The 144,179-nt window shown below is 42.3% G+C and overlaps 6 protein-coding genes across 8 annotated transcripts; 1 reads left to right on the top strand and 5 right to left on the bottom strand.

Annotated features, from left to right (window-relative positions):
* Positions 1–30,009: 30,009 nt before the first annotated feature.
* dhrs13b.2 (dehydrogenase/reductase (SDR family) member 13b.2) lies at positions 30,010–36,224 on the bottom strand. Its single transcript, XM_071520942.1, has 8 exons — positions 36,098–36,224; positions 35,784–35,960; positions 35,270–35,545; positions 34,114–34,443; positions 32,643–32,990; positions 31,257–31,349; positions 30,767–30,786; positions 30,010–30,665 (listed from the first exon to the last, which is right to left on the bottom strand). The coding sequence occupies exons 1-8, from the start codon at positions 36,141–36,143 to the stop codon at positions 30,651–30,653; spliced, it is 1,305 nt and encodes a 434-aa protein (XP_071377043.1). The 5' UTR covers positions 36,144–36,224; the 3' UTR covers positions 30,010–30,650.
* Positions 36,225–36,796: 572 nt separating this feature from the next.
* On the top strand, positions 36,797–44,350 carry gemin4 (gem (nuclear organelle) associated protein 4). Its single transcript, XM_071520939.1, has 6 exons — positions 36,797–37,044; positions 37,826–39,850; positions 40,206–40,362; positions 41,071–41,341; positions 42,214–43,011; positions 43,661–44,350. Exons 1-6 carry the CDS (start codon positions 37,032–37,034, stop codon positions 43,880–43,882), a joined length of 3,486 nt encoding a protein of 1,161 aa, XP_071377040.1. The 5' UTR covers positions 36,797–37,031; the 3' UTR covers positions 43,883–44,350.
* Positions 44,351–44,545: 195 nt separating this feature from the next.
* Positions 44,546–47,214, bottom strand: LOC139645265 (TLC domain-containing protein 3A-like). Its single transcript, XM_071520941.1, has 5 exons — positions 46,942–47,214; positions 46,278–46,361; positions 45,574–45,793; positions 45,349–45,444; positions 44,546–45,186 (listed from the first exon to the last, which is right to left on the bottom strand). Exons 1-5 carry the CDS (start codon positions 47,061–47,063, stop codon positions 44,890–44,892), a joined length of 819 nt encoding a protein of 272 aa, XP_071377042.1. The 5' UTR covers positions 47,064–47,214; the 3' UTR covers positions 44,546–44,889.
* A 6,139-nt stretch (positions 47,215–53,353) lies between these two features.
* usp2a (ubiquitin specific peptidase 2a) lies at positions 53,354–92,776 on the bottom strand. Of its 3 annotated transcripts, XM_071520933.1 has the most exons (14): positions 92,761–92,776; positions 91,747–91,861; positions 82,033–82,870; positions 62,459–62,509; positions 60,804–60,927; positions 60,406–60,517; positions 60,015–60,125; positions 59,016–59,080; positions 58,755–58,858; positions 58,239–58,319; positions 58,025–58,103; positions 56,864–56,968; positions 56,381–56,501; positions 53,354–54,842 (listed from the first exon to the last, which is right to left on the bottom strand). In XM_071520933.1, the coding sequence occupies exons 3-14, from the start codon at positions 82,807–82,809 to the stop codon at positions 54,758–54,760; spliced, it is 1,815 nt and encodes a 604-aa protein (XP_071377034.1). In that variant the 5' UTR covers positions 82,810–82,870; positions 91,747–91,861; positions 92,761–92,776; the 3' UTR covers positions 53,354–54,757. The 3 variants fall into 3 exon arrangements, with proteins under 3 accessions (XP_071377034.1, XP_071377035.1, XP_071377036.1); XM_071520934.1 differs by lacking the exons at positions 82,033–82,870; positions 91,747–91,861; positions 92,761–92,776 and adding an exon at positions 73,740–74,247; XM_071520935.1 differs by lacking the exons at positions 82,033–82,870; positions 91,747–91,861; positions 92,761–92,776 and adding an exon at positions 73,740–74,247 and having other exon boundaries at positions 58,239–58,316.
* A 7,477-nt stretch (positions 92,777–100,253) lies between these two features.
* tbcela (tubulin folding cofactor E-like a) lies at positions 100,254–109,290 on the bottom strand. The gene is made up of 8 exons (XM_071520943.1): positions 109,128–109,290; positions 108,148–108,287; positions 107,672–107,853; positions 106,583–106,839; positions 104,352–104,478; positions 102,499–102,615; positions 102,206–102,317; positions 100,254–100,466 (listed from the first exon to the last, which is right to left on the bottom strand). Exons 1-8 carry the CDS (start codon positions 109,288–109,290, stop codon positions 100,254–100,256), a joined length of 1,311 nt encoding a protein of 436 aa, XP_071377044.1.
* A 7,068-nt stretch (positions 109,291–116,358) lies between these two features.
* Positions 116,359–140,851, bottom strand: LOC139645268 (pregnancy zone protein-like). The gene is made up of 34 exons (XM_071520944.1): positions 140,766–140,851; positions 140,398–140,578; positions 140,101–140,257; positions 139,667–139,719; positions 138,750–138,770; positions 138,087–138,252; positions 137,925–138,009; positions 137,646–137,793; positions 135,671–135,788; positions 135,470–135,579; positions 135,183–135,350; positions 134,133–134,360; positions 133,499–133,562; positions 132,832–132,977; positions 131,735–131,887; positions 130,850–130,996; positions 130,596–130,705; positions 130,333–130,482; positions 129,284–129,509; positions 128,523–128,649; positions 127,220–127,341; positions 127,008–127,059; positions 126,487–126,570; positions 122,872–123,048; positions 121,747–121,822; positions 121,023–121,179; positions 120,695–120,769; positions 119,983–120,145; positions 119,700–119,887; positions 117,877–118,089; positions 117,037–117,161; positions 116,738–116,828; positions 116,555–116,623; positions 116,359–116,472 (listed from the first exon to the last, which is right to left on the bottom strand). The coding sequence occupies exons 1-34, from the start codon at positions 140,849–140,851 to the stop codon at positions 116,359–116,361; spliced, it is 4,350 nt and encodes a 1,449-aa protein (XP_071377045.1).
* Positions 140,852–144,179: the final 3,328 nt, after the last annotated feature.

The following is a 144,179-nucleotide window of genomic DNA, read 5'->3' as shown; positions in this document are numbered from 1 at the left end:
ATATAACACAGTAGTGATTCAACCTATATCCAGTTCGTGAAAGCTTTTCCATTTGCTGTTCTAAACACCTGGTGTCTGGTAGCTCTTTCCTCTGGTGGACAGAAAGTGATGCGTTTTACCTTTCTGGTTTGTTTGGAATAAATAGAAGAAGAACTGTGTAGTTAGCATGAGCAGTGATAGAAAAAACCCCACAAAAAACAGCAACAGAAAATCCAAGGAGCAAGACTCATAGTGCTGGACACACTATTTGATTGACAGGTGATCTCTGGGAAGAGCAGTGCAGAAACACTGAGACAAATCATTTGTAGCAAAATCAATCATCTGGCTCTCCTCTCCACCTAATGCAATTCCCAGCTTTTTCTTTATCTGTTAGGGCTTTGGAAGTAATTTGATTCTATCAGAAAACGTTGGGATACACACACATCTGTGATAGGGAGATATATATAGGGCAGCGGATAAGGAAATACATCTCATATTCAATTTCATTTTGTTTGCAGCCTGAACAGAGACGTTCATCTCTCTCCGTCTGTTTCAGCCATGTTGTCCACACAGCACAAACAGACACTTTTCCCTTTCCTGCCTTCCCCCCATCTCTCTCTCCCTCTCTCTCTCTCTCTCTCTCTCTCTGTCTCTGGCTGGAGTTCTCTCAGAGTCTCTATCTTTATCTTTCCACCCCCTCTCTCTAATGGTATTTTGTTAAGATAAAGGCTGAAATAGGTCAAGAGGGAAAACTTGACCTGTGGTGTTGTAGGCTATGCTGGATCTAATCAGCGATGTAGCGGTAAGTATAAAGGAGGGTAAACTATAAGCTTCAGTCAGTGATCACCATCAGGCAAACACCCACCAATATAAACACAAATCAATTATACTTTCAGAAAATTGTTAATTTATGTTTTTGTTCCCTGTTTTTGACCCTGTCCTTATATACTGTAACTTAGTCGGATGCTACTTACTATGATCTATACTATGAATTTAGGCTCTACTACATCCCTAGCTATACCTGTACATTACTCTATTCTATACTGTTCTTTTCTATTATAGTTGTGTGTTGGATGGGAGGCTGAGACAGACCGACAGACAGACAGACAGACAGACAGACAGGCCGGCTGCAAAGGGCTACCACCCTCCCCCATGTAACTGGACCCTAACAGAGCAAACATTCCATGCCAGATAGTGTGTGTGTGTGTGTGTGTGTGTGTGTGTGTGTGTGTGTGTGCGCGCGCGGCAGGGGGGTCACAATGCCTGACAGCCAGCACTGCCACCACAATGGCAACAGACGGACACATGCAAATACCTCGACATTCCACCCTACTGCTTACTGTCAACAGTGTGTGTGTGTATGTGTGTGTGTCAAGTATGTGTGTGTGTGTGTGTGCATGTGTGTGTTTGAGAGAGTGAGAGCAAGAGGGAGAGTTGGGTGACTAGGAGGGGGCTTGGTGAGGTGATTTACTGGAAGATTGCCCCCCCCCCCCCAACCAGACGCACACATACACACACCCAACACCCCCTTAGGGTTTTATGTGGGTCTGCTGGGGGCAGTACGCACACAGACCGACGGCAGCAAACCACTGTAGAGGTCAGAGGTCGTGGGGAACAGCTCCATCCGTCATCTAAGGTTCATAGAAAAGAGAGGAGAGCTCTGTAGTATCCTAGTATCTTCAATGCTGCTGCTGATAGCTCAAATGATGAGTTTCATTGTGATTCACGTGATGTAAGTTACTTTCTATGTGGTACTTCTACAATGCTGTCTGCTTTTCTCAATACAGTCAGAATATTCTCAAATGATTTCTTCTGTGAAAATATAGGCTACATCCATTAAGCTACACTTATCCAGAGCAACTTATAGTAAGTGAGCCAGGGGTTCAGTGTCTTGCTCAAAGACACTTGGACAGGACACATGTTGTGGGGATTGAACCGGTGACCATACAGTTACAGGACAGTCTCTAACCACTAAGAAACCCCAATACCAATTTGCATTCTCATTCTCATCAAGTACTGTTACTTTGCTGAAATTTAGTAAAGTAGAACTACTGTTGTGAAAATGTACATAAGTTAAAGTAAAAAGTAGTTTATTTAAAATGGACCCAGAGTAAAAGTTACTGAGTTATTGACGTTTCTCTTGCTACCAGCTATCTTGCTAGCTAGCTAACAGAGCCTAAAGTAATTGTTGTCTGAAATGAATGTGATTTAAAAAGTATTCATGTAAGTTTTTATGTCAAATAGACCCTAAATAGACACATATTAGAACACAGATCAGCATTTGATCAGATTTTGTCCCAGTGACCCCCATACGGGAAGATTTTTGTTGTTGATGATTTAGTATTGAAGTTTACCACTGGCTACATTGTGGTTACATTGGGAGATAATAGTGGTGTCAGTGAAACCTATGATAATAGTCGTTCTTATACACTCCCCAACAATTTCTGGTAAATTAAATTATAGTGGAATAAAGCTATTCCTCATTTTGCTGGTGGACCCCCTGGAATCCCCTCAAGGACTCCTGGGTTCCCGACAACAAACTGGTTTACAGAAATAATGACTCAACAGGTAGTCCAGAGGGACCTCAATGAATCAGAGAGGCATGAAATGAAAAAGGTACAGCTCTCGCCAAAACAATAGGCCTCTCTCACTCCGACTCCCAGTATCCAAGTGCAGCTTTTTCACTGTTTTCATAATGACTAAATATGTTTTACCTCACCGACGTTCGCTCCCCCTCTGCCGAGCCAAAGTTGTAAATGTCCAATGTGATTAGTGACTACAAGTGAGAGGAGAGGTCACAAACTTTGATTGTCTTCCCTACCGGCAGACCATTTGTTGTTACTGCACAGACATTTGCAAACATACTTTGTGCTCTGTGCCGGGTGTCTGCCTTAACTGATTAAGTGCTGCTTAGGTCATGTAGGAGGCTGGAGGAGAGTAGGGGCTTAAAGAGTGCACAGGAGAACCAAAATATATCACTGTTGTCAGACAAAAGCCATCTGCAAAAAGTAAAACTTTCAGGAATGAAGAAAGGAGTAGTTATTTTGTCAGGAGACCCATGTATTTTTTATTTTTTTAATGAGGTTTTAACAGTTTCGAAGGCTCGCAGGGGTTCAGCTGCAGGAGCAATGGTCGCCTAGAGGTTAGAGCAGAGGGCTTGTGACCAGAAGTTTGAACCCCAGAACTGGCTGGGAAAATGGGAAAGGGAAGTGTGTAACAGTCTCCCCTCCCTCAACTGTTGAAGTGCCCTTGAGCAAAGCATTTACCTTCCAACAGCTCCAGTGGACCTGTGGTTGTACCGGGCAGCTCCCAGGTGTGACTGTTAGTTGTATGAATGTGAAGCTAATGGAAAAGAGTAAGCATGCTCAGTCGACTTTCCCACGATAAATGAAAGTTAATAAAAAGGGTCATAAAACTTTGTCATTACAAAGAAAAGAAGAAAAGAAAACCACCAAATTAGACCTCAGAGTGGGCTACAACCCTGCTATGTAGCCTACTGTTGTAGATGCACATCATACAAATGTGGAACAAACAAACATTTATCATTTCACTATTATTTCTGTATTATGAAACGAACAGATCTCATGAATATACTGTAAGTTCACATTTTAAAAGCGAATATATTGGCCCACTTAGCTACTGGAATCTAGCCTAGGTAGCTAGCTAGTAGCTAACTAGTTAATGAGCTAGCCAGCTTCCCTGCTAAATTCAAGCAGTCGTAGTTGTTGTTCCCAACATTACTAGCTAATTTGATAACTGTTAGGTCTATTATCATCATTTCTGTATTGAAGTAACACTAGTTTTATAAAATGCCAATCTACCGGGTAGAGTTTCCCACTCTGAGTGTGATATAACTTCAAAATGGCCACTGTGGGAGTAAGTATCTATGTGCACAAAGTTGCAGTTTCATGCATGACGCATTTCACAAATCCTGTTGACACTGCTCTTCACCTCCCAGCACATCCAATATCCATCTTATCTTGATTCATACGGTTAAGCCTTGTGAAATATGAGAGCTGTTTCATTTGCCTATATAATTTCAGAGATGTGCATCTCTGACTGCGGTTGCACCTTGTTAAAGTGAAACAAAACCAAAAGAACAAAGATCTTCTTTCTCCTGAGCCAGATCTCTGACAGTGAGAACTGCCTTCAGGTATGGGACATGTTGCACAATAACTCATCATAAAGTAGAAGAGACATAGAGTCAAAACAGGAAAGGACAGAGACCCATCAAATGAATGATACATTCTGATGTAACCAGTTGCCACACTGCTCTCTGCAGCATTTCCAGGAAAACATGATGACTCCTCCATGACACAGTTTCAGGGTTCATATAATGGCAACTTATGAAGACAAAACAGAACAAAATATCAACTGTGTATCAGTATGGGCATTACAAAACACTATACATCCATTTTTGATTTAATCTAATATTCATCACAAAATATCATCCTCTAATAAAATTATTCTTTAAAGAAGGGCTGTAGGATAACTAATATCTTCCCCAAAACTTTTTAATATTCCATAATGGATATTTCATTTTGGATTGAGAGTCTGACCTACAACCCGCTGCATCTGTTTTGTCTGTCATATTAGAGCTTTAAATTTACATACTGCCACAGGACATGGAAATGCCAAATGGAAATTTTATTCAAATCTGTTTTTTTTATAGCAAGAGAGAAGAACTCCTCTGTAACCAAGCGTCAAATGTTTGCCTTTCAAGTCATTATGGCCCTTGTCTTTTATTGTCATTTTAGTGTTGCAAATTGTATTTGGCGAATGACACATTTTGTTCACTTACAGAATTGTCTTCGTTATGATTCAGTTAGTCATTTGAAGTCAAAGAGGCCCTGCTCTGCTCAGTCCTTTCTTAGTATATGTAGAATGTTTGAAGTAAAAAAAAAGGATTATTTCAACACTTTTTCTTGTAATTGCTATACAGCTGGCAACATGAAAGGAGAAGTCGATGCTGTATTTAAGTGATTAATGTTTGATAGATGGTCATTACACCCATAGGCAATAAGTCATTACGCTGTTAATTATAGTTATTGGTTTGGTAGTATCAACATAATGAAACTGTACGGCTAAAGATGCCAGACTCAACCACATTCCTCCTGGGTCCCCTCTAATTTCCCTCCCTTCATCATTCACATTCCCCATCTCTCTCTCTCCCTCTCTCTCTACACACACACACACACAAACACACACACACACACACAAACACACACACACACACACACACACTAACATGCATGCAAATATTGTACATGCAAGTATACACACACACAATAATCGCTCTCTCCCTCAGAACCCTCATATAACAAGAATCCATCCTACACACACACACACACACACACACTCTGACTGATGGTTGCAGGCTGTAAACATTAACAAGGGGCTCTGAGTTCGCCCACAGAGAACAGCCTACGTCACTGCAGCATTAAACAGTACACAAATATGTCCACGCTCTCTCCAGTCAAACTCCTATTAAAACACAAACACACACACACACACACAAACTGCCAAGCTCCTCCTGGCAACAGACAAGTCAAATTCACATCAGTGTGGGTTAGCCTAAACACTACTGCTACTGATAATCAATAAACAGTAGATTCTAATTGTTGTCTGGTATGTCCTTGGGTCTGGTTACATAAACTGTCAATTGGGAGCCAATATAGCGCTGTGGTGCTTGAATGCATTTTAGTAGCCATCCTTGACCAGCCGCTTCTTGCTGCATGTATGTGGCAAGAATCAGCTGGAAGCAGTAGAGCTATGTGGCCAAGAATTCCTCCAAGGTTTTTCAACAGTCGCATTCGGACTCAAGATGTAAGCAAACACAAACACAGCGACACCTTGAGGCCGTAAGTCTGGAGCTAGCTGTTTCGGTCCGAAACGTTGTATCAGTAATAAAGTTTATTGCAAGTAAAAGGACAGTGTGCCGGAATTCTCTCTTCTCTTGCCTATTTCCTCCTACGCACCTGCCTACAAGAAACTGAAGGTGTGCATGAGCTTCTACAGTCATAAATTTCTCATATGAAATGCTATGTTAGAGGTTTTCTCGACATCACAACTTAATCAGGGAGCCTAAGTGATTGTGGTTATAATTTCTGCATGTGTCCTACCTTGACTGAAGTAAAATCAAACCCTTTTTGTAATCTCATGATAATATTCAAATCGTGATCACGAGAAAACAAAGTTTGATATCTCAAGATAGCAAGATAATTAAGTTGTGCTCTTGAGATAACAGGGTTAAAAACAACTACAGCCAATCACAGCTTGCATATATTTGCATATATTTTAACTAAATACATTTATTGACACCTGTATTCTGTATTTTTTTATACTTATCATGATCAAGTATTTATAGTCTGTAGGTATATTTTGATGTATTTTTGCCCGTCTCTGTTCACACTTCTGTACTGGGGCACTTCCCCAAGGAATGTAGCCCACTTTCCCCATCGCAGCATTCCCCAGCCCTCTGTCTCTGCGTCCAGGACCCCTTCCCCCCCTGGCTGGACTCCCACGTCTCTGCCTGAAGACCCACAGGGAGATAGCATGTGTCTCCAGGTTACCTGCTGGCTCTGCTCCCAGCCTCCAGCGGACCGTCTGCTGACACACTGCGCTGTTTCTGTCTCTCGATGTGTTAACAGACGTCAGATCTCACCCGAGAAGCGGGCCCGAAAACATCACGCGCTCTCCCTCGCCTCGCCTCGACCCCCCCATGACATCAGAGTTTCCATGGGAACCTGTCAGCCTAAACACGGCCGTAGGGACGGCGGCCAAGTCATGATGTCATCGACACTTCAAAGCGCAAATCTAATTAACTGCATATGGAGCGGAGAGAGAGAGAGAGACACTGAGAGAGAGAGAGACATTGAGAGAGAGAGAGAGAGACGTAATGTATTGTTTTGGTGTGCAATTAGTACAAACTTGCTTTTACTTGTCCATTTTATATTCATTCTCATTAACTTCCACAAGTGTTTTGGCAACACAAGTATACTTGTCATGCTAATAAAGCCGCTCTGACATTCAAAGAAAGAAAGAGAGGGAAAGGCATGGAAAGAGAGAGAGAGAGAGAGAGAAATAGAGAAAATAAATGAAATAAATGATCACTTCAATATGGTTTGAATGCATAAGATGTTGGATTTTTTGAAAGGGTACATTTTGTATTCTGCAATATTCTCTCTCATAAACAGTAGCTAAAATGTATTGAGAGAGATTCTACAACCTGATGTTATGATGATGATGTGTTGTCACAGGTGTTGTCCATGTTTTGGCATGATGTTAATGTAAACGAAGGCCACTGATACATACAGAGAGGAGGCTGAGGAGGTGGAGAGGGGAGAAACTGGGTGGAACTGGATGAATGTGAAGCCGGGTGTTGCTGAAAAAAAGATTTGACTTTCCACGGGATAAATAAAGGTTTCGCCGTTGAATGACAGGGGAATAGGTAGGCGGGAGAGAGGAGGGGAAGGAAGGTGAGTGATGTGGTGCAAGAGTCCCGAGTGACTTGGGGGTGGGGGGAGGAACTGGGGGGGGGGTTCAGAGGAACGGAGGTTGAGGAGTGTTGACAGAGACTTAGGAGATTTGAGCCGATCCAGGGAGAGCGTTGGGGAGGAGAAGGTGCGGCGGATATACATTGTTGGGAGGGTCAAACGGTGGGATGGTGGGAGGGGGGGCGGAAGGGGGGGGGTTGATTTGTGTGTATCAGCAATATCAAACGACCACGAGGGCCCACTTATGGAAACTCTTCCGGCGTCAACTTTTTTTTTGTTTATTTTCACGGCCATCGTCCGTCTTTGCCTTTCGGGGGGGTTAGGGTTAGCACAAAGAAGGGCCTGCTTTCTGCGAGCGTCTGTTTCCGATTAATCTGACTCAATCGGGTCAGCCCGCTGTCTAGAAAGCGCGCTCCAGAGGTTTTATTACTCTATTATTTCAACAAGAGCCGCGGATGAAATGACTGTGCGCTAACTGTGAACCCGTTCCATCGCTAATTCGCGGGGAACATAGATGTAACCGGAGCCGCCAATGAAATGTTTTATGCCGCGAATGTTTCCAAGGACCTCTCGGAGGGTTTTTTTTATTTTCCTTATCAGATTGCAAGCGGTATCTGGGCCAGACTCGGAGTATCGCTGGTGTGCCGGACTGTAATCGAGAAGGAGGGAGGAAGGTAGGGGAGAAAAAGAAGAAGACGTTAACGGGGGTGGGGGGTGGGGTGAGGGTATGAGGAGGGGAAGGGAGGAAGGGGATGGAGGGAGAAGGGGGCCGCATTCCCCCGAACCCGGGCTAACCTCCTGAGATCACTGGCTCCGCGTAATTACAGCCCTGCAACTTCTACTGCCCTCTAACACACACTCTCAAACACACACACACATACGTACACACACACACAGGTTTGCTTTACTATGACATGACTTGACTTCGTTCATTCATTGTAAGCCTTAACCTTTACCTTAAATACCTGAATGTCATATAGATTAATGTCTGTTTTACTGCTTTCTATTGCTGATTGAATAGTGATTCAACCTACAGTCAGTTCATGAAAGCTTTTACATTGTCTATTCTTGTCTGTTTGGAATAAACAGAAGAAGAACTGGGTAGTTGGCATGAGCAGTGATAGCCACCATGACTGAACAGACAAAGAAAAGAGAAACTCAAACTTCATCAACAGAAAATCCAAGGAAAAACACATCACAGTTGATTGACAGGTGATCTGTGGGAAGAAACACCACAGCAATGAACGCTGAGCACCGAAGATGGAGACAAAATTGTAGGAAATCAGGATCTCAAAGATTACAACTTTAACCTTCACTACTACATGCCTGACTTTAATCTGTTGCTAACATACAGCATTGCAAGCAAACAGCAGAATGGCATGAAAAAGCAAATCGCAGCCAGTAGTTTCAATCAAGCTCCACTTTTCCCCACCTCCAAACTGTGACTTTAAGTGGGAAACTGGACTTGTTCTTCCTGTATTTTGGTCACGCAGGGAAAGATGGACGAAGTAAGACTGATTTTCGAGAACTGCCCGCCTCTCTGCGATGTCTCAGGTCATCTTTATAAAGACTAGGACAAATAAGAGGCTGCATGGCTTTATTGTTCGGATCATAGCAAGATATTTTCCAAAGCAATGGCACTCCCTCATTCACTGTATATTAGGATCCAGTGCTGCCCTAGGCGAAGGTAGGCGACTGCCTTGGGCCCCAGCAGCCAAAAGACAAAAGACAAGAATAGAACTAATGTAAACTTATTTTTAATCCATTTAAAATAAATGTACTTACTGAAAAACACCCCTCTTTTTGTTACAACAAATTATTTCAATCTGGAGTCATGGCCACCCCCCTACCAGATTTTACCACTTGACTTTAAACTCATTTTCCCTGAGAGAAAATGAGTTTAAGCAGTAGCTGAGAGAGAAGTTAAAAAAATAAAATAAGCGAAGCCACCCAAGTTTATATATAGAAAGGATGGATTAGGGGATTCAGGGGGCCCCATGCTTGCCCCCTTTGCCTAGGGCCCCCAAATCACTAAATCCGCCCCTGTTACCTTAATCTAAACCCAATGCTAATTTGAACCTTAACCCTAATCCCAAAATAAAATCCGGTTCTAGCCTTCACCTAAACCTTCTAACTCTAAACTAGCATATAGCACATTCAATCAGACCTTGTATGCACACGCTGGCAGGCTCAGACTCTCTCCAAGAAGGGAAATGATATCAGAGAGACAGTGAGCAGACACAGTGGAGTGGAGAGAGACAAGTAGTGAATGAGTCTGGACTGACTGTCCTTTCTGGGACGGCGTCAGGATTAGATAGACGGGGAAGTGGACAGGCCCCTAATGTCAACAGTACAGAGGATACAGGGGACCGCTGTAAGGATGTGACCTCAAGAACTGGATGGGACTTTGGGAAGCTACGTGCACTGAGCACGGAAACACACACACACACACACACACACACACACACACACACACACACACCCCAATACGTGCACACTTGAGTTAGAGCGATATGGGTTTCTGAAGGTCGATACTGGTATTTTTTTGGATTGAAGCTTCTGGTAGCTGATATTTTGTGGCAATATTAAATGTCTTTAAATGTGACTATATTCATGCTAAAAAAATTATAAGTATTCAGTGTTTCCCCCAGACCATCATGGGACACTAAAACTCTCCATGAAACCCATAATAATAATGATAAAAACATGTTCATGCACTTGTATAGAATCTGATCAAAATGTCTAATTAGAATCAGGTCAGGTTAAGGGCTTCCCATAGACAACCAGTGTAATATTGATCAATTCTACAATAAATATGTAATCAATCAAACCTGCATCATATCAGTATTGGACCACACTGACTGGACAAGATCTGGTTTTTAATCAGTCTGATATATCAAAAGCAAATCCTGGCTCACTCCCATTCATCACACATCTGTTACCATGCAGTTACTCACGCAAGCTAAACACACACACACACACACACACACACACACACACACACACACACACACACGGTCATACATTTTTTCCCGCGAGCCAAACAGCTAAACAGCTAATCAGTCGGTGACTAACTCTAAACACAAGCTGATAACTCAGTGATTGATTCTTATGGGTGACTGTATTTGTGTGTGTGTGTGTGTGTGTGTGTGTGTGTGTGTGTGTGTTTAAGTGCAAGATGATGTCACTCTCCCACACTCAGCCAAAATACATCTCTGTCATATCCATCAATTGTTCCCTCTCTGCAATCTACAAGCACACAAACACACACGTGCACACACACACACACACACACACACACTGCTCTGTCGTATCGAAACCTCACAACCTTACCAGATCACCCCTCTGTCTGTCAGCTAGGCCCTGATTCAGCATTACATCACCCTTTCCTCATCCTGGCCCTGGAGCCTAACTCACACACACACACACACACACACGCACACACACACACACACAAAGGACAAATTAGCAGGGTTATTAGAGAACATCCATCAAGCCTTTTTCCTCCAAGCTCCAGTTTGGAAAGACAACATTATTAGCTCTGGCTAGCAGAGCAGCATGTATTCTTTGAACACGTCTGAAAACATGAGAGGGGATTTTTCAAAGCTTTCCACTCCAGTCGTCAGACCCTACAGCACCCCTGGGTGACACTGCTGCAACGGCACAGTAGTCATGTGAAGCAAGGCCCTCAAAAACCCATAAGGTGAGGGCCGATACTGATATTTTGTGTCATCACATTTTTTAAATTTGACCATTTTCATTCCAATAAAATCCATAAATTTACAAGCATTGGGTGTTTCCAGTGTTGGGACACTAAAATTCTAATGACTAACAAAATTGTTTCAGGTGGTTGCTCCTCACAGTTTTTTTTGATTGCCAAGACACATTTCTTGAAATTATGCTCTATTTCCCAAAACTCTAAACACAAATGCATAAATGCACACTCATCTTCACAAACTTCAAACTTCCATGTCAAAACCAAACTCTCCACTCAAAACCATGTGATCTTACATCTAAACCAAACTTTGCCTTTAGACATCACACAAAAGCCATGAAATACACATACATTACAAAATAGCCATTACACACTGGTGAGATCAATTCAAAACACTACCATAAAAACCTGTTACTGCAATGAATAATGGCGCTTATGGTTTTGCCCCAGGACAACATCTTTACATGATGAACACAATATAGAGACACAACACATGTGTACATTTTCAAAATGTTTAATTCCTCAATGTACTGTAGTGAAATAAACTGAAATTGAGTGAAAAAGTGAATGTAGGCTACTGTAAAAATATGCAACTGATAAAGAACGTAGAAGACAGTAAACTAATTTCCATGTATTTACCAATATAAACCAATGAAAAAAAAAAGTTTAAAAAAAAAAGTTTGTACATAAAGAAAGAAATCAGATTTATTCTGCCTCAGCATCCCATCTCTGGTCTGGGTCATCCCATGGCCCTTTTATATATCTATCCTGAGGTTCTGATTGGTGTGTGAACAATTTTGACTCTTAGTGTTTGCACCTGGGGAATTGTGTGTTAATTGGGTTCAAGCTGTGATGACTTGAGTTAATGATATTGAATGCCAGTGCTTTCTAAATGAGCACATGGTGCAGCCAGTGATATATGAAGGGTGTGTATGTGTGTAGAGTTTTTCACAAAAAGTTCAACAAATCTGAATCATGTGTGGAAACAGGGGAATAGTGTTTATAGTTTTGGGAAATGGGTCTGTCTTTTGGTAGATGGCATCATGGTTTGGGATGTTTAGTTAATAGGCCCAGTTATAGTGTGTAAGCGATCGAGAAAAACTATAATACAGACTGTTGAGTAAAATCCTCCTACATCACATTGGAATGATTTCTCTGGTCAGACATCTGATCTAAAAAAAATAGTAATAATACTGAAACATATTTGTGCATACTTGTGTGGAATCCGATTAAAATGTTGCATGAGAATCAATTCAGGTTACGGTCTTCCCATAGACAACCAGTGTAGTATTCAATTATAAATTCAAACTGCATCATATCCATCATATCAGAGGTGGACGACACTGATTGGTTGATATCTGGTTTTTAATAAAAGTATAAACCATACCGTGAAGCAAAGTATAACAGCTTGCTGGGAAGCACAGTGTCTCTGAACTGAGATCCATCTGACCTTCAGGCACATGCTGCTCTCTCTGTACATTTTCTTCCCTTGTCTAACTGAGGTACACAGCCTCCTCAGTCCTGACTCAAGCTATAAAACACACAGCGTCTCTAAAGGAAACGCCCCTCCGCTGTCCACTACCTGCCAATTACCCAGACAGCTAAACCATAAAAATGATGGAGTGAGACTTCCTTTAACCACAATATAAACTTCCCCCGGCCTGACACAGGTACTGTACATGTGAGGTAGAAACACCTACCTGTAAGTGTGTGTGTGTGTGTGTGTGTGTGTGTGATGTACTGTATCCTTCCTTGTACATGCTCCTCAGTGTTGTTTTAAATGTCTTTCTTGTGTGTCATAGCTCCATATATCCAGCCACAAGGGTGAGGGTTAACTATATTTATAAAGCCACGCACACACACACACACACACACACACAGACACTCTTCCACTCAATACCACACACTCACTTTTACTTGGATTTCATTTTCTGTATTATATATTTTAATGTCTTTTATTCCAATCAGAATCACTTTGCCTGTACAATATATTATATTGACAATTGCCATACTGCTTACATATACTATTGCAGTATATGCCTATATGCGTATACTACAGTAGTATATGCATATACTGTTGTTGTATATAAACATATATGCACATACAACACTGATATATGCATATACTATTGCAATGTATTTATACACATATATGCTTATGTAACAATAATACATGCATACAATATCATGCATATAATATACATGCACATAATATAATAGCACTGTCCAAATTCATATACTTACACTACAACACACTGTATAGGACTACCATAAAATCTAGTAATAGTCTGGGCCCAACTCTTATTTTGACATGTAAACACTTTCATGTATCTAAACGCCCAGGCTGGAGCATAAACTCCCAGCGTGTTTTTACTGGGCCTGTAAATCCTGATGAATCCAGCACTCGCCCAGACAGGACAGTTAAGTTATGTTGCGTCACATCACTTGTATCTCTGTGAGGAGTCATGTAATCCAGTGAGTCATGATGGGATTTGTAAACACTGGGGGGGGGGTTGGAAAACCTCTGGACCAACCCCCTCTGTGACCGCTGTTCTCGGCAAGCTTCTGTTGATTTATACCTCCGCTTAATGGGAAAGAGGAGAGGAGAGGAAGAGGAGAGTTTTACAAGTGAACAAGGTCTACAAATGTGGAAAAGGTCAAAATGTCAGGTCTGTTATGTAACGATGGAAATACTGTATATTTTTTACAGTCATTTGCATTGTCTGCTAGTCTGTTTTTTTGTGTGGCATTTATGGCTGCATATTGGTTGATTGTGCAAATGATCCTTGGGCCTATCAGTAAATAAATGAAAGACTTCAATCCAATATTATGCACAATCGTGGCATCGTGGCAAATTGGTAGATCAAGGATAGCTGGATGTGGGCTCCAAATTACATGTCATTCCAGCTTGTGGTATGGGGGATATGACTGGTTATCATATTTTTCATTTTGATCTGGCAGTAAGTGCAATTTTGAAAATGCTGTAACCGGAGTGAGATGCATCATTCCCCTAAATTCTGCCCAAATCCAATCCAAATATGTGGCATCTGAGATATTGCGTGGCATATGGATGAACAAATGAATAAATGAATGAACAGACGAACAGACAGAAACCAGTCAGTAATCCCCACACGATGATAGACGGGGGGGACAAAACAGGAAACAGAAAAAAAAAAGAGTGATAGTATAGTCCCAAAGAAAGAGGGATAGACAAACATGAGAGGAGGAAAAGGAGGAGGAATGAAGCAAACATGTCAGTAGTGCAGAAACCACTGTGGACAATGAGTTGTGTCCAAACAAAAGTATTGCAAAAGAGTAGAAAATTCCCACACGCCAACTTACATCATAACATGTCATCATAGCAGCTCGGCCTACACACACACACACACACACACACACAGAAATAATACTAGTACACACTTGTTCACTAAACAAAACAAAATGTAAATCAATTTCCAAGTACCTCGAGGTGACAGGCTATAGCCCGTTAGAGGTGATTGCAAAATGTACCCGAGCACACACGCACGTGCGCACACACACACACACACACACACACACACACACACACAGTGCGGGTTAGAGTCTCTCGGTCCCATCTTCTGGCTGTACTTCTGGGAAGTGAGGTCATACAAGATGGGTTTTATCAGGCCTCTGGGGAGCCAATAAATCAGGAGTGTGTTGTCTTTACACCATGCACGTGTGTGTGTGTGTGTCTGTGTGTTGTGTGTTGTGTGTGTGAATCAGTTTGGCGAGAAAGAGACAGAGACTAGCTGTATTTCCCTGTGTGTCCCATCTTGCCGTTTAACTGTCTGGGAATCTGTCCCGCTGACCTTTCCCGTGTTACGCTGCCGAGGAACCGCTCTGACCCTGACATCCAACCACACACGCACACACACACACACACACACACACACACACAAACATACACACATCTGGCGACCTCATTACAAATTAAAACTGAGCCTAATCCTTGTGTCAGCAAGGTTTACAGCGTGGAGTATGTTGTTTCTTCTTCTCTCAACCCCGTACCCTGAGACGATTTAAATCATCTTTCAATATGGATTCATCCTAAATACCGCATGCTCGTAAAATCAGCTATGGATTCCCCTTAAGTAGTAGTTGGACGTCTGCTTTTAAATTACAGTGTGCAGCGTGCAGAGAAATGCCGCGTGGAAAAGAGAGGACCATCTCTCAAATTTGCGGCGGAGAGTCATTTTTAGTTTCTACTTTCTACTCTACTCTAATCCGAGAAATGCAGGGAGAGAAAGTCGGGGAGGTTTCCTGGCAAGATGTGGAGGATATATAGATCACGTCTTTATGTCAGAGCTCAACTATCCACACACAGATATGCAACATACACACAGACGGATGATGACGGAGAGAGGGCCATTTTGTCCATAATTAGAAGAGTCTTTGACCAGAGGATACAGTGAAAGATGGTTTTCAGTTGGCCGGCAGACAGAGCAGATGGGGATTACTGTGAGAACAGTTAATTATGGAGACCTTCTAATAGCTCAGGGAAAACATCACAAGCACTGGGGCAGTCATTCCTTAATATAGACTAATGCAACCTGCTCCAACTCCATTACAAAGTAAAGTTTGCTGTATGTGCAGCATCAAAGTTTAGTAAGATGCACCAACAGTTTCATTTTATCAGAAAATGTAGGCCTTTTAAAGGGGCTATGTGATGCATTTTTAAACGTCAGTATTTCATTGTCAAATTAATTGTGATATATTGGTATAATTAGTGTAAACAAATGAGACCATGGTGGAGACGGCTGGTCTCCTCTATCTCGCGGCAGTGGTTTTGTTGGTTTTGTGCTAGTGTTTCTCCAAATTAAGACCACATTTCCCATAAAGCCTGTTGCTTCCTGTCACAAAGAGGATGTTGGTTCTTTGGTCAAATGTTTTCTCCTTGTCTTTACTGAAGAGGATAAACATGTTGGAAGTGATTTTTCCATCTGCCATTGCCAGAAACTCTGAAAGCTTTAGCTCTGTTTGCTCTGGAAGAACAGCGCTCTCTTCCTGTTTTGTGCCGTAAAGCAATCCAGCAGATTCCCTATCAAATTCGTCCCGGTGACACACAATGTAAAATAGAGTGTAGAGGCCGCTAAAGACTGACAATCCTCTAAGTGATGGTCTCAGCTGTTTATATTAATAAACAGCTGAAAGAGGGACAGACAAACATGAGAGGAAGAAGAGGAGGAGGAATGAAACAAACATGTCAGTGGTGCAGAAAACACTGTCAGGACAATGAACTCAGATTAAAAATTAATTTCCATTGAGTTATTTTGTGATCAATTGTTGTAATTTACTTTTTTAGTGTCTTGTCTACTTCTACTTCAGTTAGTGATTTCCTACATTTCCCAGAATGCCTTAAGACAACTCCCAGGGAATTGATGTGAACTTGTTCCATATTATACATGTACAGTAGCAATATAGCAAGAGAGCTTTTCCAGTCAAGAAAAAGTGAGTTACACCCTTTATTCAAAATACAACATGCCTTGTGACTGCATTGCATTCATTTTCTCCTATTATTCCATTGTAGCTGCTGAAAATATCTCGACTTGATGTCACGTCATCTACATTTGGCCAGTTATCAGCAGGAATAAGAAAAATTCACCAAACAACAAAATGGACCCAGAAATGCAATGTACATCACCAATAGTGGTTTGGGTTTGAGTTGAGTGTGTGATTTTTCACACACTCAACACACACACATGCACACACATGCATATGCATGCACACACACACACACACACACACACACACACAGACACACACAGACCCTTAATTCCCACTTGAGATCAGAAAGATCTAATGTCTACTCAAAGTGTAAGAGCTAAGTTTAGAGCCAGCCGACATACCAAACAGCTCAAAGTTCAGAGTTTTCATCTCTCAACAACCAACACAACCTGTTACTGAGCCGATCACGTCAAAAACAACACTTTATAAAGCCGGGCATGGATTCTGTTCATCATCTGACTTATTGCTTTTCCCCTTGGTGGATGCCAGCTCCTTCTAACTATCCATCACACTTTGAGATGCAGGCCAATCCTGGGAATGTGTACAGTATGTGTGTGTGTGTGTGTGTGTGTGTCTGTGTGTGTGCATGTGTGTGTGTGTGTGTGTGTTGGAATGGCTTGTGCTCAGACAGACAATCCTTTTGACGCAGCCGTCTTAGATAAAATGACCTTGACCTAGATTATATTGGTAAGATAATGCTCCTGATATTTGACAGCTTTGGACATGTTCACAAACTGGCTGTTAGGGCCTTACTGACTGCAAGTCCAACTAAAAACATCCAAACAACTAGTGGGTTCAGTCTCTGCAGTAACAGTTGCCTGGATCGTGTGGCGGAGACAATGACGATGCTTTCTGTGTCCTTAATTGTTCTTCAGTCTTGTTAAACCTCTGCAAAGCTCTCATGTGGAATTTACTAGATTCATTTAAAATATCGCTTGTCATGGGAAAACGTATCTATAAAAATATAAACTTTTCAGGAACTAAGACAAAAACAGGCTTGTTTTATAACTTATGTTTTATAACGCCATTATGCATTTTTCAAATTTCCAAAGCCATAGAATTGATTCAAGCCTTAGAGCAGCATGTCAACTGAAGTTACAACATGAAAATCAGCAAAGTTGGAGTTAAATTGTCTTCACATGATAACAAAATGCAATTCCTGTATGATAATTTCTTCATTTTGCATTGCATCAATTCACAATAAATGAAAAAAAAAAACAAATGAGTGACATGGACTGATTGCAATGCATAACTGACTTTATTTTTTGCAGAGGGAATTTCAGTCCTTCTCTGTTTCCTCGGCTGCACAGCAGCAGCTGCAGAGTGTTTTAAACAGCCGGCGGAAGAAACGTCGGACTCTCTTCTTCTTGGTCTTTTTTACCTCTGAAAAATAAAAAAGCAAAGTCAATGCCTCAGTTCATCTTGGTGGAAGTATTAGTTACAGTGAGAACAGACCTGATGAAGAACTCCTACCTGATGTGGTGGAGGATTGTTGCACCTCCTGCTTCTCCTCCGTGCCGACCAGGCTGCTGCTCAAGCCTTCCTGGACTGCAGTAACAGCAGGAGCTTCAGTAGGGAGACTCAGAGGAACCACAGGAGCTCCAGTAGGGAAGCTCAGAGGAACCAGAGGAGCTTCAGTTGGGAGGCTCAGAGGAACCAGAGGAGCTTCTTTATGGAGGCTCAGAGGAACCACAGGACCTTCAGCAGAGAGAGTCAGAGGAACCAGAGGAGCTTCAGTAGGGAGGCTCAGAGGAACCAGAGGAGCTTCAGCAGGGAGAGTCAGAGGAACCAGAGGAGCTTCAGCAGGGAGGCTCAAAGGAACTACAGGACCTTCGGTAGGGAGGCTCAGAGGAACCACAGGAGCTTCAGTAGGGAGGCTCAGAGGAACCACAGGACCTTCAGTAGGCAGGCTCAGAGGAACCAGAGGAGCTTCAGTAGGGAGGCTCAGAGGAACCAGAGGAGCTTCGGTCTGGAGGCTCAGAGGAACCAGAGGAGCTTCAGTAGGGAGGCTCAGACGAACCACGGGAGCTTCTGTAGGGAGGCTCAGAGGAACCACAGGAGCTTCAGTAGGGAGGCTCAGAGGAACCACAGGACCTTCAGCAGGGAGAGTCAGAGGAACGACAGGAACTTCGGTAGGGAGGGTCAGAGAAACCAGAGGAGCTTCAGTAGGCAGGCTCAGAGGAACCAGAGGAGCTTCAGTAGGGAGGCTCAGAGGAACCAGAGGAGCTTCGGTCGGGAGGCTCAGACGAACCAGAGGAGCTTCAGTAGGGAGAGTCAGAGGAACGACAGGACCTTCGGTAGGGAGGGTCAGAGAAACCAGAGGAGCTTCAGTAGGGACGCTCAGAGGAACCAGAGGAGACTCAGTAGGGAGGCTCAGAGGAACCACGGGAGCTTCGGTAGGGAGGCTCAGAGGAACCAGAGGAGCTTCGGTAGGGAGGCTCAGAGGAACCAGAGGAGCTTCAGTAGGGAGGCTCAGAGGAACCACGGGAGCTTCAGTAGGGAGGCTCAGAGGAACCAGAGGAGCTTCAGTAGGGAGGCTCAGAGGAACCACAGGAGCTTCAGTAGGGAGACTCAGAGGAACGACAGGACCTTCTGTAGGGAGGGTCAGAGAAACCAGAGGAGCTTCAGTAGGGAGGCTCAGAGGAACCAGAGGAGACTCAGTAGGGAGGCTCAGAGGAACCACAGGAGCTTCTGTAGGGAGGCTCAGAGGAACCACGGGACCTTCGGCAGGGAGAGTCAGAGGAACCAGAGGAGCTTCAGTAGGGAGGCTCAGAGGAACCACGGGAGCTTCGGCAGGGAGGCTCAGAGGAACCAGAGGAGCTTCAGTAGGGAGGCTCAGAGGAACCACAGGAGCTTCTGTAGGGAGGCTCAGAGGAACCACAGGACCTTCAGCAGGGAGAGTCAGAGGAACCAGAGGAGCTTCAGTAGGGAGGCTCAGAGGAACCAAAGGAGCTTCAGCAGGGAGGCTCAAAGGAACCAGAGGAGCTTCTGTAGGGAGGCTCAGAGGAATGACAGGACCTTCGGTAGGGAGGGTCAGAGGAACCAGAGGAGCTTCAGTAGGGAGGCTCAGAGGAACCACGGGACCTTCGGTAGGGAGGGTCAGAGGAACCAGAGGAGCTTCAGTAGGGAGGCTCAGAGGAACCACGGGACCTTCGGTAGGGAGGCCCAGAGGAACCAGAGGAGACTCAGTAGGGAGGCTCAGAGGAACCACGGGAGCTTCGGTAGGGAGGCCCAGAGGAACCAGAGGAGCTTCGGTAGGGAGGCTTAGAGGAACCAGAGAAGACTCAGTAGGGAGGCTCAGAGGAACCATGGAAGCTTTGGTAGGGAGGCTCAGAGGAACCAGAGGAGCTTCAGTAGGGAGGCTTAGAGGAACCACAGGACCTTCAGTAGGAAGGGTCAGAGGAACTAGAGGAGCTTCAGTAGGGAGGCTTGTGTCCTCTTCTAGGCTCAAATCTCCATCAAGGGGGGTGGAGTCCATGGCTCCATCCACTGGCTGCGTGGAATCATCTAGTTCCACCTGAAGAGGGAGAGAAACCATTTTAATTTTGGAAAAAATTTTTTTTTTACTCCACAGTATCTTATGCTGCTACTCTATCATACTTGTGCGCAGGACTTCTTACCTCTGTGTGTTTCTGTGGCTCGAATATCACACAGATTTCCCCCACTGTGACATCAACGATCCTGGTCAGCAACTCAGGCCCAAAGCAGTTCAGCTCCTCCACCAGGAGGTCTGGTGTGTAATTCTCTCTCACCCTCTCCTGGATAGAAAGGACCTTCTCATCTCGGATGGAGCGAGAGAAGGCAGCCTGACAGTCCATGGAAGTCAGAGAGGCGGAGAGCTTGTCCTGAACGGCCTTGCTGAGTCCGACAGCCAGGTCGCTGAGCTGCAGTGAGGGCATGACACACGAGAGGCTCGCCGGATGAATCCAGAAGCCCTGCAGCACTTTGGGCACAACCAGCAGCGCCACTTCCTCTGGGCAGAGGAGGCTGGAGCTGGGCCGCTGCTGCTGCTTCTCCCTCAGGCTGCTGATGGCTTTTTCAGCCAGGTGGATGATCTGAGGGTCTCTGATGATGAGAGATGCTCAAAATGAGTTGAAATAGGCCTACACATTTTCTTTAACTTATCTTATTACTATTGGCTGCTGCAAAGCCCCAATTCCCACACTGGAATCATTCAAGTTTCATCTTATCTTTTAAATGTGACTCACTGAAAACAAGGACTGTTGACTTCAGGTGAGTTGAGCACCATTCGGGCTTCAAACTCAATGTCTCTCATTTTCATGCTGATGTTCACCTCCCACATCTGAAACAAGAAATGGGATGCACCATTAAGATTTGACATATTTACAGGATCAGTCTAGTGTTATGTGATCATTTACTTCAAACTAAGTCTTTTCATGATCATGGTCTTACCAGCGTGAGGAGAGGCTGGACACTTGCATCAAAACCCTCCAGTTCAAACCTCCACAATCTTAAAATAGAAAGAAAACAGAAATGTCATCCTAACTGTTGCTCTATTTTCTTAGAAACATTAGAAACAGACTAGCTTAACATGAGCAGAGTTGATGATAGATTGAGTGGTGGACTGTCTGTATGTGTCTCAGTAAGTCTTACCGCCCCCTGAGAGATTTGTTGCCCCGCTCCACCAGCCAGTCAGTCAAATCCTCGGCTGTCAGCTCAGACAGGAGATGGTTTTGTCGCTGAATCCTCAGCAACTGCACCATCAGTTTTTTCTACAACAGAATAGAAAACATCAGATGTCCTTATGTATAAGCATAAGAGACACTTTACCAGAATTGATCAGCTGTTTTCTTTTGTGTGGGCCTGAAACAAAAGTGGTCCTTACTTGGGAAATATAATATTTCCTCTCCCAGCAGAGCTGTACAGAGTCTCTGTATATCGGTGCATCGAACAATGCCTTTGAAAGAAATTAGATAATGTCACTCAAAAGCCTCTTATGCTACATTTTAATTAAAGCTCAAAATCTTTACAATTTAACTGCAATAAATGCTCACATACCTTGATGGGTCTATAGATGACCCTGTCTCCTTCCATCCAGTCCATGGATGTGTTGTTACTGGATGACAAATCAACAGTGGAGAAACAACAATCAAAGGTACAACCAAACTCACAACTATAGAACAGAGGTAAAAGCACTCAAACACAGTTAATACTGGTGGCTGAAATGAACTGAGGGTGTTCAGGGAGAAAGTTTCTGTGGGAGACGGAATGGACTTATTGTTGAGTCACTGGCAGTAGAATTCTGCTCTTTATGATTGACAGATACTGTTTTGGTTCAGCTGTTCAGGCAGAGATGACCAGGGAAAGTAAATCTCTGGTCAAATATGATGATCAATTATTAAAGATTAATTTGATTGATTAATAAAGAAGTTGCCTTAACACACACTTAATCTCTTAATCACACAGGAAAAAACTTTTTGCAAGGCAACACTTGAATAGATGTTACCCCTGTGTTTTCACTTGGTTAGTTGGTATTGGGAGTGTTGCCTTTCCCAAAAAACTGCCAGGTGTATCAGCACCTTCATGGCTGTGATACGCAGACTGTGTAACATTTTGGTCAACACTGCAGGGTATATGTTCAATCTCAAAAGAAAACCACTTCTCTTTGATAAATGCTGGTCTGGTTTTAGGAACTACATAGGAAATATTCCACAGCCTGTTGTGGGTTGACGACGAGATATGTTTGACACATGCATCCGTGCATCTGACACGTATAGCTGAATTTCTATGTACTAATGTGTGTAAACTTTGTGTTTATTTCACTAAATGTACCCCTTTTTTTAATTACATTTTTTTTTTCCCTTTCTGACACCATTGTTTTATTATGGCCCTTGTCTGGAGGTAGGGGTGGGGGGGACTGGTCTTGTGGGATTATTACTTGATCTTATTTGTTTTTTTATATCCTTGTTACTTCAATTCTGTGTTTTCTCCTGTAAACTGCTCTGTGTCTGAGAAGTCAATAAATAAATTGTTTAAAAAAAAACCCCAAAAAAAACACTGCAGCCCTGCAGCACTGTACCCCAAGTGGCTAAACACTCTCTCATTGTCTACATGGCAGCTTCTAATGCTATGGTATATTAGTCTCGCTTTAACCTTTAGGGCCAAGAGCGCTTTTATAATTTATTAATTGTTTACACTGTATAGTAAAAATAAACTAGGACTGCAAGCAGTCGTGGACGGGGCCGGCCAGATGTAGTGAACGTAACAACAAAGAACGCATGTTTATTTTGCAGCACGCATGATAAGATCTGTCCATCCATACAAAGGCAGATTTCAAAGTAGTGTCAAATATTCAGTTTTCAACATAAAATTCTGAGACTTTGTGTACTTTATCTAGACAAAACAGAGATGTCTGTAATTTATTTTTTGAAATAAATGTGAAAACCTGATGTTTAGAGATGCTCTATTTTCCACTGACTGCAAAAGCTGACAGAAGAGGACAGAATTCAAATAATTCAAATGCCAGTTGAGGAAGTTTGGCATGGGACTGAACCTACGTGCAAGGTTTTGTGCCTTTTCATGAATGGGAAGGCAGTTATCCTCGGAGGAAGGAGAAGTAGAAGAAACCGCTTGCTGGCCGGCCCCTAATTAATCAGTAATACAGGAGAGTTTTACTGATCATGCCTATTTATGCCACACAATCTTAAACGTTTGTCATTTTTTTTCCAGCGTTAAAGTTTCAATGTAAATTCTCCACCATATTTCTCCAGTTACAGCAATCACTCTGCAACTATGGCTTCACAGACTTTTTGGGAAGAAAAGAAAACGCTGTGATTCATTAAAAAGAATGATTAATGAATAATGTGTACATAATAATAATAACTAATAATGTAACAACTTTTTGTTTTAACTGATTAATTATCCAAAAGTTGTATATCTAAGAGGACAACATAGGCTATGGACACTCAAAGACACTTAACATCAAAGGCAAGCAAAACATAAAACAATATAAATTTAGGATTACACAGTAGGGAGATTACTAGAAAGCTACAAAAACTAAAAATAGCAACACAGCACAGCATAGACTGCTAAAAAATAACATAATATAAATAAAATCCAGCAGTTTTACCATCCCTTGCTGACATAGCTTCCATGCTTTCCACCATGGAAGTATTATATTAATTATAACAATATTATTATATTACTTTCCACCCCCTACAGATATTAGATGTATCATTCATTAATCTGAGACACAGGTTCAGGTGTGTGTGTGTGTGTGTGTGTGTGTGTGTGTGTGTGTGTGTGCGTGGAGGAGCTCTGTGAACATGGTCATCCCTCACCCTTACAGCTGGATAGAGCCATTATGGAGCTATGACACACAAGGAAGACATTTTAAACTCCACTGAGCAGCATATACAAGCAAGGGTACATTTGGGTAGACATCGTACACACACACACACACACACACACACACATATGTACTAATCTCCGAGGACCACTATCAATTACAGTTATTCCACCTCAGTTTCCATGTAAACACAAACAGAGGGAGAAATAAAAGTTAAAAATACACTTAATGTCATTATGCCATTTATCTCAATGTGCAGTCAAAACAATTCCCACTGAATTACATCCCACTGTGGCTCCCAATAAGCCGCCACTTCTTATCTTTGTATTGTCACCACATAAATCCAAGAGCTTTGTGTGTGTGTGTGTGTGTGTGTGTGTGTGTGTGTGTGATAAGCGCTACACAAATAAATGCACAATCTTTTGGCCGCAATTTCCCAAAACACAATCGAGAAATTCCCTCGAGACCCCGAGCCGGCTATTTTCCTCGTATATTTTCATGACGCTAACGGCATAGCTATGCGCTGACACACACGTTTTTTTTGGGGTTTTTTTACGACCCGGCTTAAATGTTGGGTTGCTGCGAGCCTTATAAATCATATTTCACTCTCTCTCTCTCTCTCTCTCTTATGCAACTGTGATGTTTCGACACGAAACCAAAAACCCAGAACCTCCGCCGTCGCTGGCTGATAGGAGCGCCTTGTCAGCCAGGCCAGAAACTCCATGCATGTGTTTTTCATATGAGCTCATCGCTTCCAAGCTGCTGCATGTATTTATACGTTTTGGGGTTTTTTTTTTATGACTTGGTGCTTGGTGAGACTCCATTGCAACCTGACCTCACCGGAGAAACTGGTTGGGGGGGGGGAGAGAGATGGACAGATAGAGAGAGAGAGAGAGAGAGAGAGAGAGACTTGAACATAAACTGCATTAGTCAGGGTCTGCCAGTGAGAACAGGGACGGTAATTAGCCGCCTTGCCTTTTCCACCACCCTGCGTGTTGGAAATCACTCCGGTGTTATTCCCGATCTGTCACAACAGCTCAGTACAGGCAGACGCTGGCCAGAGCCACCGTCATTAGAACTGTTTATTATCCAGAGATCACAGGAGGGCCGCTGCTATATAAGCTCTGAGCCCGGCTGAAGAGATACGGAGAGAGCGAAGGAAAGAAAAGAGAGAAAAGAGGCAGAAAGCAAAACGGAGGCATTTGTGGCGAGAGCGCAAGAGGGAAAACGGAGACGAGAGGGAGAGAGAGAGAGAGAAGAGAGAGGAGTTGAACTCGAAAAAGAGAAGCCACAGACAGATTAAAGCGCAAACAGAAAAGCCCAACACACACACACACACACACACACACACACACACACACGCACACACACACGCACTCTGTCAAAACACACTCAAGCGCACCGAATTTTCCACTGGATCTTGATTATGCGTGCAGTAGTTAAGTGTGTGGCCGGCGGTTTGGTCACAGGGTCTTATGAGCTACTTACACACACACACACACACACACACACACACACACGCACACACACACACACGCAGACGGGACATTCCCTGCGCTTGACATGCAGTTTCCACTGGGCTAAAGTTACCAGTGTATCTGCGGGGACACAGCGGGATCAGAGGGTCAATCTGCGAACCAGAGGCCACACACACACACACACACACACACACACACACAGAGACCTAGCTACAAATGTTGACACCCACACACAAACACACAGACACCCTCGTCAAACTTGGGCAAAGCCGTGCATATCGACTGACTGACACGACTGACAGGTATGAATAAACACGGGGTCGTGAGGAAGGGAGAGGTCAGACGGGTGCAGAGAGAGAGAGAGAGAGAGGGAGAGAGAGAGAGAGAGAGAGAGCTGCTTTTAAATCCAAGGTACTTCTGTTATACACCATGCAGTATACAGGTTCTTTGATGCATAATGAAGCCCCTTCTTTTCCATAAAGCAGCTCAAAGAAACCCCCCCCACCCCCCGCAATCAGCCTTTACATGGGTGTCAAATGGGTATGGGAAGGTGTGGCACTCTCCTAGCCTCAGCCTTAGTGAGTCCCAAGTCATAGCTTTTATTATAATCACAATAGAGAACAAAAGATCAAGCAAAATCCCCTACAAATTTGTGTGGAAACCATCCTAGCAAGCATTTGATCGGACGGTGACGTGCAGGAGGTGGTTCAAAAAGTTAAACCCAAACAAAGCACAAACCTTTTCACAATATGATGTTAGAGAGTTTTGAAAACTCTTTTGAACTGATATCAGAAAGATATTTAGGTTCTGATTTCACAAAACAATTTAGGTAGCAGTTATGGGCGACTTTCAACTTTCATTTTGGTGCTGTATTTACACTGGTTTTCAATGCTGGTGCAGGCCATCACATCAACATCTATTTAACTTCCAAATGTTTGCTGGGATATCTAAAAAAAAAAAAAGGAAAGAAAGAAATTCACATCAAGGGAGCATTCAAGACCAATGTTCCCTCTAAGTCAGACCTAATGTAATCAATATAAGCAAGTTTGGGTTTACCACATTGACAACAGATTTTCAGTAGAAATGCCTAACAGCAATGGCTGAGTGGACTGAAATACAACATTTTGAAATGAGCCACTGTATGTGGTTAGAACATGCATCTTGTTGTAGGAAATTCTGATTCACTGTCACAGAGTTGCTGTTTTTTATGGTTTTGATTTAAAAACAAAAGTCCTGCAAAGTTGTAGTCTGATGTTAAGATGCAGTTATACTCTTGCCTGAGCCGATGCAATTTTTCTGAAAAACCCACAGTCTTGTAGATGCAGGGGAGAGTGGGGTGAGTTGAACCCGTGGGTAAGATGAGCCCCCCCGCCTTGTTTTTAGGCAACTGTACACAAAATGAATCATGTGATCACACATTTGTGAAGAGTAATTCATTTCCCCGACTCTGTGATGGAGGAGAGCACATGGAGAAAATGGTGAGAGAGCCAGGTAAAAAAAAATGGATTTTTGCTTTCAGGTGATTTCATCATGGTAAAGGTGTCATGATTCTTCTATCTAGAAAGCAGATATGTTTTAGGCTTTATTGTGTTAGTTTAAGGCTTTATAAGATAATATGAGGTCATAAACTTTGCATAATTGTGGGACTGAGTTGCTGTGTGAAGCAGTTTTGTCAAAATGGTGTTTTGTGGGGTAAAATGTACCTTTAGCCCTGGGGCAAGTCGAGCCAGAAGAAGAAAGGAAAACTTTTTTTGATTTGTCATACCTCTAAAACTGTATTAGCCACAAAAAAGGTATACATGACAATTATAGTTTGAATAGCTATTCATTTTGATGTAACACAAAATGTAAAAGGTGGCTCATTTTAGCCTGTTCTCCCCTACATCCTTAGAGGATCAAGCAATTTCCATGGGAATTAATGCACTCAAATACAAATACAAGTAACAAAATCTTTTTGTTTGTCTCTCTGAGAAATCCAAAACATACCTAATATTTAGTTGCAGAATATCTCAGTTGTGTATATGCCTTAAAATCCTTAAACCACTCTCCTCCAATCCATGACTGAAGTGGCTTTAATATCTTATTTCATGGAAAGAGTAGCTGGTAGACATATTTCTCACGCTCAGTTTATTGTATATCCCTCAGTTGCTACTTTTCTATCACTCAGACCTTTCCCATACTTTGGTGGTCACCTGTTACACTGGCCCCGGAGACATAAGATAACAGTTAACAGTCAAATTAAGTTTACAAGAAGGCTATAACTGCAGAATTCATTGCATACCAACATTACAGCATCTGCAGCCTCCACAGTAGGAGCTTATGCTGAGCTAATTGTTCTCTGCACAGTTACAATACCCAGGGATTAAGCGTGTAGCACAGTATATCTGTAATAAAACTGAACCCGCCTCCTGAACGAGACCCGGCTTGCCTCCTGTCTGATAAACCGGCTTATGGTCTTAAGAGTTAATCTGTGACTGAATGAAGTCACTGTAATTATAGGGGACTGATGCAACTTGTAGTGTCTCACCTGTCCTGCCCCTTTTCCCTGGAAGAATCATTTTGAACAGGCAACCCACCTACGTCGTTTCACCTCCAGTTGAAGCCACTTAACTGGCGTACGCAACGTTTCTTGGCCTAATAAAGTGGGATTTTCCCAGAACCAGAGCTCTAAAGTGTAACCACAAACCCTCTGTTAAAACGTCAGGACCAAACCAGGTCCACAGCTGCCATCTATGGCTCGACCAATACGGGTGTTTGAAGCCTGATAGCGATACAGACTTTTTTTTGGACCGAAGCCAATTTTCAATAGCTTTAAAGTTGAGCAATTTCATACCCAAAAATGTCCACGTATTCAGTGTTTCTCTCACAGTTTTATTCTTGCCAGGGTGGAAAAGCCTCTGAAACAGCATTTAGACCATATAGGACACAAAAACTCTCCACCGAAACCCATAATGAGAATAATAATAAACATACATAGGCCTACTTGTGTTGAACCTGATAAAAATATTGCATTAGAATCAATTCCGGATAAGGGCTTTCCACAACCACTGCAGTATTGACCAACTCTACAATAAATGTGTAATCAACCAAACTCCATCATATCCATCATATCATAAGTATATGACACTGATAGACTGATACGTGATTTTTAATAAAAGGCCAATATCAGCCTGTTATATCAGTCTAAACCTAGTGCCTACCTTGGATCCTGGACCAGTCTGACACTGCTGGAGAACAACCAGTTCCCTTTTCTCTCTTTTCTCCTGTTGAGATGTTGTTTTCATTTACAAACCAGACAAACCTGGCTTGGCTGGATGGGAGATGGAGGTCCTTCTTGTGGAATATCAAAACTGTTATTGCCTTAAGGTGGAGAAGAGCACTTTTCTGTCAGGAAGGAGTGTTTGGGGGCTGCAGAATGCAACATGTACAGTGGGTGAAGACGGTCTGTCTGTTTGTATCACAAAGTATCACATGTATCATTTTAACATCATTACCACATTCATTTTGAGATGTTAGTATAATTACCGTAAACATACAAGACCATCACTGAGAAGATTGGCAGCCTCTACCAGCCTCTACACTGCATTTTACATTGTGTGTCACTGGGTCAGATTTGGCGGGAAATCTGCTGGATTGCTTTACGGCACAAAACAGGAAGTGGCTCTGTACTTCCAGATTGAAACAGAGCTAAAGCTTTCAGAGTTTCAGGCAATGGCAGATGGTGGAAGAAGTGAAAGAAAGAAGTGAGTTGATTCATTGATTTTAGTTCCTTTCACCTCTGTTTTGTTGTGAGTCGTATCATTAAAGAACATCAAGTCAAGTCTTTCGCTTTGATTGATTCCTTATTCTTCTGCGCTCACTCTCCTCACTCCCAGAGGGATTCAGTCCTGTTCACCTCTTTGTTTGTTTTCTTTGAACATGTGTGATCAAACCTGGGCCACACACACACACCCTCTCAGCAGCAGCACACAGATACCCCTAGGGTGCAGGGAACTGGCAACACACACACACACACACACACATCTGGCATTGGTCTACGTAAAGCTCTGTTTATCCCTATAAATGGACTCAGACCTGACTGACCGGCTTAGCTGTCCTCTCTATGGACTCCATGTTAAAGTTCCTCTTCATTAGTCCGCTTCAAAGCTGACGGCTGACATCTACAACCATCGTGGGGTTCAGTGTGTTTTACAACCCGGCTTTGATATTTCTCTATGTCCGTGCTTCTAATGCGAGAGAGAGGAAGAGAGAGAGAGGAAGAGAGAAAGGAGTGTAGTAGGAAAGCAGAGACTCTCTAGGGCTCGTCTGGATGTTTTACAAGAGGCTTTGATTTTTCTTGTGTGTATGGATGAGAGGAAAGATAACTGGAATGTTTTCTATCATGGTGTGTCCCATTCCTCCCCAGCTGAAATGGAAATGATACAATGCAGGATAGAAAGATTCTTCCAAGAACCAGACAGATATTTATTTAAATACCTTTAATATTCACTCATGAAAAAAGGCATTTACGTCTCAAAATGTAATCAAATGTCTTTTCCAATGAGTCAACAATGTAATAAAACCTGTTCATGCAATAAATAAATAAAATGCAGTATAATAATAATAATAATAATAATAATCAATAAGTAAGTGATATTGTAATATTTTCTTCTTTATGTTGACAGGTTTTTTACATTTTCGACTCATTTAGAGGGAGACCGCATTACATTTTGGCCAATTATTATAGTATAAGGAACATTCATCTGAAGATTATCCAACATTTAACAAGATTTAATACATTTTAGACCCATTTACAGGTATATTTTATTTCATGTTGAACATCAGGTAGTCATTATCAGCTGCGACAAGGCAGCACAGTTTAATCAACTGATGATGGCGTCAATGTTTAGTGCAAAAATCCTAGTCTTCAGTATTATATCACTCTCTTGCTCCATTACCATCATGAGAATTTTCAGCATCAGATCAAAAATCAAAATCAAGCAATAGTCAAATAATACATCCAGTTTGACAGAAACCCCAAATTCACCTAAAAAAAAAAATCAACCATTTGGAGAAAATTTTAAAATGAAGATGAGTGAGGGAGGGGAGAAGAAGGCAGTCTGGCTCCGATGGTCTTTGATTTGTTCTGCTCGGTCTGTCAAGGCCACTCAGTAGGGCTTCCTCTGCTCAGGACACACACACACACACACACAATTTGGTTTACACTGATCGGCACTGTTTAAATGCAAACACAGGGAACAACAAAGTTTTCATGTCATCTTACCTTCATCGATTCTTGTCGTGCTGCGGAGGAAATAAATCACAATTACTCTCTAACGTCTCATCACTTCATGTGTCAAACTACTGTTTTAACACAGAGGCTCTCAAACATTTTCACATCACAGACACCCAGATACACACACATTAGGACCACAGACACCCATTTGATCATATTATGTCCCAGGGACCCATATGGGAAGTTTTATTGCTGTTGATTTTGTATTGAATTGTATAACTGTCTACACTGTATGTGGAGAGATAAAAACAGTGAGAGTAAACCCATGCAACAGTCAGTCTTATATATTCTCTAACTGGAATTATTTATAGTGAATTAAATTCTAGTGAAATTAAACTATTCCTCATTTTGCTGCAGACCCTCAGGGCCCCCCTCAAGGATCCCTGGGTGTGCCCGGACCTCACTTTGAGAACCACTGGTTCAACATGTTCACACAGTAATTCCATGTACTTCTTTGTATGTGGACCTGGACACTCACCTGAGTGCAGGTAGCGCAGCATCATAAACAAGGCGACCAGCAGCAAGACCACAGTGAAGATGACGGTGATGTTGAACATCCAGCTGCTTGGCTCTGATCACACAGACAGACAGACAGGGTGTTAGTTGTCAGCTATGTACCTGTACTGCCACCCTGTGGTAGCAAAAGGGACTGCAGGTCAATTTGGTTTCATTTTATGCCGTCCTTAATTCAGTGGTATGAGACAAAACTATATTCAGTTCTTAACTACTACACAAAGGTAGATAAGAACTTTTATGATAAGGTTATCAGCTAGTAATGCACATAATCTGCACGTTTGTACATTTGTTATGTGCATCTTGAAGGTTTGGTGCAAAATGGGTAACAAAAGTAACATTTTGGAGGAAAATGAATATTATATATGATTGGAAAGCTCTTGTTCAGCTCTATCTGATGGTCAAAAAACACAACATTTGTAATCAAAAACAACTTAAAAGAACACTTTCCCATTTTTTAACCTTATCTCCATATATTGGTCCATGCTATGAGACGGCACCATGTCTGTCTACTCGCTCTGTGAGACGGGTTGTGGGAAGTCCCAAAAGTTCCAACTCGTAGAAACTACAACCGCTCTCTTCCTGGTTTCTCGTCTCCGCCAGAGAGCAGTTGTACTTAACGAGATTAAGTTTAGTGAAAATAGGGCGCAAAATGCATTACAATGATTTGAACTTACGCCCTCTTTGAACCGTGATGCATTATGGGTATGGCTACATGACAATGTTGGGACAAAGCGTCTGAGGGGAAAGCTGCTAAAATGTCACACAAAAGGAGCTATATGATCTGTGAATTGAATTGATATTTGATAAGGTGAATAGATTAGTTACAAACCTGGACCTGTAAATATCTTTTGATAATGATAATGTAATTACATAAATAAACAAATAAAGAGATACTTACACTACTAATTAGATCTCCTCAAGAGCTTTTACTTGATATATAGATCTCATTTTCACCCAAAATGCCAGTTGTGCCCTTCTGGCTCCTTGATATGTGCACACTTCCATATAGCTCATAATGTATTTATATGCTGTAAATTTACAGATTTGTTTTCTTCATATTGTCCTGTTCCTCTGATATTTATTGCATATATCTTGATTTTCTTTTTTGGTCATTTTTGATGTATTTAATAGAGCATATATTTCATATTTTGGTTTATTTTCATACTGTAAATTTTTTTTTTTGTACCTTTCAGTCATACATTTCTACTAAATTGTTGGTTTGCGTTATGTATAAATGCCCCTCATTTGCTCTATTCTAATGTATATTCTATTTTTCTGGTGCCGTATCCTATTTGCTGAATAAAGCTTCATCTCATCTCGTGTGAAGGCGGCCTCCTCCTCCTCTCACCGTGCACGGTCAGGCTGAAGCTCTTGCGGACGGGCATGCGGAGGGAGCGGTGGGAGACGACGCAGGTGAACTGGCTCCCCGAGTCGGCGAGCGAGGCCGTGAGGTAGAAGAAGGCCGAGAGGGAGAAGGTGCCCTCCTGGCTGTGCTTGTGGCTGGACAGCAGGAGATTCTGGAGCTTCTTGGGAATGGGAGCGCCCACCCGCATGCCCGACACCCGCGGGTCCTCCTGGAACCAAGCTATGTCCACGTCCAGCGGGTAGTAGCCCTCCGCCTCGCACACCACCTTCTGCTCCCCGCCCTCCGGCAGCGAGAGGGCGGGGCCGACGTTCAGGGAGACGCGGGGAGGCTCTGAGGACAGGAGGGGGTGGGGGGGGGAAGCATTTCTCAATACACGGGATATGATGTTAATATCCCTTGTGCCATAATCCAAGGTGAGCATTCACGCTGGATTGGGCCCACAAGACCTCGAGAAGGCTCAGCAGTCTACAGCCATCTTGAGGATGAAATAACAAAACTAGGATGGCTGTGCATGTGACTAGGGTTAAATCAATCAATATATTATTTATTGTATGGAGGCCAATACTGGTTCTGATAGCTGCCAATAGCTGATGTTTTGTGACAATATTCAATATCATTATATTTGATTATTTTCACGTCAGCATTCAGTATTTAGAGTTTTATTCTTTTCAGGGTTGAAAAGTACGGAAGCGTAATGCATTCACTTGAGAAAAAAAAAAAGCCCTGTTTTTATGAATAAACGAGATAATTATCTCAGAATTCTGAGAAAAGTTTTAATGGGAAAAAAAAAGTCTGCTCTGTTTTTTTGAATTAACAAGATACCTCAAAATCCTGCAGAAGCTCTCACCTGCATGGAGTAGCACTACGGTTGCAATACCATCTATATTACTTAAAGACACGAGTATCTCCCAATGTTTCAAACCAAAAGCAAAATAAACCTGGATTAAACTAAACAGGCGGGACATGTTTGCTTCCATGAAATCGAGCTCTCAAGTAGGAATGAGAGCTTCTCTTGGGATTTTGAGATATCTCGTTAATTCAGAAAAACAGAGCAGAATTTTTTTTCACAAGTGACTGCATTACGCTTCTGTAGAAAAGCCTCTGGATTTAGACCATGAGACACTAAAACTCTCCACTGAAACCCAGACTACTACAACTACTGCTAGTACTCCACTATTACTACTACTACTACTACTGCTACCACTGCTACAACTAGTACTACCACTACTACTAATAATAATAATAGTAAGCCAAAATCTCACTATATCACTATATATGTGTGTGTATTAACTTTTCTTTTATATGCACTTTTTATCTTAGTATTTCTGTCTTTATTATGTGCAGTGTGTTGAGACCCTGTTGGTGATGACGCACTTTAAATAAATGTGACTTGTGACATTGACTTCCTACCCTTGGCCGTAACCCCCCCGACCTCCCCGTGATCCCCTCTCACCTTGGATATTCAGGCTTATGTCCAGGCTGCCGAACAGCGGAGGCACCGACACGGAACAGACGTACGTCCCCTCGTTGGTGATCTTGACGGGGGGGAGGGCGAAGGAGGCGTCCCCCCCCGCCAGGCCCTTCGGGACGACCCCGCTCCCCTGCGTCTGCCCCGACCGGCCGCTGTAGCTGAACAGCTTGGTCCTCTCCCCGCGCTGCTGCCGGTACCACTCCACGTTGACGTTCGGCCCCCTGTGGTCGATGGCGAACTGGCAGTGGAGCTTTTGCTGGGACTGTAGGGTCGCTCGCACCGACGGAGAGATGGTTTGGAGGACCATGGTGGCTAGAAAAGCAGATGTGACGACACAGATACATTTTAGACTAGGGTTAGACCAATATATCGGTTTGCCAATACGTGGGGTCGATATTGGCCTTTTATTAAAAATCTATCTAAGATATCGTCCAGTCAGTGTTGTCCACCTCTGATATGATGGATATGATGCAGTTTGACTCATTACACTACCTGATTTGATTCTTAATGAGACATTTTGATCAGATTCCCACACATATGCTTGATTATGTATTATTAGGGCTGGGCGATAATTCAATATTATCGTTTATGGTCTTTCAGTAGAATCATATCGTGATGATATGAAGATATTTTAATATCGTGACACACATTTCTGCTGTCTAAAGTGATGATGACAAGCAATTTTTACTTAAAAACTCAAATAAAATGAGGTATGGTAAGAATATTATTTGAATATTTCTGTTTTGTTTGACATCACACCTAACATTACCATTTGGTTCAATGAGATGAACATTAATTTGATTATTTAACATGATTTTGCATACATGAACCATATTGTGATATATAATGATACTGAGAAAAATCCTTATGATTATCATGATATTGATTTCAACCATATCGCCCAGCCCCATGTATTATTATTTCCAGGTTTCAGTGGAGAGTTCTAGTGTCCCATGATGATCTAAATGCGGTTTCAGAGGTTTTTCCACCCTGACAAGAATAACATTCTGAGGGAAACATTTAAAACTTGGATTTTTTTTTTTTTTACATAAAAATGATCAAACTTAAAGCTACTGAATATTGGCACAAAATCGGCAGCTTCAACCCAAAAAACACTTCTCAGTCTGATCGGTGTTACCTGCGGTGGCGACGACGTCTCTGTCCCCGATGGCGGGCCGGCTGAGATAGTCCTCCTGCACCGGGGGCGGGTGGGCCGGGGTGTGCCTGAGGAAGCCGGTGACGGTGAACAGGCCCTGGGTGTGTTTGAGGGTGCAGGTGAACCAGCGGTCGTAGTCCTGGGCCCCGTGGCCCGGCCAGCGCACCTGGATGCCCCTCGTGCTGTACCAGCGCAGCTCACACTCCAGCTGGTCTGCCTCCACCCCCTCCACATACCCCCGCAGGTCCACCTTAGACCCTGCAGTAGAATAGAATAGAATAGAATAGAATAGAATAGAATAGAATAGAATAGAATAGAATAGGACAAAATGACTGATATGATGAACCTCCCCACAGAGGAATGGATATAGGAGGGTGTGTAAGAAGAGAAATAGTGTGGCAAAATATGTGAGAGAGCAGTAGAATAGAATAGAATAGAATAGAATAGAATAGAATAGAATAAATAGTTCTCAGTATATAGCTCCTACAGGCCATACCCATGACCAGGAAGGTGATGGTGTGGGGGTTAACAGGAGCGTCTCCTCTCTGACCAAACTGCAGCATAGCGTCTCTGTGGATGTACTGGGTCTCGGTGTGGTTGTCCTTGTTCAAAAACACATGCTCATCAAAGAACTGACAGGCCAGCCAGGACATCTGGTGGACACACTGCAGACCTGAGAGAGAGAGAAAGGGAGAAAGTGGGGGGGGTTATGATCAATATCGCAACTACACTTCATTCATGGTTCATACAGTTACAAGCTGCAAAAAATCCATCCAGAAACAAGGTACAAGGAACAAAGGAAACGCCTACCTGCACACAGATACAAGTAAACGAGGATCTTTAAGAGTAAACCCATGATTATTCATCGGTAGAATTCCGTCCCTGCTGCTCGAGTCCCATGCAGAGTAGCTTTCATATGACAGGGACAACTTTCACTTTCATTTTAGAGGAACCCGACCCCAACTGGCAAGGAAGAAAACTTGCTTTGCCTACAGCCCGTACCACGTGTACTAAGTTGCGTTCAAGTGCTGCTGGGAATGTCCGCCATCTGAAAATCAAACCCGGAAAACAAGTAACAAAAATAGAAACAAACACAGACGTCCTGCAGCTTAACATGCTAAGTTAACGATTTACCTTTACAAAAATATGAATTATGTTGGTTAGTCTGGTTAACAACAAAAAACTTTTTTCTTTCATTGAAATGTTTCTTATGATCTATTGATGCAAAAGTTGTGTCCTATTATATTTCTAAATTGAGATATGGTTGCTCATATATTGCAGACTATACGATAAAAATGTACACATCAAATCAGCAAAGCTAAAGCAATTATACAATGCCTTATTGCAACTGCAAGACCAGTTAGAATTCATCACGTATTATTTCCTACGCCAGTGACCGTGCAGTACCCGCTTTGTCCTGATGGGGCGCTGTAGATGTCTCTGAACACTTTTGAGAGCAGCTTGTCCCTCTTGTCCTTTGACACGTTGATGCGGAAAAGAGGAAGCGCTCCAAACAAACGAAATTAATGACATGCCGGTGAAAACTTGCATGTGAAATATATGTGAAAGCGTGAAGGACTTTATCTACCGGACAGGTGTTATTGCATTGTATTGGATAGTACAAGTGGTTTAGTGGAGTTAATAGACTCTTCTGAGCCAACCGATAAAGTGTAGCGTGGCTTTTGTGGACAGTATGGGAATTTGAAAACTTAACCTGCATTTACATTCATCAGCCCTTACATCCATGATGAACAAAGGTAACATTAACTTTACGTGCTTTTATTTATTGTATAGAGGTAACATCACGCTGAACACCATTCCATAATCTGCCAATTTAATGCTGCCTTCTTTAGCGGTAATAGTACGTACCCTATGAAATATTGCTCATGACTTTTTGAATGAAGAGGAGCCACTCTTTAATTCGGCATACATGTAATCCGTCAAACAGCAACTTATTTCAATAAAATTTCAAGTTTAAGAATTGGTTCACACAGCTTCCTTTTATGATATTTTATGTGTAGATGCTATGTTACATTCATTCCCTCAAAACTGTAGGAGTTGTTAAACTCTCAGAATTGGATGACAGTAGTTGGAATTGCATTCCTAGCTGTTACTCCTGTGAATGAACTAGGGCTGCAACTAACGCTTATTTTCATTGTCGATTATTTTCTCGATTAATCGATTAGTTGTTTGGTCTATAAAATGTCAGAAAATGGTGAAAAACGTTGATAAGTGTTTCCCAAAGCCCAAGATGACGTCCTCAAATGTCTTGTTTTGTCCACAACCCAAAGATATTCAGTTTACTGTCATAGAGGAGTAAAAAAAACAGAAAATATTCACATTTAAGAAGCTGGAATCAGAGAATTTTGACTTATTTTTCTTAAAAAATTACTCAAACCGATTAATCGATTATCAAAATAGTTGGCAATTAATTTAATAGTTGACAACTAATCGATTAATCGTTGCAGCTCTAGAATGAACAAGATGTTGTGCCCTCCTACTTTCCTTCTTTTGATGTCTGTTCTCCTGTGCTGTCAGATTTGGCAGTTCTCCAGGGTGGCTTCCTTCTAGCTAACAAGCTGTGCCTCCCCGCATCCCTCTCCACCCTTCAGAAGGGTGACTGGACCAGGGTGGGGCACCCAATCTTAGAGGCGGTCGAAGAACTCTGCAGACAGGAGGAGCTCAGCGGTCGTCCCGACACAAAGGCCGCCCACTGGAGAAAGAAATTAGTTTGTGTGCTGTGGAGCAAGCTGCTGTGCCAGGAGGCCGGAGAGGGCAGGGAGACGGGCTGGAAGGAGAACCCTTTCTTCCCCATCCAGAACAGCCTTCCCGAGGTCAACCATGTTGTCCTGCTGGAGCTGGTGAAGTCAATGGCGGCTGCCGAGATCTTTGGCCGACTCCTCCTCTGTCTTCTCCAAGCTCAGATCTGCACTGAGCTGGGCAGGCTGGCCCAACACGTCAGCTGCAGTCCCACTTCAGAGGATGATGTCCGACTCTTTCTGGTGGTGTGGTGGGAACTTTGGAAAGGCGGAGCCGAGCGGACGGCAGGAGGAGAGGATAGCCTGGAGAAGATGTTCGCCGACCAGTTCGCTCGCCTCTCCTCCCAGTCTGCCGGTCTGTTCCCAAAGGCTGCGAAGAGGTTCAAGCTAGACACATCAGATCATCCGTCGTCGCCATCCGTGTCCTCATCGACCACTGATGTCCTACATGTTCTCCTTCATGCGCTGAGAGACATAAGAGATCATATATCCACAACAGACCTCTGCCTCCAAGCCCTCTCCGTTGCCCTTGACGCCCTCTACACCTCCTTCCTAATAGACCGAGCGGTCGTACTTCCTACCGAACAGAAGATGCACATCCTGTCTAAGGTTGTGAGCATCAGAGAGAGAAACGATGAGAAACTGAGTCCCAAACTTCTTCAGGAGGCCCAGAGAGACCTGCGTGCGTCTCACAGCCCATCTCCGTTTCAGCCCAGCAGCATGACGCTCACCCAAGCCTTGAAGATTGTAACAGAACTCGCACAGTTTTGGCAAAATAGCGGGCTGCTGAAGAACTGTGACGGCACCAATCCTAGTTACTCAGCGTTTAAACTAGAGCAAAGTGTCCAGAGAGTCCTCAAAGCTCTAGAGGGAGCGGACGTGCCTGAGACTGTGAGTGAAATGGATGATCAGCAGACTCTGAGCGACATGAAGAATATACTCAGAGGAGTGCTGGAGTCACTGGCTTTCCCTGCCTTCGAGAGCAGCCCGGAGGTGAATGCTAGGGTCACCACGGCCATCATTAACCATCGCCTGGAGGACTACCAGGACTTCGCTGTGTTATTTGCCACCGAGAAGAGCTGGGCGGCCAGTGACCAGCATTTGCTGGACTGCCTAGAAAGGAACCAAGCGGCCTTCCAGCAGCACGAAACGCTGATCAAACTAGCCTCCACCCTCATGAGTAAATTCCACAGCGACACCGCAGACGTAAGCCAGTGCAGGAAACTCATGAAAGTCATCGTGGACATTTTCTCTGCGCTTTCCTTAGAAGACAAGAACAAAGTGTTGGGCGCCACGCTGAGATCGTCCACTAGGGGGTTCTGCGGCCGCTCCGTCCCCTCCGCCATGACGGACGGATTTGGACAGGAGCTCAACATGGCTTTCAACTGCATCATCCAAGGAGGCCGCGGAGCCTCGGCGGCGGCGCTGCAGGGCAACCTGAGCACGGCCGTCTCCTTGGTGGCGAGGGTGGCGTTTCAGAACCCCGAGGCCACTTTAAGGTGCTGCTGCCATTCGGCTGTTTTCAACAAGGGGGCTTTCTCTCTCATGGCTAAGATCCTGCAGCAGCTACCTGGACTCAGAGGGAGGGGGGGGAAAGAGGCGGAGGAAAAGAGTCTACTCTGCAGTTGCCTACAGGAGACGATCAGGAGCAAATCGTTGTCGGCCAATGAAAAAGAGCAGCTCCTCAGGTTCCTGGGTCTACTGATGAGGCCGGAAATGGAGGTCGAGGGAGAAGAAAGGCAAAGCTTTCTGTCACCCCAGGAGGTCGTGGGCGCCTTCGTCCTGCCTAACCTCTCCACTATGGGTGAGCATACCGTCTTGTTCCTGCTTTAAAACTGCATCGGTTTCTGCACAAAGTATGATTTTGTAAACCGCTAGTTTATAATCTGTCTTTCCAGGCTTAAATGTTCATTTAGGATGCTTCTCCTGTCTAAAAAGCACATTTAGGCCTCCGATATGATGGAGATGCCTCCTTGACCACAGCTAGTGAATTTTGAAGATGTTAAAGATATAGAATATCTGCACAAAACATTGGCTTTCAGCTTCAGCCCAGAAATATCAGGATTGGTATCGGCCTTCAAAAACCCATATTGGTCGAACCCTAATTGAAAATGTTAACCAGTCTGATCCAAATCACTTCTCCTCTCTTTTCCCTCCAGATCATAGTCCCATTGATATAGACCTGAGCCTGCAGCTTCTCCACAGTGCCTTGTGTCTGGATCTCCAGGAACCAGCCTCTTCTCCTCACTGGGTGCTGGGCTGCTCTCCCATCCCGCTGCTCTACATCCTGGCCCAACTCCTCAACCAGGGTTCCAGGTGGGTGTTTTGGACCATCCCACTAACCCTACTGTTTGGGTGGTGACTTTTTATTTTAGCCCTCACAGGCCTTTCAATGTCACCTGCCTACAAACTACACCAAATATGAGTTTTGTACTGCTTTAATCCAGTCACTTACCGTTATTCCATTCTTTTACTTCTGCATTGTTAAATTCACCTTTTCAGGATTTCCCATATATTGATTAGATTTTACTCAGGTAGATTAACAGTTGCCCAAGTAAATTTTTGTTTTAGATTTATTTCAGGTGCTGTGATGAACTAACTTGTTCAAACCTGTCGCTTTTCATAGACGTAGTTACAAATAAAGATTTTAAGCACTGAAAGCGAACTATAACAACCATAATTCATTGCCTATGATGCTGCACATGGTATTTGACGGACTTTGATTGAACTTTGGTTGTATGCTGAGGAGTTAACCTATTTATAAATATCTGTATGTTATATTTGTTTCATAAAACTAGCAATAATCAGACGGGAGCATAATGGCCAGCTAATGTCACAATAGTAAGTTAGCCAATGCTGGCCTCATTAATAGAGTAAGAGACTTTGCCTGAAGTAAGATAAGATACTGAGGTAGCTTAGTAAAATGTCAATAAAAATGCAGCCAAAATATAGCCTACGTGTATTCACATGCACACACTCCCTTAAACAACCTATTTCAAACTACACCCATCTAATCTCTGCTAGGTGTTGGGAGCAGCCACCGGAGGGCGCCGTCCACCACTTGTCCATGGACACCAATGAGCTGTTGGTCTCGGTGCTGACCGCACTGGGGCGGGTGGTGGGGGAAGAGGTGGCGTCCGCCCCCAGCAGCTGGTCCAGAGCCCTGTTCTGGCTCTACAACAAGATGGAGGAGCTGGACTGGACCGTCCGCTTCCACCTGAAGCCCGTCTGGGGGGAGCACTTCAAAAATGAGGTGCCCTCATCTCTGCTGGCTGTGTGCGATCTGCCCGAGCAGGTGGGAATTTGACTTTGGACATGTGTTAATAGCTTTATTGCTTCCTTCAAAGGGCAATGACATTCCAAAAAGAGCCATAATTCTGTCAGGGATAAATTAATATCATCTGACGTGTATAGACCACACAAACCAAGTCTACCTGCAAAAATGCAAACATACTTAGCGTGAACATATGATGCTCATCCAACCGAAGCAAAATAAAATACCACAGCAGAGATCAAACTAATGTTTATCTCTCCCTTGACCCTGCAACATTTCCCTGTCACCCCTCACTGACCTGCTCCCACCTCCATAAACCTATTCTTTAGACGCCCTCTTCAAGTTAATGATTTGTAGGAACTAGAGTCCACGTAATCTACTATGTTGCCAATTACTAACAAAAATTGTGGACTATCCTATATGGGTGTAAATCTTATCTGTCTTATCCTCACTGGTTATTTAATCTTGGAGTGACAAAGAAGTGATCTCTGTCCATCTCAGATTTTGACAAAATTTGGCAAAATGATGCGTCTCACCACTGCGTTCCCCGCATATTCAAAATTACACTGATACACTACTACTAATATTACAAGTACACATCAATATAAGGTGATGTTATTCCCCCCTCTCTTTCTCCAATCTGTCCTGTCTCTCTTCACTGTGACTATCCAATGAAGCAGAAATGCCATAAAAATAATCTTTAAAAAAGAAAACAAGGTGACAGTCTGATTGGCTCAGAGGGGGGCTGCATCATTCGTGGGGGACGACATATCCACTGCTTGTCCACTGCCTTCTTGTTGTGTTTGTCTTGACTTCTGTACCAACTTTTTGTAGTAATAAATCTGTTGTTGTTTTTTTTATCCTCTCTGCCCGCCTCCTCCTGACCTCTGTAGGAGTGGTCAGGTTTGGAGCTGCCCCAGTACGGCCAGGGAACGGGCCTGCTGGCCTGGATGGAGTGCTGTTCTATATCGGACTCCCTCCAGTCCACCATGCTGTCCTGCCTCTCCCTGGACCGGCGCCGGCCCGACCACGTCAACATGTTCAGCAAAGGCCTGCTGGTGGCCCTCACCCAGACCCTGCCCTGGTGCTCCGTGTCCCAGTGGTCCAGGCTGCTGAGAGCGCTGAGAGAGCTGCTGGTCTCGGGTCGGCTCCACGTTCCCTACTCCTTAGAGTACGTGGACTATCTGCCCCTCCTGGATCTGAGGGGTTTCTCCTGCGAGCTCCGACTGTCAGTCCTCCTGCTCCGGGTCCTCCAGCTGCTCTGCGGATCCAGCTGCTCCCACTGGCTGCTGGAGGACGGCTGGGCCCACGTCGGGAGGCTGTACGCCCACGCCGTGAGGGAGATGCTGGACTCGCTGAGAGCCAAGCTGCCTCTCCCTTCGTCCGGCATTTCGACCGTCTCTCCCAAAACGCCAGTGTCCAGAGACTCTGACCTCTCCTCCACCTCACCCAAACCTTCCACAGTGTCCGAGGACCCTCTGAAAGACCCTAAACAAGTGGAAGAAGTCTCTCCTCTGAAATCTGCCACGAGTCCTCAGGGTGTCACCGCCCACTCCAGGTCACCAAAAGGCTCCAGCACCACCGCCGTCCCGTCTGTGGAGCCACAAAAAGACGAGGAGGTCCGGACAGTTCCCAGCAAGGAGGTTCTTTTTGTACTCAGCCAGCTCTTCTGCCATGTTCAACATGTCCAGGTTTGAATTATTAATATACAGTAACTAGGGTTCAACCGATATGGCTTTTTAAAGGCCAAAATATCCATATATATATTATTGTTTGCAGCTGCCAATAGCTGATATTTTGTGTCAATAGTGGGTATTTTTAAGGATGATGATGATGATAATGAAATTTGTGCATAATAATTGGCTTCCCATAGACAACCAGTGTAGAATTGATCAGTTATTACGGATGCACCAATAAGTCAGCCACTGATCATAATCGACCGATAGACATTCTAAAGGAGTTATTGCCAGTGGCCAAGGACTATTCCTACCGGCTGGTCACAAAATTACAAAGTCAGGGTGAAATGCATCAATTCATTCGGTGATCCGTCCAACACACTACTACAAAATTGGTAATTGAATCAGCCCTAAAAAACCTGATTGGTGCATCCATATCAATTATACAAATGTACATCATATCAGAGGGGGACGACACTGACTGGCTAATATCTGGTTTATAGTAATATAATATATATTGGTTTGCCAAACCCTAGTGTTCTAACAGTGGCAATAATGAACATCATTTAAAGAATCTATACAATGGGATAGGCTCTTTTGGTTTTACACATGTTCCTCAGACTGGATTTGAGTCCCAGCGGTTTCCTTTGCCTTGTTCTCCCAGGTGATGATGCCGGGGGGCCAGCGTGAGCCTCTGTTCCTGTCCTGTCTGGAGATCCTCAGCCTCTACGAGGCCATCACGGCCGCCTTCCCGGACAGCAGCACCCAGCTGGAGATCGACAACACCCGGCACTTCTTCTCCACCATCACAGACAACCTGGAGAACCAAGAGATGAAGGCCGTCCTGCAGCAGAAGATCGCTCAGCTCGTGTCGTCAGCGGCTTGACTCGCCTCAGATTCCTCGTCTGTGTAATTCATTGGAGGTTTAAGGTTCCAGGATTCTGCTTTTCTTAGCTTGGGATGTGCGGTCCAGCTCATCTACTGCTTAAAATGTCTGTTGTGTCAGAAAGTGCACTGAGTAGTACATTCTATTAATTATGCCATTAATTGATTTCTTTGACTAAGGGTGCTGTGTTTAAGATAGCACACCCTAGTATGTCATCTTTGTGTCACTTTTTAAAATATGTCAACTGACAGACATGGTGCATAACTGGTCAACGCTTTGTCAAGACGAGAAAATCAGTGTCACTGACATTTTTGTCAGTAGTGTTTTTCATCCTACTTTCTGTCTGTAGATTTTGAGCATGTTTCCTGGTATCCTACCTTAGCAAGGACTCTAAATCAACCAATGTAATATGCTGCAGTCACTGTTCATTTCAAACAGTAAAATATGAATTGATTTCTTCGGAATTTGAGTGAATAAAATGTTATGTTATTTGACAGCAAATTTTGTCATTTTTTGCTTTGGGCAATATACATATGGGGCATACGTATGGACACTTGCCCTGCACCCCCGCAGTATTCAATAATCCAAACATGAACATGATCTTGTTTCAGGAGCATAGAATGACTCTACTATTAAGTAAATTATATAATTTAATTTATTTATTTCATTATTAGGAGAAGTAGCAATTGAGTTTATTCACAAAAATAAAAAATATATATTTCTCAGCAAATAGTATAGCAACAGCAACATGCTGTAAAGAATTGTTTCCGTTTTTTGCTTCATTGTAAAAGCTGACAAACACTCTGACTGATCCCTGAGAGGAAACAGTCACATTGCAATACAAATACTCAACACAATCTACTCAGATAAAAGGCCACACTTTAAAATCCACATGGTTATTCAAACGTGTTGAACATGCTTTGCACCACAAAGCTAAACTGTTGAGACTTCCACAGTTGTAGATCAGGTTGTCTCCAGAAAAGCCATACAGACAGTCCAAAGGCAGTTCATTCTGCCTTTGGCCCGTCCTTACAGCCGCCCCCCTTCCCTCTCTTCTGTCTCAGGTAGAGTCTGTGCGCTTTCCTCAACAGGAGGGTAAACCAGTAGATCTGTGGAGCCAGGACAGCCAGGTTGCCCACGTTGCAGCAGAGAGGCAGATGGAAAGCCACTCTGTGCAGGGGAATCCCATACTGGCGTCCGTACATCCAGTACATGAAGGGGAAGATCAGTATGCGACAAGTGAAGAAACTCACAAGAACAATGACGCCATTGATCCTGTGCAGCCTGCTGTCGTCAAGGCCCAGCTGGGTACCAGGAGCAAGGAGAAACAGAACAAGAAAACAGACCAGATTAAATGCAACCAACAGTTTAAACACTAGAGTAGTTATGTAGCGTTATTCCATGCTGCAAACAACTATCAATACCAATGTAGAGCCGTCATGGCTGCATCTGTGCCGGTGGTTTACCTGGATGAGAATCTTTCCTAAGGAGACGAAGGGAGTGCTGCACTCTGTGATGAACATGCAGCCGATGAAGAAATCACCTAGTCCTCTTCTGAGGAGCTGGGAATCAGGCACACTGTGCAGTCAGTCAGGGTCAAACAGAATGATAGCACAAAAACACACTTTTCACTGTGTGTGTGTGTGAGTGAGAGACAGAGAGAGAGAGAGAGAGAGATTCCTCCTCCTTACCAGAGTGATGGGCATGAAAACGACAAGCAGCACCAGGTGATGGAGGACGAACATCCAGTCTTTGAGGAGGAAGGCCTTCACCGTCCGCAGGGAGTGGTCTGCGTACGCGCCGCCGTGACCTTTGACCCTCTGAGTATGGTAGTGGTTCAGGTACATGGCATAGATGTCGTAAGCCATGTAGGGGGCCCCGAAGAAAATATACTCATTCACCAGCCAGTGACTGTGTATGTGATCGACAGACAGAAAAGCATAGAAGAAGTACATTTATTTATCATATTTGACATAAAAAAATGTGACTATAAAAGCTTTTGTAATAGGTGTTATTCACTGATTCATATCAAGGTCTTAAATAGCTCTTCACAGCAGCATAAAGGGTCTAAGCACCGTTTGAACATGGTACTATAGACACCAAAAAATGATTCTTCTATGGTATAAGCCTTAAGAACCATTTCTGGTGCTATATAGAAACATTTTGTTCAGAGTGTAGGTTACCCTGTAATCTGAGTGCATCTGTACAACATAGCACAGATGCACCGATTACAGGGAACACTGACGGCATTCTTTAAAAAATAGCTTTGTTGCAATCTGTCCTTGATCTTTGCTCATCATTATGCTAAAAAAAACTCACAAAAAGGTGTTATAGGTGCCAAACCTTTCTATATCTGGCTGACACCTGTGTTTCTCTGACTGGGTGCTTCTCCTACCTGTCAGTCATCACATCCTTGCAGGAGGTCACAATAACGACTCCCGCTGTAGCAGCCAAGGACGCGTGGATGGAGGAAACCAGCCTGAAGAAGCAGAGGTTTAGCAAAAAAACATACATGTAACGAAAACCTAGACACTACCTGTCACCAGCCCCCACGTGCCGTTCAATCGTTTAATGAGAATAATACGCCGAACTCTATTAAAAACATGGCAATTTAATGCGACCTTGCTTATTAGCAAACGTAAACACTTCGTAAAAGATTACTCCAGACCTGAACGAATCGTTTTGAGCCACTGGTGACTTCGGCTTACATGTTACCCACCAAGCAGCACATATTTCAGTAAAATTTCAACTTTTAGAATTGGTTGATACTGCTCGCTACCGCACTCGTCTCTGTGTATGATGGTGGGAGTTGATAGTGGAAGTAACAGGCGAACCGGTTTTACAAGGTGATATTTTACTGATAAAGTAGCTGTTTGGTGGATGATATGCATGCCGAATTTACCAGCGTCTCTTCTTTAATTCGAAAAACGTCTTAAGTCGTGTTGTAGGAGGTACGTGTCTGTCGATAAGCAAAGCAACATTAAACTACCACATTTTTTAATGGAGTTCGGCGTAACGTTCTTTCCATACGAAAGATACCGGCGGGTGTCGGGGCTAACCTCTCACTAACAGCAACCACGTCCGCATCACTCCAGTGTGTGAAAGTGGATTTTAGCACTTTCCTGAAGCTGTAGAAAAGCCCCGGGAAAAACACAGCTCCACAAACCAAGGCAGTAAACATGATCTGTAGCCGATCTCTTCCTCCTACTGAAGCCGATATCACGGCCGAATAAAAACAAAAAAATATATATATATAGTCCAAGTAACAAAAGACGGTGGAACTAATTACAATGCAACACTCTGCAACCCACACGTCAACATAGTTATTGAAGTCCAAGTGTTTCTGGACTTCCCTGTTATGAAGAGAGACTGTGTCAAATGTCATTTAAAGGGCTGTCATTGGCTGGAAGGCATGCGCTTTGAACTAATGCGCATTCAATAGCCTTTGCTTCATATTAGAGGTTAAATGAGGGCAGTGAATACAGTGTTTTTGTAAGATAACGAGAACATGGAACATGGATACATCATTTTATTTAGCTGTACAGAAAAATGCACGCCTAGACATTTCTATGGCCCTCTGTAGAAACATTTTCACAAACTACTTTATGTGCCTTAAATTCATTTTTTCTTCATATTGTCATATTATTTTTTCACTTATCCCATACTGCATACCTTTTTACATATATTCATATTGTATTTACATAGGATTTTCCATTCATTTTACTTGCATGCTTCATATGTTCTAACGCTGCTATTTTGCACACCTTCATAATACTAGAGTTTATTTTTTCATACACATTCATCCGTTTGTAATTGCTGGTTGCATTATGTTTAAATACCCTCAATTGCTCTATTGTTATTTGTTGTTATTATTATATTTTTATTGTGCCGTATCCAGTTACTATTTGCCAACTTCCCCACATGGATTGTTAAATATTCATCTTATCTTAATGGAATAATGATCACATTTATTTTCTTGAAATATAGACTTCAGCGTATTCTTTTATTACACAAGAAACATTAATTTTAGTAAATAGTGATGTCTCCACTCATCATTCCTATAGTCGCTCCACCATCTCCAGAAGTCGAGACACTTGATGGTCTGTGTCTGTGGTGTGTTGATACGAATCAAACACATGATGCCGGTAGCCACATCTCTGCATCACCCACTGCAGAGGCTCCCCCTTCTCCTCAACGTGCTTCTGAACCGTCTCTCCTCCCAGCTCCTGGCCGTAGGTGAACAGCACCACAGTGCTTCTCCAAACCCCGGGCCCCAACACGCCGAGGTACTTCTCCACCGCTTTCCTGTCCTTCTCCCTGAAAGAGTCCACCGGCACAGCCAGCAGGAACGTCACTTTACTTCCCGGGGGACAGAAGGAAGGGCTTCGTCCGATCTCCAGCCTGACTTGCTCAGGGTCGGCCAGCGCGAACAGACTCCACCCCGGGGTGTCCACCACCGTGAGAGAGCGCCCTGACCCGTTCCCGTGGCCCGCGGTGCACCTCACCGTCTTTTTGCCGCTCCGAAACTCCCTCCTGTCCAGGATGATGTTGCCCGCCGAGCTCTTCCCCGACTTTCTCCTTCCCAGCAGGATAAGGGTGAGGCCGGGCTTCTGAGCAGCTGGGCCTTGTGGGTAGCCTACAATTACACAAATTTTACACACTTTACAAATCATTTTTCCAGTTGTGGGCTTGTTGATTATGGGCCATTACTAGGAAAATGTAGCAATATCTAACCTATGGTTTTAGAACACTAATAGGCTTGGGCTGATATTCGGTAATATCGAATATTGCGATATTCCGCGACTCACAATATTTTCCACGGTATCAAATATAACAGCATCGCGATATTACATAGGCTTGGATATCGCCCAAGCCTAATCACTCACCCACCACAATCTTAACAAAACAATTCTATATAGCACCAGAAAATGGTTCTTCAGGCTTTTAACATACTAGAGCCCTTTGTGGTGCTTTCCTTTTGGAAAGGTTTTTCCATGGCCCTATATTCAAATGGTTCTACATAGACCCTTTATGGTGTTGTAAACAGCCATTTAAGAATACATACAATGTTCCAAATCAGCAGTAAGAACTTAGAACCTAATTCAGATTTGCCAGTTTTTCTTATTTTAGCAAATCATAAGGTTCTTTGCTTCATTCCAGTTTTGTATAAAACCACTACTAGAACCAAAGAACCCTTGAAGAACCCTCCTTTTTCTCGGTGTACACTACAGTGTTGTATTCAGTCTACTTTGTAGCCTTGACACAATGTTAACACAGCAACAGTCATGGAATGAATGCCCTACCACATAAACACACACAGCCTAAAAACAAACTTCTGCACCTCATCTCACACACACACACACACACACACACACACACTCCTTATCCATGTTGTCCTTTTAACTTCTGATGTCGCTCCTGTCCTCTTTACAGCTCCATGTGGAGGAACTTACCTGTGGGCAGGTACAATGGTCTTGAAGCCATCTGTTGCCTCTGCCTCCATATCCCATCAGGAATCACTGCCATTTCTATTTCCTGTTGTCCTTCCCGCCGCTTCCTCTCCTCCTCCCTCTTCACATCCTCTCTCAGCAGGGTGTACATCCTCTGGATGTCCCTGGGCTGCATGTTGTAATCCACCATCTTCTGGATCTTCTCAAACAGCTCCGTCACCTGGGTGACTGAGGCTCCGGGCCGGCTGGTCACAACCTGGTACCTGTTGCCGCATCGCTCCAGCAGCCACTGCAGAGTCCTCCCCTGTCGCCTTATATGCTCCTGGATGGGCAGGCCTCCTGCCGCAGATTGGAGTTTTAGTTATACAAGGCAGAGCTGCTCTGGAGGCAGAAATAATCTCATTGGTTGAGTTAAACCTCAGTAGGCAGAGCCAAAGAACTGCAGTTTTTCTGGCTATGTAACATTAGCCTGAAGCCCAGAGAAAAAGGGTTAGGAAGCTAATATTATGAAGCCTAGCGCTCTGCTACTAACTGGCAAAATACAGTCCAGCCATACTAAGTTATCTACTGTCTCATTTATATTTTCATTTGTATTTTGTTGTCCCCCACAAACGCTGTAGTCTCCCTTTGACAACAAATATGTCACAATGTTTAACCTGTAATTGTAGCTTCCCCTTGGGCTAATCATTGTAATTATGTAAATGCCTGAACTCAGTAGTGAGATTCATCATTTCTCCAAGTTTTCTGAAAATCCAATCAGTGCGTCTGAGATATTGCACATGACACATGAATGTCATGTACAATATGCAAATCATCAAATGAACAAAGAAATGAATTAACAACAAACAAACAAATCAATGATGTAGTGCCCCCCCTTGGGCCAATCAGTGTAATCTTGAAAACACTGGAACGCAGTCGTGAGATGCATCATTCCTCCATGTTTCGTTTAACCCCATTTTCATCATGGGGGGCAACTGAGCTGTTTTCAAATGTGTAATGTAAGAGGAAACACATCAGACACAAGCAAATGAACATTAGTCACCTAACATATCTCCATGGGTGAAGATGACCATGGCTCGCTGCCAGATGGAGATGTTGAGCAGCCTGAGTTGGGCCTCCATGGCCCCCCACTCTGCTTGGCGGAAGGTGGCGATGGTGGGCAGCACCAGTAGGATGGCATGGGGCTCTGGGTGGCAGAGAGGCAGCGCTCTGGAGAGCTCCTGGGACACTTCGTCTGTACTGGTGGACCGGGACGACCACCCTGGGGTGTCCACTACTGTCACCTGATGGATCAAATGTAGCCACCGGTCACAAGACGCACATACGGATAAGATCAGGGACTGTCTCACTAAATTTCTCGAACATTTGCCTTGAGAGGGAAACAAAGATTTTCCTAACAGTCATGTATCACAACATGAATTATATGATTGATTTGATTGTAACACTGAAATGTTGTGGAAAACAATGACAGCACCACCTGTCTTGTAACTTGTTGAGTTCCAGGTTGATAAGACCATATGATCCTGTATTATAAAGCTTATACTGAGTTGGTACTGACTTTTTCCCTTATTTATGGCTATGGTCATCTAGACATTAGAGAGAAGAACACTAGTGAAAATTGTGAAGGTGGCCAGTAAGACAGCAGAAGTTCATCTCAGTAGCCTGAATGACATATACAACAGAAGAAAATACCTGTATATTCTGTGTTTCAGTTACAACTGTCTGGGCAGTGTTTCAGTTTCTCTACTGCCAGAAAACAGGTAGAAGAACCCACCTATCCTTGCTGCCTTAGGCCTCCTAAAGGCCAGGATGGTTAGTTAATCAAGATGTCAATGATTGCTTGTGATAGTGGTCAGGGTTGTGATGATAATGATGATGATGACAATCTGCTTGCCTAAAAACTGCATCACACCTTGCGTTGCTGTGCCTGTTGTTGTGCCTGTTGTTGTGCCTGTCAGTCTTATGGTTTTATGTACTGTTGTTTTTAATACTTGCTGCAAAACCATGTTGAGTTGTGAACTTGGATATCCACCTGTTTTCCAAAGACGCTGCCGTTCTCGTTGGAGCTGTGAGCTGTCGCTGCCTGAAAGGCTCTCCTGCCCAGGATGGTGTTTCCTACGGAGCTCTTCCCACTTTGCTTCTCACCCAGTAACAGCAGGACCAGTTTGGCCTGGCCTGGCTCTGGATCTGGCAGGGTTGGACACAAACGTTCATGATACCCACCAGTCCACACACACAGAAACACACAGAAACACAAATGTCCCACACACTTTCTTACTTGGTTACATTTCAGTAACTTACCAGAGTAACTTGCCATTTAGAGTTTCCTGATCCTGCATTACAGAAATAATGACTGTATTTTTAGGAAATAAATCCACAATCAGTATGTGGGTCAAAGCCTTGTTCGGTCTGAAATCTGCCGTCTACCTTGGCGGTGCTCTGAACAAGGTTGTGTCCAGCTGATTCCCGGACTGGATTAACTTCCTCCTTCTTTTTTCAGCATAGTTCCCACTAATTAAACGAATGAAACAAAAACAGCCCTTATATGAGCTGAATATCAAGGTTTGGCCAGACCACACGTCCATACTGAGTTCCAAAGTCCGCAAAGGGGAATTTCTTGAGAACTGGCACGGCGTCAATAAAGCACCTCAGACCATAAACAAGGGTTGATAAATGACATAATGAACACACAGAAGCTAATTCCTTCTCATGTCTCTAGCGCCATCTGGCTTGGTGATGATAGTACTTGTGTGGAATTCTCTGAATGGAATTAGGAACATGAGGTTGTGTGTTTCCATGCTTGGGCACCTCACGCTTTACGGACTGAAAAAAGGCATAGGAATGGCATTGGCTTAGTTAGGAGGTAGCAGGGTGGCCTTGGTGGTCCAAGGTTCAATCCCCCAGCAAAACCAATGTATCCATTCCTGTTGAAGTGTCCTTGAGCAAGACATTGAACCCCTACCTGCTTCTGCCTGACACTCAGTTCTGACTCTTCTTTTGAATTCTGCACTTGCATGTTGGGTCTGGGAGGGATATGTGAAGAAACTAAGTGAGTGCTTCAAATTTCTAAAGCATGGTTCTGCACAGTCTTTCAAAGCCAAATTACTCACATTTTAAGATTAAATACTGCTGATTTTGCAAAGATTGTGTCGGGTTTGTCAATATATGAGGCAGATATCAACCAGTCAGTGTCGTCCACCTTTGATATGATGGAGGTTCCTCCCTCTAATGCAGCAGTTTGATCAGATTCCACACAAGTATACATTAATGCATTTTTATTATTACTATTTTCATATCAGATGTGTGACCAGAGAGTGTGCTGTGGGAGGATTTTCCCCAGCAGCTTCCGGGGTGTGAGTCTGTCTGAGCTATTCCTGGCTGCTGGACCTTACATGGTATCAGATCACACTATGAGGCTGCAATGCGCGGACCACAGGAATAGGCCATGGATAATGGAGCGCCAGGAAGAAGGCCAGGCCACAACACTTCCATAATGTTTACTTCGAGATCCATTATAAGGAAATAGTGATGTTTGTATGGTGTTAGAAACCTGATGAGAAAACCTGTTGAGCTCAGCGTCATAATAAAATGTGTAGCTGTAGGTAGGGTTAGAGCAGTGTGGCTTTTAAGGTCAATATGGATATTTTTTGGATTGAAGCATTAAACTTTACATTTTATCATTTTCATGGCAGAAAGTTCCAAAATACAATTATTTCAAGTATTCAGTGTTTCCCCCAGAATTTTATCAGTTTACAGTTTGGAAAAGCTAGAAAACAGCATAGATGGGATACTAAAACTCTCCACTGAAACCCAGAAAATTGATAAAAATAATAATAATAATAATAATATTAGCTTGATTAACAGTGGAGAGGAAAACTAATGATTTCTTACACCCTCAAATGTTCCCATTGCCTCTGGTCTGACCTAAATCTGCATAATCCAGCGTAGATTCTCTATAATACAAAACTTCTGCTTCAGATGAATGAAAAAAGACAACACAGATTAAAAGTAAAACCACCGTTTTATAGAATTTATTTATTCATATATATATATACACTCATGTGTTTGACTGCCACTGTTAAAAAGTGTGACTCTCATCACATTATCACTTGTAAGCATAAATAATAACTTTTTTTTCTCTCTTGAAACCTGTTAAATTAACCAACTGAAAACAGTTATGGGTCATTTTCAGCACCATTGAATAGTACATTCTCTATATTGCATCGGGATATAAAAATATACAGATATAGTGTTTTTTTTTGTCATCTTTAAAACATTCTTTCCGTGTTGTTCAATGGCATGAAACAAGAGAGGAAGAAAAGACCTCATACCGAGGATGAGGATTGTTACCGTTATTATCGTCTATATTATTAATCCTTAGCAGATCCGTACTGGATTGTCCATTCATTCATTCACAGCACTTTTAAAACATCAGTAGCAGCCACACAGGAGGGAGGGGGAAAACAAAATTAAATAAAACACGAGTTAGAGGTTGTCCCCCGAAACATGTGACGCTCACAGTGCCACCGGCCTCCCCACCACCTTCGGAGGAAGAGAGAGAGAGGAAGAGAGAGAGAGAGAGAGGAAGAGGAAGAGGAGTAGAGGAGACATGGGAGTGTTGTAGCGCGGTGGAAGAGAAAGGCGAGAAAACCAAGCGGGCCGGTGGGTTGTGAGCGCTGTGTAACCATAACCAGTCCTGCTGCCTTCGTACTCTGTTAAGCCCAGTTTATCCATAGTCCAAAGTGATGGTGGTGGTGATGATGATGATGATGATACTGATGATGCTGATGATACTGGGGTAATACAAAACAACAACAAAAAAAAAATCCAAAGCGAAAAAAAAAAAATTCAAAAAATGCAACAAGTCTCTTATTCTTTTTTTAATGTTTTGAGGCGAACAAGATTAAGAAAAAACAAAGGCGCAGTCGGGATGAGAGTTCGGTTCGCAGTGCATAGAGAGGGACTTCTGAGATGGAGACGGATTCACCGGTCGGTCGGTCGGATGGGATTATTGCCCTGTGTCAGCCTCACACACACACACACACACGCACACACACACACGCACGCGCACACACACAGACTGTAAACGCACACCTCCAGCCAGAATGAGCGAGACAACGAGAGTAGAAGAGAGAGACAGAGCGAGAGAGAAAGAGAAAGAGAGAAAGGGCTGGGTTGATCAGATCAGGTTCCTGTGGTTGCCAGAGGGATTCGCCTCTCTCGCTCCCCTCTGTTGAGAGAGAAGCAGCCGCCCGGGGTTTGGTGGAAGTGTGTGTGTTTATGTGTGTGTGTGCGTGTGATGTACGTCCAAATACAAGTCCAAATGAGGCCCGGCTCCCACCAACGCTCTCCTTCTCCCCCTTTCTCCATCCGTCCGTCCGTCCGTCAGTGTGGTTGCCGTGGCCCGGTGTCCTCCAGGAAGGCTTCACATCCGCGAGGAGGAGGCCAGCTCGTAGAACAAGACGTAGGCATCGCTGCTGCGCACTTGGCTGGAGGACATTGGCGTTACTCTGGAGAGAGAGAGAGAGAGAGGGAGAGAGAGAGAGAGATGAGGTGGCAGGTCAGTATGTTGCTGCAGGGAAAGTTGTGGTGAAGACAACGCAACTCTTGACCCCGATACTTGTCATTGTCGCTCGTATGGAGAGAATGTTACACCGAACTCCATGCAAAAATCTGCCTGTTTAATTAATGCTGCCTTGGTCTTATCTAGTCTAAATCGCAAAGTGGGGCTGCAACAGAGAAGAAGAGCGTCCCATCCCCCACTAACTGAGATGCTGTAGATTCACCGTTTTTGACCAAATTCAATTCTGGTGTGTAATACAGACAAAATTCAAACAGTTACCTCTCGCTGCCATTTGGGGCCACCAAAGTCACTTGGGTTGTATTTTTCCATGTAAAACTAAATCCATACATGTACTAACTGTATACGGGTGTGCAAAATATCTAGAACACCTGCTCTTTCCAATGAAACAGACTGACCAGGTGAAAGCTATCATCCCTTATTGAAGTACACCGTTAAATCTCTTCAGTCGTGAATGGGAGGAGGTGGGTTTAAGAAGGAGACAGGAGGGGTATAACACTAATATTTTGTGTGGTCAGTGTATACAGGACGTATAGTATGCAATGTATCCAGATGGAATATCAGACAAAACCACAAATGAAGCAGAGTGCATAGTCATGTGAGGAAAGCCACGTTCTTTGCGGTTGTGTTCTTATGGAAGCAGCAGTATGGTGACAACTATAGAGCAATTCATAGGGGAAATGCAGGAAACGTACGGCAAAGGGTTTAAGTCAGTGAGAGAGAGAGAGAGAGAGAGAGAGAGAGAGAGAGAGAGAGAGAGAGAGAGAACTAGAGTGGTGTGTTATAAATGACTGCAGTGTAGCAGGGGAAGCCCCGGAGAGATGGAGGGAGCAACTCAACGCTCACAAGGCAGCAGAGGAGCTTAAAGGAAGAGGAGGATGATCACTTCTTCCCATTTTATTCCTCCTTTTCCTAGTCTGCCTCTGTTTTGCTCGCTTTGAAATAAAGTCAAAATGACTCAATTGTGAAAATTGAAGTTTAAATATAAATCTTCATCTTAGCTTATTTTTCCACACAACTCCTAAAATCCTCTTCTTGCATGCAAATGACAAAACGGAGTAACAAGCCTCCATCTATTAGTTTATATGGCTGCTGCCATATGGTGATGTATGGTGATATAGGTAAAACTTTAGATGATGTAACACATACACTGGCATTTTATGATAAATCACATTGTTCTATCAGCAGTGCTTCTATGTATGTATGTAATATGCTAACGTTATGGTATTCTCCATAGAGGAGATGAAAGCAGCTGATCAACTAGGGAGCCAGAGAGCTGAGATCATATTCAAATAAAGTGATCATTAATTAAGTCTATACAGTTTGTCATGGCCCTGAATGCACCATGGGACAGTACGGAACCTGTACTTGTTTATTTTCCCCTCCTTCCTCTGTAGTTTTTTTTTTTAACACGATGTGAGCTCCATTAATACACAGTGTTTTTTTTCACTGGGTGTTCAAACGTACCTGGAGTCATTAAAGGTGTACCATTCTCCCGAGCTGGGGTTGCGACAGTAGGCTGTGTAGTGACCGCCCATAGTGGTGCCTGAGTGGTTGGACACTGCATATAGGTTGTACACTGCATTTACTGGGGCAGGACGGAAAGAAAGAAAGGCAGAAAGACAGAAAGAAACAAACACAGAAAGTCAAAACACAGTCAAATCCTGTAGCTACCATTTTGTTATCAACCTAGTAGAGAACAGAGTTCAACTGATATGGGTTTTGATGATATTTTTGGGTTGAAGCTCCTGATAGCCAATATTTTGTGCTGGTATTCAATATTAATCTAATATGGAATTAAATGTACAGTTTTCCCCAGAAATGTATTCTAGTCAGGGTGGAACAATACTTTTTGTGCCAGTTCCCAAACCTTTAAAGACCTAGAACAAATTCATTTTCCATCCGTTTCCAAACTGAGCTGCGTCTAGGAACCCAGAATTCAATACTTACTGCTGTTTTCGGAGGCGAATTCCCGCAGGTCAAGGTCCTTCATGGGGAAGTTGACAAATGTGGACAGTTTGCTGGTTCTACGGGCCTCAGAGAAGCGTTTCAGGTCTGGACAAGGAAGGGAAGTCAAGGAACCACCAGTCTATATGTACCCTTCAACAACAACTCACGTTTAACATTGGAATTCATCTTCATTCGTCTCAAGCGGCACGGGCCACTGAGGCTTGAAATTAGAGGTTGACCGACTTATTGATTTGACAAATTAATTAGGGCCGATTAGCGCTTTTATAAACAATCAGTAATGGGTGGATGTGAGTGCTGATTGCGGCTTATTATGCTCTATCGAGTTGAAAATAAATGACAGCGTTTCCTGGCTGTTTGCCTGAGCTGTCTCTCAATAATAGCTTGGAGCGCTTTTAGTGTGTCAACTCCACATGGAAGTTTTGACTGGGAGTCAAGGCAGCCAGCATACAGTAATTGGACTGTACTGAATCCTTCACTCTACATGGACGTTTTGGACGTTTTTGTGACATGACATTTCTGCAGTCCATTAGGAAATCGCACAAAATGTTAATAACTCTATCATGACAAAGATAAATACGGAATCTAAATCAAATCATCACATCAGACATACACTCTCTTTTTCAAACACGATTATCAAGAGCAGGTTTCTTTGTTTAGAGTGGAGAACTGATCTTATAACACAGAGCAAAAAGTGTGTAAATCATCACATAGCATTTGCCTACTCACCTTACACTACCATCAACCTACACGTTCATAAGGGGCGGAATGGGCTCAAGCTATGGGGGAAGAGTGAGTTTGTGACCCAGAAAGTATATATTGTCCTGAATACAGGGGACAACAATAAACCAAATAGGGGAATGAATGCATTAGAAGGTCATCTTTCCAACATACCTTTAGGCCTATTGAGAAGATTCTAAGATAAATTAAGGTAAAAAAAAATTGTACATAGGTCACCTTTAATTGATCTGCATGTTGCCTGCAGGTTTAGAAAATCCGGTATTTGAAAGATGATGTTATACTGTGATTGACAACTTAATTGACACTATCTGGACTGTCCTGACTCATCCACCTGGCAGTCCTCTCCTAGCCTAAACTCACTTTATAATAATATAATGCAGCAATGTCCAGAGGAAAGGATACGTAGCACTAAGATCTTGGGGAACTTTTGTACTGTGAACTTCTTAGTGCATCTCCTCCTGGCTTTACACCTGTAGCATGTCTGTGGAGCAGAGGAACAACAAGGTTTAGTTGAATTACCGTTTACAAGCAGCCAGTTGGACAGCGAACACTGTATTCCACAAAGAAAAAGGTGTTTAAATCGACTTCAGGCTGCTTCCCTGTGCAGGACACTCACCGGCTTCTCATCCCCGTCCAGGACGTCTTCTTTGGTGAAGAGCCGCATGCAGTCCATCAGACTCACCTCACCGTAGCCCTTCTGAGCACAAACATAGATGCATTCACATTAGCATGCAAACCACACACACATACGCACACATACAGACAGCACAGACAGCACAGTGAGAGAACAGGAAGGACACAGAGATAGCTCATGTTAAGACAAATCAGCAGTGGGTACATTTAGAAGATAGCATGGACCTCACTATTCGTTAATCCTTACAGTGCTGCGAGTTCAAATCATCAAAAGATAACAAAGAAAGTCTCCCCGCACACAAAAGTCACCTCTGTACCATTGATTGTGCTGACGTTTATGTCTTTTGACCTTCCGAGACACGTTTTGTATGCGTGCCCAACATTCACCTGTCTATATTATATCTCCTTATAATAATCTGAGACGACCACATAGGACAGAGAGGGCGTGTTGTGCTGTGTGTGTGTGTGTGTGTGTGTGTGTGTGTGTGTGTTGGCTGACCTTGGCGATAGGTAGAGAGAGATCCCAGAAGGGGTCGAAGACAGTGGAGCAGAAGCCACAGTGGCTGCAGGTCAGAGAGCTCTTCAGCTGGCCTACAAACAGGTCTGGAGGACAGGGAAGGACAGCACAATGAATGTGAATACTCATAAGATCAGCAGTATGTACTTAGTACTTAGTATGAAAAATAAGAGAGAAGAAAAATGTGTATCCATTTTAGAAAAACAAAACACTTCAAACATTTTGAAGTGTGCTACTACTCACCGACTATCTTACTGTCTTCTCTCTCCAGGTATTTACTCCACATCTTCTTCCCTTTCTCCTCGTCCCTGGAGCACAGACCACAGACAGGACATTTGATTATGTTGAGGCATTTCTGCTTTATTAGACAATATACAGTGGAGAGTGACGGAAAAGATGAGAGAGAGAGGATCCAATTCAATAAATCAATGGAATCAGTCTTGACTTTATTCCCATTTCTCCCCTCTTACCCCATCTTGACATTATATGAAATAAACATATGATCTCTTGTTGCCATTTTCTCAGGTAACCAGCCATCATTTAGAGGTCCTATTCTATTCTAAACATCTAAGTGGCATATAAAATAGTGAAAGTGGCTGGTGAAATGTGCACTGTACCCTGTAAACATTCCCTGCCTTGAACTGTATTTTGAAGCTGGCAATACTTTATTTACATTTGCATTGTTTTGTAAAGATTAAGGTGAAGAGGACCTGCTTTCTGAGTAACGGTGGGATTGTGAAAGTTGGAGAGATTACGTCTGACCCTTCAACAGGCTACAGTTAGATAACCACAACTGATACACCAAATAATATCCAGGGATTGGGGCTTTAAGCTGATGAAACTATTGCAAGCGGACTTAAAATGGGGCTAAACAATAAGTAAAAGAGTTAGTGATTCATTCTACATCAGTCTAGGAATGTTTACATTTTAACTTCTACAAAGTTTCCACCATGGCCCTGATGTAAGGTCCATGACTTTCCCAACACGTCCATAACTTAACAATTCTATTCCTTCCTGTTCCATCTAATGCAATGAATGTGAAACAAGTTGGAAGATACATTCCCCTGTTTTTCCCGGTGTGGATACACCTCTCAAAATTCCATGGTAGTCTAGAAGTTCCATGAACAGTGCGGACTCTGCCTATATAGAAACAGGTTTGCTGATCCTGACCACTGAGGAATGTCAGTGCAAACACAGGCCCAAGTATACACAAACAAACACACGCTCTGGCAGACGACTTACGGCAGGTGGTCGAAGTCCTCCATGGTGCCTCTCGGCCTGACGGTGACCCTGTTGACCTCGTTGTGCAGGCCGTCCAGGAGGAAGCGCAGGAACTCCTGGGCGTCCTGTTGGCTGTACGACACACACACAATCAGTCAGGACAATGTCAATTAAGTAATACTAATAATAATAAGTAATAACACTAATAAAGTACACAGAGAATGACCTTTTCTACAGTCTGCCTTCCAAGCATATCTGGATACTTTCCGATCTCTAGTGGATTTTTACTCTTGCATTCATATTTGTCTCAGGCTTCTGATCATCAGCTCTCATGCACAAGCAAAGCCCAAAAGAGGCCTAACACGCATGGCAGCTAATACAACTTTGAGTGAAAGGGAGGAACAAAGCTTACTTGTATCCCACGAATCTGGGAGCATATCTCTGGATCTGAGTTTTGAACTCGGACGGGCTGACGGCCTCACTGCTGGACGACGTCCACATAGTCTGGATCAGCTTGGCAAATTCTACAACACAACAGTGGAGGTGAGATTTAAAATACAACATTTGGGTTGGTGATAAACTGTGTCAATGCCTATTCTGGGACATTTAAAAGAAAAATAATCAAATTCATTCTCAGTACTTTTCAAGACCTGCATACAAGTGACTATGCATTACACTTCCACTTGTTTCAGCAAGATATCCCGAGCAAGGCAAAATCCAACGCACCCCAGGGTAGCCTGCTACTTGCCGGCAGGTGTGAGGAGTGTTTGTTTCGTACTCTAGGGGGGGCCTGTGTGACACATCTCTCACCTTCCATGAGGGCTGTGTTGGTGCGGCTGTTGTTGTTAAGGTCTCTGCGGTGCGAGTTGTGCAGGCAGTAGTCTCGCAGGTTGTGTGTGTTGCTGAGACACTGCAGGATACTGTTCATGAAACACTGAGGGGGGACAAACACACACACACACACACACACACAAGCAGTTCACGGATGAAATGTCATCAAGTTCACAAGGTTGGATCATATTTACACATGCGTTTCTGGTAAACACATAGAAATCAGATTCCTTTTGACACCAGCATCCTGACAATCCATTTTTGACAAGTGTGTGACTATCTGAGCTGCCTGCCGCCTGGTTGATTTGCATGCACTTCCTAGCTGGATCTACCACATTAAGCTAATTTCCATTTCCGCCCTTGTTACATGTAAATTAGAGACTCGATGCATTTACATTTTGTTGTTAATGTGGCCAAATACATCTCTGACCACCACTGGAGGATTACAGGATTCTTATAGATTTCCAGACTTTGGTTCCACTCAGAAGATTTTGGTAGTTGGGTAATATGATAGTCAACTAGGCCATATCACAGTATAACTGAAGATTACTCATCACAACAACCAATGCCACAATGACAGTGGGTCTATAATTATGAAATGTGTAGTCATACATGTATAAAGACTGAACAATATTTTTCCAAACATCTTCGTACTTTTTGTGCAATATCCAAACATTTAAAGACCTGGAAATGATCAAATTCATTCTCTTCATACTTTTCAAGCGCAAGAACCCTCATGTTAATCCCAGGTATAAAGGGGCATCGTACACATGCACATACACGCCCTCAAAGACTACACAGTGTACACACCGCTACCATCACACGTGTCCGCGTGTGACACGTGCGACTTGGTAAGATCAGACCAGTTAGACAGAGAGAGAATGAGTCCTGCCTGGTCCATAGTTCAGCAGAGAGCAGCCAGAGCTCTCTGATTAAGTTACTGTACACACACTGACAGAAACACACACACACACGCAAACACACACCGTTTATTTTAGGAGCGGTCCTCCTGCCTGTTGCCTGGCAAATACTCTGTACCACCAGTCTCTCCTGAAAACGAATCACCTACTACACAACTTGATCGATTAGGGTTTGACCAATATGGGTTGTTGATGGCTGATACTGAGATAGATACTGATAGTAATTTTTATGCCAAAATTATTCAGTATTCAGTTGTTGCTATTCTAACTATTCTTGGCCTCTGAGACAGCATTGAGTCACTAAAACTGCACTGAAACCCAGTGACACCCGGGAAATAAGAACAATAATAATAACAATGCATACTTGTGTAGAATCAGATCAAAGTGTCTCATTAGAATCAATCCAGGTTCAACGCTTCCCACAGACAACCAGTGTAGGATTGATCAATACTACAATAAATATAATTTAATAATATAATCAAACAAATCGCATCGTATCCATCATATCAGAGGTGGACGACACTGACTGGCCAATATCGGATTTTTAATGAATATGTCAGCATATGTCAGCGTAACCCTCATTGGTATTCAGAGTGAGCTTTTCCCCTCCACCAAAAATCAGTTCAGAATAAGATGTCATTATGCCGGGGAATTTTGGCTCACAGCGCTGAAGATGGATGGATAATTGTGTGTTTGTGCGGCTGCTGTACTCACAGTGTTTCCCAGATTCCTCAGTCCCACCAGGCCCTGGGCACTCTTTGAGTTCTGGAGGACAAAAGAAACAACATTTAGATGAAACACTAATGAAACAGGACGAGCAGGACAAAGATATGATCTACACAAATGTGTTGCTGTCTAGGAATGAGGGACAATAGGCTTTTCCTTGTAAGCATTCTCTTCAGCCCGCAGAGAATACCTTGTGTTGTTATGCTGCAGTCACTTCCTCTCTTGGTAATTACTCCCAGATGACATAAATCTGCTCAACACCCTGAGATCACATGGAACGACTACACCATAAGGATTTTCTGCACATTAACCTTTACTCATACATAGGTCTTTATGCAAATTCTCAGGGCAAGAAACCACAAAAAAACGCATAAATCTAAACATAATCTCAACCAAATGAAATGTTACAGGTGGCAAAATGTGTTACAAACTTTACAATGGTAGAAAAAGCTTTGCAGAGCTTGTGTCATCACTTGCTACGGTTGAATTTGATTACATAAGTTCTGCAGTTATATAATTGAGTAGCTACACGGGAAGAACTAACAAAGAGCAGATACGGGGGCGGATAAGGAGCGCACTTGTGCCCTTGACTAAGAAGCAGAGGCAGCACATAATTATGCTTTGTAAAACACTAACTGTGCATAATAATTTTTTCATGCCATTCCAACATCATCATAATGCCAAGTTCATACGCTATCAAATCCCACATCATATTTAATCATGATTTAGGTATTTCTACTCTTTTCATACACTGCAGGTCTAACCACTGACATCAATCACTTGTTTCTTTTGCATTTCAACCAGAGAAATAATAATCACAATAATTATAACTGAATAAGAAAATAACAAGTAAGAGAATAAAAACAAGCTAACTAGTGGCCAGGCAGACAGGCAAACAGGCTGGTAACCTGAGCTTGTATTTTCTAGGTAGAGGCAGAGAGCAGCTCTGCGAGGCTGGCAGCTCAGAACCAGTCACCTGATCTTAGTGGCAGTGGAAATGTATCTTGCCCCTACGCTCCCCGCTAGCCCTCACCTGTGGCATAGCTAGAGCATAGCCACAGAGTGTATATATATGTGTATATAGTGTATGTATATAGGCTGAATCGAGGGTGAATCCTGGCAAAAAGCTGTCATCGACTTCACTTCTCACATCGGCTTCGGGGATATGAAGAATGAAGGGATGGTGGTTTACAAATGAGTTTTAAAGCCTTGAGACAGTTGGGACATGGATTGTCTGAAAGGGGGGTGAAGCTCAATATTAGAAAGGTGGTCCTAATTGTTCATACTCTCACTGTAAGACAATTTTTCAGTCCAAGTAAGGGGACAGTTCTGAAAATTTGATTTCAAAGTGACTGATGTAACCCCAAGTCTTCACGTTCTGGGTCCTAGCCTCTGAAAATAATCGAACCGAAGCACAATTAGCATGTAGGCCTACATTTTAGAGAGGCTGGAAAATAGCTCATGATGACCGAGTCCTGTGGTCAACACCCCGGATGTGACCTGACAATGACCGCAGTTCAAAAAGGATCCATTTGCATACAGTGTGTATGAGTGACAACAGTTAATATACTTGATGGCCTCACTGACCAAAAGAGTAGTAGGAGCGTAATAGCCTCAGGGGTGGGGGTGGGGGGTCCAAGACATTACACTGCAAAGAATATCCATCTTAACAAGTGAACAAGTAAATGTGTATTCTTATATTTATTGAAATATGGAAAAATCTGCCAGTGGGATGAGAAAACTTCACTTGTTAGCTTAAAAAATGGCTAAGATGGATACATTCTATAGTATGGTTAAGCAACTGCAGTTCACAAGCATGACAGGAGTGTTGCTTTTCAATTTTGAATTTTACAACGGTATTCCTTTATGAGGAACCTGTGGCTCCAACTGTGGTAGAAAAGTTTTGTGCATTGACACATCAGCTAGCTAACAAAGCATTGGGTACAGACCTCCTCACACAATCCTCTCCCACCTCACTGAAATGATTTCTCTGGTCAGCCAGGTGAAATGAAAATAATAATAATAAAAATATATAGCTGTCAAGAGCAGAAACCAAAGTGACCAGCGCTGTCCTGAGCTGTGCTGTTGGCCTTCTGGCAGCTCACATGGTAGGAAACGCGTTCATCTGTTCTAGTTTGGTCCATCACTAACGTGCGCCTCCAGCTTTTCTAGTTATAAGTACTGATTCAGGAAGGGCTTTGGCATTTTACTATTATATAAATAACCTCTGCCATCTGTCTCTTATTCAGGAGAGAGAAAGAGAAAGAGTTATCGAGGGGAAGGGGGAAAAAAATCCAACAGTTTAATTAACTAGAGCTTATCTAAATCCTCCTTTCTCCAAATTCCACTGTGGTGAATAAAGCACTTTATTAGCCACTGCCATAGAAAAACATTACAACTGCAGAAACACACGCACTTCATGTCGTGTGTCCAGCTTCAAAGCGCTCCGTTATGAAGTTCATATTTATTTCCTGTCTGAGACATCCCCCTGACCTCTGATTGGTTAGTTCAAGAAGCAGGAAGCAGGACAAACCCTCTTTCTGGTCACCTCCAATTTTTTCCACAACACCCCCCCCCTCCCCGTTGGAACGTGTCTGTCTGACTTTGCTGGACTCTGCTGAGTAATGCTATCGCTGGACCCAAAAATAGCTGCTTTTCTTTTAATAATGGCTGCCTGTCCGCTCGCGATTGGCTGATCCTCCAGCTTGCCTGGCTGACATCATGACGATGCAACGCCGTCCCGGCTCTGTCTCCGTGGCAACGCTATTTTTACTTTTTGACAGAGGGACGGAGGCTAGAGGACATCATGACATCACAGTGACAGGGCTGAGCGTGGAAGGAGTGTGTGTGTCCAACAGAGTGAGAGTGAGAGAACAGGCGTGAAGCACAGGCAGTGAATGACTTGTTTTATCTTAGACTAGGGTAAGACTGATATTTTTATATTGAAGCTGTTATACCCAAAATGTGCTGAGGTTTTACGGTTTCATGACAGAAAATTAAAATACAATTATTCAGTGTTTCACCCAGGATTTTATTCTTGTCAGAGTGGAAAAGCCTCTGTAACAGCATTCAGACCATCATGGGACACTAAAACTCTCCACTGAAAGCCAGACTAATAAAATTCTGTTAGTTGTGTTAGCAGCTCCTTCAGGCAGAGTGAGGCAGGTTTCACTGCAGCTTTTACACACTGTCGAGTAAAATCCTCCCACACTACACTGGAATGACTTCTCTGGTCAGACATCTGATATAGAAATAATAAAAACATATTCACTAGCTGTGGTCAGGGAGGAACCTCTATCATATTGGAGGTGAACGACATTAAATGGCTGATTTTACTGCTGCAATATATCGGCCTAACACTACTTTGGACACAGTGTGCAAAATGCAAATCTAATGTATTTACTAATCATTTATGATAGCATGTACAACTTGTACACCTCTTCTGTAGGCCTATTGCCTATTCATTTATAACAGACACTGTGTAAAACTCAATTATAATACAAGCCTGTTAAGTCTTTATTTATAAAACAGTGTGTGAAACAGGATTCTGTAATGTATGTGTGATGAAAAGCTTCTGTGAATCATTTGGCTCAAGCTCTGATCTCTGACTGCAACATGACTATAATGGCGGCTAATTCGATTATGTGAATTCTGCTGTGATTCGCCTATATAAGCCATTTAAACAAGAGACCTCAAACCAGCATGTGTGTCGTTAAAAACGTGTGTTGGAAGTAAGGCAGAAAACATCACTAGTAATGACGCCGCTGCCTGCAACATGATGAATACACAGGTTGCAATATTCAAATAAATTCAAATGAAAGCAAAGTTGATTATTTAAGAGAGCACAAAACGTGCCAAGAGATAGCTGAGAGCCTGGATCCCATGACTCTGGTAGCACATGTTCCTGGGATCGAATCCCAGTTTTCTCTCCTGTCTAAACCTCACTACTTTCCCACAGGCTAAATAAAGAATTAAAACACTAAAAGTAGCAAGAGTTTCATGTTTGCTTTTATGTGATTGTGAAAACACTTTGTCAACTCTGTCTTAAAAATGCTACACAAATAAAGTTCATTATTATTATTGTTCTGGGACTTCCAGCATTTCTTTAGCCAATTCCCATAAACACCATGATGATACTGTTTACCGGGATATTTTTGGGGCAAGGTAACCGTGCCATGAAAATTTGATAGCGGCCCATGTCTAATTGAAAGGGGCCAACTCCAACTCTCAACTGTGTTGTATTCAATCCCTTTCCCATATTTAGATACTCATCATCTCATATTAGCTCCTTGTCCAAAACCTGGGCCTTGGCTCACAGCCTGGAGGGGCACCAGTTCTTGGAAATCTCAAAACTGACCAACTCTTGGGAAAAAAAAACAAAAGAAAAAGAACGGACCATCTGCTGGAGGCTTAGTGATAAAAGCCAACAGCACATACAGAGGCAGAAGGTAATCATCCTGAGAGGAGCCACTAGTTGATCATTCATCATAGATCACTTATTAGCCACTGGCTATTCAAAACACCTCTCCACGTGCCATCCATCCATCCCTCTGGAGTCCAATCCCCAAGGAGTATTAAACAATAAAAACAGATGAATAGCATTTGATCTAATAATTAACTACCTCTTTGTCTTACCTAACACTCATAAATCAGTTAATTACTCTAATTTGTACAATTGCAGTCGATGAATCTGGCAGTAAAATAAACTAACTGGACAGCAGAAAGGTTTCATCAAGGTGTCAGAAAAGAGGAGAGGAGAGGAAGAGGAAGAGGAAGAGGAAGAGGAAGAGGCAGAGGAAGAGGAAGAGGAAGAGGAAGAGGAGAGGAGAGGAGAAAACGTAACCGTCACAAGAGGGAACATACATGCCCTGTTCATATTTCTAGCCCATCCATGTGAGGAGACGGATACATACTGTACACAAAAGGAACAGCCCAGGGGGGGAAAAAAACCTCCTTACAAATGCTCTATTCATAAATGTCAGAGGCAACTAGTAAGCTACTTTTGAAATCCTACTCCTCCTAGGCTAAAAAGCATCACGAAGGGGGGGGGCTGCATTAAAAACCATTCCAGAGACCAGGTTTAACTGGGTCTACTTCTTAAGGCCTGGAATCAGAGACAGAGGAAATGCCCCTTTGGCATGTACCCAGCCTGGTGGAGGTAATATCTGTCCATCCACTGTGCTCAATTAATTCAATGATCTGGGAGTGCTGGCCTGAGGGAGGGAGGGAGGGAGGGAGGGAAGGAGGGAGGGTGGCGTGCAAGCAGAGGAAATGGGTCAGAGCAAGGTGAGGAGGCTGGAAGAAATGAATAGTCACCGATTCTGGCCTTGCTCGCCTGGGTGAGCGGAGGGGAAAACAGAGGAAGACAACATTGAACTAATGAATAAGAGTAAGCGAGAGAGAGAGAAAGAAAGACAGAGAGGGAGAGGGCCAGATAGGGTTCCTGCACTTTTCCACGACAAAACAATATTGTCTGGGTCTACAGTATGTACCGGGTCTCCGTCTCCAAAAGTCACTTTGGGAATTAAATAATCAGGAAATGTGTTTATTTCGGTTATTATTTCTTCAAAATTGTACCTGGATCTACCATATATAAAAAAAAAATGATTCCAAAACATTTTGAATAGATGAACCGAAGATGGCTTTGGAGCACTTGTAGACTTTACGCAGACAGTTTCTCGATTGAGGTTTGAGTGAATCCATACATTGACCCAAAATCAGCTGCTGGACTGGTGATTTGGTGGACAGTCCGACAGGCAGGCCAATGAGGGCAATGAGGGCATGGGCCAAGATGGGCATGCTAAGAGATGTACGATCTACGACAGTGTTAGTTTAATTGGTCATGTTACATAAGGTCAGGGGATTTTGCCTTTTCTCGTAGATCTCCGAAGCATAGAGCACCTCTGTACTGTAGCTGTATAATAAGCTCGTAGGACAAAAGTTCAGCCTGCTACTGGATGAACTTTGGTCCACAGCAGGGAGATAAAGCTGTCGAGCAGGCTTACTATGTTTACATCAAGCATAATCTAAGGAATCTAAGTCTAAGGAATGATTGCCATGCTTTCCTTTTGTGTCGGACATCAGCCAACGCTGTGAAAAGATAATGGCCCCAAGGACAGACACAAATGACTATGAACCATGGTTGGTAAATGTTGGCTGTGACTGGTAAGCTATGCTGCATTCACATCATATGGGATTCACCATCGGAACGACTTGGTGTTTAAGGCAACAACTTGGAAGTGTTCATGCATTTGAACGCGTTTGAAGCCATCAAATGCCATGATTGACGTTTTCTTGGTTGCTCCTGATCAGCTTTTTTCACACTTATCACACTTAACACACATTGCACTTACTGAGTGATGTTTGAGTTCATGTTTTAAATTGCAAGTAGTTGTGTCCTGCCATGGCATTTTAAGAGTTGTGATAAGAAAACGATGGATATTGTTCATTCTGTTGGCTTTATTGGAAATGAATATATCATTCCTTACACTTGACTACAGGTATTCCCTTGCTGGAGAAATTGACATCCATCTGCAAAGTTCCCAGGTAGTATTCATCATCTGAAAGCTGAGCTGAATGGTATTTTCTGGTAGTATTTACTACTTGAAAGCTGACATGAATGGTAAAAGCAAGAAGCTTGTATCTACCATCTTTCCCATATGACATGAATGCAGAATGTTATGCTACTCTACACTTTGGCAGCTGACTCACTATCATTTGAAAGTCCTATTCTATTAAAAACCCAATTGGCTAAATTTCTGGAAATGGGTTATAAATTTTGGGATGTGCCCATCGCTGGGGCCTGTGGGCAAAAATGTTTCTTTCCTGCCTGAACTGAACTGAAGTTAACATTAGACCTAATCTTTCCAAGAAAAGACTACTTCAAACAACCTACTGTGCTGCTGCAGCAGCTCCTCAGTAATCCAAACCCTCTGGAGACTGGAGGTGGTTTAGGAAAATAACAAGCTCAGAGCACTGGTGATGTACCCTAATGAAATCCCAGTTGGAAGCTTATTGAGAAATATGAAATGAACACACACGTGCATTCTGGAAATCTTTACAATCCACTATTAAGTTTACATACGTTTCACTGCATACATGAACAAGGGAAATCTAAAAATAGGCCAATCAACTGAATGTATTTTTACATCAATGCCTTTGTTGTTCGTTATGCCTGTGAATTTACACAGTTTTCACCTCTCTACAGCTCATTTGGTAGCATGGTGTTCTGAAATGATCAAATGTTTTCAGATTCTTTTAAAGTAAGTCCACACTACTTAGGAAATTGAAAAAGGAGCATATGTGCAACTCGGATTTCAAAGTAGGGATGGCATTGTCAGTTATTTTCCCAGTTCATGTATCTAAATTTCCTGACCTGTCCTGTGCTCTTAAATGTTTCAATTTATGAACAGGTGATGCTTGGAAAAACAGTCCTGGAGGTAAACTGGTTAGTTTGGAATAGGGTTTGACTAATATGTGTTTTTGAAGGCTGATACCAATACTGACATTTTTGGATCGAGGCTGCCAATATATGTATATTTTGTGCCAATATTTACATTTGAACATTATCATGCTAAAAATTCCCAAAAATTACAATGATTCAGTGAGTCCCACCAGAATGTTATGCTTGTCAGGGTGAAAAAGCCTCTGAATCAGCATAATAATAATAACAATACATATTCATGCATACTTGTGTGGAATCCGATCAAAATGTTACATTAGAATCAGTTCAGGTTAAGGTCTTTCCATAGACAACCAGTGTAGTGTTGATCAATTCTACAATAAATATGTAATCAATCAAACTGCATCATATCAGAGGTGGACGCAGTGAACGGCTAATATCAACTTGCTGTATTGGCAAACCAATATATTGCTCTAACCCTTTGGGAGTTCTAACAATGCTGTTAAACCAAGTAATAACATCCATGTTCAAGTTACAAGTGTCTGCCAGCCTGATGCTTCACTACCATGCCACCCAACAGCTAAGCGACAACAAATGCCACTCTCTCCTCTCCCCATGTGTCTAGGGCAGTAAACTAAACGTCACGCTATCAGCAGCAGGATGTCTAGGTCCACCTGGCAGAGCAGAATACCGACCACTGATTGGCTGGCAAGCCAGTGTGTGAGAGAGCAGGAGAACAGTTTGTTCTGACCTTCTCTCTCTCTCTATTTGGCAGCTCATCATAAACAATCTCTCTCTCTCTCCCTCTCCCTCTAGGAGCTACCACTTCTGCTACTGTCAAGCACTTTCTCCCATGTGAACAGAAGTGACACATTCGTTCACACATAGGTGGGCGCACATACAGATACACACACACACACACACACACAGCGTTGGCAAGAACCCTTGACAGGGAAAGAGAGACAATCTATTTATTTCTCCCACTAAAAAACGCAGAGGGATGAGATCAGTCACCAGCGCTTGTTGTGACAGTGTCAGGTGACGTGAAGCCACAGCTCATCTCTCTCTCTCACACACTCACACACACACACATACATGCACATAAGTACATAGCGAGATCTCCTTACTGAGAAAAATAGCTATCTTTCTGAGAAATATAAATAAATATAGCGTATGATACGCGAATTGGCCCCTTGGTCGCGTTTCATTAGATCCGAGGAGACACTCTTCGGGGTTCGTCTTCACCCACTGGGAGTATCCAGCTAAAATGTTTAGATAACAGCCGGTGAGAATGGGATGATAAAGCAATACATAGGCCTCTTATGTAACAGCACTGTTATTCTTCACACCATATAAAGTCCACTGTCATGAATATCTCTACTGGGCAGAAAAAGACTCACTCCCACAATGCTTGAAATGGTAACTGTTAGCCAGCAGGGTTTTGTTTACATCACACTGAAGCCTGGAGCCCTAGGCCTACGTTTAATCACAAGGCACTACATCGGAATAACACATCATGAACAAATACTGATGTGTCAAATGGACAGCCTTCACCTCAGAACTGTTGGAGTATCAATACTACACATGCTATCCTGGCATGATAGGCCTATTGCCATGTTACTCCCACTGAAATGAAACCAATGCGGTACAGTAGATATTCTATTCTACTATGGACCAAACATGAGAGACTGGTAAGGATGCTGCTGTAGAAAGCACAGCCTTTAACCTTACAGCTGTCAATGCTAGTAGGGAATGAGCCAGCTGTGCAGAAACATCTGCATGTACACAGACACACACACACAAATTCATGCAAACCCCCGTCCACACTCGCACAGACATTTCTCTCTCACACAAATTCATGCAAACACACGCACACACACACACACACTACGTCACGCTGTGGTCCAGGAAGGAAGGAGCAGAGGAAGGATGATGAGGAAGAGGAGGAGGAGAGGAGCAGGTGGAGAGTGACAACAAAACATAGAGTGTGCCAAGCTGCCAGGCCTGGCCAGCACTTAAGTGTATTCTAATGCGATTTCTCATTACATAACAGAAGCCGGCACACAGCTGCTCCGCTCCGCTCCGCTCCGCTCCGCTCTGTAGCTGGGGAAGATGCACACACACACACACACACACACACACACACATATAATGGCAGCAGCAGGACTTTGGTCATCACAACTCAAAGTCACCAAGCCTTCCTCCTCTAAAATCATGAAGAATACAACTTACAAGTAGGGCTTGTAAAATTTCAGCATAGGAGATACAACAAGCCCTGCCTAGTTATATTTATGTCTCCCTTGAAAGCTCTGTTTACCTATATAAGGGTAAAAATATTAATGACAGCTTTAAAACTTATTAGGCAACTGATGTGTTCTTTAAGTATTCAGATGGCTAAACCAAGTCTCTCTCATAGCCACTCAGAGTAACTGCAACAAGGCTCCATGTTAACCACTGGACCCACAAACCACAGCCACTTCCATCAGCACTCTGAATAGGGTTATATGGGTTTGCTGAAATTGGTCTTTTATTAAAAATCAGATATCTGCCAGTCAATGTCGTCCACCTCTGATATGATGGAGGTTCCTCCCTGACCACAGCTGGTGACTGTTTTTTGAAATCACTCCAGTTTGGTGCCAGAGGATTTTACTCAATATCTTCAGGGTGTTAGTCTGTCAAACCTGCAGTGAAACCTGCCTCATAATTTGGGCTATTTTTGGGGGGCATGACAATTGTCAAATATAAAGATTCTAAATATCAGTGCAAAATATTGGCCAATGGTAGCTTCAATCCAAAAATGCTGGTATTGGTATTGCCTTCAAAAGCTCATATGGGTCTAACCCTACTCTAAATGGAGCATTGCCTTGAGTGGCCAATGATTTTTCTGTACATAATGTACTCAGACCCACATTTACAGTGTAGATGTGGATATGGTCATATGGAAACAGCCAGAGGCAACATGCATATCCTAGATAATCCAGAGCATACCAGTTTAAGAGAAGGCTATTAAAAGCTGGTTATTTCTTTATTTACTTTCCTTATATGGGGCAATACATAACAGAGCGGTATGGTAAGAGCAACTGTCCTAGTGGTTTAGTGTATGAGAGGGATTAAATGGTGGTTATATAACTAGTGACCTGCCAGCGCAGGCCCGCTGATCCTGGCACAGCGCAGTACAGCGGCTTAACGGAGCGGCTTACCGCTGGAATGACTCACTTCAACGTTTAACTGACACCATCGACCTTTTATAAACTACATTATATTGTCAGCATAAATCTGCGTTCTCTTTGCAGTGAAAAAAAAATCGGTCTATAACGGAATGACACCTCCCGTACAAAGTCTGTTGCCGCTACCCTCTTTCTTCCTCTCTCATGTGGAGAGAGTCACGCCAAGGTCCATTCAAAAATCTGGCAATTTAATGCTCTTTTGCTTATAGCCAAAAACATATACCTCGGAGAAGATGATTCAGAAACTTTTATGTATCGTGAGGATGTCCCGGTACATTCGGCATAATATGACACACTAAGCAGCACTTTACTTACATTTTGTTTTACTTTTAATATTGGTTCTCACTGCTCGCTACTGCCCACCGCGATGTATTTTGTGGTGGCAGAAGATGGTAGGCACAACAGACGCACCAATTCTAAAGGTAGAGATTTTATTTGAATACGCGCTGCTTGGTAGATCATATGTATGCCGCATTTACCAGTGGAAATCAATGATTTAGAAAAGCTCTTAAAGATCTGTCCTACAATGTTTGCAGCTTTGCCAATAAGCAATAAATCATTAAATTGATAGATTTTAGGATGGAGACTGGCGTGGCGTTCTCTCCAAAAACAAACGGGACGTAACGGGCGACGCTCTTACCTTGGCTTGGTTTATGAGAAGCCCTACGAAGGTTGACACCAGCACCGAGCCGGACATGCTGCCTTTCCTCCGCATCTCCTGCTTCAGAAACGGGAACGCGGCGGCCGGCGGCTCCTCAGGTACGGTCACAGTGTAGGACTGTCGCATGCTCGGCATGCTGGCGGAGGATGAAGCCGGTTACCGGTGCGAGCTATTCAGACGCCTAGGATGATTTTCTGAGCTGCGCTGCTCTTTGGGTTATTGAGCTGATCTCTGCTGCGAGAGCTTGAATGAAATATACAGGCGTGTGACTCTCAGTTGTTGATCCGTTCTCTGCTCGTTGCCATTCATTCATCTAACGGTACCAACCGTACAAATCACGATGAATAGAGGACCTGTGGCGCTCCCTTTAAATTATTCTACAGGATATACTAACCCTGGTAATAAAGCAAAGATAAAAAACGAATAAAACGACGTAATGATTAATTGCTGTATCATTCTATGCAGGTATAATCAACGCGCGCAACCAGTTAAAAATGTGAACAGCAATAAATGGATATTGTCTTCCCATTCCGTTTTACAGGGCTGAAGACCCGCCCCTCCCGGCTCGGTATAGTCAGCCTACAACAAACGTCAGCCACCGCCTCCGGCCGTGTTCTCTACGTCAGACAGAGAGAGTCCATCCATCCACTTTCTCCTGGGAATAATCTGAAGGACTAATGGCGCACTCCAAGGAGAGCACTCATCTCCATAATGGCCATGATAGGAGACTAACCTAAATAGTCCACAGTACAATGAAACAGGTGGGAAAAGCACTACAGTGTATGACAGGAGGATGAATGTGACAGTAGTGACAGTAGTCAGGAGTGTCCTCATGAATCCCCAGCAGAACAAGGAATAGCTACATTTCACTCTAATTTAATACACTGTCCTCATTAGAGAATGTATAAGAATGACTATTGCAATCCTAGGGTTCACTCACATCACTATTGTCTCCCCAAGTGTTGACAGTTACACAAGTAAATACTAAATCAACAAAAAATTTCCCATGTGGGGGTGCCTGGGACAAAATCTGATCAAATGGGGGTCTGTGGCCTAATGATGTGACTAAACTATGGCAAAGTCCCTGCATTTAATATCATTCACCACCAAAACTTCCAAATCCACCGGGGAAGTTTGAGCGCTAGATCTGGGCCTGTAGGATTAGTGAAAAATAACACGTGGCCCCGCTGGAAGAAAACAGCACCGGTGGCAACAGCTGAAATGCAAGATTCACTGTTGAGAAACACAAAGATGACTTGTTTACAAGGTTCTCTTCTCATGGTCAGGACAAGCTCATCTCTCTTTCTCTAAATATATCTAGATCATCGCTAGAACCCTCGGATGCACAGTTTGAAAAACACACGGCTGTTGTTGCATCAGTGTTTTTCAATGTCATCGCCTTGGTCAGGTGACACATAACATCCCAACGTAAAATGTACACGCAAACAAAAGTGTGATTCAATTTGACTGAGCACAGCAGCACATGGCGATGTGTTGCCTGTTCCATTTTAGTAAATGAGGATTATATTTCGACACCCTGGATAGTCCAAAATAGAGCAGCTGTTTGCCAAGAGAAGGGATTGTTGAGGAAATATCAGGCCTAGCATGCTGTAGCACTGCTGGTGGTTACACAAGACTGTTGATTATAAGCACCTAATGGCTGATGAAGGTCTTGATGACAGAGTTTTTACCTTTTTTTGTAATAAAAAGTTTTCAAAGTGCTCCACTAAAGCCATCATTTTACTTAAAGCAAAAATCATTGCTGAAACAGAAGCCATCATTCCTGTTTCCTTATATTGGGGATAATGTTGGTTCCACTGCCACTGACCATGCCATGCAACATGAATTTGTCTACTTGTCTTACAGAGCAAGTATGCTACATTGCACAGTTGGCTTAAAGCAGAAGAACCTATTGCACCAAACACTGCATTTGTGTGGGAGATATTTCATCTGAACTGATGTGTACAGGGGAAAAAGTGCAACATGTCCCCAGCAGCAATCTTATGACCCAGGCTCAAGCATGTGTACACAACAAATAGCTAAGGAACGCATTCCACCACCAGGCTGAGTATGTGTACGTATGTGTGTGTGTGTGTCTGACTCTCTAAATCCTTGAGGTGGAAAACTACAAAGTCAGAAAGAGCAAAGAGCAGATGTTTGTATTCTGATATCTGACGCAAAGAGCTGAGCAGTAGTCTAGTATAAAAAAAAAAAATGGGACAAAAGCAATCTCCCAGCCATGTTATCTAGGAGAAGTCAGAGAGTGCAAATACCTAGGGATAGCTGTTCCACTCTGTAAGTTAAAATAGACACATTGGGCTGACAATCTCTTCACTAAAGTGTTTTAAATTTAACCAAGGTGCCATACATTGTTTTGGATGGCAATTAAAACAGTTCCTCGTTGATAACAGTCCTAAGCCGTTAGCCAACATTCCTGCAAGGAACATAAGATTCTTCTACTCGCTAACATCAGTGCCGACACGATCTCTGTCAAGATATGCGGGAGAGTCACTGTTCCAGAACAGAATGAAACCTTCTGTACAGTCACTGCAGCATTGGAGCTCAGATACCGTAACAGTTGGCTATGCTCATCTAATGCTGGCTTTCTTTTTGAACTCTTTGAGATAGAGAGGGAGGAACACGTAGGCATACAGTATCACAGAAAGTAGGAGCTGGGATGGGAATAATACCTAAGGTGAATGTAGGCGTAGGACTACAGAATTAGACAGGGATGCACCAATATTTTTCCACTGTCAATACTGATTCTCTGAGTACTACATATAAAGGTGCAATCACAAGTCATGTTTGGAGGAGACATTTGAACTCTGGGGCGTTTTCTCCTTTAGTTCGGTTCATTTGGTCAGGTGAGAACAATGCCATTCAAACTCTGATGGCAAATAACCACACCGCGATGCTCTCAGTCCTCTTCTAAGCAAACTGTGGTGTAGTTCATTCGGAGTGAGAACATAATTGACAGTTTACCAAAACTATGTCCGATAAACAAGCTACTTGTGAGTCCATGTGACTTTTGTTTACAAGCCCTGGTTAGCTTGTAATTAAGCAATGTGAATGTAAGTGAACCAAAAATGCAACAAAGTGAACTTTTCCATTGCGGTTTGGACCGAAGAAAAACAACTGTAGGTGTGATTACATCCTAAGTGTTGTCTGCCATAGAGTACCACTCCAATCCATTTAATGAACACACAATACAAACTTAGACAGCACAAACACCCTTCTGTGTGAAAATAATACTGAGTCACCTTGCGTTGATATGAGGTCAAGATCAATATTGATGCATCCCTAGAATTGGTTCTTCAGTTATTGACATCAGCTTTGAATAGTGTGATGTTGAACTAGCCATCATGAATGACATGCCACATGCTGACCCACAGAGTGATACATTCCAAACAGACCCACAATAACCGCTTACAGCAGAGCTGAGCTGCTAAAGTACCGGCCCTTATTTTCCAAAGAACACAGCAAAGCTCCAACTCATACCAGAGAGATTTTTTTTTTAATCAAACCATAAGCTGTCTGACCAAGGTGGCAAACGGAGAGTCAGACGGCCTAAAAATATTGTTGACTCAACACAAGTCTAGACACAAAGCAACAACAGAATGACTTGAGGCAAACCCGAGACAAATTTCACCCAGGCGTGTCACCCTGGCACTGCTGAAATGGGCATAACAAGAACAGGGGCCGTCATTTGTGAAAGAGTGAGTGAAAGTGTAAAGTAGAGTAAATCTTTAAGTGTGTCAAAGTCTTTACAAAGAGCTGGCTCCAAATTTAGAACAAGGGAACACTTACATGACCTCCAGTTTATATCACCTGAGGAAAACCTAATAACATCAAACATGGCACAGTTCAACTAAAAAGCTATCTTATGCGTTATGACGATTTGAAAGGCTTCTGCATTGGCTATCTAGCTAAGTTAGCAAAATGTCTTGTCAGAGTCTATAGTTAGTATGCTATGTGACTAAACGTAGCTATTATAAGACACTGCAACAGCTACCTGACCACAAGTTAGTAAACTAACTGTAGCTAAGAAAGTGGTGATGAATAAAAAAGCCCAATACCTACTATAAATACTTTCATATGCTAGGTGAAGTCATAGCTAAGCATACGTCATAAGGCTTTTTTCTCAAAAGTGTCCTAATGAGAAGTGCCATTTTGTCTGATTTGAATACTCTGTAAGAGAAAACTGGAAAAGCAAGGATGATGATGATGGTGATGGCTATGAGAAGAGATTCTTGTAAACTAGCTTGCCTTACTAATAAACATGGCACAGGATGAACATGACCAGCAGGCACCAGCAGCTGCTATTTTTGTGTTGTAAGCTACTAAGAAACCACCAGGATTGTGTTTACCTTACTTTGCCAAAGCTATTTCAAGAGACCCTGCCACATTGCCATAAGTGAGTTTAAACATCCACATTACAACAACAAGCGGAAAGCTAGCGTTCACTTTGTAAGTCATCCTCTAACACTGATATGACCACTCTATTACACTTGCATATGGATCAGTTATGAGCTTCAGCGTTACAATGAGGGAAAAAATCAGACAAGAAAAAATTCACCACTAGTTTGAGATTCTAAATATTACGACTGGAATGAAAGTGAGACGTTTGTATAAATATGGGAAAGCTTGTGTAACATCTTTGGCTGTGACACAGCAGAGAGAGAGTCAGCACTCGATCACGGATCAAGCTGGAGCTGCAACACCCCCACTGGACTGCATTCAATATAACTTTGGCAGGAGTATGGGGAGGTGATGGTGATATAATTTTGGGAGGAGAACGGTGGGAGGCAAGAGATGAGCAAACTGAGGTGGAGAGATGTGTAGTTGTTGATACACCAAACAAGGAGAACAATGATTAGAGAGCTGGAGTTCGGCTTGAGAAATAGGTTTCGGAGAGCTGCGTGTAACAGAGGTGCCCTGCTGGGAGGGAAGGTGGATCCATGTAATATGAGATTCCCTCCTCTCAAACCTGAACTCCAACAAAACAAAACACAACTCCAGTGTGTTGCCTGAGCATGGCTGACATAAAATGACATGATGGGAGATCAGGTAGAGGTCACAGGGGCTGTCATTCTGACTTTCATCAGCCATTAGGTCATTCCGGACATTTCCCTTCATCATTCGCACTTTGAGGCACTAACCACACTGCTTGTGATTGCATGACTGAGGGAGGGACAGGACACATCACACACCAACTACATATCATCATCAGATTCTAGTGGTTTCCAGTGGGTCAGCCAAACTACAACGCCACACACATACCTGTATTTACATGAACATACAATATGTAGGCCAGAACATGCACAACCAAGCATACACACTCACAACCTCGATAAGCATCGTTCTCTTGTATGGAAAGAACGTTACACCAAACTCCATTAAGAATTCTGGTTAGGCGCCACTCTTCCAATTCAGCATGCATCCGATACACCAAGTAGCACTTATTTCAATAAAATGTCAACATTTACAATTGATTTGCCTCCTATTTCCACGATTTTCTTTCACCAAAATACACGGTGGAGTTTGGCATGATGTTCTCTCCATGTGACACACATAACATTCCTTATAGTGTAATGTTCAACTGAGGACCCTCACTAAAGTTGATTTCTGCAGATTTGGTTAGCAGCTTTATAGGCCCAGACCCAGCCCTGGGGGCAGAGAGGGTGATTAAACCTAACTGGAGTGACAGAGGCCTGGGGTTAATTAACACTACGAATACTCCAACTGGTGACATCCAATTAATACTCTCCACCTCTCACTCCCTGGCTGATGGATAGGTGTTGATTACTTGACAGGCTAAATGAGAACGAAACAAGGTCCAGTTCAAGCTTGACATTTGCCAGATTTCCACTGCAGGGCCAAACAGAACGGGTCAGCATTTAAGACATAGATACAATTTGCTGCGTCTAAACTCACTAACTGGCGACATATTAGCTTGCTACAGCCACTGAAAAGACATTATACACATATAATATCACGTACACATATAATATCACATCATGCATGTAAAACATTTGTGGGAATCTTTTTTCTCACTAAAAGAGATGATTTATTGGCCGAGTTGAAGTTTTGAATAAAGAAATATGTTCTGAACATGTTGTTGTCCTGGGCCATGGTAAGCCGCGCATGACACAGTCTGCTTGTATTTGACAGTTAGGAGCTGCGGGCTGATAGTGATATACTATCCACTTAGTGTTTTGACTTAACAAGGAATTCTTTCTATCCAGTATTTCATTTTTTCAATACATGTCACTATTCTATAAGTCAGCCACTGGTCTCATGGTGATACTGTGATCTTCATCTTATACGCAGGAAAACCCAGGATTTTGAAATGTGTGTGCATAGGTCAAGCTCGTCTGTTACTGAATGGAGACTAAGCAGGAGCACCTGACCTTGAGAAAGTAAAGCTGTCTTTTGTTTTCCAAGTGTGCTGCATCATGACAGCAGGCAGCCCCTTCACGAGATCAGCTAGTTGTTCACCTCTCTCCCTCCTCCCATAGACTAGAGTCATACTTGAAGTCAAGTCACATTTATTAATAATAAGATACTGCATGAGGCCTGAGCTTATGTATGCGTGTCATTTGTCAGAAGAAAAAGAACACAATTTACACTTTCACTATTTGGTGAGTGTGACTTCACAAGAAGTCTAAGTTTTATGACTTGGGAAATCTAATTTTTGTCTGATGACTGGAAAAAGGGCATGGTCCAATAGTAGAATGAGACTTCTAAGGCTGTCAGAACAAATTTCAATATACGAATTTCAGTCGAATTTCAAAAAGCCATAACGCATTCGAGTCCCAGCCTGCCCATTGAATATGTCATAAACAGCTGTTTTTGTTTTGTTACAGCCGACTGAACTGAATGCATCACTGGCATCTCATACCTGGCCTCCACAGACTCTCATTCTCTGTTGGTCTCGCAATATCTTCTACTAGCCTGCTTGTTTTTTGTTCGCATACACTTATAGCATCATGGCAGAAAACACCCAGCCCGACGGGATTGCTAATTATCAGTAAGAATAGGTGTGTATTTTGCAAATGTTTGAAAAAACTTGTGCTCAATCTTTTTCCTCAGAAATAAATACATTTGGCAACACTTGAAGTGGCACTCATAAGGCTTTTTAAGAGCATTATAAGCACATTGTGAGTGCATGACAATTATTATAATCAGAGCATGATATACACAATGTGCAAAACATTAGGAGTATATGGGGTATATTCAATGGTATGATGCAATATTAAAGTGAGTGTAATTTTCTGATGTCTGATGCTGTTTGATGATTACATTGTAAGGACAGTTAAGCTCTGCTTCTAATGGGTTTATAATCTGCTTGCACTGCATCACAAAGCACTTCAAGTTAAGTGTTACCACAAATTCTCCCTGATGAATTCCTCTTCGTGCCTCCTATTCTCTTTGACTTCTCATGCCTGCCCTCTCCTCCTCCTTCCTCTTCCTCCTCCTCCACTCTTCCTCCCTCCTACCGCACACCTCCTCCCCTCCCTCCTCCTCCTTTCAGTGTTGTAAGCGGTTATCGGGGCTAATCCGGAGGCGAAGTGGGTCAGTTCTCCCTGACCTCCACAGAGGAAGCACTCCCACTCAGGTCATTAATACTGAGCTTAGAGATGAGGCTAGTGGCCCGCGGACCTGGCTCATCCTAGCCTGGCAACTCCCTTTGAGAGGTGTAAGCTAGCTAATTGCTGGGCTAGAAGGGGTCAGGTATCCATGCTAAGAGCTCATTTGTCACATAACCAGAGTAGGGGAACTGCTGACGTAAACTGGAATACTGACCTCTTGTTTTGACCGAATAGCACCGTTTCTCATTCTAATAACACAGAGCTGTCAGAATTGATAAAATTGCTCCCACAGTGTGTCTGAGTAGTTGTGTAGGCCTGGAGAATATGTGTGAGAGAGTGAGAATGTAACATGCTTGGTATGCCATTGTAAACCTGGACTCCTGTTCAAGTGCATTGCAATTAATTTGAACAATAGCGCCCCCACGTGGTGGAAACTGGTAATCTCAGTAGCCACAAAGCAAATGTAGAGTTTGGGCATCATGCAGTGATCAGACAGAAATTACATGAAAACGATATCCCTCTCTGATATGAAAGCTGGTGAGGAATCAAGCCGCTATGATTCCTCTGTCCACCTTGTTCAGACCCTGGTTACTGATCCCCTCCTGAGCGGTACATCCCCAATTTGATAAAAGCAGCAAGCTTCTGGCCAGAATGTACTAGTGTGGTGGAGTTCCTCTTACCGTGGAGTCCCTGCTGGGGGAGCCGGTGCGCCCGTTGCTGCTCGTGTCCCACGAAGAAGAGCCGAACCCTCTGCTGCTGCTGCTGCTGAAGGCCTCCTGAGTGGAGCTCCGCGAGAGGGCCTCCTGAGTGGAGCTCCGCGATAGGCCTGAGTAGCTCGGGCGGGAGCTGCTGCCGTACGAGTCGGCCACATCGCTGGCCCGACTGCGGTAGCTCCTCAGGGCACTGCTGGAAGAAGAGGGGGAGGAGGAGGAGGACGAAGGGTCGGTGAGGCCCAGGGAGGACAGGTCCCTGGTCAGGTCGCTCTGGGACACGGATTTGCGTCGGCTGAGCGAGATGCTGGAGGCCACCGGTGAGGAGGAGAGGTAGCTGGGCTGCGCCGAGGACGAGGAGGAAGTGTAGGAACTGTAGCTGGAGTAGGCCGACCCCCCACTCAGCCCCGATCCATAGCCCTTGACGGGGGTTCGGCTGAGGCTCTCGCTGCGGCGGCTGCTGATGCTGCTGCTCCCGAGGATGTCGGTGCGCGGGACGGTCCGGCCCCGGTCGCGGTCGGGCTCCGAGGAGGTGCTGTAGTTGCGGGTGCGGGCGGCGGAGCTGCTCAGGTAGCTGGAGGAGGAGTAACCTGAGGAGGAGGTGGAGGCGGGGGACTTGTAGGAGGACAGCTTGTCCCGCTCGCCGTAGGAGCTAAGGCCCGGGGTCAGCGAGGAGCCATAGGAGCTGTAGTGGCTGGTGTAGGAGGAGCCAGCGTAGCGCTTGGCGGTGGAGGAGACGCGGGACATGGTGCTGCTGCTGCTGGGTGCTCAGCCACAGGGAGGGAGAGCCTCTGGAAGACTGCATCGACTGCAGCCGGAGCAAAGAGACGAGAGCACAGTATTAGTTCATCAGCAACAATCAAATCAATACTTACACTACAGCAACAATGTAGGCAGCAGTTAGGACATCATCTATCCCTGCTTCTCTTAGCGTAAACGTGGTTTTAAAGAAGACTAAATTAATCAAGACTGTGCATCAGCAACTTCTAAACTTGCTGCTTTTTGGCTTAATGTCACGGGAACGTAAAATCTAAAGTGAGATATATTACGCTTCCTGTGCAATATACCACCAAATAGCTAACGTTCACCCACAGAGTGATGCTCAATGTACTGTTTAATTAAGGCAGTGGATCTCAATGTGGGGTCCAGGGGCCCATCCCAATTATAGAATGTATAAGAATGACTATTGTAATCATAAATTTCACTACTCACCACTGTTATTTCCCAACATACATTTTATACAGCTACATGAATCAATATTAAATGAACAGCAAAAATCTTCCCATATGGGTCCCTGGGACAAAATCTTATCCAATGGGGGTTTCATGAGGCTGAATGTGTGTCTATTCAGGGACTGTGGCATGAATGTTTGAGAACCCCTGCATTACGGGCTATGCTATCTACAGGCTTATAGTCTGAACAGCTCATGGCTGATTGCCCAGGCCTGAGGTTTACCTAGTATAGCAGACAGCAGCCTACAACATACACGCTATACGATGAGCCCACATCACGTGACTCTGAAGAGCATATTACACAATATCAGCTGTGTCATCAGTATTCAGTCCAGAAGAGACAGCATTGGATCTCTATTCACACAACCAGCTTGCTGATGCACCATTAGGCTTGATGTACAAGGGAGGCACAGCACAGCATCTTCTACTGGTGTTTTGAATCCCTGTTGGGAATAGGAGCATGGAGGCTGTTTGCTACTACAGCTGTAGTAGTAGTGGAATGATGTCTAAAGTATATGGAATGAATCCACAGTTAGCCTCATATACTGAGTTTACAAAATATTACAAACACAATACACCTTAGTCATGAAGGGGAGATATAGGGTGAAGAGACAGGTTAAAACTTTAAACAATTGAAAAAATCGTGCAAAAGAGGGCACAACTCAAATTTAGGAAGGTCGTCCTAATATTTTGTACACCGAGTGTAGACTCCATGTTGTGATCATCATCACTTGGACATCCAGTGTCAAGGCCCAAAGCCTGTGTTTATGTCAAATGAAATACACTAAATGTAGGCCTACCCAGAGGAGGTATACAGTATGTAGTGGTTAAAGGGTCATCACCTTTATCGACTTCTACTGACTACCAGTAGGAATTGCAAGAACACTGATAGAACTTATTTTGTCCTACACAAGTCTCTGGCATTGGGATTAGGGTTGGGGTCCGTTACCCGGTTCCATTTTGGAATCGGGTTCAAGTCTGCAAAATACCCAGATTCATTAATCCCCAAATCAAACTAATCCTCTTATCGAATCTCCCATCCTCCCCGATGATGTCATACACTTGCGTCCCCAGTCCCCACTTCCCAGTGTGTTTGTCAACATAGTGGATCGACACAAGCGTGAGCACACTTCTCAACATTAAATGAGAAAACAGCAAAATACAATATTTGTGGCACGGTCCTGTCAGCTAAGTACACAAGTGCAATGAATAAGCTCTATCAACGCAGCATCATAATAAAAGTTACAGAGTGCCATGTTTTGGAAATTTTCTTCATCCTTTTTCCCCAACAAATTACGCAAAAAGGTTCGATAAGGGATTTGAAAGGATTCAGATTCGATAAGCACATTCAATACAGGATTCAGCTTCCATAAAATGCTTTTGAACCCCAACCCTAATTGGGTTTGTCTTGAAATTCCAATGGCTGGGGAGTTTTTGTTCCAAAACAGAGTATGGGCGTGTAAAGTGAGTTTTGAAAGCCAGAAATCTCAGCAGCTGGCCAAGTTATCTTTCAGTCATTGGTACTGATCAACATCCCTATCAACCCCCTGCGGATATATTATGGATATTTTGCGCTAGAGGACAGTAAAAATCGTAGTTATCGCCTCTTTAGGACCCCACAGCAGGAACCACATATACCGTTGCTGGTTTATGACTGAATCCCACCAGAACCTCCGCTCCCAACCTTCCTACCATCTCAAGAACGAGGAGATAAATAAAAAATGGAATGGATTACCCTCGCTCCTTCTCATACAGTGGGCCTTGCTTGGCTATTTGTGACATCTCACATTGCAAATCCCTGTTTTGTTTTGTTTTTTTGCAGGGTACGAACACCACCCCCCATCTGTCTCTCTGTATAGTGTGTGTGTCCCGTGGCTATAACGGGCGAGTCCAGCAGAGTGTTGGGAGGTTGTGCCAGGCGGGCAGCACAGTGTGTTCCTGTGGCAGCCGAGGCAGAGACGGGCTCTTGTTCACAAGGCAGAGCAGCGTCTGAATAAATAAAAGTATCTGGTGTTGTTGATCCGTGTTGAGTTCAGTGGGGGAGGCTCCTATTTCTTTAATCTCTCTCTCTCTCTTTCTCCCCTTCTCTCTCTCTCTTTCTGTTCGCTATCCACTCTCTGCCCCCTCCTTTCTCCCCCCTCGTGCATCTACTTCTCCTTAAAGTAAACCCCCCCCCCCCCTCCCGCCACTCTCCTTCTGGGTCTCTCTCCCTTTCGCTCTCTCTCTCTCTCTACCACTCTCTTGTCTCTCTCCCTCTCTGACCACAGGTTTATCAATAATTCAGCTTATGGATCTGGAGTAGGCAGACAGGCAGCGTGCTGGAGACAGGCCAACACACACTGCAGGCCAAAACACACAGAGGCGGGCCAGGCTGCTGAGGCACTGGAGTGGACTACCGCTAAGCCGGCTAGGCTAACAACATCAACACACCTGACCTAGCTCGGAGTCTTCAGCTAAGGCAAGGCTCAGTGCCTTGTTTCTATATTTTGGTAGCAGTGGTGATGTCATTTTGTTTTGGTTCTGTATCCGTCCCTGTTTTCATTCCATTTTGTTTCCACTATAATGCAGATGGTTAAGTATTGGGCTTATAACACTTTACTTGAAATGGTGCTCATAAGGCATTATAAGGCATCATATGCATTCCACAAAGTATTCAACAACCTAGATTTTTTTTTTTGCATTAACATAATATGGAAAAAAATCTAGGTTGTTGAATACTTTATGAGGCAAATGTATAGTTAATGGCATGATATTGAAAGTAATTTTCTTTGTTTGTTTGTCTGATGATTACATTAGAAGAAAAGATTATCACTGCTTCTAATGGATTTATAACCTGCTTGTAATGCATCACCATGGACTTCAAGTGAACCTGTGCTTGTTTGTGTTTTGGGGGGAAATCTGACTCAAGGCAACACTTGTATTTCATTACACATTTTCTCCAGCAGGGGTGGTAATTTGCTGAATGAAAACGGAGGAATCCTCGTCACCACAGTAGCGCAAACCTGCTTTATGTGGCTCCTCACACAGCGTGCAGCATGAGGATACAAAGAAAGAAATGGAGTGAAATGAACGTGAGAATCCTGGATCAAAGGCGCCATCTGTTCTGTTTTCTCTAACAAAACTATGACTTCACTGCACAAATATGGCCCTTCACTAAAGCAGCAGTGCTCAAATTAAGGCTCAGCCCTTGAAGGAGTTCCACGGGGGTTCATTACACGCTACTTCACTAGAAATGATCCCAATTAGAGAATGTATAAGAATGACTAATCCTAGGTTTCACTCTCACTACTATTTTCTCTGCACAAAATCCTTCCATATGGATCACTGATGTGTGTCTATCTCAGGGTCCGTGACATGAAAACAGTTGTGAACCCCTACCCTAAAAGATGTAGCCTTTGACTACCCAACCTTGACCTTGTTCCAACTCGTACCCAACTGTCTCCCTGTCGAAGACCCAGGGCAGCTTAGTGAAACAAGCTCGGGCTAGCCTGGTGGGCGAAGCGCTAAGAGGGACGTGCAAACAGCAAGTCACACCCGTGGGAGTACACAACACACAACAACATGGACAGACACACAGGATTGATAAGACGATAGCAAACTGTGGATTTCACTTCTGAGGGGAGATGTCTCCACGGAAACAACAACACACGCACACGCACGAGCGCCCATCACACACGCGTACACACACACACACACACACACACAAACACACACTCACTCTGGCTACTCTGCATTTTCAGCCTCCCCTGAGGTTGTGCTAACCGGTAGTTACCATAGCTACCGTGGCAACAAGCTGCATTTGTTTGCTTGCTACCAACGCATAAAAGACTTAAAAGTAGTAGCAGGGCATATTCCACAGCCAATTTACACTTACTACTATCAGAGCTACAGCCTGGTTGCTGCACTTAATGCTGTGTATTCCCTTCCTTGCTTTAGAAAACTACCAAGAAAATACAATCTCCAATCTATTACTCCAGCTGATGAGCCTCTGTGCTACTGGAACAGGATAGGACAGAATATGATAGAATGGAATAGAAAGTCAAAATACAGCCACAACATCGCCTCTAATTCTATAAATGAGCTGGTAGGTCCACCGAGCCTCAATCAAATCTGCATTAACAAAGCTGTCAAACTAGTGGCAGAATTGATTGCCTGAGAGAAGCTTGCTGCAGGACTGATTGGGAGGCAGATTTCAAAAGCTGACTGCTGGAAATCCTTGGCACAGTTGGAGAGACAAGGTTTCACTTACAGGGTATCTGCAGATTTCAGACTTTTAAGACCTTTTTAATGCTACCTAATTCAATTAAAGACAACTTTAACAACCAAAATAAAGAAACAAAAAGCTTTCACAGCTTTCACAGCCGTCACTGTAGATATTTTAAGACTTTTTTAGACTTTTTAAGGGCCCGTGGATACCCTGACGCAGGAGTAGTTGTTTGAATTCTCTTGCTGTTTTGCCAGATTGTGGTTGCGGCAAATATCGCACTTCAAATGTAGTTTGCGTTGCATATCAATCATTATTATGAGTCGGTGAGTCAGATCTCTTACGGTACATATTGTCCCCCCAGGTCTCCTCCCAGCCTATCAGAGAGCACAGCCAATCTCAAGTGTGTTCTACTGATCTAACCGGGGTTCGGAGAGTGTGTGTGATGACGCAGGCCGCCACCGCCGCCATGCCCAGGGGTGACATTGCATGGAGAATGTAACATCAGCATGGACTCTCTGGTGCTTTGGAGTGCGTGTGTGTGTGTGTGTGTGTGTGTGTGTGTGTGTGCTTGTGGAAGTGCTGTGCTGTTGTAAATTATTGGTTCACTCTCTATAGCTGAGTCAAAGCAGTTTCGAGGCCAGTGTAGTGTGATTCTAATGGTCAAGTCCAAAGCTACCTCAGGCCAGTATGCTTGTTTCCATGCCGACTGTAACGAGGCATAAGCCAACACACAGACACAGCAGACAGATTTAGTAAAGTGTAAAAGGGCAATAAGTTTTACTGTCCCACAGCACACAGTGACCATAATACATCTACAGGGCCTTGACAGGGTTGTTTGTCAATACTAATAACTCAATGATTAATTGTCCAGATGCTGAGATTCCTGACAATGGAGAACGGTGCTGCAAGCCAACACATTTCATTCTCAAGCCAAAAAAGAAATGATAAAGCAGTATTATTGTTACAGTATTTTGCATCATGATATAGCCTAATAGCTCTTCACTAGATATTTCTGTTGGATCTCTTCTCTAATTAGCTAGTTTACTCCTCTCTACTGTGAAAATGAAATACTGAAAATACTTAGCTGTGACAATACTTATGTCAATTGCTAAGCTGTAAGACCTGTCGATGACGCAATTCCTTGTTCACTGATAGAGTTGGATAAAAGTCAGATTACTTAATACCCCTTTAAAGAACTTTTTTTGTAAAGTAGGCACTTTCATCAGCTCACTATTGTGAGACGAGATTGGTGGCAGTTTAACACTAGAGGGGCCGAGCCGCCATCAACCGATGGCTGTTTTGAATTTTAGAATTTAACTTTCTCAGCTTTCAAAATGACGTTTTGGACACTGTATAAAACAATGTAGTTAGATTTTTAAAATCGTGCAATAAAACTAGTAAAAGTAATTATTACTATATTTACCCACTTCATCTGATGGCTTATTGGCCTTCTAGTGTCACCCTCACTTCAATCTAGACCCAAACAGCTGTATCAGTATAAATGAACAGTTGCCACCGGGCAAAAAACGACAGCGATCTACTCATAGGGAATAATGTTATAAATCAACATGGAGGCTTAGGAGGCCTCTGAGCTGAGCTGGGTTTGGCCAGGTCTTACAGGCAGCTATATATACCCTGAAATGTGAGCAGATAAGAGACTGCTGGTGTCTGTGAGGGCCACACTGACGCCTCTGCCTTCCCTTTCAGCCCGTTAGAGCTGGTTTCCAAGCCAGTTCGCATATAGGCTTGGCTATTCTGACCGCCTCCCGGCTTGTATAATGCAATAACAAAATCACTGCTCAACAACTCATCACTGCAGCTCTTTCAATCTGCAGCGACAATGGAAATAGAAAATTGACAAATAAGCCTTTAACAAACCTATAAGCCTATAAAAAGTACATCCAGTCCAGTTCAAATTTAACTAGGCTGGCTTTTCATTGTCTACTTGAATAAACTGTCAAAAAAAACAAAAAAAACAAAAAAGAAACCCCAAAATATTGCAATTCAAGAGTACAACAGGAGAAAACAGTAAATCTTTCATGTTTTCTATTCATATGCCATTACTCCTACTAATCACCAAACTGTTCAAACAAGCCTCAATTATAAACACACCCTTTATGAAACTTCTTCACTGCAGAACCAAGTTTCTAAAATATAAAACAGGGGAGAGGAAGCATTTATCATAAGCACCATCTGTTAGTGACTCACATGAGAGGCCATAAGGTACAAGTGACCTCGGAAAAGGACTGAAGCTGGAGGCTACATTGATTGATGCTCCAACCTCTGCGATTAAGTGGCTTAATTCTTTATTCATAGAGCCAATCGTTTGCTCAATTAGACACCATTATTATTTTAAACACCTATCAATCTTCAGTATGCCGCTGACTGATGCTCAGATGCATAGAGGTGGCCTAAAGGGTAGAGCAACTAGTGGGTAAAGCAAAAAAATCACATTGGTAGAACAATTTGACTTTTCAACACATATCCATTCATGAACAGTGAACCACTAGTAGCAGCTGGCCTGGGTGTCACTGATGATGTCACTCATGTTCATTTTAAAGACCTAATCTAAAAATTTGCTACTACTAAAACATATGTATTTTTTTCTATTTCTATTATCACATTTTTCAAGAGGTTATTTTGAAGAAAATCTGAAAAAGTTTGAAAGACGATCACGACTAAAGATTACAAAGGCAGCAAATGTTGGAAAATGAATATGTTTTCAGTACCATCATCAGCCCTTACAGTGCAATTACATATTAAAGGGGCAACAAGTTCAAGATTCAATAATTTATTGCCATATTAACCTTACAGTTTGGAATTTGTTTTGGTGCACTCAACAACAGCAAAACATGTAATCACACAGTACACACAAGAAGTGTCCACAGAAAACACACTGCCACAATTCCAATACAATAAATACAATTGGTGCAACTATATGGCCCATGCCCTTAAAGTAACTAATTAAAGTGCGTGTGCTTGTTTATACAACCAGTGAAGCATTTAGAATGCGGATTGCTACAGGGTAAGTGCTATTATGGAAGCGAGATGTTCTGGTCTTAATACTGCGGAGTCTTTTACCTGAAGGGAGATGATTGAATAGGGGGTTCGCCGGGTGTGAGGAGTCCTTTAAAAGTGTGAGGAGTCCTTTAAAAGTTCAGAAATGGTGGGGAGTTCACAGCCAATTATTTTTGAAGCTGTGTGCATGACTCTGTCCAGCAATTATAGTTGTACTGTCCCATAGCACAAAATGGCCATAATATATATGTAGGGGTTGATAGGGTTGTTGATCATTGCCATTGGTAATGATACCAATGGCAAGATGATTAATTCACCAGGGCTGAGGTCACTTTCCAGCCTGTACTTTGTTTTGGAGCAAAAACCCACCCATTGGAGACACTCCCAATCCCCCCCTGCTATTGGTATTTTCAACAGTGCTTCGAACAAGCAACCGGCATCGCAAGACATTTCAGCTACAAAGGTTAAAAGCCTTGTTCTCAAGCCAAAAAAATCAAATGACAAAGCAGTATTACTATTCCAGTATGTAGCATGATGATATATTACCTCTTCACTAGACGTTTCTGTTGGATCTCTGCTCTAATGAGCTAGCTTACTCCTCTCTATTGTGACAGTGTGACTTTATTGTTTGTGTCAATTACGCGCCACCATAATTCAAGGAGACAGGAGGGGGTGGGGTCTTTGCCAGAGACTTGTATTGGAGGAGATAAGATGATACTGATGTTGCTGTGTTGATAATGCATGCTTAAGCAAAAATGCTGAATGTTGTTTTCCACAGTTTTTTGTTCTCTGTGATGTTGTCACCATGAAAATGTTGCTTCAGTGAAAGCTTCCATGAATATCAATGTCATGATACTATAAAGTTCTACCTATCAGTGGTGTTGTAAGCTGGAAAGGGCCTGATCAAATTTACCAGTTTAGTCATTTCTGCATTTGACTCGTCGGTAGGACCTAATGCTGAAGTTATTTTACTTTATTATCCTGACATCCATCCAGAATAACATTACAGTCGGCCAATAAACAAGTCTGAGCTGTTCTATAATATCTATATATCTATCTAACGCAATACACTTGAACTGCGTAAGCCTTGCATAGAAGTAGTAATTCAATGCATTACGGATTAAGTGTGATCAAGGAGCGAGGAAGCTACTGGACCTCACCTCACACCTTCAGCTGCATAGGAACAGGACATGTGTGTATGTGTGTGTGTGTGTGTGAAGTTCCTACCTGCTGTATGTGTAGCGTGTGTGTCAGTCCCCGCAGACAGCGATGGCGTTGGGGCAGCTCATCCTACTGTAGCTACCCCGCAGTGTGCACACAGAGGCTTTGTCACCGATCACTCCTGAGGAAACACACATGTGACACGTTACATGTGAGGAACATGACACACACATCATCCAACAGAGAAACAACCGTCCCCAATATTATATCTCAGTACTAGGGCAGCATCCTATTCCCCTTGACTTGGACTGAGAATTTGTTTGACGGAACTGTAATCTGACGAGCTGAAATCGGTAAATCCACATTATTGCTAGATCTCATTATCAAATACAGAAGGGCCCTAAATAACAGCAAATGTTGCTCAAGAGAAATATCATATTGCCCATAGGCCTACATGACTGGGAAATGGACCAAGGCAGCAGAAATCAGCAACTCCATCTAGGGCTCAATGTTGTGCCACCTCTCCTAGCTAACTGCTTCACTTTACAGCAGACAACCTCAGCATAAATAAGGCCAAGTGAGCGTACAGGCCACCGGTCAACACATTCTCCGGATTTCATGTCCGACTATTAAAGATTGATGATGCATCCTTCAGCTCGTATTATCAAATCCGGAAAAGTTGCTCTATTATAAGGCTCGGGTAAAGAGAAAGTTGATAACTTGACTCCATTCGTAAAGCTTCTTCATGTAGCTCTTCCAACACTTGTTTCAAAGCCCGCACCTTGACCAACGCAGTGACATATCTTCACTATCCGATGGCGAATTTCACGTCATGCTACACCAATTGATATGCCCTAATGTTCTAGGCTCTTCCACTCATTCTGGAAAAATCCAGAACTTTGTGAAATGTTATCCTCTATCCTCCAGCATCGTCTCCCTAGGAAGGTGTAGCTTACAGCTGTGCAAACAGCCCACACTACACACAAACACACACACACACCAGGCAACTGACAAGCAGGTACCTAAAAGAAGAAAGGGAAGAACAGTGGCGGTTAAATTGGTGTGTAAGAGGCTGCTCACCCTTGTTGTTCTGAGCGGTCGGGCCAATAGACAGAAAGCAATGGGGTGCTACTTGGGAGACTGTGGCCCCAGAGTGTGAGAGGAGCCAGGGAGGGATAGTATGAGCACAGCGATCCAGAATGCCACAGATCAAGTTACAGAGCCGGTAAATATAGCAGACGCCTATGACCTCTACAGGTCACTCAACACTCAGTGGCATTCCAATTTGCTCTTAAAGGACTAGCATTAAGGCTTTTTATAGGCCAAGCTGGGTAAGCAGCAAGTCGACCACACTACAGTAGGTAGCAGGTTGGCCGGTTTCACAGAAATGAAAATCCTGACTGAGAAGCAAGCTTCATTGGAGACAAGCTTCAGTGGATCATGCCCTGATGATCATGATTCATCATCAGGCATTTCTGAGATGTTCCAATAATAGCACCACAGTATAGCAAATGGCATAGATATTATATGATGTCATGCCCTATTAAATAATTTTGCAGTTTTTGTGACTGAAGCTCCTGGAATTCAAGCACCAGCTATAGCCTCTTCAGCTCTCTGCTAGCTGCCTGTTGCTTTGAAAACTCACATATTAAAGTGGTGATTGTCCTTGCTCTTTTAAAGCTGACACATACTGCTAATTGCCATTCAACTTAATATGACGACCTTTTGTAATTGTGATTTCTTCAAAGTTAAAAGCCCAATTTCACGTGGTGTTTCCGTTATTTTGTCTATCCCACGTATGTAAACAGTGACAGCGTAAATCATCAGTTCACTTACAAATACAGTTCAGTGTTTCACTGGTCAAGGAAAACAGCTGACGTAAGTGTGCAGGACAATGGAAAGAGAGAGAAACAGTATTCTGGTTGATGGTCTCTGGGAGGGGGGATAGCGTTACAAGACACGGTGAGGAGATGGGATGACACTTGCGTAGAAGCCACAGCGGATGCGATGCACTCTGGCCGCCTTTGCCTGGTTATGTACTGACTAATTGTAAACCAAAAACAATACATTTGATAGATTTCTCGTGAAATATGGGGGTACTCCTCCACACGTGATTAGGTAACCACTTAGTCCCCAGGCACGCTGGGCGGTAATGGGAGCGGGCCAGGCTTGACAGTACTGTACGTGAAAGGGGGGGGGGGGGATTTAAATGCCGAAAACTGAGAGGCAGCAATGTACAAAGTTGATACGACGTTAATTACACGATTATTTCTATGTAACGTCGGTTAACGTCCGGTAACAGTTAGCTATCTAGCTAGCTAACTCAATTGAACAAGATTATCTACAGCCAGGACAGCAGTCAGGGCACAGCGGTGTACGTTCAGCACTCGTATGGAGAAAACATCACCCCAAACTCTGTTAAAAAATATGGGAGTTAAATGCTACATTGCTTGCCGGCAAACGATACACACCTCATAGAACATGACTTGATTCCTTTTACGACTAGTTAGGGCCCGTTCTTCAATTCGGCATACAGTTGACAGACTAAGCAACACTTATTTCAATGAAATTTAAACTTTTAGAATTGGCTCGCCTGTTATTGTCCGAATATTCTTCCACCAGAAGACACCGTGGGGGCGGTAGCGAGCAGTGGGAACCGATTTTTAAAGTTGTGATTTTATTGAAATAAAGTGCTGTTTGGCAGATCAATTGTATGCCGAATATTCCAGTTGCTCTTTGTAATTCGTAAAACGTGTTAAGCAGTGTTCTATGATGTGTAAATCGTTTACCGATAAGCAAGGCATCATTCATTTGCCAGCTTTGATAGGAGTTTGGCTGGCAGTTGTCTCCATTCGATAGAACAGCACCTATCGGGGCTACGGTAGAGTGGGTAACTGCATTCACTCACCCCACAGTTGGAGATCATCCCGATCCAAACGGGCAGCAAAACGCCCCCAAAAGTGGCTTTCTGGCTGGCTAGTGCTGCTATTTAGACCATTACTTCACTTGATGTTGAAGTATAATCGATAATGTTGGGAAGATAGTCTACGAGCTTAAAACAAGAAGACGTTGTTTCCAGCTATTCCTTCTCCCCCTTGCAGTTGTAGAGTTTTAGCAACCAAGTAACGGTTCTTTTCGCTTTAAGAGTGACGTCAGTCCTGCAAAAAAGCTCATTTCTGATTGGTTTATTCCCCTCTGTGAACGTCAACAGCGAACCGCCTCCCACACCGTCACCATGGTGATGAACGTAAACATCACACGTTTCTTTCATTGAAAAAATGCTGCATTCATGACCTATGGGAAAGACTGTGATACGACCTTCCGTTCACCTCAGCTTTCAGGTGGTAAACACTACTAGAAAATACTGTTCACATCAGATTTCAGGTGGTAAAATACTCCCCAGATTTCCTCACTCCCTGAATTCTGCCACTGACAAAGAAACGTATCTAGTCAAGTGTAGGAAATGGCATATTCATTTGAAATATATCCAACAAAATGAACAACTTTCATCATGAGTCATCTTGTGATCACAACTCTTTAAATGCTATTTCAGGATACAACTTCTTGCTGGATGTTCTGTCTCGTGTTGACACTTCAATGCTTGTTTTTTCTACAAAACATGAACTCAGATGCATCATTCACTAAGTCAATGTGTGTTTAAAATGTGAAACAGCTGATCAGAGGCAATCAAAGTCTACAGAAAACTTCCAAACAATTGTCATTCGGACATTGAATGCAGCATAAGGACAGCAATTGAGAGTCAAATAGGCCTATACTGCTATATTGATGATATCTGCTCTTCTTTGTGGAGATAAAGATGAAAATTTGATGAAATTCTTCATGTGAAGTAGTCTGTGGCTTCTGGGAAAAACTTAATAGTTCTGTGTTTAATTGAATAAATACTTCATACTGAATGAATACTTCATATCACTTCTGAAAAATATAACTTGTTACTATTGCAGTGCAGATAAGACCATTGAAACGTGTTCATTTTATTATCACTGTTGCTGAATTTTTACACACAAAAGAAGAAATGACCAAAGTGTGATGTTTTACTGATAGAATTTGAATAGCGTACAAAATCAAGAAAAATGGTTAAAATCCCATAATGAAATATTCATCGTGAGAAATTAAAAGACTGAAGTAAAAAATATTTTACTTTAGTCTTTGTCTGTATTTTATTTATATTCCTGCATTTTTCTTATTTTCGTTGTGACCTCTCGTGTATCTCTCACTGTTGATTTTTCTTTTTTTTTTTTTTTTAAATTGTGATCAGTTTTTTTATTACCAACAATAATATAAAAGGAGCTCAATCCTCTCAAAAATCCTTAATGGTGACTGAGTGTGAGACAGATATCATCTTCGACTGAGCATCAAACTTTGGGACAATTAGTGACTGACCCTTTGCTTCCAGCTGCACCCTCTCTATCTAATATCTTTTTCTTTAAAATATCATTTTCAGGCTCCGGCACTCAAGTGTTTCTCCATGCTCGAGGGTGCAGGCGCCTGGATCAAAGTGAATGAGTCATAAATGCATACGGTGGTAACAACCATCTCCAACACACAACACATACGAACCTCTCATTCATCGACACATTGGCTTTCGACGCATTCAAACCCAGCCGAAGCTATGCTGTGAATGAAAAGAAGTCAGCACACACCGTGGAGGGAGACTGCCGCTTTATTTACCTTTCTGGGACGCATCCTTCTCTACATAACGTTACTAACAGGAGAGAAATGACATTGCTCAACTCATTCCCCATCATTGCACTCAGTACCTCATATAAGCTCTTACAAAAAAAAAAAATGATTATGAATATGCTTTCCACACACAGATTCTAAACAGTCCCTTGTCGTGTAGTGAACTGATCAGCTTAAATACTGGTGAATAGGACTGAACAGGGATCAAACCTGGGTCTCCTGCACTCCGACCCAGAAGGGAAACACTATATAATCAAAGAGAAATATATCCTTACTAGGTCCAAGTGACACACTACTTTAAGAGGCAGACGACTAGGAAGCAGTGCAGTTTGTGGTAACAAATATCTACTGGGAGTGTTTGGATTCAAACTAACTGGGATGTGCTGTACTAAAGCTGCCAGGTTTCTCCAGGCTGAAATGCTCTTATTGCCAGTAGACAGAGGTCTAGCGTTTTAGCGTTACATTGAGTATGTCTTAAGAGTTTTTCATCGTCTCAATAGCATTTTGATTATTTTCCCAACAGGTCTGATGTCAATCCCCGTTTGCAAAAGCTTGTGCAGCTTGTGCAACTCACTTTTTTTATCTGTTCAGTCCTTTTATGTTATAGAACAGAATACACCTACAGGAGGAGATCATGGGTTCATGATTGGTATACCTGATCGTGTTAAAAGGGAAAATCCACCCTTGAATACTCTGAGAGCGTTATAAACTGTATCTGTGATGTTCGTTGCATTCCAGGAGTTATTTTGTGATCAAGTGTTGTAATTTACTGTTTTGTTGCACCCGCTTTCCCTCAACCTGCCATACTTCAGCTAGTGATTTCCTCCATTTCCCAGCATGACTTTCGACAAGCCCAAGAGCGGGCGTGAACTTGTTCCATTCAGCTGTGGGTTATAAGTGGAGAGAGTGACAGCGAGTGCGAAACAAGAGTTTTTCCAGCCAAGAAAAATGAGCTTTCGTGCCCCTTACTCAAAACTCAATGTGGCCGCATTGCATTCTGGTATATCGAGGCTACTGTGAGTGAATGAATTGGTCTCTCTCCTCTTCTACGATGGATTTCTCCCTGTGTGATTGTTGGATGTCGGTGCAAAACGGCAGCCGACACCAAAAACCAGACGTTTACCGTTGACTGTTTCAGATCGCTGAAAATGTTTCCGCTCTCAAACTCCATTGTAGCTGCTGGAAAATGACCGGATGTAAAAAAAAAAAAAAAAAATGCACCACACACCAAAATGGACCCAGGAATGCAAAGTACATCACCAATATCTGTTTTTTTTTGTTTTTTGTTTTTTAACAGTGTTAAAGGGTTTTAGGGTGGATTTTCCTTTAAGGGCTGCAACATGGCTTAGAGATCATTTTACACTTATGGTAGGTTGGACACTGAGCTACAATAACAATAAATAACACAGTGACATACTATTCATAAATAAACAAACCTGGATGAATACAACAGGAAAATATCATAATAAATAAATAAATAGAGATCATGACTGACTACTACTTTACATTGGGCCTAGTGTAAAACAGTCGGTATACCATCCAGTGTTATTATTCTGTAAAACGACAGGCATCGCGTACACTTCCATCGCAAAAAATCAACTCAATAAATGACATGTATACCCCTAATATCACCCACTACACACTACACACATTTTCACACTTCAAACAAAATCCCACAGCGATTAGCAGAGACACCAGAAGCTAATACTTCTGTCCAGACCTGGATGTCGGTGCCAGCACGACACCGCTGCCTCTCTGTGCAGGTCTCTACGGCTGCGGCTCATGCTACACTACACTTACTCACCACAGCTGGAACAAAAACCGGGGGCAAACAGGTGCCAATATCATCGCTCTTTCCTTCTAACCCCTTTATACCGATTCCTTTTGCCGTACAGTGTCTGCGCTATCACGATACCATCCAGAAAAATCGACTAATATTCAAGTATAGCAGTAGTGTTATATAATAATAAACACCATGAAATGCCAAAAGTTAGGAAGGAAGCTATTCTAGTGTCTACATCCTTGAGATACTGACAGTTTTCTTTGGGCAAAAAGAAACTAGAGGCCGAAGCACGCCGAGCTAGGAGGAAATGTATCCAATTATTCCATTTAGTGTCACTCCTCTAAAAACTCAGTCATACCCCGTTTCAAGGAATTCTTTCATCATCAGCATATGAACAAAAGATCTGGCTCACAACAATACCAAGCAGCTAAATATGAATATTTCAATATAAGTTTAAAGTGATCATTTTGTGGCCTGGACGTTATCAGTTGCTGCCACACACACACATTATAATACCGCTCGTTGGTTGCCGTGGGAACATATATAGCACCAAGCATCAATGGTTCTCTTATATGAAGGTGGATATATTAACATATAGAAATCAATACATATGTATTCCACGTAGTCTAATAATATGTTAGAGAGCTATCTTTGGTGGAGGGAAAGTATTTCTGAAATACTGAAATGTACAACACACTGGCTTGTGGCGGATGGAGCGACTGGTGTAGAGGAGTAAAGGGATATTTCACCGAAAAACGCTGTGGATGCATATGGATGCGCGAAACCTTTCAAGAGTTTGATTCACAATCCTCAGTCACTGTTCAACTGATTACATACCTGAAAACAAATAAAAAATATAGATAACGTATATTGATGATTGCAGAGCCCGTAAAACAAGATATAAGATCACGTGGGCCAATAAATTAGCAAATTTGTGCAGTGAAATAAATTATTTATACAAGAAAGAAATGTGAAGCCACGTGAAACGTTAAAGTTTGGACATTTTGAACGCTGTCACATCATAATCTGAAGAATAAGATGACAGCAGGAACCGGCACAATCACATCACCGTCGTGTTTACCGAATTTAGGATTTAAAAGCAGGGGGATTTGGCGAAACCACATTGCTACCATATTCCATCAAATTGGTTATGAACAGATGAGTTAATGGGACTTAAAAAAAACCCCTCATCTCTCTGATCAAATCCCCGTTTACATGATATTTATAAAGTAGACGTTATGCCTTCATACTGTTCCTACGCAGTGTGCAATGACAGATTGTCTTTAAGCACTCTGGTGTGTGTGTGTGTGTGTGTGTGTGTGTGTGTGACTTCCTTCTCCACGGACAAACAGCCTCATCTGGTGTGGCAGGGCAACATTATAGCGAGGATGGAGATAGAGGGACTCAGCCTGTAGAGGGCAGCACATAACATGACACGATAGCTGCTGTTTTGTGACGGTGTTAAAAGTATTTCAGGGTGGATCGTGTTTCCTTTAAGAACCGCTGCTTCCTGATATTGTGCCTATGCTAAAAGTGCAGAAGGGAACAGTAGTCCCTGTCCAGTGTTGGGTATTTCTACTTCCAGGTCAGCAGGCTAGCGCTCCACTCTGCATCGTTGCCCCCCCACGACTGATCAGGGTTTGGTTTCGCAACAAGTGGGCAAGCCGGTGGTCTTAGAATACTCGCCTATGCAGGTGCTATGGTGGATGCCGTGTACTAAGAGATAGAGCTTCAAACAAAGCTTTGCTGGTACAGCAGTGTCCCGCCCTCTGCTTCAGCCTGCAGCTGACTGGCTGTTTGCTTTCCTGGCCCCGGTCTCCGCTTGCGACAGATCTGTCCATCGATCTCAGTGGACGCCCTCAAATGAAGCTTGATCGGAAATAAATAAGAACAGAACTCTCTCCAGACTGGTGGCTCCATTTCCAGCCAGAGCCTCCCAGCAGTCCACTGACCAGTCTCCTTGATCTTTACGTTTTCTGTCCTGTACGCATTTTCAAATTGTTTCGCAAAGTCAGTTAACCAATCAACAAATAATCCAATTAATCAAACTATCAGTCATCTTAAATCAGCCTGCTGGGAGCCAGTCGGGTCACTTGGTCTTGGGCACCACCAGGATCTCGTCGCCGTCTCGGATGCTGTAGGAGTGCAGGGCCCGGGTGCTGTACTTCATCTCCTCCGGGCCGAAGGCGCAGCACACGTCCTTGTCGATGTAGTAGAGCCTCATGTTGTTGGTGGACAGCCGGACCACTGCTCTCAGCTGCTTCTTCAGCTCTGCTACGGTCTGGTCCAGGCGGATGTTCACCTGACACACAGACAGATTCGTTTCTACATTTTAGCTGACTGGCAGTTAGCTGACTCTCTTATGTGGCTTACAATGAGGGCAAAAGTGCAGTATTGCAAAAGCGTTTAAAAAGTAGGTGTACAATTTTTAATAATAAAAGCTGTCGAATTTTAACATTCAACATTCCATAGTCTGTAAAACGTAGGTGTACAAATAATACAATGAGTACTAATAATGTATATAAACATGTATAGCGTATCTACTTTTGAAACACTCGGTAGAATAAGCTCAAATTCTGAGATCACCAACATTGCAAGCAACAAGAGTGCAATTTTTCAGAACTGATATGAGTGGTTGTGCTCACATAATGGTTAAATATTCAAAGGGTGATGGGACCCTCAGTTTCAGTCTCTCTCCGCCTATCCCACTAGTTTGAAAAATGGAGAGTGAGGGGGAAGGAGAAGCAGCTATCAAATCAATCTGATTACACAGAGCCGAACTAAAGTAAGACACTATGAAACATCCAATGACGTTCACCTACTTTTGATTTTTAACCGCGGAAAAAGAGAATTGTTGATTTAGCGTCTAAAATACTGACGGTTCAAAATATGCACTTATATGTGGAGGTAATGCCTGGCATTACTGTCAGCTATCTCAAACAACACCTAGATATCAGTTAATATCTCAAAAAAACATGTTTTAGTTTTTCTGATCCCTTTCACAACCGGTCAAGAAAAAGAATGACACCTGAAAAATGTTATGGTGTGGGTCAGGTCAATTCAGTAAAAGTGAATAGTGTGATAAGGTGGATTTGTTTCCAGATGTAGGTTACTGTGAAACTGTAAAGTGTCTTGTCTTTAGCCCTAGCCTCTACTTCAGAACACATGGATCTTTTTTGCCCTTTTAGGAACTCTAAAGAAATGGTCTCCATTAACTCTCCACCCCATTAACTTGATGTGTGTTATATTGACATACCAACTTCACCAGTGTTTCAACTGACATGAGGGTGATTAGGTAACGACCCAATTTACATTTGTGGGTGACCTATCTTTTTACCATGCCTTTTCAAGTCTGTTGAGAAACTTGGCTATCTCAATAGAACTTCAGTGATGCAGACACTGGAGTAAGACTCCTTTGAAAAAACAAACAAAGACTAATCTGCAGCAGAAGCAGTGGGATTACCGGCCCACAAAAAGACGACACATGGAAGGAGATCGTGGAGCAGGTGAACGCCGTTACATCCTCGCAGAGAACCGTGCAAGAAGTTAAAAGAAAGCGGTTTGATTGTAAACTATTCCATAAAAAGCGCATCGAGAACAGCTGCTGGTGCGCTCTCCCAATTCCATGAGCGCATTGGTGTCATCGTTGGGGATGTGTCGCTCTCTGGCATTGTTCCAGATAGTGACAGTGACATCATGCCCAGCGCTGAAACTGTTCACCGGACGACGGATTGAAAGGGACGGACCTCGCCGGACATCGGTCAGTCATTAACTGAAATAGCATCTACAACAAATCGTTTGTTTCTATAAAATATTGTTATGCTACGTAATAATTTGAGAAAAAAAGCAGGCATACATTCAAAGCAGCCTAAATAACGTCCAGTTTCATCAATAAAAGTGAAAGACTCAACGTAAAAGACGCACTGTGGAGTTTTGGATCGTAAGAACAAATCGGTTTGTGCACCAATTTTCCCTCTACTAAACGTTTTACGCACAAATTCGTTCTGCTCACGTTTCATACATGAGCCCCGTTGAACGGACCTGTTCCACCTTGTCCTCACAGTGCACCTCCACCTGAGCGTGGCAGCGGGGTCGCAGGTCAATCTCGGCCAGCGGCTCCAGCTTCCCATACTTGGTCACCAGGCAATGGTACCTTAGGAGGACAAGAGCAGATGTCAGACTTTTAGTCCTACTCTACTCCAAAACACTGCAATCGGTTGGCTTCAGAAGACTCCTGTGTGGAGTCATTTTATGGTCATTTTTTGCCCTTTTAGGAACTCTCTCACTCATAGTGTTGCATGCAGTGTAGTGTGGACACAGAAAGTGCAGCCTACCTGTAAGGCAGCTCCTGCTCAGGATAGTCTAAGTGGTAACGGATGAAGAACCTCTCGGCGTCTTCTCTCTCGCTGTCACTCACAACACTACCGTTTAGCGATGATACTGAGGGAAGCCTGTGGGGGGAAACAGAGTATATCATGCGGTTGAGGCACACTGCAGAGCTGTGGAGTGAGGTCAGGTATGTTTTAGAACTTCAATACATTGAATTCATTGTCCCCCACAATGAAATTTGGTCCAGCTATCCTTGCGCTACAAACTTGCCTCCAGGACCATCATTGTACGCCATATTAGACTTCCAACCATTTCTGAAAAATAGTTTCACACTCCCACGTTTTTTTTTTTTTTTCATTTAATTGGTTGCAGCACCATTTCTTAACTGCTCCAGAACTGAGGTTATTTTGAGTGGCACTGGTTCATCCATCTACAAAGCAAATCACCTAAATCTTATCATCACAATACCATAGTATCTTCATGCTCTCTGGTAGGAAACCTTGGTGTAATGTTTGACGGTTAACTTTCATTTGATACACACATCAAAAAAAATAACCAAAGCCTCATTTTTCCACCGAATTAATATTGCTATGATCAGACCACTTCAGTCTCTACCTGAGGCTGAGAGATTAGTCCATGCTTTTGTCATGGACAAGTCGTTTTTATGGCTTACCTGCTAATGCTTTGTACCTCAGCTGTGCATGTACTTGTCCTGTTGTCTGTGCTTTGATGATTTGAAGCACTTTGGGTATTAGAAAAGAGTATCATATATAAAATCCATTATTATCTCCGCCAAGGAGGTTATGTTTTCGGTGCCGTTTGTTTGTCTGTTAGCAGGATTACGGAAAAACTACTGGCCCGATTTTCATGAAACTTCGTGGAAGGGTGTAGCATGGGCCAAGGAAGAACCCATTACATTTTGGAGCGGATCCGGATCCGACTCACGAACAAGCAATAATAGCGCGAACCTTGGCGGAGGTCTGCGCTCTCCGAGGACCCTTCTAGTTATTATTATTACCGATTGGCCCAAGGGTGGACTTCATCACTGGTACAATATACCAATATGGGGTGCCACAAATTCCCAAAAGAAAAGACTAGCACACAATGCAAATGGCCCTACAAAATGTTTTTGCATTGTTACAGAACGGACATTTGTTACAAACTGGCCCTACAAAATGACTGCATCATTTGTGGTTTTCATATTGTAATATCTACCGTGTTCACAGGATGCAATATGGACATTTTTTAAAATTCATTTTCACTATACATGTAATCAGTGAGTGAAATATTGAGAAGTGTCTGGCAGGCGTGCCTCATTCATGCTTTGAAATAGGAGGGCTACATAAGGATAATGGTAACCACAGGGAAATACAATGGGAGACAGCATGATGCCACAGGGATACATTAGCATAGCAGGGAAATGTATTCCCACAATATACCACTACAGTAGGGCTACTAAAATGTTTGAAACCAGTGCTCTAAAACTAAATACTTTTGAAAATTATATTACAATAGCAATATCTATTGGTTTGGTTACCTTAGTGTGCATCAGCTCCAAATGGGAATCCCTGCCACCAGATACCACACATTGTGATGTGAGACTTCTTTTGCTGGTGTTACATGATATATTCACTCTAGATCGAATGAACTGCGTGGGAAAGTCCTGGGTGGAGTTGTGTATGTTATGAATTGGTTGAGAGTGAGTATCTGAAATGTAGAAGCTTATTGGACGCTACACTTCAGCAGAGGACAAGACTGAGCTACGCATCTCGTTCCATGTCCAGCACTCCTAAGCGTTTGGAGAAAAAAACCTCTCGACCTACTATGAAGGAGGTCCACTCTCATTATTGTGACTCACTGTGCTATCATGAGGCTGCGTCGCTCTGTGTTGGTGTAGGTCTGCAGTAGGGGAATGCCCTGCAGTCGCACCTCCTCCAGCTTGGGGAAGAAGTTCAGCTTCTCAATGTCCTCCCACCGGTTGAGACCTGAGAACACAAAGGAATAGTTACAAATAGATAGGAGGATAAAAGGAGGATAAAAGAGGGACTGTAGACATTTCTAGGAAGAAGGTGTAAGGTGCAGCAACGCAAGCTGGTCTCTGATACATAGGCAAGAGTACTCACGCAATCATAACTCTGTCCATTTTTAAGGACTACACCAACTTCTTGGGAGTTTGTCCCATTGGACACCTTACCCAATATGTGACGAGAGCACTGGCATCAAAATCATCTCTGTGTCTCTGGTAGATAGTTTTGACCAGTGCACATGCTAACGATTTAGCATACAGCATGTTAAGTAGGTGACTAGCATTATCCTAAAATTGAGAAAAACCAATGCCAACTTTGGATTACTAAAAGGTTTAACTTCATACTTTGGATAATGCTAATCACCTACGATTACTGCACAGGCTAGCTAAAACGTTAGCCTGTGTTCACTACTAGACAGAGATGATTTTGGTGCTAATCCTCTCGTCAGATATTGGGTAAGGTGACCAATAGGGACAAATTCAGAAAAGATCAGTGTAGTTCTCTAATAAAAAGAAAAAAAAAAGCATTCATACTTTTACAATGCTATAGTGTGACACATTATTTACGTCTTGAACAGTCAAAAGCATCAGAGTAAAGAGAATTTTGTATTTATTTTTGCTGCATACTCTACTACTACTATACTAAATGTGTATTTCTAATCAAAAGATGAATATGAGACACAGAATGTCAGCTTTTATTTCTGCAGTTAAGGTTTGGCAGAGTATTTCAAAGGAAGATATCAAGAGTCTGCTAATGTTGATGGACATTGGTTTAACACGTATGCAAAAAATACCCAGAAATAAAAGCACAAAACACTGTACTTTTGTTTCCTATTATTGTGATCTTAAATACATATTTCATGAATATGCAGTAAATATAACCAATTTTACTTCACTGTCTGACTACTTATGACTAATTGTTCTGATTTTGAAGTCTCCTGACATCTTGGGAGCACCTCTGTTTAAAGTGGCACATCTTTTGAGGAATGAGGAATTGTCATATTTACGTACCATTTTAAAATTTAATATAATTGGCTGGGAAAATCTAGGCAGGGGAGTGATAAGTATGCATAGTCAACCTTTTCTGTAAAAATCTTAAAAATAAAAAGAGCAAAAAAAGTCCAACTATCTACACTACACCTATCATTTTATTTTAATACACATCTACAGGAATTAATACCTCACTTATGCCTCTTAAGCAGCAGATGTGACAAAGGGACGCATTGAAGGCAATCTGAACAACTGTAGTCTTGGCATATCATTATTGTTCCCTCTTCTAGTCCCAACAGAATTCTAAAAATAGATTCACCGCTGATACACCCCAAATAGAAACAATAATTCCAGAGATAAAAGCTGACTTAGAGAACTATCCATTGCAATGCTCTTCAAACAACACTGAGCTTTTAGGTCGCCATGACATGTTTGCTTGTGCTAACTTTATCAGCTGTTATCACGGCAATACATGCTGATGCTGATACAGCTGGTATATAAAATGCAAACACTGGCAACAAGCAAATAATTAGCTGCACACACACACACACACACACACACACACACACACACATATACACACACACACTAGGGTTCGACTAATATAGGTTTTTGAAGGCCCATACTGATAGTTTGGGTTGAAGCTATCGACATCTGATTTTTTTTTTTTTTTTTACCGCTATGCATTAGCTTTAAAATTGGCAATCAAGTATTTCAGTGTTTCCACCCAGAATTTCACTTTTGTAAGACTGGAAAAGCCTCTGAAACAGCATGTAGGCCATCATGGGACACTAAAACTCTCCACTTAAATTGTTTAACATGAAATTTAGTTGGGCTACCTACTCCTTAAAGCAGAGTGAGGCAGGTTTCTCTAAAGGTTTTACGCACTGTCACCCCTGAAGCCGTTAGGTAAAGGGAGGAATCTCCATCATATCAGAGGTGGACAAAACTGACTGACCAATATCCGATTTTTAAAATAAGGCAAACGCCAGCCCCATACATCTGCATACCGATTTATCAGTCAAATCCCAACACGCATGCACACACACAGCCAGCAAGCCAAACGTCCTCACCTGAGTTGTGCAGGTTGATGCTGCGTAGGTTGGGGAAGAGCCGTTGCAGGATTTCCTCGCCGTCCTGGATGGAGGCCAAGTTGTTGTTGGCCATGACCAGGGTGTCCAGACTGGGGAACATGGAACCAAACTTGCGGACCTCGGCCCAGTCCTGGAGGCTATTGTCGGTGATGTGCAGCAGGCGCAGGGTGGGGCAGGCCGCGCTGGACACTGACACACTTTTGTACTCGTTAAGGCACAGGAACAGCTCCTCCAGCCTGCAGGACAACACAGAATAAAGCAGTGTGGACGATGCAGAGGAAGGTAGTGTGTAGAAGGGGAAAGGGAAGCTCACAGACTTTAACACTCAATATATTTATACGCCTGTGTTTTTGTTGGGGTTCCACCGCTGTGGGATTTTGAAGGCTGATGCCGTTTTTTTTGGACTAAAGCTGCCGATAGCAGAGATTTTGTATTCAACAATTTATATTTGAACATTTTCTTGCCAAAAAGTATTCAATGTTTCCCACAGAGTTTTAAGAACAAGAAAAACATATTTGTGCATATTCTTGTGTGGAATCTGATCAAAATATTACATTAGAATCAATTTCGAACAACCGGCCCATACACAACCAGCGTATTGATCAATTTTACAATAAATAGGTAATTAACCAAACTGCAAGGCCAATCAATCAATCTAAAATATCATTATCAGCTATCCCTAGTTTTGTTGTTGAAAATTGAAAACAGCCTCCTGTTACTGCATTTCATTTGTTGGTAATAGTGCAAGAAACTTTTGAAAGCACACAGACTAAAATTAAATGTAAATCAGAATTTTGGTAATTTGAATCCCATTTGGCATTTGGCCACTCACACACGTGTGCGGTCATTGATCTTGCCCTGCATGTGACACATGCTCATTCCTTCACGGCCGTAATTTGGAACCACCCTGCACACGCACATTCAATCTCCCTGTCGCACAGCAGCTCTTTTGAATCTATCTATCACACAGTTTAGTTTCACTTTTGTCCAGTTTGGCGCCTCATGAATCACCTCACGAGCCCCTGGAGGAGTTGAGAAGCACTGATCTAGGGTAACTATCCATCTTACTCAGGCATCTCCCGTGTGAGCAGCCGCACGGTGTCCCAGGACACTTGCGTGTTGTTGAGGACGAGGCGTCGGACCCGGGAAAAGGCTTCGGCACGTCGAGGCTCCAGGGCCACTCCTGCCAGGGGGTTGGAGCTCAGGTTGAGGAAGTCCAAGTTGGGGATGTTGGACACGATCTTACTAATCTGAAAACAACAATGTGACCAAAGCCAATGGAGAAAAATTTTATTAAATTAAATCAATCAAGCCAAAACACTTTGGAACCACAAATTTCAACAGAAAACCAAAAAAGCTTGATCCTCTGTTCTTTTTACCCTGATGTGGCCATGGACCTTTAATGATCTATATGACTGATGACTGATAAGGTCTATATGTCTTCGCCATAAATACACCATGGGACTACTTGTTTTCCGTCAGTGTTTGCTACATTTATCTGGTGACCCCTATTGGGAATGACCTAACAGATGCGGAAACAGCACCTCGTGCCAGTCCTGCAGCTTGTTATGGGACAGGTCCAGCTCCATGACATGGGCACAGAAGGCGGCGATCTCGGCCTGGTCTCCTGCCCTGCTGATCCCACAGCTGTTCAACACCAGCACACTGGGGAGGTTCAGACGGTCTGGAGGGGAGGAGGAAGAGGATGGCAAGAAGATACCAATTTCTACCGACAGTAGCCTCAACAGACCAGAATGCAATGCAGCCACAAGACATGTTTTGAATACGGGGCAAAGTCAACTGGAAAAACTCTCGCTCTTGTGCTCTTACTATCACTCTCTCCACCTATACATATAAACAGCAGCTAGATGCAGCAAGTTTGCGCCCCTTCTCTGGGGGTTACAGAAAGTAATTCTGGGAAATGTATAGAAAATTACTAACTGAAGTAGAAGTAGACGAGGCAGGTTGAGGGAAAGTGGGTACAAAAAGAACACAAAGTAACTCCTGGAATGCACTGACCACAGAGATATAACACACTGACCATCACAAACTGGGGCCAGTTGCATAAAGATAGACCTAGTCTTAGACTTAAATCAGACTTTAAGTCAGATTTAAGCATAAGGATGCTTTTTCTCACAAATTGCAGTCTCTCTACTTCTTCTTGATTGTTGTAGATCTCTAATGGGTTGTTTCTGTCTCTAAAGACTCTCTCTCTTTCCAAAAAAACAAAGATTTGCCATCTTGTATGAAATAGCTACAGTATCTAAATTGTCCACTCTGAAGGTTAGGCCAACTCAACAAAGCTCTTAACTCAAGTCTTAATATTTATCCAACAGCCTTAATTAGACTAGCCTAACCTGAGAGTCTAAGACTAGTGACTAAGTTTGTGCAACTGACCCTGATGATAGCAATGTAAAAGTATGTGAATTTTCTTTTAAAAGTGTCGGGAAGGAGGGAGCAAGCAAAGAAGCACAACGTGCCCATATCCATCCATCAATTCAACAATCCCTGCACTACAGCTCACCTTTCATGGGGGAGCCTTGAGGGACGACGGTGGGCACCACCACCACCCCCATGCCGGGCCCTCTGCGGTACGGGAAGTTCTCTGGGCTGTACTTCTCGCTGATCACCTGCATGAAGGTGCGGCCCTCGTCGTCCTCCGGCGGCTCCATGGCTCCGTCCCACATCCCAGCGTCCCCCTCGGCTGGAGAGAGAGAGAGGGGTTAGCCGCCTTTTTTTTCCAGGTTTTCCCACAACTAAGTCCTTCCTGGTTTGTTCGTGTTGTTTTTCCAAAGGGATGAACAGTCTGGTTTCCACTCCAGTTGGGCAGAAAACCATCTAATTAATGTGTGACACCAGGCGTAAACATTCTGCTATACTCGTGTCTGGAATACACCTCCTCAAATTCAATGATATTCCAGAAATTTCTTGATGAGTGTGAACCTTGCAACCCAGCTTTCTGTCTGGGACCACAATGGCGCGATTTATCGCAGTAGAAATGGGATTCCCTATACCACCTAATTCTTGCGCAATGGTCTATAATTTCAATTACCTTGTCATCAGCATCATCGTGTGAGTATAGGAGTTTGTCATTTCAAGCAAAGGGCTGGTGCCTTGTCAAACTAACTGTACAACTGATTCAATCATGGTCTTACCAATACTAAACTACTAAGATCACATTTATCAGTCAACTTAATTCATGAATCATGTGCAGTTTTGCTTTAGGCCTTCAGACCAGGCCTGATTATCCTTCAAAAACACAGACAGTGATGATACATTCACCATATTTTGTTAATAGACTACAATACAGTGCTATATTATTATTAGCTGGCACAAGCCAGGTATTCATAGAGTGATTTATGTTCCAAGTAGGATATAAAATAGCTTTGTGTCTGGCCTTGGAGACACAACTGCTGCCCTTGCCCTGCTGACACGAGGCTGGTCAGTCTGATAAATGTCTGCATTTCTCTTTGAGAGAGGTAAGAGTCCAATGATAATGGGGAGCAGGGAGGGACACAAGGAGGTGTCCTCAGCTCCTTATCAGCCAACCGCAGAGACACTGTCCCATTTAAATACCCCTGAATTTGCCCGGAGGAGAGCAACCAGACAGCTGATCTATGAAAAAACATGTCTCTTTAAATGCTGAACTTTTGAAATAAGACACTTTCATATCAAGAAGACGCCTTGTCCAAACTTATCATTATAGTTTGTATAATTAAGAGGGATGAGGCTCCCTGTGAAAAGTCAGAGAAATTCATAAAATGCCTGATAGGCAGAGCCTGGCCATACCATCTGCTGCAGGGAAGCATAAATTATGTAGTGGTTTTACTGAAATAAAAAAATAAAAGGATCCTATTACGATATCTTATTTGACAATGTTGGGCTGCGGTGAATTATTCTGATGTATGAATGCAATTTGTTATTCTTCAACTTATAGATTGGGAAAGTCGAGTTGTTTCCCATAACGCAATAATTCACATTGCAGACATATGAAGACAAGAATCAACTACAATTAGTACAGATATGAGTGTTAGCTGTCTGAACCAGTGTCATGTTTCATAAAAGGACAAACCTATTTCTAAACTATGACTATGACCTCCAACAGACTATGGATACAGTTCTATAGATTTGAAAGAGAACATAAAGTATCTTACCTGCAGAGATGGTTCCCTCCACCTGACCACTACCGCTGCTCACTGTCCTCTTCCGTTTCTGCACCAACGGCCTAGAAAACAAATCAGGAGAAGCCTAATTCCTTCATTTAGTCCTTTATCGTTTTGTCATTTGACTCATATGTGTTGATTCATTCATAAAATAAAGTGCTACTGGAAATTTCATTCCATAATGTTTTACACAAGACAAAGCTGCAAGTCTATGTAGGTGACTGAAGGGAAGACAGGCAAAGTGTCTTACTCCAGAGTGACTGGCAGGGTTGACAAATCTCTCCAAAAGAAACACTGGTCCCTCTTTGGTCACTTTTTTCTCTCTAGACAGGCCGGAAGAGGGAGGGCTTGGAAAGAGAAGGGAGGGCTCGGAAGGGACTCAGCACATGACACTGGAACGCAAACAAGGGCAAAGATCAGTTTCTGCCTTGTTATCCATTTGGCAATAGCCTCGCAACTGATGGGACATGAGAGTAGAAAGTCAGATTCCTTGGAAGTCGGAGTTAGCAGCAGATTACAAGTACCATGCTCCCAGTAGACTGGCAATGGTATCTAAATTTCCACACTAGGAATCATAGAGCTATTGTGGGCAGTCAAGCTACCTCAGTACAGACACAAACAAGACACATTAACACACAGTCAATGACAGTGAAAATCCAATGCATGCACGAGAATTGTGAATTGAATGATAATCATAATCATATAATCAAAGTGTTTAGTAGCTTTGTTGTTGGTGCCTCTGCTGCAGTGGATGCTAAGAGGCAGAAATCTTGGGATGAGGTATTAGCTAGCCCGGATTTGGTCTCTTTTATAGAGAGCACGCCGAATCCCATTGAACAATCTGGCAATTTAATGCTGCCTTGCTTGTCGGCAGGTCTTCTGGTAAATTCGGCATAAATCTGATCCACCAAACAGCTCTTATTTGAACAAAATGTCAAATTTTAGAATTCATTCACATTGCTCCCTACCGTCCCCCGCGGTATATTTTGGTGGGAAAGAGACTGTGGCAACAACGGGCAAAGCGATTCTAAAAGTTGGAATTTTATTGTAATAAGTGCTGCTTCGTGTATTGGATGTACGCCGATTTGAAGAGTGTCTCCTAGTGATTCGTAAAATCCCTTACATCATGTTCTAGCTGGTATGTTCCTTGTCCTATACGATAGGCAGCATTAAACTGACAGATTTTTAAACAGAGTTTGGCATAATTGTCTCTCCATACGGCTCGTGACGGGGGCTAAGGTGTTAGCTAAGTAGATTCAAACGATACCAACTCTCTCTTTCACGCCCTTGTAGCTCTAGCGGGGAGAAACTACGCCAAACTGTGAAATTATAAATGTGTTAAGTGCATGTTGTTGACAAACGCACAGCAGACACTGGCCCAGTCCACACTCAGCATCACTGAGTCTGACCCCCAGCAGCATATCGATGGAAACGATGGATTACGAGATGACAACGCTATAGGCACACTTTGAATAATCGCTAATACCATTATGCTGGGAAAAAAATGATCTCAAAATCTGATAGAATGGGAAGCGATCCTGAAACGTACCTTTAATCTGTACTTTGAATTTCCCTTGTTGATGAAAACAAACCAGCTGTCATTTTCCTCTCGCCTCCATCGCGGAAGTGACGTCACCTGGCTAGCTGAAAATGGGATTTTCTTTAAACAAATATTTATGGTGTATTTTTTAATTAACATCATTTTTAAGTTACACTATATTTAGTATTTTATGAGCCTATTTATCTAACAGTATACCAAATTGCACACATATGCATCACGCAAAAACAAAAAAAGAAAAGAAAAGGGGTAGAGGGACTCCTGCATCCCCTACATAAGCCTCCTAAAGGTTGGTAGAGGGAGGAGGAAGGCCATAATGGTTTGTCAGTCATGATGTCATGATGATGATGGTGATGATGACCGTGACAATGATTTATCTTATGTTGTTTACCTAAAACTCTGTATCGACACCCTCCAATGGCGTCTGACTGTCTGTTGTGGCTGTCAGTCTTATGTTTTAATGTAATGTTGTTTGGAATACTCACTGAGAAACCAATCGCTTACTGGGAAAAATGAAGCTGAAACTTGAACTTGAATGTGTATTCCTTCACACAGCACATAACAGTAGAACTATAGGTTATCTGAAAGACCACACTCACGGATGAATGGATGGGTTGTAATGGATCATTAACTATAATTCTTTGTAAGAACATCTGGCAGATATTTGAAAGGAGTCACCCAATTCATACTCAAGTTATACTTTTGTAACTTTGTAAAACTTTTTTTTTTTTTTTTTAGAAACACCATATCATATTTGCAGGACAATAGCAATTAATGGTTTGCACATTATGACATGACACTATTTCATGTGAGCCCTATATAGTTTTAATGGTGAATTTGTAAGCCTATATACAGCTCTGGAAAAAATTAAGAGACCACTGCAAAATTATCAGTTTCTCTGGTTTTACTATTTATAGGTATGTATTTGAGTAAAATGAACATTTTTTTTAATTCTATAAACTACTGACACCATTTCTCCCAAATTCCAAATAAAAATATTGTCATTTAGAGCATTTATTTGCAGAAAATGACAACTGGTCAAAATAACAAATAAGATGCAGTGTTTTCAGACCTCGAATAATGCAAAGAAAACAAGTTCATATTAATTTTTAAACAACATAATACTAATGTTTTAACTTAGGAACAGTTCAGAAATCAATATTTGGTGGAATAACCCTGATTTTCAATCACAGCTTTCATGCGTCTTGGCATGCTCTCCACCAGTCTGTCACATTGCTGTTGAGTGACTTTATGCCACTCCTGGTACAAAAATTCAAGCAGCTCGGCTTTGTTTGATGGCTTGTGACCATCCATCTTCCTCTTGATCACATTCCAGAGGTTTTCAATAGGGTTCAGGTCTGGAGAATGGGCTGGCCATGACAGGGTCTTGATCTGGTGGTCCTCCATCCACACCTTGATTGACCTGGCTGTGTGGCATGGAGCATTGTCCTGCTGGAAAAACCAATCCTCAGAGTTGGGGAACATTGCCAGAGCAGAAGGAATCAAGTTTTCTTCCAGGACAGCCTTGTACGTGGCTTGAGTCATGCGTCCTTCACAAAGACAAATCTGCCCGATTCCAGCTTTGCTGAAGCACCCCCAGATCATCACCGATCCTCCACCAAATTTCACAGTGGGTGTGAGACACTGTGGCTTGTAGGCCTCTCCAGGTCTCCGTCTAACCATTAGACGACCAGGTGTTGGGCAAAGCTGAAAATTGGACTCATCAGAGAAGATGACCTGACTCCAGTCCTCTACGGTCCAATCCTTATGGTCTTTTGCAAACCTCAGTCTGGCTCTTCTTTGCTTCTGAACTCTTCCTAAGTTAAAAGATTAGTATTGTGTTGTTTAAGAATGAATATGAACTTGTTTTCTTTGCATTATTCAAGGTCTGAAAACACACATCTTTTTTGTTATTTTGACTTGTCATTTTCTACAAATAAATGCTCTAAATGACAATATTTTTATTTGGAATTTGGGAGAAATGTTGTCAGTAGTTCATAGAATAAAACAAAAATGTTCATTTTACTCAAACACATACCTATAAATAGTAAAACCAGAGAAACTGATAATTTTGCAGAGGTCTCTTAATTTTTTCCCAGAGCTGTATATATATAGGCAATGCATCACATCACATTACATTACAAACACACAGAATTGGATGTAACTACTACCGCTTGTGTTATTTGAGCACCGATGTAGTAACCTGGCTTGGATGTGAAGAAGGAGAAACAGTGTGGGTGCGTGTTTGCGGGAGGGGGGGGGGGGGGTGTCATGCTGTATGTCGTTCGGTTGGATGTCGTTATCAAATACAAGAACAGCACGTTTCATTGTGTCACTATATGGATTAATCTCTGGATTAACTGTGAGTATGACAACACTAACAGTGACTCATTTTTAAACCTAAATTAACCTAAAACCCCGTAAAACCCCTTTTCACATGTTTAAGGATATAGAACAACTTAACTTGGAAAATATATACTTGAACGAATAGCCCTCATTGTAGCCTTGGGCAGTGCTCATTTTTATCTACATAATTTCAGTGAGGTTTTAAAATTAAAAGGTTTCAATGAACTCTCACAATACTGTGTAGACAATTTCACACACAAAAATGTCCAATTACTCTTAAACATACCATCAACAAAAAAAAAGCTTGAAACACTTGATTACATTTTATTTTTTATTACATTTTTTATTACAATCATTGTTATGACATAAAGCGTAGGTCTAATTTTTCTTTTGATAACCAGATCACATGGGGTCAACACATGCTACTGTACATGCATAAACTCCATAAATTACACCACTGCACTAACAATCAAACACAGGTAAACTACTATGCATACTGCACATGTGATCATACATGTACACAAACAGGCATGGAGGTTCACAAGGTACACATATTTTTAATAAAATGCAGGTCTATTTTAAATTTTATTGGAATCAGTGAAAACTTGCGGTCTGAGTGGTGACCACACATTTCTCTTCAAGCTCCTGCAAATGAAAGATAAAAGTATATTGTAAATATTTAACTCTCGTCTTACAGTCTAAATCTATTACTAGCCTTATTTTGTTTATTTGAGTTATAACCTTGTTCCATGCATTTCTATAGCTGATTAATTCATTATCCCTTGTGTTCAGTTAAAAAAATTTCACAGTGTACATTTGTCAGATAGATAATTAGCCTATGTCTTAAGACATAAATATCCTAAGACTCTTCTACAGCAAGAGCAAGAGTCTTACGATTGCTAGCACATGCAATATTGAATGATCAGTTTTACACTAACGGAATCTGTCATATTAAACAGTATGAAGTGGTGTCTAATTGATTAAATGAATTTTGTAACAAATTTCTTTAATGTCAGTACTACCATATGTTATTATAGATTGTTACCTGCAGCACAAGGGTAGATGTATTCTGTCTCAGCCTGGTCACCTGAGAAGAAGGAGGAGAATTGTTAAACCGGAGAGAGAGAGAGAGAGAGAGAGAGAGAGAGAGAGAGAGAGAGAGAGAGAGAGAGAGAGAGAGAGAGAGAGAGAGAGAGAGAGAGAGAGAGAGAGAGAGAGAGAGAGAGAGAGAGAGAGAGGTTGAACAGGCAAAACACTGAAAGCTCCTTAAAGTCCCAAAAATTGGAATATGCTGCCTGTTTGTGGTTGACACAATTCATAAACAAAAAGGATTAAAAAAATGAATCAAAATTTGTATGAATCACAAATAAAAATGCTTAGGATTTGCTCTGTTTGAATAAATAAAAGATTTTCTCTGATTTGCAGCTTGATTTGTGAATACTTTGTTTAGGATGCTGTCTGAAACACTTCCTCTTAAGCATTTGAAAATTCATTCATTCATTCATTTATTCATTTATTAAATCATTCATTCATTTTCCACGTAATGGGAGGCTAGAGTATATTTCCAGCATACATTAGGTCAGAGTTTGAAAATTGTAGAAATTTACATCTGTTTTGATGATTTTTGATTCCATTTTTAATTTTGAGCATAGTATGCCAGTGTGTACTGTAGTAAATGGATTGTGTATCTATTTACTTGTCTGGTAGTAGTCATAGATCTTGACCACTGCTGCCTTCAGGTTCTGCACTGGGAGCTCCTGCACAAGCTCTAAGCTGTAGTTGATGGGTATTCCAGACGATACCTGTTGGAAGAAACATAGATGAATGACCAGCGACAGATTTGGAGGACATCATCTGAAATTCATCGCTGTGAATTCCTCTCACCTCCCGTATGTAAAGGAGGACATGATCTTCTTTCTGGTCGACACGATCCACCAACAGGGCACCCTTGAGCTGTAAAGAAGTAATATTCAGCTGTGTTATCTGTGTATCCTGTCACCATAACATCTAAGAATGATGCAGTGACAAAACTTTCCCATTCAGGTGAAAGACACTCCAATAACTCACCTTTTTATAAGACTCTAGGCCTGGGACAAATCCAGAGAGCATTTTGATATCCAGGATCACCATGTTTGTCATGGCCTCTTTTCCATTATATCTGTAGTAGAACCATAAATGTTTGATATTGTATGTAGCACTATTTTACTTTCCCCTAATGATTATATTTAACCTACAACATAGCATAAAATGTCACCATGTATCACCAATCACTTAGTACTAGCTAAAAGAGCAGACATGCTGGATGCAGCAGAATTGCAGTATTCATCTATCATTGCTGTAGTCTAGATCTTATGGTTGATCCTTACTGGAATGTTATTTTCAGTGTGAGTTTAGGTCTCAGAGAGTTGCTGGTGCAGTCCGCCTCTACTTTGACCAGGATGCTGAAAGTGGTGTCATCAGTAGGAGTCGGGACGTTGTAGTGAAGAGCCATCTGGGAAATTGATACACAAGGATGCTTTCAGTAGTCATGCAAAGTAAGCAATATTTTATAAGTTATAAGTTATATTAAGTTGACACTGGCTACGTTTAGATACAGAGAGAACTCCCATCTTAACCCAGTTATTCCATTAACCTTGTTTTGGGTTGATGCACGCAAACATCATAACTGGGTTAGAATAACCTGGTAAGCTTATACTCTGATGATGAGAAACCTGGTTAAGATTCCTGGCTTACTCCCATATTAAACATGGAAGCAGCTTACTACTTTCACTGTCTGTGTAAACTCAGACTCAGGGCTATGGGTATATTTTGATATTAACAAAAAACATGTCGGCTAGCAGTACTTAATAATACTGTTACTAATGGGATGATCATTTCTTTCCCTTGTTTTAGAAGTAATCTCAGTCAAAAAGGGAGGAGTTGCTGCCAGCCAAACCTTTTCATGCTGTTCTAACTGTGGACAGGACAGCTCAGGTAGACAGGAATGTTCTGTTAAAGGTCGCATATTATTCAGTTTCATGATTTTGCTTTCAAATATACTATGGCTCAGGATATGAATACTGTTCATCACAGGGTATCAAAGCGTAGGCTGAGTAAAGCCTCAACCAGAGTATGGTCAATGTACATCTCTTTGCTTGTAAACAGTCACTGATATCATCAGAAAGAACAATGAACCAATTTTAGGAGTTACAAGCTCGTCCACTGACCTGCATTGAGGCACATGCAGTACCCTTCACCTCCAGGCTGTACTTTCCTGTCACATCCTGCAGCGCCCTCTCCTGGTAGAGCAGCTTGTTGCTCTGGTTCACATCAAATGTCAGCTGGCCGCTGGGAGACTGGACTGTCACTGTGCTTGAACCATCTGGACTGAACACCAGAGTAGAGTAGAGAGCCAGGGCCTCAAGAGCCACCACTGTGTCCTACAACACACAAACCCAGTTCCACCTCAACACCAGCAAACAAATTTATACATACTTGACAAATATATTCATTTACTAGGTGTGGGACAATATATCGAAATTCAATATATCACAATACTAAAATGTGAAAGTATGTATCGTGGGGCAGAAAAATTTATTATGGTATTAGCTACATTTTATTCTGCTGTAGTAATCACAAATAAGACGGCTTGCCCATCACTATTTCACAAGCTCTCCATCAAAATTTTATTATTTGCATTTTGTAAAGACATTTTTTGTTTACATTCTAGCAAGCCAATGCCATTGCTAGAAAGATTTGTGGCTCAGAAATAAAACATAATTCTGCACAGTCATACTTTGTTGTCATTGAACTTTTATTTACTGCATCGTATCATGGTTGTATCGTAATCGTGAACCCCATATTGCGTATCAAATCGTAGCATGAGATTGGCATATCTTGTCATCCCCAAAATGTATCCATTCATCCATCCATTTTCAAGCCGCTTATCCCTCAGGGCCGTGGTGGCAACAGGGCCAGCAGTGCAGTCCAGGCCTCTCTTTACCCGGCAACTTCCACCAGCTCCTCCTGGGGGAACCCAAGGTGTTCCCTGGCTAGCTGAGACATATAATCCCTCCAGCATCCTGGGTCTGCCCCAAGCCCTATTTTCAGTCAGACATGCCTGACACACCTTCAAAGGGAGACAATCCGGGGGCATCCTTATCAGATGCCCAAACCACCTCAGTGCGGAGGAGCAGCAGCTCTACTCTGAAATCCTCCCAGATCAATGAGCTTCTCACCTTGTCACAAAGGGTGAGGCCTGCAACCTGTCGGAGAAACCTACTGTCCGCCACTTGTATCCGTGACCTCATTCTTTCAGTCACTACCCAAAGCTTGTGACCATAGGTGAGGGTTGGGACGAAGACTGAAGACAAAAATGGAGACAAGGCACACACCCATGTTGGAGTCCAACGTTTACCTTGAAGGAGCTTGACTTTACACCAAGTACGCAAACTCAGCTCTCACTCCAAGAGTATAAGGACCGGTACCCCATACTCTTCCAGCCCCCCCACAGTATACCTCTGGGCACACGGTCATAAGCCTTTTCCAAATCTACAAAGCACATGTAGACTGGAATGGCAAACTCCTACGCCCCCTTGATTATCTGAGAGAAGGTGAAGAGCTGGTCCACTGTTCTACGGCCAGGTTGGAATCCGTATTCCTGAATCTGAGGTTCAACTACCAGTCAGAGCCTCCTTTCCAGCACCCTGGCACAGGCTTTCCCAGGCAGTCTGAGAAGTGTGGTCCCCTGATAGTTGGAACACACCCTGCGGTCCCCCTTTTTAAATATGGGGACCACCACACTTGTCTGCCAATCCCACAGCACTGTCCCCGACATCCGTGCGACACTGAAGAGGCGTGTCTGCCATGACAGCCCAACAAGGCAAATCCAGTGTCTTCAGCATTTCTGGACGAGTCTAATTGTGGTTCTTTGGCTCCGCCCATTAAGATTTAACTCAACCAATGAGATTATTTCTGCCTCCAGAAGAGCTCTACCTCAGAGAAATGTTTGTAGAACTAAAATTCCAGTCTGCCGCTGTTTGATCTGTACCTGTGTAGAGGAGAAGCCCCCGTAGGAGTTCTGCTGGCTGGCCAGCCACCTGACGATGCGGGAGGCGTAGCCCAGGTCTTCAGTAGTAGGGGAGGCACTGAGTTTGGCCAGCAGCACATAGGAGCTGATCTCCACAGACAGAGAGGCTGATGTTTCTGTGGCTTTCTGAGACCAGTGGAGGAAACCCCCTGAAAACATCCACCCACAAACACAAAAAAGGCACAGTGTAAGTTACCTTGACAGTAATGAAGCAATAATAATTTGCTTTAGGAAGATGTCTCACCTTGTTGGGATGCAACCTTGTCAAGCACCGCCAGAAGCTGAGCCCGGGTCTCCATGTCTCCTGCCAGGGTGAAGACGTATGCCAGCAGAGCTGTAGTGTAGGTGTTGCTCAGATCATTGATGGACTCCCTCAGGCAAGACAAGCTGCTATTCACCACAGTATGCTTTAACAGATAAATCATGTTTTGATCAGTACATGGACCCTTATAATAACTTTACTTTCAATAGGTGAAATTATTCCATATACCTTAACAGAGCAAGTGAGAGATGTCTACTCTCTGAGGAAAAGTCCTATATAAGAGCTTTGTCTGAGGTGCGTGAGTTAAAAAATCATAGGTAAAAAGAAACCAACATGACGTCACACACTGATCAAACATGATGAAATCCAAATTGATGCAAAAATGGACTAACATATATTTATATCAAGTGCAAAAGTAATAAAAAAGTGCCTTAACAGCAAATGTTTTATTCATTAGAATGTTTTCTGTTTGTGCACTTTTCATTTTGTACTTTTTTGTCACTTTTGCACCTCATGTAAAGAAATTTCAGTCGTTTATTGCATCTGTTGGCCTCTTTTGGATTTCTTCCTTTATTTCTATCAGTGCACAAGTTTTTGTTTGTTTCTGTATATCTTAACAAGAAATTCCTTTCAATCTTGCAGCTGGGTGTGAAAACAGCATGAGACAGTTGTATTGGAAAGACTCTATACTCACAGATGCTGACATATTCATCTCCAACAAGGCAGCAGTGACGTAAGCACTGAGAGTCACTTCATCTGACACTCCACCCTGTAGAGAGGAAACATAACGTGTGCATTGTAATGACGATATTACCTCCAACATCCAGGATGGAATTATAGATAGCTACTAGTGAGCCAAAGGGGAATTCCCTCCTACTTGTGACTGTGGGAGAAACTGGGACTGCTGGTGCCTCATGCATTTATCTATTAGAAATAAACTTCACTCAATGAAAATTAACATTTCTACCCTCAGTGTGTGCAATCATGTTCTTACAAACTCAATGGGGACGTTTCCCCCCTACCTTCATCCTGTTGTTAAAGAGTTTTCCAGACTGTTGGAAACAGCCATTCCTTTGTTGTAAACTCTGCAGCCAAGTCGTAGAATGTTCAATTACTTCTGGGTCAATGTAGATGAAAGACTTTGCTTTCACAAAGGATCTCAGCACAAAAGCAGTCAACCTGAGGACAGGAAAAACACTGATTAGACATTCACTGACAAAAAAAAACAGGAGGCACTTGAGCTGCTTGTTGTCTCGACATAATCACATGATACGATAAACATAACCAGTTATACTAATGAGGTCATTAATTAAGCTAACAGATGCATTGCTTAGCAATTTTTCTTTGGTATCATACCTGTCTTCACATAACACATGGGTGATATTTATATGAACTCTGTATCTTAAAGCATTAAGGAATTATAGTAGTTTCAAGAAAATCCGTTTTTTTTCATTAATAAGCAAATGTATGCAGCACTACTCATAGCATCTACTGTCATCTAAAGTTTCTATCATGTATTGTTCTGAACTAATTGTGTTGTGAGAAGAATGAGTCTACACACAGACAGACAGACACACACACACACACACACACACACACACACAGACAGACAGACAGACGTCACCATGACGACATAATGTCCCACATACCATGTGCCGCAGTGGAGGGACATAAAAATGCTTTCTGTTCAGTGATAGTGTTTGTGAAGACAGATGAAGTGTGGATGTGATTCAGTAACTTTCTCACCAAGTGTTCCCTGTTCCTGACCCAAATGTGCTATAAGCACCGTCGCTGTCCTTGTAGTTCAGCTGCCTTTGGTAGCCTGTACAAGGTTGAAAACATGATTATCATAAAGTTATGACCAACAAATGCATTCAGTGAAATACTGAGATTATACTCTTTACATTCTGTAAAAGACTTTCTCAAATATTTTGTTCAAATTATATTTCTTTTGCCACTAAAAGCAAAAGTTGTTGAAAACAGTTTATAGGCTCTTTGATAACTAAAACTAAGCCTAAAAGTAAACCTAAAACTAATAATAAAACTAAAACGACTCATTCCAATGTCAACAATCAACATAATATAAATCCCTAAAATTTGATCTGTCAAAAAAGTTTCACATAGGTTGCAATGTCCAGGGGCTTAAAGTGATATTTCACTTCTGTATAAGATAGTATATTTCATTGTATGTCAGTTATTGTTTCATGTCATATGTCCTAATCGTTCCAAGTTCATCCTATGAAGATCTAGATAAGTCATCCATGCTTTCATATCTTCTCATTTTGACTACTGCAACTCTCTCAAATCCTTTCAATCACTTCTTCACATTGTTATAGACTTTTTGTAAGGTTTTATTGGATGTCCTTGCATATTTAGTGTTTTACTGTCTTTTACTTATGTATTTCTATCATGCCATGTTATTATGGTTTTCTATAAACTCTGCCACTCTGCTTTTAGAAAAGTGCTATATAAATAAAGCTTACAGTTTTATCCTCATAGGACTTCAGGAGCGGTCAACTATTAACCACCGTGCTGGTAACTACAATGGGAATGAAGTCACTTGGTAACTTTTCCTTCTGGTATCTGAGAATCATACTTCTAACACATATACCAACTAAAATGACCAAAATAATATATTTCCACTACACATTTTCAATATGTCGATTTGTCTATTTGCAAGTACAGATGAGAAAATGCCCAAAAACCGGTGGTGGCAGGCGAAACTCACCATCAAAAATGAAAATGTTTTGCCAAAGTGAAATGTAATTTTAATACTTTTTACACATGACTTTGTGTCATACCTTGATACTAACCCAGGGGTTTTTAAAAATGTTCCTTTTTGGCTGTAATCTCAGAGTAATCGAGGCTCACCACTGGTCAGGAAGTTGGTAGATTTCTCCTTGATGGCTGAGGTCAGCTGCTGTGTGTTGCTCAGGTATTGGAGGATGTAGATATTGGGGGCCAGGAGCGCCATGTTCTGCTCCCCACATCCATACGGCATCCTCAGCAGCCCATCCAGGTTCTTGAGGGCCCGGCCCAGGATGTCACCTGCAGAAAACAAGCACAGATCCTGTATAGACCCACGATGTGTTCAATTCTATGCACTGAATCACTGCGACACGGTTAAATTACCTAATTCCACTAACTAAAGATCACAATATCACGTTACCTACCATTAAAGTTTGTAGGACAACAGAAGACATGTTACTGTTTACAAATCCTGTTACTAACACAGGCAAGTTTAGAGCAAATTGTGGAATGTTAAATTTCACTTTTGTTTTCACACTGAGAGACTGTGGATTGTGCACAATGCTGCTGGTCTGTGCATCTCCAAATGACAAATATGACATAATGCGTGCATCAGAGATTGGTTTAGATCAATTTCTATACACTAACTTCTGATTTTGTGCCTCTGTATGGGAAACACTGCATGTCACAGTCAAAGACGCCCTCTAGAGGCCATCTCACGAAGCACATCATCTCACGAAGTGACAAATGTCTGACTGACTGCCTGACCTGAATTTGCCTCATGATGCCCTCGACTACACTGTGGGAAAAATTACTCTTTAGTAACTAACCTCACCTTTAATCCCTAAACACATTGGGGAGACACATTTGCCCCTCTCAAAAAAACTTTCATCTTGTCAGAATAAAATTTTATTAGATAAAAAAAAATAATCCCAAACTACTTTTTGTATTCTGACTTTTATTTATTTTATTAGCTAATATTTCATTAAAGCCCCTATGTGTAGAATTCACTTGTCGGAGAGCAGATGGGAGCTGAAGGGGTTTAAGACCAACATACTGGCTTTCTTTCTCCTGCACATTTAAGTGAAATACCAAGAAGGGTCTCAAGTTGTGTTACAGAAGCTTTTAAAGGTCCCATATTCTATACTTTCAAGTGTTTTATTTTATGTCTTGAGGTCCATTAAAAGCTATTTGTGTGGTGTCATGTACCAAAAACACTCTCAATCCATTTTTACATTTTCTAGCATCTCTCTGAGCCTTGCCAAGAACACGCCGTTTCTGTCGCTGTGCCTTTAAGGCTCATTAATATTAACAACCCTCTGTTCTGATTGGCTAACCGTTCCAAGAGTGAAACATGAGACACCACAGACCCGGATGCTGCAGACAGCGAGAGGCAGGGAAAACTCTCCGGTAATAAACAATGACAACCGCTCAACCGCTTTGAAAAAAACACTTTGTTAAACTATTATTTCTTACAAAAATGACAATGAGCGAAACTTTGTGACGCCACAAAGTTACGGAAGTCCAAACCGCTCGTTTAGAGGCTCGCTTTTCTAATATGGATTGTGTGGATTTAGTTGCCGACCGTGCGCTTTGATACTTTCACCATGTTTAGATAGACCATCCAACTCCTTTAGAATCAAAGATATAGCATCAGAATAGTAAATGTTGGATAGGCTATGTTCACAAAGAAAGCAGTGGAGAACCTTCAGGGCCTTCAGTGTATTCTCTGAAGGCCCTAATCCTAAAATGCTAAAATGGAAAAAGAACAACATTCTGTAGAACAAATCTGTTTTGTCTATATTATGTGTTGAACCATCTTATATTTGTACAAGTGTCTGTGCATGACGAGAAATGTTCTTTTTTGGCAGTTATGTGTGTCGGAAAAATTCAACCAATCAGAATTTTTCTCTGGTGTTGCTGGGTGGAATTTCTACATCGGCTTATCCCTTCAGGGCCTTTGGTGTCTCAGTGGAATACCCTGGCTATTAATTTGAATGACAGCTTAATGTGGTATAGACAATTTGAACAACCAATCAAATTTGGATTTGTAGCCTCTGGGCGTACTCTTTCAAATTTTCCCACGGCTTCGGGTATTCTCAAAGGCCCTTTTGCGTCACTACCGGCAGTGTTTGTTAGCTGAACGCAATCGCTATTTTTCGCGGTTTGCATAGTGAAAATGGCAGCAAGTGGAGAAAAGTCTGTCATCGTCACGGATGTATTATCGTTCTGCAGGCGAACCTTTAGTGATAAGCTAGAGATAGTTAAAAAAGGACGTCCAACACCCAAAAATCTGGATGTTCTCCAACCTTCAAAAGGCTTTGTTCTGCATTTTCAAGCTAGCAACTGGGAATGATAAAGAAACTGCTTTTGGATTTGAAAGCAAAGAATCAACTTTATGACCGGGTCATTGAACAATTTATCCAAAGGGACAGGAGGATGGATTTTGTCTGAAAGTGAACACCACTGGTGAGTTAAATATATATTTTTTACTGCTGGTTTTATGACACTGTTGCATCAAACATTTAACTGATTTAACTGATGCTTATGGACAGACAGCTCAAATTGGTTGAATTTTGTTATGGCTTTGTAATGGCTTTGACTTTTCATGTTTGGTAGTTGTGAGAAAATGGTATACAATGGTAAAGGCAAAGGTGTGATAGTTTGGCAGATTTTACATGCAACTGTGGTAGAGGTCTGCTACCCAGGTAGAGCTTGGTTTTTAAAGAAATAATTTGGGTTCAGGCCAGGCTCTGTTTTCATGTATGGAAAAAAGCACAATGTTTTATCCTCGCTTTCCCGAAACCTTAAAGTGTGGTGATAGCCTATGTGGTTTTACCCATCGTCTATGGTAGGTTTTTGTTCATGATTTTGAAGAGATTATTTTGTTTGCGGTACCGAGTGAAGGCCCAGGTCCAGAACGCACAGTTCTCCACTGAAAGAAAGCGACCCCCTAAACATCTGTTAACTCAAATTGTCACAATTGCGAACTCATTCATTTTACAATGCTGTGATTAAGAATAATATAGGAACTAATGTTTAAGCTACAGTTATCTACAGCAGTATTTTGTTTGCATATTAGCATGTTAGCTGTATGGAGTGGGGTTATCACAAACGCCACTAAGACGATGCAAAGGCATTTGCAACAGTGCCATTTTTGGCACTACCACTAGGAGTCGCCAAAATCAACAATTTTCAAATACTACACATAGGGGTTTTAAAAGTGTGCAAATTTGCATTTCAAAACACGTCTCTGAGTATAAAGTCAGACTGCATTCCTGCATTTGCTATTTCATTCTGATGAATTACTAAATAGTTGGTAATTTACAGAGGATTTGAAAAAAAATATGTTTTTTTGAGTGATTATTTACAAAATAATATGTACATGGTCAAAATGACTTTTTCTTTTTGTTTTTTGCAATTTTTCTTGTAAAATATCCCATTAAACATAAATAATACAAGTTATCAAAAAAGCCTCTGCCAAATTACCATTTGCTATTTTTGTTAAGAAGCAGAAAGTCATATTTAGTTGCAATATCAACAAGTTGTGTTGAAAAAACCTAGTAGAAACGACAGTAGTTATAGAAGCTAAATATTTTGATATCTCAAAATTGATTAATCTAGTTAAAATAACCGTTATCACCTGTGGCGCCTTGTCTTATATAGGGAGTGAGCCTGTTAACCTGCCAGTATTCGCTTAGTCACAGCAACACTAAATTGATTAATTCATCAGTTTACCCAGGACTGATAGTGAAGCACGGGCAGATCCATCAATCACGTTCTCAGGGAGTTGGAGCTCTGTTTCCTCTGTCAAAGCCTCTCCTAGGTACAGAAAAAAAAACATGAGCATGACCACAGGGGCATAAAATAATAACCTTATAGAGAGGAACTCAAGTGGAGGTCAGTACTGCATCTAAGATGTCATTTAGATACATGTGTGCATTGAAGATCTGATTCATTGTCATCCAAAATAGGGTCCATGACCCAAATTTGGCCTGCCAGGAAGTTGTTTTTGACTTCCAAAAGGTTGTGGAGAGCAAAACGTTCTTCTATTTGTTCGATAAAATGTAGTGATTTTGAGATAACTCACCTTAACTTGGCATAATACCCATGAAAACCTGGAAGCTAATTCCTACCTTTCTTTTCAAACTAGTGAATGTCTAAATTACATTTTTGGCATCCACCACCCATCTTGTGTTTTAGCCCTTGCCCCTCCAAGTCAAAAATGTTTGGTCGTCCCTGGTCTAAAACATACTGACCTTTTGGACAGAGCAACCAGTTGTAGGTCTTCGTCATCTCAGTTCCCTCAGCCTGAAAAGGAAGGAGGTGAAAAATCATTTCATTGTCAGATCTGCAGTGTCAAGACTGTCAGTCCAAGTTACTTTTAATTTTCTCTCCAATGCAAACAAGACTAATATAATTCTATAGCCATTGAATATTTTTCTTATCATCTTGTTTTCAAGACACCTACCTTTACAATGAGAGAGCGTGTGACCTTGTCGATGCGACCTCTGTCTGGTACTTTCACAATCTCGTTGTTACATAAAGTGACGGATGTCGTAGCCTCAGCACTAACTGACACATTCACAACACCTGTGAAAGATCAACAGAGTAAATATGAAGTTTAATGATCTATTTCTGATAATTAGGCTAACTCGCAGATGCTGAATATTCTAACAATATTGCAATGTTTTTTCACTGAGATGATCCCTTTCATCTGTGTAAAAACTCTTTGTAGGAAAGATATTATGAATGAAATGATGTGTGAGGAATAAAAAAATCCCTTCTATCGCTAACTCAGTTTCATTTCCTAGCACTTGCTCTTACATAAGCATTCTATGTTCACTGGAATTGTAGAATAGAGCCATACTATTCAGGTTGTGCATGATAAAGTGAGTTTACTAGTTTCTTCATATGTACTTTAATTTGTAAATCGGATGTGATTGAATGCTTGACCAGTATATATTGGTAAATGCTATAATTGTCACCTTGCCTGTTTGTCTTGAGACTACAGATATAATATTGTGTGTAAGTGCACAGTGCACATGATTTATTAATTGTAGCTCTTAAATAAATGCAAGAATCCTTATAACCTAATTTAGAACGTTGAATTTCTTATGTTCTCTTATGTAATCGTTAAATGAATGTTTCTCTGTTATATAGTACTCGTACTATATAACTCGTACTAGTAATTTCAGCAGTGGTAGGCCTACCCCTCACCCCCTTGGTTCGAGTACTAATATTCATTGTTTGTTAGGTACCTAATTGTTAAGTGTCATGTTATAAATTTGTTAACTGTATTGTGTGTTTTTTGTTTATCATTTATAGAAAACCAGTACTGTCAAGCCTCATCATATCCTATTGCTCTACATGTGTGCATAGTGGCAATAAATGGCTTAAACGGAAACATCAGTTGTCCCTCCTACATTCTTATAGATGTACCATGGTGATGCTCAATCTCCTGTGAACCAATCCTAGAGATAGATTCTACAGGAATATTGTAATGGCACTGACAAAGTGCCATTACACTTTGGAATACAAAGATGAGAACCAAAAATAACAATCAGATTGGCTGGACTATAGAAAGATGTCAACCAAAAATACTAATCATAATGGCTGGGACCACAGCACTGGCTGTTGTTGTGTCAAATGATCAAGTCATCAAACCTGGAACAAAGCAAAATGTTTGCCTCACTTGCTGTCTGTTCACACAGTAAGTGTTAGCTAAAAGCATAAATTGACTGAAATTGAATAGATGAAGGTTTGGCTCTCACCTAAGATGGAGGGGGCCATCTTCCAGCTGAGGGTCTTGCGTTCATTGGCACACAGACAGGATGTGTACTCGCCACCAGAGAGGGGGGTGAGGGTGTAATCTGACGAGGCGGCTGGCATCACAATGATCTGTCCAGGAGAGACACTAGTTAACTTTAAACTGGAAAACAACAGGAAAACAACCAACAACCTCATGTCTCATTTCAGGTCCAGTCATGAAAATGTGTGCATCTCCTGATGTGAAACAAGTTGGCAATGTGGCATGGAAGGAATTATTAACTTTTGGAGAAAATCCGACATGTGGAACTGGCATATATTGACAACTGCATAGTGTTGGTGGAGGCATGCTCTGTGCTGAGTACCATTTAGTTAAATTCGCAATTGTGTGCTAAAAAACTTCCAGAAAATTCCAAATTAAAAATATTCAGTGTTTCCCCAGAAGACTGAATCTGCATTTAGACCATGGGACACTAAAACTCTCCATTAAACCCAAAAAAGTCCCATTACAATAAAATCAGGTTGCAGGCTTCCCACTGGCAACCAGTGTAGTATTGATCAATTATATGTAATCAGTAAAAACAAACTGCATCATATCAGAGGCGTACACTGACTGGTTGATATCCGATTTTTAATAGAAGACCAATATCGACAAAATGTCTAACTCTAATAAAATCGTGGTATACTGGAGGTAAACTGTGGTCAACCTGTCATGGAAGATTGACTTAACTGTAAGTCGTACTGTAAGTGTAAAACCATTCATTACCATGATGCAACTGGGCAGATAGTTGAAGACGGTTGCCTTCAGCTCAAACTCCTCCCCCCGGATGATGGAGTAGGGCAGGCTGAGCTCCAGGAAGAAGGGCTGGAAGACAGTGAGCTCTTTACGAGGAGCCAGACCAAAACCCTGAGGGGACAAGCAGAAAGCCTCTGTCTCCCAGGTGGTGATGGTGTCTGGGACAGTGAGGGCCACATCCTTCGATCCAGAATCTCTGGATTAACAGGGACAGAGAGATACAGATACTGTAGGTTAACTGGACTGTTGAGGAGACAAATATGCATAACTCTTTGTTATGCATATTTGCATTTGTTATGCAATTTGTCAGAGAAAAACACTGCAGGTAGATGAACGAAAAGCACTACCTCCTTTGATTAATTACACAATTACACAATAATAGAGTAATCTGTGATCAGATACACTGTCAGCACAACATTATTTCTTAACATGTTTATAATCCTCAAAATACACTAAAGTTAGATCTTCAGCATTGCATGAAATTACCCTATCAAAACACCAGTGTAGTAAATGGTTTAACATAAATTTGAAATGCACAGTTTCTAATGCTCTTTGCAAACTAGCTAGCTATCACGGACATATGGCTGTTTCCCAGCTGGACCACTGGAATGTTGGGACTGCAGCATTAGTGCACAGAAAAAATAGTGTTCATCGTGTGAATAATGGTTAGGGTAATGGTTGTGTATAACACCGTAATTACTAAAAGAAACCCCTGATTCGTTAAAATAAAAGAACTGGCAAATTAGAATAAAGAATGTAGTGTGGTTTTTGCAAAGTTCTTATGTAATTATGCTGATTTGGAGCATTTCAAACGTTCTTAAATGGTTCTTTACTGCACGGGTCTATATAGAATCATTTGAGCATGTTACTATAGAGAACATTTATAAAAGGGTTCTTTATGGTTCCAAAAAGGGCTCTGCTATGGTACAAGCCTAAAGAGGTGCTATGCAGAACCCTTTTGGTTAAGACAGCTGGCCTACAAATCACATCATGTTGTGAGGCTTGTGACAGAAGCTTACCCGACTTCCACAAGGTCCCATATCCAAGTCTCAGGGAAGAAAGTGCGGACTGTCTCTATTGGTGGAGGAACATCAGGTACACTTCCACCAGGCCCGACCGGTCCCGCTGAACCCATTCTGCTCATCTCAACTGCTACTGGGTAGTCGTATCTATAATTAATAACTGAAAAAAAACCAGACAATATTCAATGAGAACAAGGCAACAATAATACAGTGAACTGATTTATGCTGGTTAATATTCACCATACTTCACTGGATAGAACAAAAGAAAGAAAACCTCACCATTGCGGCCATAAAAGTATTCTCTTCCCTTAAAGTTGACACACGAAGGTATTCTGATAAACAAATTTGTCACCATCTTCAGTCCCAAATTCTAGATAAACCAACAACATTTATAGATGTCACTGCAAAGTTGTGTCCACACTGTAATGCCCATATAGTTAGTTATTTGATAGTTGCAATTCTCTTTACAGAAAGACATTATACTTTCAACAGGAAAATGTGGCATAAAAGGTACCTGGAAAACTGTGTAAGCATCCTCTCTCTCGCCATGTCCAGGGTTTGGGAAAATGGATCTTTTTGGTCTCACATGCAAACATGATACAGCATCTTCAACCTCGTATGGAATAAAGGATGCTTTCTTCACAGGCAACAACTCAAATATCTGAAAAGAAAAGGTCAAATATAAAAATTGTCAAGTGTTCACTGACTGATGAGCTATGGGCTTCAATAGACCACCTTATTGAGAGGGGGGCGCTTGATAAGAGTTGAATGAGTAGTCTGTGTATCATGTGACCGCAGCGCGACGTGAGTTGTCTGCCTGAACTAGCTTCGCAGGCTTCTCTTCATATACAAATAAGCTGTGGAATTTATTAATAAACCATTGTGGTCTTTCTTTTTTTATCCAGGGAAAGTCAGCTTTTCTAGAGAGTCCCTGCTTCACATTCATAGTTCCAAACATTCACAGTGGGACCTGCCCAGTATGCACAGCCTTCAGTCTTCCTGCAATATTTTCTAGATTTGGATATATTTATCTTTATTTTTTTCTATTATTGACTGCCATAGCTTCCTATCAGTGCAATCAATCAAGCTCTAATGTGCATACTGTATAGAAAAGAAAATTTTGGTGACCTACCAGAGCAACCAACCAAGTTGGCCAATACAACTGATTCTGATTCTACAGGGCAGCTCCACTGGAGCAGTTGGGGGTTCACTGCCTCGCTCAAGGGCATATCAGCAGTAATTGTTGAGGGAGGGGAGAGCGTTACTCATTCACTTTCCATAAACACATTCCAAGGAACCTTCATGCTACAACCCGTTTCTGTAACCTCGGCGACTGATGATGAAACTAAAGCAAAGTAAATGATCTATACAAACTCTTTTGGTTGATTCCAGCTGTTACCTTGTCTGCATCCAGCTTCCTGTCTGGCTCCTTGATGAGGACGCTCTGGTCAACAGCGCTGAGGCCGCACAGGGAGCCTGGCTGGGCCGACAGCTGCAGGGTGTTTTCTTCTCCTGGGACGGCGGCTGAGGACGGTGAAAACTCCAGAGACACCTGAGACACACACACACACACACACACACACCACCTTGACCTTAGAGCTATGACCTGTAAACCTTTGATACTCTGTTTAAGAGCAGGTTATACTTCTACGTCGAAGCCACACCGTAGCTACACCGTAGGTGTCTATGGGCGAGCATTTATAGGTCTGCATTGGTGATTCTGTGCGTAGACAACCAAAACGCTGGACGGTAGTGTCATTCTTTTTTAACACAATAGTAATAACAACAGAAGTAGCAGACTGAATCTTAACAACAAATCATTTTTGCTGGTGAATGTTTTATTAACAACTAGACTGAGCTAGCAGAGCTATGCTTTGTGTAAAAGGTTTGGAATTTAACAAGTTTGCAGAGACACCGCTCTCTCTCTAGTGTAGAGTGAACCTCGCTCGATCAATATGTCCATATCACATGTGTTTGTAACTGGCAACTGACCGTTTTCATACAAAATATTCTAGTATCTCGTGTTTCCCCCAGAATTTTACTCTGGTCAGAGTGGAAAAGCCTCTAAAACAGCATTCAGACCATCATGGGATACTAAAACTCTCCACTGAAACCCATAATAATATTAATAATAATAATAATAATAATCATAATAATGACATACATTTCGAAATGTGACACTAAAATTCTCTATTAAAGCTTAATACCTAATACTACTACTACCAGTAGTAATAATATGGCATGCTTGTTTGGAATCTGAACAAAATGTCTAATTACAATCAATTAAAGTTCCCATAAACAACCAGTGTAGTATTGATCAATTCTACAAGAATATAAAATCAAACTGCATCATATCTATCATATCAGAGGTGGACGACACTGACTGGCTAGTGTCTAATTTTTTTAATAAAAGGCCAAATATTGGCCTGATTAGCAACCAATTTATCAGTCTAACCCTAAATCTGACAAGCCAGACTTTTCTCTTCTCACACTGACCTTGTGACTGAAGCATTTCTCGGTAGAGAAGTCAGCGCTGTGGGCGATCACAGTCTCACTGGGGAGGACTGTGTATGCCAGAACCTGGACCAGTGGAGCCATCTCTGGAGACACTTCCAACATGAAGGACACCTCGCCCTCAGTCACTGAAACAGCAAACCGACCTGTGTCATCAAACCTGATCTGATACTAATCATTATTCACATGATATAATATAAATTATAGCTGTATTCACATAGATTCATGTAGAGTTTGACCTGTACATGGAAACCAAGATTTGTGGAACTTTCATAAACTATTACAGGTAAATACAGGTCTACTCTGATTTTTACAAATATTACCAATATACACAAACCTTTTACAGACCCAAAGTACATGTAAAGTCCATGTCTAGCTGTCACAAACTGTCAGTCGCAGAATCAAAAACTCATCAAAACTCAGGCCATCATTTGAAAGTGAAATATTTCTGGGGCCTCTCTCTGTCCCATCTTCCCTGTCCCTCTCTACTGTGACTATCAAATAAAACAAAATGACAAAAAGAATTCAATGTAGTCAAAATACAATCAAAGCTAACAGTGGGGTGAAAGTGTTTCTGCAGAATAGTTTGGGCCTTTATGGAAAGAAGTTCATCCCTGAACTCATCATCAAAACCACGGTCTTTAGTTACCTGGACCATCTTGCACTTCAGCCATTACGAATCCTTGCTTGACAATGGCTCCTTTAGATAAGATCTGGAGAGACAAATTGGTGAGAGAATGAATCAAAGAATGAGTCTTAGCCGTACTGATTTGTCACCAAATGCTTTCAGAGTCAAAACGTTACCATTGTTCCTCATGGTGTCTAGTTACTTTTGAGAAATAAAGTCATGGGGGTCTGAAAAGCTACAGAGAGCAGTGGGAGACTGTGTACAGCTAAAAATCATGCCAGGTGATGTCCCTACCTGTTGTACTCTATAGAGGGTGACATCACCTGGCACAAAGGCTAGCCAGTAGCAGATGACCTGTTCAGTACCCTATTTTTCACCATTAGGTGTCAGGCTTCACCAAAGATTTGGGTTTGTGGTTTAGTTGCTCTTTAAAACAAGTGACATTTTCTGACCACTAGAGGGTAACAGAAACGCAGCACTTTTGTGAAGACACACAGCAAAGCCACTGCACTACGGAGGCCTAGTAAGGACAAACATTGCAACGTACTGCGCATAAAGGTTAAGCTAAGCATACCTACAGAGAAGTGTCGCTTACCAGTCTCGCTTTGACAGATATTTCTCCCGCTGAAAGTTACATGCATCATACACCACTCACCAGATACATCATATTCACAGAGCCCTGGGTCTCTCCAACTATAGTGTACTGGATGGAGATGTTCTGTTCTTCACCGCAGGGAAGTGGTTTCTCCTGCGTCTTCACCTCCAGGGAGCTGACTGATTTAGTATCAGGTGTAGAGGGTTGGACCAAAGACAGGGTGTGTTCCCCATTCTCATAGTGTGGAGTCCTGTAACTATGGTACTCCTGGTTTGGTGTGGCACTAATCTGGATCGCAGAAAAAAAGTATAAATTTATAACAACCAGACAAGAAAAGGAGAGATACCTGAAAAAGATTATGGTATGGGATTAGGTAATTTCAGTAAGAGCATAAATAAAAGTGAATAGTCTGAAGATTTGTTTCTAACTGCAGGTTACTGTGACACAGGAAACTGTCTTGTCTTTAGCTCTAGTCTCTACTCCAAAACACTCTGATCTGTAGCTAGAGTCAGCTCAACCTGAACAAACAGTTGTTTTTTGGCTTTGTTAGCTATAGATAACTAGCCAGCAGGTTAATTTAGCAAAGCAACCAATGTTCATGTTAACCTGCAACTACTAACCACTACTTGTATTACCTTCCATTAGATATGTTAGCTAGCATGCAGATGCATTTTAGATATGATGGTTAGCTGTCCAGATACTATGGTTAGCTAGCTAACAAGCTGACATTATCTGAACACAAAAACAATCAGATGTATCGTTGGTGAGAGTTCCCAGTCAAAAACAGCACACACCTCCTTGGTGCATTACAGTATGTTTAGAAACCCTGCTTTGGTTCATTTCTACAAGACTGCCTCCATTTGGCTCCCTGGTGGCTCGCACAAACCATCAAGGCTAAGCCCGAATTGCAGCAGCATGGGTTCAAATCCGGCCCATGCCTTTCAGTGCATGTCATCTCCTCTCACTGCCCCGTCTTTCCTGTCTCTCTCTATTGTATTGAAAAAAGTGACCCCAATTGCTGAGTTTTTACGATCATGCCATCACCTTCATGAGAGAGTAATGATGTGACAGGTCAGTTCACAGCATGGTTTTGATACCATGTCTACTTACTCTGAGATTGATGTCCCCTCTGAGGTCAGCTGTGTTTAATGAGAAAGTGGCGATACCATCACTGTCAGTTGTGAGGTTCTGTATGAGACGTGCTGCCCACCTTCCACCCTCAAACAGGTGGACCAACTTGTTGGGAATTGGTGTGTTATTGAAGTAAACTGCTTTAACCTGATGGAAACACAGAGTTGTACCACAGAGAATGAAGATGACTATCAGTGACATTTGGATCTAGTGTACAGAATTGCACTAAGTGATTGGACTAAGTGAAGACAATATTTTGCACTTACTTTTCCTTCCACAATTGATGATTGGTCATATACCTTGGGGGTGTCAATAAAGGATAGTTTTCCAACAACATAAGAAAGCAATATGGTTTTCCCTTGTGGGTGCGTAACACCTGTGAGAAAAGCCATCAAGTACAACAGTGAGTATGTCATATCATTAAAGTAAATTGTCTTTTTGAAAATATAATCAATGTGAAGACTTGCCTGTCCCCTCCTCTTCCACTTTGGCAGTGAGATACAGTTTATCTGTCAGTGCCTTTTGGGCGACTTTTGTGAAAGTTGACATGGTGAAGGTAAAAGTGGCACAGCCAGTCTTGTCCGTCTAGAAGGTACAAAAAAAAAAAAAAAAAATCAACAGTCATAACCCTGTTTGCGCATGGTACTGACTACAACCCTGAACCCTAACGCTCCTCATCCAAAGTCCATTCATTTTATCATTAAATAGTATTACTATACTAATTGATTAGAATAATAATTAATTATTATTATTGTTAAGAATCCCCACTGTAGCCGTAGTACCCCCCTGATACTCCCAGGAATTGTGAAGCCTGCCCATTAATTTCCATCCTACTCATTTTCAACTCTCTCCTGCTTTGTTGTTCCATTGCACTGCTGGATCCTTACCTATGGCTGCAGCCTACTGCATGCTACATACACATATTTTATATAAAGGTAGGTGTATTTTTACATAAAAATATTTCCTAGCGCAGCTAGCTGAAATCTGGGATTCCCTCGACTTCCCTGATTTGTCTCCCCCTCTGGTAGCAAAAAGTATTTGAAATGATGTTTGGACTACAACCAAACAACCATGGAAGTATTATATTATCAAAGAAGATGTAGCAGCCAGCTCTCCAGTAAACAATTCCCACCCCAGTAAAAATGTCATCCCCAGACCAGGTAAATTGACTTTCAATGATTGTGACTTTTGTAATGAAATAATGCAATAATGCAATCATTTTACTTATGATGGTCTAAATATTGTGACTTGACAGTAACAGCAGCCTACAGTGTGTGTCAGGTGTCAGTCAGGTCAAAAATATTTTTCTATGTAAGCTCTTTGGGTAGGCTAGTATGCTAACTAGCTTGCAGCACTCGGCTACCCAGCACAGGTTACCTATGTTGGCTAGAGTTAGTTGGATAGATAGCACACTTTCTTCCTACCCAGTCAAAAATTTAAATAGCGATCTATGGAGAGCAGTGTTGGGGAATGGCATTACTTTTTCCTGTAACGGAGTAAAGTAAGGCATTACTGTTCCAATTTCAGTAATCACATTAGAATTACTGATCTAACAGATAGGTTGTTACTTGTGTTTAACCTCTTTATGGCGTAATATCTTATATATTGTCTTATCCTGCAGAAGTAGAGTGCACATGAATGAGCCAACAGAGTGGTTAGTGCCATAGGTAAATACTTGCTGCAGTCCTGAAGGTCGGAGCTTCCCGCCAACATGTGAATGTAGCAGAAGCCCTCCATACTTTTCAAATCAATGTGTGCATTCAACTAAATTATTATACAAAGTAACTGACAAAAACAAACCCAGGCACGATCTTCACTGATGGATTACCTATCTCAAGTTTCAAGTCTGCAAGTTGATTTTCATACCTTAACAAAATGAATGGAAACAAATAGCATGCGTGCAGTATAGTAAATGGGCGAAAACATGAAAAAAACTCAGTATGGTTGCTGCGCTTTTAAAATAAAGATTTTTTGTCTGTCATTATTTTGACTGCTTCTGCTGGTAATGCGGGCTTAGGTCTGCAATATTTATCGGACCAATGAACACATGTAGCAATTATTTTAGGGTGCAACTCAAAACTAATGAAACAAGTAGTGTAACAAATTACTTTTCTCTGGGAGTAATAAGTAAAGTCATTTGTTACTTTTAGGAAGACTAACAAGCAATGTGTAATATATTCCTTTTTTTCCAAGTACGACCTTAACACTGATGGAGAGTGTCTCCAACCATGGTAATTCTGCCAATTGGTATTGTGTAACCCGATTCCACGGTCGTGATGGATAAAATAACTATTTATTACTGGAAGATGGTCCCAGATTCCAGTTTTAAAGTTAAAGGGTATGTATATATAGATATGAGATAGATATTAGATATGTGTTTACATATCAGGCCTGGATTCATTCTCAACAGAGAGAAGACACTGTAGCCCACAGTAACTGTACCTGTTTTGTCTCTTTGTAGCAAGGGGTAGTTATGTCAGGGACTCCCTCTGGATGGTCAGGGGTGACTGTTAAGGAAATATAATGGCGCTGAAGAGGTCGGCACACCTCAATATGAACATTGGCTGGCACAGGCTGTCCAAATGTATACCTGATTAAATGAAAAGTAAAAAAAACTCTCAATATATTTTTGTTAAAGGCTTGTCCACTCTCCAAATTCACTTCACGTTTTTAGACTCTTTACAAGAATGTCTTAATATGAGAAAAAGTCCCATTACTTACCTTGCACATACTTCAGCTTTGATTTCTTCCTGCTCAATGCTTATTTCATCATGTGCATTTACCTTTACATCAAATTTTGGCAAAACTGGGGACAAAACATAGTTGTTAGCATTCCTCATTCATTACATGTCATGGAAAGTAAACAAAAGGAACATAACTTACCATATTTCTCAACCTTGAAGCTGTGATATATTTTATTTTCCCCAATCACCACAATTACTTGGTAGGTTCCCTCGGGGGCCTCGGAGTTCAAAGAGTAAGAGAGCTGCAATATTTTACCATTGGATGTGGTGTTCAGCCACTGTCCAATCCGGTTTCTGTTAGTATCCTATTAAAAATATAAGGGCAGAAGATGCATTGATGATGGAAGGGGGAATCTTTGGTAAACCTCCTGTTTAATAAAATTAATGTCAACCACTACCAGCAACGTCACAGAGCCCAGCAATCATTCAGTGTAAGCATAGAGATTTGGTCTAGGCTGGTTAAAAAAGTAATGTAACATTCAGATCATCTAAAAATCTACTTATGAACCCTGAATGTGAAAAGATAATGTTTACTTAAAACAGTGTAAAGAAAGCTTGTACACTACATCTTTTTCAGATTATGACTCATCTAAGATTGTTTTGAAACTACTTCCGTCGTAAATAGTTCTTTACAGTACAGAATGCTTATAAGATGCTTGACATTTATTTGTAGGAAGTCAACATGCTGTATTTCCAAAACTATTCTGATATAAATTGAACCTGCGCCACCAACAACTTTCATTCCAATGTTCAGTATATCTTGTGGTGTGGATATTTTCATATTTACCACAGGGACTCATACCTCAATTTCGATGATCTTGTACTGCAAAAACAAAAACAAAAATGACAAAAAAGTTGTTTATTTATATCCTTCTCATCAGTCCATCCTCTACATGGTCTTAAATAATATTAGTATGGTTATGTGCATACAAACCTAACAGCAAGTAAAATGTTTCTATGTAACATGAAGGATTAGATGAGTTCATTTGGTTTTTCAGACACTAAATAATCTGTGACAAGGATGCAGCACAATCCAGTTTAAGTGATAAACCACAAGATCCTTGTTTTTCTTGATTTTAGCGACACCTTTGGTGATGAGCAGTCATTGCTTTGGTGTTTTACACTCAATGTAAGCACATGTCCCAACATACTGTAACAATAAAGACACTCACTGTAGACTGCAACTTCTTTTATTTCTTCTACCTTCTTATATTTATCATTAAAACTTTAAAACACATCACTTTCTGTGCAGCAGAGGATTCTTCCGGAAAAGAGGAAGTTTTAAGTATTATAGTCACAGGCATTTTCCTTCAAATTGGATTCTCAGCTAAAAGAATGAGTTAGTGAACTGAATGAGAACCTAGTGTCACTAGATTTATCACAGCATCAGCAATAAATGTATGAGGACCTTCAACTCAGCACAAGCAGGTTTACTTAAAGTAGCCCTGGTTGTACTATTGACCCAGAGCTTCAACAGTAGCCTCAGCATTGAGCTGTTTGTCCACACTGATTAAACACACAACAGAGGCTAAAGAGCACACTACTGTAGATTTAGCCTGATTATGTAACTTATGTTCAATTTAGTACTGGCCAGTTGTAGTTCAGCAAGGCACAATTTAAAATTTGCACCACAGTATTGCTTGGTGGTCTCTAAATAAGGTCACTAACATGGTCTCTAAATAAGGTCTGAAAGAGAGGGAAGACTGCTCCAACACTCACCAGCTCATTGGCAGGTCTGAACTTGGTGTCCAGTGTAATTACCCTGAAATGCACTGAAAAGACATTACATAGGGCTTTTACAACTACTCCACAATAATGTTTAAAAAAAAAATAAATAAAAAAAAAAAAAATCATAGGCTACTATAGGAAACTATCTTCTGTCTACTCAGATATAAGACATAATTAATATCTACTCTCTGGTGATCTTTGTCTTGCATTCTATCAATTTTAGATGAATACAATGTGATCAGCTTAAATGATGCCAAGATAGAATGATATCAACATTGCTGTTCAGTAAAATATTGTGACCATCTCATCTGTTCTAGAGCAATACTATACCATTCATTTCATTTATTAATTTTCTTTACTTGCTTACTCGCAACACACTGTATACTATATACTAGCAGAGGCTGAAATCATCCACTCAGAGTTACCTGTTTGTCCTGGGAGGTAGATTGGTTTATCTGTCTGGATGAATGTCATTGGACGATAGGCTTTGATCATGACTTTCCTGACTTCTTTTGAATGAAATGTGTCGCCTTTAACCTCCACCTTGAAATTCAGCACCTCTTGATCTTGCACTATAGGAGCCTGTGAAAGAAATAGATATTACAGACAACAATCAAGGTAACCATTCCCTATTACTGCAAAAAACATAGATACAATATTGATTGCCACTCAATCTGTGATATGAATGGTGCATCTCAAAAAAGACAATCTGGAGAGGTGACCTTGAATTTAATGCAGCTGTGCAACTCTGTGTTGGACGTCTCCTGGATGAGGGTTGTGTTCTTCTCTTGGGAGATCAGAGTCATGGTCAAAACCAGAGTCTCATTGGGCTGCAGGAGATTCACGCAGAATTGGGTCTCAGCTCCAGCTTCGAGAACTGCAGGAATGGCTACCATGTATTGCCTACAACCACAGAAACATACATACATACTGTACTGGATCTGACATGGACGAGAATCCATCCCAGAGGCAAAACCAGTAGGCAAAACAGCAAAACAACATCATCCAAACTTGTACACTTGTACACAACTAAATTTCACAACACACCGCATGGGATTCCTGGTTTATTGGAGAATACTGGTAGACTTACGGTCCTGGCACAGCTTGAACCACACACATCCAGCTCAGGCAGGCAAAAAGCCTCCATGTCCATGTCTGAATCCCAGGAAGAGCCATGGCTGACTGGGGTGTACCTCTGGGTTGGCCTCTGTTAAATAGGCTGTGCTACAGTAAGCCCACCGAAACCCCACCTCCATCCACACCCACTCATCATGTAACCCAATAGTAGATGGCAGATAAGGTACAAGGTACAAGTTAATCATTCATAGATTTCACGTATATTATCTAATTAATATGGTTGACTGTAATGAATGCCATTTTAGGTTACTTTTGAGTATTCCAAGTTTAGATTGCCCATGCGTACAGTCCATGTGGCAGCCACACACATACAAAGTACTGTAATAAATGTGGGTTTTGTCCTTATTTAGCAGAATACTGCTATTAATGCCAGAGCCTTTGAATAACCACAGATGCAAGTATATACAGTACAAACAGAGCAATCTTTATTAAATAGACAAATATATATAAACATCGAACAAAAAGTTCGGAACTTTGTGTTTGGGAGATTATTTCTCTGTTGTAACAATGCTTCTTGGCAATACATTTTATACCGTTGGAAAGCCTGTTTATTTCCCTTTTAAATGGTGCCTCATTTGTAAGGAACATGCATTTGTGGGATGAGCAGCACAGCTGAGTATGTGGGTTGCGCTCATGAAAAATTTGCCAAATCTTCTCTGCTAATGCCAAACAGCTTATTCTGCTGTTGCTATTGACTCTTGTTTTGAGCTTCCGGTACCCCCAGGTGCTGACAATCAGGTACCTGATTGGCACCTGCACTGGAACCTGAACATGTGGAGGAACGTTATGTTCAGCGATGAGTCCAGATTCTGCCTACGGAAGTTGGATCGTAGGGTCAAAGTGTGGAGAAGACGGGGAGAACGCTATGCTGATCGCTGCATCGATAGAGTAACACCTTTTGGTGGAGGCGGTGTGATGGTGTGGGGCGGCATCTCCATCACTGGATTAACGAGGCTTGTCATCATTGGAGGTGATCTCAATGCAGAGAGATATCGAGATGAGATTCTGCAACCAGTGGCGATCCCATATCTCCACAGTCTGGGACCGAACTCCATCCTCCAAGATGACAACGCTCGCCCCCACAGAGCGGGGTTTATCAGAGACTACCTCCAGAATTTGGGAGTAGAGAGAATGGAATGGCCTGCCAACAGTCCTGACCTCAACCCAATTGAACACTTATGGGATCAGCTTGGGCGTGCTGTTCGTGCTAGAGTGACCAACACAACCACGTTGGCTGACTTGCGACAAATCCTGGTTGAGGAGTGGAATGCCATCCCACAGCAGTGTGTGACCAGGCTGGTGACCAGCATGAGGAGGAGGTGCCAGGCTGTTGTGGCTGTGTATGGTTCTTCCACACGCTACTGAGGCTCCTGACTGTTTGTTAAATGAATAAATTGTAAAATTGCCAATATGTCTTGTTTCTTCCTTGTTACTGATAGACTTCAATCATCCAATCCACCAAACAACACCAAACAAGAGTCAATAGCAACAGCAGAATAAGCTGTTTGGCATTGGCAGAGAAGATTTGGCAGATTTTACATGAGCGCAACCCACATACTCAGCTGTGCTGCTTATCCCACAAATGCATGTTCCTTACAAATGAGGCACCATTTAAAAGGGAAATAAACAGGCTTTCCAACGGTATAAAATGTATTGCCAAGAAGCATTGTTACAACAGAGAAATAATCTACCAAACACAAAGTTCCGAACTTTTTGTGCGATGTTTATATATAGATAGCAACTTCATAAAAGGTGAGGGGGGACTACAAACAACTAGGGGCAACCAGCCACACCAGGACAGTCAAGGTTTCCACTAAGTTGAAGAACCACTACACACAGGGCTAGACTCTAGCTTAAGGCACACCACTCGGAACACGGCACGCTGACACCCTCTCAACAGGAGGCACTGCAAGTTATCAACCAAAGCAACACAGCACAGGCACTGCAATACACCACTACCACCGGCTTAAAGTGAAACCATCTGAATGTCCCGCCTATGGACTTGCCCCTCCCTCATCTGTTCCCCCTTCCCACGCTATTAAAACCACAAATAGGCCGACCTACACACACACATACAAATATACATACACAATATTTTAACAACTTAACTCGCCACTCGGCGAGACCCTCCCCTGGGGTCTAAGCTTGAGACGCCGTCCAACTCCCCGGGGAAACGGCTTCGCTGGACGGCGTGGACAGGATTCGGTCGGGCCCCAGTGTCACGCCAGACGGCAGGAAATAAGGCAGGGAGTGGTGACGGCTACTGCACTCTTCTACAGTCCCGGCCCTGACTTTCTACAGGAGGCAGCAGACCTCCCCTCCTAACACAGGAACAACTAACCCCCTACTCTGCCTGTCTTCATCGCCGGCAGTCCTAAATAACTGCGAACGACACCCTCCCTCCCAAAAGAGTGCCGAACCGCAGCAGCAAGATGCTTCCCCCGAATGCGACCTCTGCTCAGCCTTTTGTCTGCTTAAGAGTCTCTCCCCCCGCTCGCAATCAGTCCCACCTGTATTCAATCAATCGGTGAGTCCATGCTTATTACGTCACTGAACAGAGTCCCACAACTCATTCACATCACAGTACATAGTGGCCGCGAAATTCGTTCTCTGCTTTTTTCACCCAAGGGTGATCTGGAGCAGTGGTTCCCAACCCAGTCCTCAAGGACCCCCTGTCCTGCAAGTTTTTATTCCATCTTTACTCTTGCACACCTGATCCCAATGGGGCCTACACACTTTCATGCTGCTCTGTTCAGGTAGATCTGTCTCTACCAATCAGCATTAAGACCTTAACTGGATCAGGTGCGCAAGAGTAGAGCTGGAACCAATACTTGCAGGAAAAGGGGTCCTTGAGGACTGGGTTGGGAAACACTGATCTGGAGGAAGCCCCAAGTGAGCACGAGGAGAACGGGGAGAACATGCAAACTCCACACTGAAAGGCCATTTTTCACGAGATAGCCCACCTGGGCACTAGGCACTGAAGGCATGGGGAGAACATACCCCCAGTGCCAACAGCGACCCAGGCGGGAATCGAACCCAGGACCTTCTTGCTGTGAGGCGACAGGTGCCACCCGTACCATTTCATCCAGGGAAAGTTGACTGATGATCATGTATTTTCTTTTTTAACACTCTCACACATTCACACTGCCAAGTACAACATTAGTGTTGTTGTATAACGCAGCTCCACTGGAGCAATTAGGAGTTAAAGGTGCTATAAGTTAGATTTTAGCTGTACCATATGGAGGCATATTTCCCCCAAAACAAATTGTACATAAAACCAAGATTGTGAAATGGTTCAATCCTAAAAAACTAATTTGAAAACCCAAAGTCAGTTCTGTAAATCTATAAACAGGATTGTGATCCGTGT

This window comes from Centroberyx affinis, unplaced genomic scaffold (genome assembly GCF_046629955.1).
Source record: "Centroberyx affinis isolate AG114_WGS23_722 - 3 ecotype Tasmania unplaced genomic scaffold, CSIRO-AGI_Caff_v1 ptg000839l_1, whole genome shotgun sequence".
Lineage (NCBI taxonomy): Eukaryota > Metazoa > Chordata > Actinopteri > Beryciformes > Berycidae > Centroberyx > Centroberyx affinis.
This window is presented reverse-complemented; position numbering and strand designations above follow the sequence as displayed.

Bases quoted from the DNA above. Each gene is read 5' to 3' on its own strand.
- LOC139645265 (XM_071520941.1), bottom strand. From the start codon at position 47,063: ATGTTTACTGCCTTGGTTTGTGGAGCTGTGTTTTTCCCGGGGCTTTTC. The intron at 45,794-46,277 runs GTAGGAGAAGCA...TCACATACACAG, and splicing joins AAGGATGTGATGACTGACAG to TCACTGGCTGGTGAATGAGT. The intron at 45,445-45,573 runs GTAAGGAGGAGG...CCTGATTCCCAG, and splicing joins TTTTCATGCCCATCACTCTG to CTCCTCAGAAGAGGACTAGG.
- gemin4 (XM_071520939.1), top strand. The intron at 39,851-40,205 runs GTGAGCATACCG...TTTTCCCTCCAG, and splicing joins GCCTAACCTCTCCACTATGG to ATCATAGTCCCATTGATATA. The intron at 43,012-43,660 runs GTTTGAATTATT...TTGTTCTCCCAG, and splicing joins GCCATGTTCAACATGTCCAG to GTGATGATGCCGGGGGGCCA.
- dhrs13b.2 (XM_071520942.1), bottom strand. From the start codon at position 36,143: ATGGGTTTACTCTTAAAGATCCTCGTTTACTTGTATCTGTGTGCAG. The intron at 35,961-36,097 runs GTAGGCGTTTCC...TCTCTCTCTCAG, and splicing joins TTACTTGTATCTGTGTGCAG to GTCTGCAGTGTGTCCACCAG. The intron at 32,991-34,113 runs GTGAGAGGGGAT...TCCTGTCCTCAG, and splicing joins CATAAGCCTGAATATCCAAG to AGCCTCCCCGCGTCTCCCTG.
- usp2a (XM_071520933.1), bottom strand. From the start codon at position 82,809: ATGTCCCGCGTCTCCTCCACCGCCAAGCGCTACGCTGGCTCCTCCTAC. The intron at 58,859-59,015 runs GTGAGTAGTAGC...CCTGTCCTCCAG, and splicing joins AGAAGACAGTAAGATAGTCG to ACCTGTTTGTAGGCCAGCTG. The intron at 56,969-58,024 runs GTATCCTTTCCT...TTCCTTGTCCAG, and splicing joins CCCCAAGATCTTAGTGCTAC to ACCTGAAACGCTTCTCTGAG.
- tbcela (XM_071520943.1), bottom strand. From the start codon at position 109,290: ATGTGGGACGGAGCCATGGAGCCGCCGGAGGACGACGAGGGCCGCACC. The intron at 102,616-104,351 runs GTGAGTCACAAT...TTCCCCCCACAG, and splicing joins CGCAGCCTCATGATAGCACA to GCTTCCCTCAGTATCATCGC. The intron at 100,467-102,205 runs GTCCGTTCAACG...TCTGTGTGTCAG, and splicing joins GTGAGGACAAGGTGGAACAG to GTGAACATCCGCCTGGACCA.
- LOC139645268 (XM_071520944.1), bottom strand. From the start codon at position 140,851: ATGGCTCTTCCTGGGATTCAGACATGGACATGGAGGCTTTTTGCCTGC. The intron at 127,060-127,219 runs GTAGGTGTCTTG...CTTCCTTTTCAG, and splicing joins CACGCTCTCTCATTGTAAAG to GCTGAGGGAACTGAGATGAC. The intron at 119,888-119,982 runs GTGAGACATCTT...GGATGTTTTCAG, and splicing joins CAAGGTTGCATCCCAACAAG to GGGGTTTCCTCCACTGGTCT.